The sequence below is a fragment of the Parasteatoda tepidariorum genome, chromosome 3 (assembly GCF_043381705.1).
Source record: "Parasteatoda tepidariorum isolate YZ-2023 chromosome 3, CAS_Ptep_4.0, whole genome shotgun sequence".
In the NCBI taxonomy this organism is placed as follows: domain Eukaryota; kingdom Metazoa; phylum Arthropoda; class Arachnida; order Araneae; family Theridiidae; genus Parasteatoda; species Parasteatoda tepidariorum.
This window is the reverse complement of record NC_092206.1, coordinates 53,357,582-53,501,760: the sequence shown is the minus strand read 5'-3', so window position 1 is coordinate 53,501,760 and position 144,179 is coordinate 53,357,582. Positions and strand designations below refer to the sequence as shown.

At 28.3% G+C, this 144,179-nt stretch overlaps 3 protein-coding genes across 15 annotated transcripts in view; 2 read left to right on the top strand and 1 right to left on the bottom strand.

The window, feature by feature from the left end:
• LOC107447578 (unc80, NALCN channel complex subunit) overlaps window positions 1–15,640 on the bottom strand; it is a 90,566-nt gene extending 74,926 nt beyond the window's left edge. The window contains exons 1-11 of the mRNA XM_043046998.2: window positions 15,398–15,640; window positions 14,843–14,988; window positions 12,300–12,348; window positions 12,039–12,059; window positions 11,876–11,955; window positions 10,473–10,701; window positions 6,392–6,617; window positions 4,630–4,730; window positions 4,039–4,140; window positions 1,706–1,938; window positions 899–1,595 (exon numbers count right to left, since the gene is read on the bottom strand). Of these exons, the coding sequence (XP_042902932.1) occupies window positions 899–1,595; window positions 1,706–1,938; window positions 4,039–4,140; window positions 4,630–4,730; window positions 6,392–6,617; window positions 10,473–10,701; window positions 11,876–11,955; window positions 12,039–12,059; window positions 12,300–12,348; window positions 14,843–14,925 (1,821 nt within the window). The 5' untranslated portion in view covers window positions 14,926–14,988; window positions 15,398–15,640. The remainder of the gene's footprint in view (window positions 1–898; window positions 1,596–1,705; window positions 1,939–4,038; window positions 4,141–4,629; window positions 4,731–6,391; window positions 6,618–10,472; window positions 10,702–11,875; window positions 11,956–12,038; window positions 12,060–12,299; window positions 12,349–14,842; window positions 14,989–15,397) is intronic.
• A 365-nt stretch (window positions 15,641–16,005) lies between these two features.
• LOC107447577 (ATP-dependent RNA helicase DDX3X) lies at window positions 16,006–43,486 on the top strand. Of its 4 annotated transcripts, none has more exons than XM_016062514.3 (16): window positions 16,006–16,350; window positions 17,644–17,692; window positions 19,406–19,585; window positions 21,356–21,493; window positions 21,576–21,678; window positions 23,159–23,296; window positions 25,864–25,963; window positions 32,431–32,566; window positions 32,641–32,720; window positions 33,013–33,281; window positions 33,732–33,876; window positions 34,960–35,125; window positions 36,045–36,226; window positions 36,853–36,970; window positions 38,104–38,269; window positions 38,559–43,486. In XM_016062514.3, exons 1-16 carry the CDS (start codon window positions 16,243–16,245, stop codon window positions 38,770–38,772), a joined length of 2,292 nt encoding a protein of 763 aa, XP_015918000.1. In that variant the 5' UTR covers window positions 16,006–16,242; the 3' UTR covers window positions 38,773–43,486. The 4 variants fall into 4 exon arrangements, with proteins under 4 accessions (XP_015918000.1, XP_015917999.1, XP_015918001.1 ...); XM_016062513.3 differs by having other exon boundaries at window positions 32,998–33,281; XM_016062515.3 differs by having other exon boundaries at window positions 16,020–16,350; window positions 19,457–19,585; window positions 32,998–33,281.
• Window positions 43,487–52,660: 9,174 nt separating this feature from the next.
• Window positions 52,661–142,433, top strand: LOC107452791 (serine/threonine-protein kinase mig-15). Of its 10 annotated transcripts, none has more exons than XM_043046997.2 (29): window positions 52,661–52,986; window positions 56,924–56,989; window positions 77,078–77,134; window positions 97,035–97,079; window positions 97,667–97,747; window positions 97,828–97,876; window positions 102,419–102,480; window positions 102,658–102,748; window positions 104,794–104,866; window positions 104,951–105,008; window positions 106,789–106,843; window positions 106,936–107,187; window positions 107,317–107,392; window positions 109,174–109,364; window positions 110,220–110,395; window positions 111,439–111,692; window positions 115,021–115,056; window positions 116,196–116,257; window positions 116,882–116,973; window positions 119,264–119,566; window positions 121,052–121,273; window positions 125,045–125,276; window positions 126,363–126,574; window positions 127,335–127,398; window positions 129,925–130,175; window positions 137,922–138,000; window positions 139,423–139,503; window positions 140,742–140,881; window positions 142,275–142,433. In XM_043046997.2, the coding sequence occupies exons 1-29, from the start codon at window positions 52,924–52,926 to the stop codon at window positions 142,356–142,358; spliced, it is 3,507 nt and encodes a 1,168-aa protein (XP_042902931.1). In that variant the 5' UTR covers window positions 52,661–52,923; the 3' UTR covers window positions 142,359–142,433. The 10 variants fall into 10 exon arrangements, 8 of the variants coding, with proteins under 8 accessions (XP_042902931.1, XP_071034744.1, XP_042902925.1 ...); XM_071178643.1 differs by having other exon boundaries at window positions 106,936–107,193; window positions 130,036–130,175; XM_043046991.2 differs by having other exon boundaries at window positions 106,936–107,193.
• The last annotated feature ends 1,746 nt before the right edge of the window (window positions 142,434–144,179 follow it).

Sequence of the window (144,179 nt, the reverse complement as noted above, 5' to 3'; positions counted from 1 at the left end):
TGAACTTTTCGCAAGGCAAAAGGCCCAGAACAAACAAAAGTGGCTGCTTCCACCTACTCACTACTGGTATAAAGCAAAAAGACCAGGACTCTCTCTATCTCTTCCTGGTGACAGGCAAACCAACACTTGCTTATCCCGACTGGCCAGTGGACACCTGAGTCTCACATTTTCTGTTAATCAAAAGATCTTTCCTCTTTGCCCTAAATGCCAACAAAACCAGGTATCACCTGAGCACATCTTAAACTGTTTAGGGCTGGACTGGAATGACATTCATTCCTCTCCCAGTCTGGTTTCGGATTTTCTTAATGTCAACGGATTTATTGATCTGCTCTGACCCCGTCAGACCAGATGGGAATTAGCAACAACAACAACAAAGAATATATTATCCCTGAAATATTAATAAATATAATACTTCAACTATAATTTTATAATAATTTATTATTTATAAGATATATATAATTGCTACATTTTATATATATATATATATCCCAACCATTTTATAAGTAGGTAGATATATACATAGCTAAACAACTTGGCTGACAGGAATTTTTCTAAGTTGTAGGAAATTTCCCTTTTTTTTTTTTAATTTACCTAAAACTGCTAACTTTCTTAACCACCATCTAAGTTGGCAGTAAAGATGATTGTAATATCAACAAATGGGACTTAATAGACGGTTAATCAATTTGTTATTAAAAAGTAACTAAATCAGTTAAGAGAGGCTTCAACTTTTATTAGCAAAAGAGCAACCTAAGTTTAACTTTAAAAGAAAGGGGAAAAAATTGCTGAGATCAAATCAACAATAAAATACTTGCAACAAAAGTTTTTCCAAGAATTTAAACACCTAATTCCTAACGTTATGTGACTGAAATTCAAATTATACTGAACAAAGGGATCTCACCTGATTCAGAAAAAACTGTACTGAAGCAACTGGAGAATGTTCTGTAACAGTAATTATTGGATTTGGTACACTGAATGTATGATAAGCTGGCATTTTTTTCACACCCAAAGATAGAGGTTGGTGTATGACACTCGTTGGAATCGAATCAAACTTATGCTCGCCATAATGATGTAAACTTGGCATACTGCGTCCCCTCACCATTTCTACTTTAATCATCTCTGCTGAATCCGTGTCTTCCGAATGCTTGTGGTCGAGCATTGCAAGAGCTGATTTAGGCCTTTGCATCTCCAAATGCTCTGATGAGAGGCAAGACTTAAATCCAGACCCATGGTATGGCTCTGATACTGATACTCCAGGCGCTTCAGGAGGTGAAGATGAATAGTTACCAGAAGCCCTGTCCAGGAGTTTTTCTTCCACAAATGACTTGAAGTCACTCACTTTCATTCTCTTTGACCTTTGCTTTTCTTGGGGGATGTCAAATGTAGTTTGGTGAAGTTCATGCATGCTGGTATGGTGACTAGGAGGTTGGTAGGAGTTGTCAACAGTGAATATATTTTCTAGACCTGATGGAGTGTACTCTTTCTTATTTTGTTCCGGAGACTGGTAAAGTGATATTTCAATTTCAGGAATGGGAAGGGAAAAACTTCGCTTACGAATGCAAGAAACGTCAGAAGATAACTCCTTGATCTCTTTCAATCTAATGAACATTAAAACTTTAGGTCCAATTATTAACATACTTAATAAAGTTGAAAGAATTAGAAACTTCAACAATAAATGCATAAAACAGAGGTTTTAAAGGAGTTTTACCTTTGAAATAGGTATTTAAGAGCCCAAAATATTCCTTCTTCCAACCATTGTGAAATAAATAAACAGCGTAAGACTGCCACATCTAGATATGTTGCCATTGCTATGTCAATTTTTTCTGTTTTTAATGGAGTACACTTGAGTGCAGATTCAAGAGCTGTTTCAGGCAATTTTACATCAGGTGTGTCGTGAATTGAAATATTCCCACAACTGCATTTAATGACATTGGAATCATCCTAAAAAATAGTTATAATAAAAATAAGAGTGATAATTGCTGCTCTAAATACCGTTAAAAAAAAGAAGAAAAAAATCAGTTTGAACACAATCTAATATTTACAGAAGTATAGTATGTTTATTATGTATTTCTGTAAATAAACCCATAATTTTCAGAATGCTTTTAAGATAGTGAGCAGACTTGATTATGGATTAATCTACCTTACAAAAATGGCTTAAAATATTCACCAGAAATAAAATAACATAATTGCATAAATGAATCCGTAAATGACGCCCAGTCAATTGCAGGAGCGCAGGTCCCAGTTCTCCTGATACCTTAGTTTAATTGATTGTTTTCATTTTACATCCTTGCCTTTTGCTTTATTTATGAAATGAAGATGATTATGAGACATTCCTTACAAATGGATTTTTAATTTTAGTAAAAGTTTGAAAAAAAATCACATTTTACTCAATTTTGGATGGGTATATAATAGGAAACTTAAGGGATATTTTTGAAAAATGAAGTAGAAACAACCAACCGTAGTTATAATCAATTCACCATAACTCAAATCTGAGGGGAAGAAAAACTATGATCTAGCAGAAATTCGACTAACCATTAGTATACATTCGTTTGCTTTTTGGAGTATCATAAATTTGAATATTGTAATTAATAAATAGTTTATTGGTTTAATATAGAAATTTTAAGATAAAGAGTCAATATAGAGTAAAAAAAAACAAGATTATAAAATGTACAATTGCACCTTTAATTGAATTTCAAATCTTTGCATAATTTTGATAAGAGAGAAACTGACTGAACCAGTTCAAATGATTTATTCCACGAGTGTTCAGAAGATTGTCATCAAGTGACCAAGTGATTTTAAAACAATGTGATAGACATGATGTTTTGCTTGTGTTTGCTTGCTTTCACATTGCCATCTAAACATATTTATTTTCATTATTTACATTATGTTAATTATTTTCTCATGCACAGAGCTAGGGGAAATTGATTTTTAATAAAAATAAGTATGACTAAGTGAATAAAAAAAGCAAAGAATTTTAATTTATAAATTTTTATTTATATAATTAAAACTCAATAACAATAAGGACTTTTCAAATATAATCGATTTTATTTTCCCCCTTCCTTAGGTGCCGTTTATTCATCCCATCTGAAACCTCGACGATCTTTTGAGGGTCATAATTTACCCTCAAATTTTGAGGAACCTTAAAATTTGGAGGTCTTATTTAAGACTTTTATTATTATATATACATACCTGCCCTGCTGGGCAAGTTAAGATGAAAACTACTTGCTTGATTGAAATGTTCACATGCATGTTGGGCAATGCAGTTTATGCAACCTCATATGCACCCTAATATGCAACCTCATAATGTAAATATTTGTTTATAATCTCTTCTTATCCTGATCATATATATTCGATTTTTATGTAACTTATCTAGTGTATTGGGTAACTTTGTCCTCCATCAACTATTAATAATACAGTCACTTTGGAGATTATTTACAGTTCTTTCCCTTCAATTTACTAACTCCTATTATTTCAGTACCCTAAACAATTTAAACTTAGAATCTTTGCTTCCAATTGAGCAGTTAATGTCATCTTTGATTATACATGATGATCCTTACAAAAATGCAAGGTGTTTTTGAAGTTGTCTTGAGGAGTCAAGGTTGATTTAAGGTTTATTTGAAGTTGACTTCAAAAACAGTTTTAGAGATCAACCTCTCAAGGTGTATAATCAAGGAGTATGAAGTTGTTTTGTTCACACTTCAGGTTGTTGGAAATCTACTTTAGAGCAAGCAGCTTAAAGAGATTAATTTTTGATGTGTACAGGCTATTTTTTCTACACTTCAAGCGAATAAGTATACTTGAGGTGTAGATAATTTCATGAGGAGTAAATGAGATTGAAATAGAGGTTTATAAATTGTTATTTTGGGTGCAAAACATAACCCCATTTTCTACCTTAGGTGTATATTTTTACATCTGTCAACCTCAAAAACATCTTACTTTTTTTTGTAAAAGTAGATCTTTCACTATTCGTAACTTATAAACTGAAATTACTACATTTGAGGAAAAAAATGTAATGTGAAAAAAAATTAGAATATAACGTACCTTTAATTTTACAGCTGGAGTGGAGCATAACTCACAAAAAAAATCATCTTTCTTAGGCTCAAGTTCTTTAGGCGATGATTTGTCACTTTCTGTTTCTCCTTTCTGTATTTTAAAAGAACATATAACTATTCTTGAAAGCATAAAACATTTCACACACAGAAAAAGTGATATGCAAAATGCTTACATGATTCCCAATAAATTTTTTAAAAATTCTTTTCTAAGATATCAATTTTGTAAAAGTTTTAAAAACATAATTTTTAAATTGCAAAAATTTTTAAATTCAATGCAATGAATAGTATATCTTAAAAGTTAATTGTTTTTCTTTCAAAAAGTACTATTCATTTTTTTATTTAATTACTAGTTCTAGTACTTTTTGAAGCTGTATATTTATAAAAAGTTAAAACACATTGCTATTATTTTCTAGCAGTTACGGGGACTGGGTACCAGGTATTTGTAGACACTAGTTTACATGTATAAATAAAACCGGGAATAAATACAATAAAAGTTACTAAATTACGATGAAACTTTAAAAAGAGAACTACAAAAAAAAGAAAGAAAAAAGATTTCAAAAAATCTCAAAGAAAAGTTTACATTTTCAGATCCAGTTGATGCAGGACTTGTTACAGTAGGCCCAGTGTCACTACTATCAACAGATGTGGTGCATTGATCTTTACTCAAGCGTTTTGCAGCACCTGAAAATAAAAATAAGTTCAACTTAAGCCCATAAATTTTGATAGAAATAAATAAAACATCATGAGCATTGTTCAAATTCATAAATTAATATTTCACCATAAGAAATGAAATTCAAAGAGACTATAACATTTAAAAGCATAGAAAGTTTCCAATATCTTAAAAATACAGATGTTGCACAACATATGGCTATGTTTTTCTTAATCCCAAACTAAATATCAAGGTTTAATATTTTTTGCTAAGTGTGATGCTAAATAACAACTTAAAGGTAATAAAAATCAATTTTCACAAAGTTTGTGAACACCATTTATTTTTTTATGATAATATAGGTGGTTACATTTTATGCAAAAGATTTATCTTTGACGTAAAAACAATAAAAGAACAGAAAAATTAGTGACACCCACTTTAAAACTCTGGAACTTAGAGAAGAATGTAAATAAGCAATAAGTGTTTAGCACATTATTTAATAATCAAACTTGCAGCTATTATTAAATCAGATAGTGTACAGCATACAAAAAAGCAAATAACCTGAATAACTTTTCATCCAAATGACCAGATTTCAATTTGTTTATCATGGGCAGTATGCAATAATTTATTTTAAAACCAATCAATTGTTTACTAATATTAATATCAGGGTTCGTTGATTTAAATCATGATTTATATTAACTTATTTTTCAATAAAAAATCTTTGATTTAAAAAATGTATAAAGCATAGTAACATGAGATTATTTACATTTTTTTTATCAGTTTTATATTTTTAAAATTTATTGTAAATATATTGCAGTGCTATAAGCTTCAATTAACAAAATTATATAACTACCTGGTACCTTTTTCAATGAAATTTTAAAAATCTTATTATTCTTCAGAATGGAAATAAAGAAGAGTGAAATTTTACTGCATTTTTTTCTTTTTTTTTACTTCTGTAAAAAGTAAAAAAGATATTTTTGCAAAAATTGTAATAACAATGAAATTTCTACCAATTCTCAATTTTAAAACTGCAAATATATTTCTGAATCTTAAAGTACATACAATTTTAAAAGGAAATTACATTTAAAAAAAAACAGCTGTTTTAAGATAAATTTAAATTTTCCTTTCTCATAGAGTAATTTTTTTTTCAATTGGTGAACTAAGTTGTTCTGCAATGTAATATTTTATCAACCTGCCCTTAAAGTATAAGGCCTCACTATTTAATTGTTTTAAAAGGTTTATTTAAAAAAATTATTTTGTAATATTTGCTTATTTTAGGCTGTTTTTTAGTCATTTATAATGATATACCTTCATTTTCAATAATTTTGATTCTTGAAATTTTCATTTATTATGTATTACTACAAACAATTTTTAATGAATTGATATAGTTTCCAATATATTGTAATGATTTATCATAATAATATTTCAATTATAATTATAAAATGTAACCAATTGTAAAACAAAATTTTTCAAATTATTTTAAAAAAAAGTCACATATCCTGATTATTATAAATATGGCATATCTATGTTTAAATTAAAGCTATGATAGAATTTTAAAGTACAGATTACACCCACTTGGTACAAATTATTTATAAAGTTTAAACTCAATCTCCATTCAAAAAAGATTAAGAAATTGCTCACAATCATATTAAGTAGAAGTCAAAAACAGTACGATAAAACATGCATGTTTACATACCCCCACCAATAAAAACATCTCCAAATTTGGTGGCAGTTTGTTTTTCTCTTCTTCCTTTTAAAAATGTGCGCTTTGGGAGCACATGAGTAGTAAAACAAGCAACATTTGGGTGCCTATATTCCCAAAGAGATTCCCACAATTTTAAGCCATTTTCCAAACGGAAACTTGTCATAAAGTCTGAGTGTCTCAAAAAATCTCCTAATGGTGCAAACAAGTAAACAAAAACCTAGGATGAAAAAAAAGTTTATTAGAAAATCATCAAATACTGTTAATACTTATAAATTTAGAAGAAAAACCGAACAAATTGTTGAAATTTATAAATTTAAGAAAAAAATGCAGAATTGACCAATTAAAAATCAAAATTGATTCAATTAAATATTTGGTGGTATAAAATCTAGAAATGGATATGCAAAACTCTCATGTTATTACATACTCAGGTAATGAAATTAAATAGGGTTACATACAGAGTCTGGTATAAAAATAAAAGAAGTGAAAAATAAAATGAAATAAAAAAATCAGAGTGCCTAGGGTCACGAAATTTATAACTTATTTTCCTGAAGAAGATACATTAAATAAGACATGGGTTTCCAACTAAAAAGAATTCTACAAATAGGAAGAATTTCTCAATTTCAACAGAGAAATGATATCAAACTTCCTCATTAAATAAAAAATGAATGACTACAGCAGTTCAGATAATATTGAAAAATTCATTTAAAATATTATTATTATGGTGATCAAAAGCACTTGAAAAATTAATAGGAATTTTTTTTTTTAATAATTATTTTTACCCCAAGCACAATATATAGAGGGAATATTCTGAAACGTCATATGAAATGCCTTATTCATTTATTGTTGAATGAAGAAATTTTAATAGACAATTTTATAAAAAACAAACATCGTTAGTCTTTAGTAGCAACAAAAAAATTATGAATTAAATGTTTTAATTCGTAACTAAAGATCATAACAATCATATCAATTTAAGCAATTTCAATTATTTTTAACAGCATTTTTTATGCAATTCATAAATTTAAATATCATTTGCATTAACACTCTGAACATTAGTCTTAGCCTTGCACAAACTTTCAGATTCATCAGAAAACCAACTAATTACCTGATTGTTACCCATATTATCCCATGGGAAAAAGGGGCATAGAAAGAAAATTTCAGTATAAATATATCCTAAGGGCACAAGGCTTGGAAGATTTAAAATATAATATTCCATATATGAAGCTTTCTTTTAATTTTACTATTCATTTTTTTAGTATTATAAAACTGTTTTAACTAATACTTTGGGCAGATCTGTGGATTCGCGGCATCAAATGCACCAATCCACAGGTGCTACTTGCTAATGCTTTGTTAACATTGGGGATTATATCAATTTTACCTCTTGTTAGATAGTATGTAGCATGATGAAGTTGTTGGATGCATATTAGGATAAGTAATTAAATAACTTGCATTTCTCCCCAAGTTCAAGATAAACTTTTATAAATTTTTTATATAAATTATAATGGCTTCTACATTACAAATTAGAATAGAATATAAATACTGCCTTCATTTTGGATGAGTACTTTACAATTGTTAGACAATGGTGGCAACACTGTTTGCTGGTTAAAAGAACTTACTGAAAAACTGTTTTAAGTCATTTTGTCTTCAAATAAATCAGGAAACAAAACTGTAAATTTTTTTTCTTTGGATAGGCCCATTTTAAAAGAAATAACCATTATTGGCTAAGTGGGTTTCCTCAAAATTTTATGACAAAACAATTGAGATCATTTGAAAAACTATAAAACGTTACCAATTCACATAAGTTAAATGTAGGCTATATGTTATCAAAGTGCACTAATGTAATTTTGATAAAGATAAAAACACGAAATCTGCTCATCTAAAGAATACAGTAGTGCACAGAGAACCTATTGGGTGTTTTTAAATTTTCATGCTTGGATTAAAATTTGATAAAACTTTACATTTCATCAGAAGTACAAATTGAATACATTTTTCATGGTTTATAATACACTTTTGGATTATAATTATATTATTATTTGATTGCAATATTATGTCACCTGTTTTCATTATGATACCCCAAATATTTTTATTGCAATTTTTACTTTAAAAAAATTAATATTTTTAAGAAGTTTCAAAATTTTTAATAGGAAAAGTTATATTTATCACTAAATTATATTTAATAATATGTGCAATTAATAAATATAATGCTTTGCTTAATGATACCAAACAAAATATCTAGATTACATAGTCAAAGCAATAAATTATTGATAAATAGTTGCAGAAAATTAGCTTATATTTAAGACTAAAACTTTTTTCTCTGATCTCATTGAAAAACATCAATTTAGGTGCATCATTGACTTAATTTTTTTTAAACCGCTCAAAAATTGTAGGTTTTTGTGAAAAAACTCAAGTAGGAAGTTTTGTGGAAAAATTTAAAAATACAGACACAAACTGTGAGTATTAAATAAGTTTTTATTATTTATATACAGATTGCTTTATGTACATAGCCTGGACAGTGAGGCCCTTCTTTGATATTTCTGTAAAATGTATAGATTTCAAACTTTTGAATAGTTTTAAAACTTCTGGTGTCACAGCATTTCTTCAGAATACTGATTACTTACCCAAACATGTTAATTGAGCTTATTTCTAAGAGGTTGTTTTATCTTAATTAGTTGTTAACTATTTAGTAATAGTACATAAACATAAAAAAAAACTATTTTCATTAAAAAACTGTTGTGATTAAATTATTTTTGAAAATTTAATCTGAAAGCAGTTATTCTTATAATTTGAGATATGTAATGAGGGAATTATCTTCTAGAAATGATAATAGTAGTGCATAAGATACATAATCTGACCTAAAAGGATAAATTAATAAGGAAAATTTAAAAAGACCTAATCACAAAGCAAATAAAATTTTTAATTTAAGAATCAAGATTTCAATCAAGACAATCTTTGAAATTTAAGGTAAAGATAAATAATGCTAAAAATGTTACAGGGTGGGTAGCCAGATTTTTGAACAAAATATAAGCACCTTTTAAGCACTCAAAAAATATTTTTCATCACTTTACAAAAAACAGAATTAAGATCTGTGCAGTAATAAAAATTATTTTTTTCTATCATTCAAAGTTCTTAATTTATAAACATAAAACCAATAAAATTCNACCAGAATTGAGATACTTGTCGTGAGTGTTACTCTTGCACCCCGCTGCCGGCGCCCTTGACCTAATCACAAAGCAAATAAAATTTTTCATTTAAGAATCAAGATTTCAATCAAGACAATCTTTGAAATTTAAGGTAAAGATAAATAATGCTAAAAATGTTACAGGGTGGGTAGCCAGATTTTTGAACAAAATATAAGCACCTTTTAAGCACTCAAAAAATATTTTTCATCACTTTACAAAAAACAGAATTAAGATCTGTGCAGTAATAAAAATTATTTTTTTCTATCGTTCAAAGTTCTTAATTTATAAACATAAAACCAATAAAATTCAAAAACGTTTTCAAAAACTTTACATAATCATGATAGAACAACTAGTTTTTGATAAATATTGCAGTAAAAATTGCAAAAATCATGCATTTTTTGTAATTTAGAACTATAATCGACACGGCAAAGAAAAAATCTATTTTTAAAAGATAGAAAATTAAGCACTGTTTACAAATCCTGAATAAAAAAAAGCACCTTTAAGGGCCTTTTAAAAATGTAAATGAAAAATAAGCATCTTTAGGCACTTTTTAAAAAAGTTATGCACCCTGTGTTATACTTTCTTTACAACAATTATTTCATATTCTCCTCAAAAATGAAGAAATACTTCAATTGGGAAAGGAATATGAAAACCAAAATTGTTCAGACACTGTATGTAACACCAGACAGATGACATGAGTGAATAAAAAGTGTATTTAAAGGAAAAAATTAACTTTATAACAATAGTAGTACTCAATATTTTAAGTTATTTCATTCAATAAATTACACAAAGTTTTTTTTCTGCCCTATCAGAAAATACTTGAAACAAAATAAATAAATAACAAAAAAAAAAATAGTTCAATAGAATATACACATGAAATTAAAATTGTAATGTACCTGAATTGAAGAAATAGGGAATAGGTAATGACTAGGTGGATGATAAAAGCCTTGTTCTGCTTCTGCATCAGCACATTCCTCAATAGCATCTAATATTATCCATTGCAGCGTATACAGCAATTTAGTTTCAGCTGTACCAAGTTTATCAAGGCATCTATCTTTACGTCGATAAAGAAGAGCAGCACAGCAATGCATTACATGGGGAAATGCAGCTTGAATTAATCGCCATCTAAAAATAAAATTTACAGTAATGTTATTCTAGTGACATTACACTAAAAGGAAACTATATATACTTATATTTTTCAAAGCTTTGAATTCTTATAAGTAAACGTTTTTTGTTTTTTTAAGACTATTTTAAAGCAACTACAATAACTAAAAATTCTATGGCTCCATAAAATATTTTGTTCCTATTTGTTTTGTTTATATAGCTGTGATATGGAAGTCAATGGCAGTAATTTAGTACTTAATGATGTGATTTAATAACATTACTACTAATGAGCATAATTGGTGGGGGATATTGGGTACATAACCCCTGCAATAATTAGAAATCACAAAAAGTCCCTTTTAATACTTCAGACAAATAAAGAAAATTTTCATGAATTATTTAAATGCATTTCAGTATTAGAAATAGGCATAAGATAAAAATAATTAACCTTTTTACAGATATTTAGTAGATTTAATAATTTTTTTTAAAAAAATGTAAAATTTAGAGAACTATTGATACTGTGCTTTAATTTCGTCCTCCTTAAAAATGGGGCTCTTACACCGACGCTCACAGTATTACTTAATTACCGATAGAGACATTACTACTTTACTAATAAACATTTTTTATTTTCAAAAATTATTTCTATATGGCATTCATATAGAAGTTTCTTTTTTATAAGGTTATAAATTACATTAATTAACAAATGATGGAAAAANTTGGGTACATAACCCCTGCAATAATTAGAAATCACAAAAAGTCCCTTTTAATACTTCAGACAAATAAAGAAAATTTTCATGAATTATTTAAATGCATCTTAGTATTAGAAATAGGCAAAAGATAAAAATAATTAACCTTTTTACAGATATTTAGTAGATTTAATAATTTTTTTTAAAAAAATTTAAAATTTAGAGAACTATTGATACTGTGCTTTAATTTTGTCCTCCTTAAAACTGGGACCCTTACACCGACGCTCACAGTATTACTTAATTACCGATAGAGACATTACTACTTTACAAATAAAAAATTTTTATTTTCAAAAATTATTTTCATATGGCATTCATATAGAAGTTTCTTTTTTTATAAGGTTATAAATTACATTAAGTAACAAATGATGAAAAAATTAAGGAAACAAGCTTCATTTAAAAAAAACATTTTACACAAATTTAAAAAAAAAAAAAAAAAATCAAACTATACTAACCTACTAATACTTTTAATTGCTTGGGTGAGACTAGGTGAAAGACCGAACTGAATATTTTGCACAAGTACTTTTTCAAAGGACTGAAATGGAAATTATTTATTTTAAAATGTACATGTTTATCGATTTTATAATATAAACTTTAAAATATTTATAAAAAGCTTACTTTGCATGCTTCACGTTGCTCCTGAAAAAATTATAGCATAATCACTTATACAAATCATTTATAGAAATACAAACATTTTGAGAAAACATGAGCGACAAAATGATAAAAATTACATTATAAATTTCAGAGGAAAAAAAATCCAAAAAATACTGAAATAATTTTTTTTATGATTTAACATTTTAAGAATAAAATTAATAATGGGAATTAATAAATTATATTAAGCTCATTAATAAAAGTGCACTAAAAGTTCAAAGAACTTACCATACAAGATGCTTCATGAAGTTTTCCATATTTGGGTCGAATAAATGGACTAAATAAGAGGAATAACATATGTTTTAAGATATTAAACAATTTCCAAGTGAACATTAAAAATTGCAACAAAAAATATAAATGAAAGAAAAGATAGTTAGCAAGGTAAGAAACAATTACTTAATCTCACTATCATTTTAAAATTGTTAAAAATATAATAAGAAGTAATAAAAAATATAAAGCTTGCATCATTAAATAGAATGGACTCTTCAAGACTGAATAAAAGACATTTAAAGAATAGTCAAGAAATGTCTAGTACTATCATCTTTAATTTTAAACCTGTTCTCATCCTTCTTGTATTGTCCAATCATGTGCTAATGAACACTATTTCTGAGCACTTAAAACATGTCTACTATTTTTCACTTTAATTATGAATTAAATGAAGTTTTCATCAACAAAAATTTTCTTTTACTTAAATTTTTCATAATATTAAAGAGAAACCCTGTGGCATGGATTTGTGATATTATCGGCATAAATTGAGGGCATTAGAAAGTGATTTAAAAGCGCCATTCAAATTTTACTTGCAGAATTTTAATTACTGAGAAAATTTATTAACGGAGAAAAGTCATTCAATGCACATAAGTATATAATAATTTGATTTTTTTTTAAACCCATAAAGCTTCAGTCTTTTTAAATTATAAAAAAAATTAAAACAAAGCCTATATTTATTTAATTTGTTTTTATTTTTGAGAAAATTAAAAACAATGTTTGCATTAGTTACTTTTAAAAAAAAATTCTTTATTAGTTAAAATGACTAATTTTTTTTAATAAAATAAAAAGTTAAGTAATGTTTTGATGCTTTTTAATAGTTTAACAACAGTGTTTTTTTAAAAAAATTTCCTTTCAATATGTGTTTGTTTAAAAATGTATTATTTTTAAACAAACTATTATCTTTTTAGCTTAATGTATTACTTTTAAATTAATTAATCTTTAGTCGATTGTATAGTAAAAACGAAAATAATAATAATAAATAAATAAAACAAGACATACATTTATTTCTATATTTATTAAGTACAGAATTTGAAAGATCTAATGATGTTTCAAACTTATTTTTATGATTATTAAGTACAGAATTTGACGAATTTGAAAGGTCTAACAATGTTTCAAAAGTATGATTTTTCCAACACATTTAACAAATGTTTTACTTAAATGAACATTTCTTTGATTTGATTTGTTTTTCACTTTCATTTTTTTTTAAATACATGTAAGTGAAATACTTTGTTACAGTTTTATTCCTATATTTAAACTAATAACCCTCAGGCCATTTTTAATTTTTAAAAAAAAATTAAAATAAGGTTTGTGCTTGCTTTTACTTTAAGTTGTCAGTCTTAAGTCAATCCATCTTTATTATTTTAATTTTAAAAATCAAGCAATGCTATTGATGTTATAGAAGCACTTTTTTTAGAATTAACATTTTGCTTGGTTATAGATTTATTATTGATTGATTTAGAGATTTTTGATCATATGATATATCGCCATGTCAAACAGAGGATATAAAATTTTATACATCACCTATATTAATTACAAAATATTAATAAAGAATACAGAAATTAAACATTTTAAAATTTTTTTATTTTATTTCCAATAACAAAGGAAAATGACAAACTCTTACAATATTAACAAAGAACATGAATAAAATCGAACACAATAAAAGAAAAAAGTCAATGTCCCATTAGCAGATGTCAAGTGCTCCAGAACCTCTTCATCTCAGAGCCCCCACACAGAGCTGTGCATCCTTACAAATGGTTCATGTCCATAATTTTGTCTATTCCACAAAGTAGCCAATTAGGACTCGGGAAAATGCCAATTCGGTGAAAGTGGTTCTATAGGCAGTCATGGCCTACCGCGAGACTGAATTCCACAACAGGGCTTATCTGAAATATTTTAGTCTAAGCTATTCCTCCAACTTCTTGAAGAAATACAAGAAGTGAGCAAGGCTTTCCTATTTTGTCTATTAGATTTTTATATTTCCTTTTTTAAAAAAAGAGTGATTTTCAAATGAATTACATGAAAATGAGGTGGGACAAAGGATGAATAAAATATACAGATTAGCTGCAAGACTGAATCAATGCTTGCATAAAGTTTTTTAATTAAGATTTTGTGTTCACAGAAAGTTTTTCCTTTGATTTAACTCCGACAACACGTTTTAACTTTCAAGCTTGTAAATTTACAAATTTTATGGGGTTTTATATAAATTACTTTTTTAGTTTTATGCATTTTACTGGCTAGTTGTTACCAAAACTCAACAATTATTTTGCCAGTTCTATTAAGGAAATGCACTATTCCCTAAAATTTGACACTATGGCTAATGAAATAAGAACATAAAAATATTATTTAAGTGTTATTGAATGCCAAGTAAGTTAGATAGTAAACCTTAAGAAAAGGAAACTCTTAATAATTAAACTCTTTCAATTTTATTAAGAATATGTCAAACATTAATAAGATACCGTGAAATTTTCAGCTTTTCCCAGATATAGAACCTTTTCTATATTTACCTAGTCTGTCTCCATAAGAAATTCTGAATTGGTAGAGGAACAGACAAACCTTCTGGATCTTCATCGTACCTTCTTTTCGGCATCTTACAATCTGAATCGTAGTAGTTAAGAAATCAAATATTTATTACGGTTGACTGTCTCTGTGCCTATATGACATTAAAAAGAACAAAAAGTTATTATACCAAACAGCTGGAAAACAGACAGGGACTATAGTGTATAATCGGGGATCCATGGTTTGGTGATAATTTTCGGTCAGTTATGCTGAAATTCCATTTCTATTTACCTTAATATACTTTGCGGTCTTTGCTTTCAATGACGTCACCTTCGGGTTACCGGAATTTTTGTTTACGATTGGTTTTTAGTTTATTTACATATATATTCGCTTATTTACAAATCGCCAAAAATGAGAGGAGCCCCCGATTGTAAACTATTACCTGTACTGGCAGTATAACTTTTCAACCAAAGAGATAGACTATACTTATACATTGTCTAAAGCATAATCTATCAAAATATGGTAACTAAAGACAGAAAATTTCAAAATGAAAGCAAACGCACCAGCTAAGAATATATTTCCAAATGCGTCGAAAAATATGTGTAGTTAAATTATTTGAAAAAGACATTGTCTAAGAAAATAAGGCAGTTAAGACTGTGCAAGATATATGCTTCAAACATTTAGAACAAAATATTGGGTTGCTAATAAAAGGGTAGGTAAAAATTATCACTATTTTGACAGCTACGATCCTAATTGCAAGGTTTCATTTTGTAAATAAACTAGATGTTGCCAACATTAAAAAACCTAATATATTTATCAGCAGTGCGAAATATATTGCCAAAACATTCTAATGAAATTATACTTTGGCACCAAAACATTATTCACTCCATAAATAAAATTTTGAGAAGTCCTATTTAAAACTTTAAATTTAAGCTTATTATGAGAAAAAATTCTCTTTATTTTTCAAGAATGAGCTTGAATTAAAACTCAACTCAGACAAGGGAACTTTACATTGAAGTGAAAAATAAAGCATTTTTAGAAAAAAAAACGAAAAAAATCAAAGCTCATTTGATTAAACTCTAATCTTATGTTAAATTATGGTTAAAATCAAATCTGAAAAAATTATCTCAATAATTTTTTCATTATTAAAAATGGCAACTCAATCGATCTTCCTTTCTGCTGTTCTATTACTTTTTTTTTTCCTTTTAAGTGCTGCAGTTGAATTAGTTACATGTCACTGTGTCACTTGCTAAATGATTCCAACAAAACATATTCAAGCTATTTTATTTAATTTTAATTATTAATTTATTTTAAAGAAACGTGTTTATAATTGGTCATCAAACAAGAATAATTCATACTTTTCTGATATTTTATCGTTCTGATTTGATAACAGTTTAAAGAAGACAAGATGGCGCATATGAGCCCGACTCCAACTTGGGATAAAAATACCGGTATGCCTATGTTATGGAGCAGACCTGTTCCAGTTGACATGGCATGTTGGGTCTTATACAACAACGTAAGTTTAATTATTTGTTATTATTGTCATGCAGTAATATTTTTCTGTTGCATCAATATTTCTAATTTGGTGATTTATTTTTATATAAAACCTAAACGTTTGTCAAACCTGTCATTGTCATCAATGAAGGCAAACAATGTAATCGAGTGTTATCAGAATTTTATTAAAATCCTGGATAATTTATGAATAATAAAATCTTATTTTTCATGAAAGAAAAGAAATCATTATACTTTTAATAAGTAAAATAATATTTTGAGTACGATGTGAAAAATCGTAATTAATAACTTGACCCAGTTCTAAGCGGATTTGAACTTAATTCTTTTTATTTTTCCTTGTAATTTAATTTGATCAATAACTGTTGATCGCAAGTTATTTTTTCTTTAAACCTATTTAATAATTAGGTATTTTTCTCAAATTTACCGTCATTGTAGGGCTCAAAAATTTTTGACTACGTTGTATTTTAAAGTTGTTTTAAATTTTATTATTGATTTATGTTACTTTTGCCTTAATTATTAAATTAATATTTTATGATCTCTTTATGTTTCGATTTAATTAAATGCAAATATCTCTTTAAACATCTCATTTATTTTAATTGAATGTTTATGTATCATATATTCAATACGTATACGTATTTAGCTGCCAACATTTTTAAATTTTATCACCATTTCACAATTTCTACTGATTTCTAAGTTTTTTATTTAACATTTCTTATCCCTTTTATACGTTATGTTAAGTATGTAGCTCTTGTAGTTCACATTGTTATATGTTGAACTTTCTTAGATAGGATACTTAATTTAAATTTTTATGTTTAGATCAAAGAAATTTTATTATGCTTCATAAAATTATGTGTTTATGAAGAATAATGTCTGTCATCAAGTCAGCATTATTTAAGAGGCATATGATTAAAAAATTTATTGTTCCATGTACCAGTGTTATTGAAAGTTGAATACTTATAGGGTGGTAAAGAAAGATTATATAATAATATTTAACTGTCAGTTATTGGAAAATTATATTCAGGCGTGCTGAAATTATTTTATAAAAGTTTATTAGTTTGATTCTTGTTTAAGATTCCTAAATTAATATTAAGAACACAAATTTAATATTTTTATGATTTTTGCAAAATTATCATAAGTTTTGTTACAGAATATTAAATATGATTCTACTCCTTGGATATTCTTTTTGTGTAAATTGTAAAGGCTATATTCTCATGGCTAAGACATGTTTCAACATTTTAAATCTAGTTTCTATTTGATATTGTGTAATTCTAGAATTTGCATTTTTTTTCCTTCCTAGTTTGCAAACATGGATATTAATGGAGGACAAAATGGAAAGCAACCTAATGGTATGAGTTAAATCCCTTGTTTACCTATAATTTAATGTGTGAAGCAGCACTTAATTTATATAGTATTTGTTGATTATTATTCATGGTCAGATACTCAGATTATGTATTTAACTATTTTAAATTTTTAGGTATAAAGATAGTAGCCATGTTAAACTTTGTAGCTTTAATTTATTTTGCAGATATCTGAATAATAAACAAAATCTGTAAAATAACTTGATCAAAATCAAAAGTTAGATATTTATCTTTTAGGATATCAATTTTGCCCATTTTTACTGTTAATTTTTCACATTTCTATCACTGGTTCCCTTATATGAGTAGATGTAAGATCACAGCTACCTTTTGAGTGCACATAATACCCATAGTCTCATGTGAGTATAATTAAAACAGTGTGGAAATCTCTAATATGGTTAGAATTTGTAACTTAAGGTTCATTCCAATAATTTTGAGAGGCTGGTTATTATAATTTATCATGATTATGACATATATTTTTAAAGAAAAATATATGATCTTTCTTGTATTTGACTTTATTTTTGTTTAAAAATTTTGTTTTCAACAAAAATTAGTGAATTTCAAAAGCTATAAAGTACACTTGTTTTATTAATCTTAATATTTCTTAACACTTGTAATCTGTACTTACCATATTTTAATTTTCAATTACTAATATATTTTTACTAAGAATACATTGAAGAAACTCCTTTTTTTCAAGCGATCAAAATTTTTATGTTCTGGGAAGTCAGAAATAGGACTATTATTCATGCTTCTTGTATCTTTGTCATTAAATTAAATATAATAGATTATTATTAAAAAATTATATGTATACTAATATCAAATAAATAATCCCAAAAGAGTGAGTAAGATATTACTTATTAAGAAACTTTGGGTTTAAAATATGAAAAAGAAAATCTGTCAACCCATTCTCAAATATTGCATTCTCGATATCCATTTTCTATAAAGAAAATTAGAAAGTGTATTTCAAATGTGCTTGTAAACGTGTTTAGAAAAAAGTCTTGGAAACCCTATGGTGAGAAAATATCCGCTGTCAATGAAACTGGTATATTTATGTAGTTTTTTTTAAGCAAGTGTCTGAATTCAAAAAAACTATGAGACCTATTCAATATTATAATTAGTGTTGTCTTCACCAAAAGTTAACAGTCACGATATTATAAAATTTCTAATTTCAGTTTTGCAAGACAAAAAGTCTCATACAATTACCAGCAAAATTATAATCTGATAAAAACTGAAATATTTGAAATAGTTATTAATTTGGCTTCATTAATCCTTTTTTATTGTAGACAATTTTTAAACAAATTTCATGTATGTAATTCACGGACTTTTTTGAAACTTAATGTTTTCAAATAATTTTTTTGCCACATTCAAGACCAACTAAAAAAAATCAAATATTGGTATAACTTTTATTACTTTTTGCTGGATGGCCTTTTAACCTGTTTAACAAAATTAATATTTGTCTTTTTACTACATTTATACATACAATATCAGATAGTAAAACATATCTCATATAGAGTGATTGTCACATGCAACATTACTGGGAATAGGTCATAACTTGTTATTAAAATTATTTCAAAAATTAAAGTTAGTAAAAATAATGGAGTTAAATTTACCTCCCATGTGTTTGATAAATAGGTTAGATTTGATAAAGGCTAGTAGATGAAGCCATTAAACTGTAATATATTTATGTTTAATGACAAAATCTAGGCCACCCAGCACAAAGATATGTTCCTCCTCACATGCGTAATCGCCCAACAGATCCTGGAGTTGTTAACCCCACACACTGGAATATGAATCAATATGGTCAACCTTCAGAACAGAAGAGATCTCCAGAGTGGCACAATCAAGTGCAAGATTGGGACAGAAAAAATCAGTATAAGCCTAGAGGTAAGTTGTCCAATTAATTATTCTTACATTGTTTGTAAAATGTATTAGTTCAATTCTTAGTATTTCAGTATTAGAGTTTGTGATTAAGAAAGTTTGCAATGTTTCAGTTTATTACAATTCAAGATATCAAAATGAGACTCGATTAGATTACAATTTATCCAAACAATGTATTGTAGGGACAGTGAATAGGGTTATATGTTTATTTTTAGTGAAGAAAGTTTGATTCACCGTATTTTGATTTTAATTTACTTTAAAAAAGGTGTTTTAGATCTTCTACTGGAGCATTTGTCTTAATTTATGTATCTGCGGCAATATAAGTTAAAACAAACATACCGTTTTGAGATTCTATATGTGCTATTTATTTTTTAAATATACTAAAGAAATTGAAAAATATATTAGTTTAAGCATATTAAACAAAAAACTATACAAATCAAACTTTTATATCTTGCTTTGAGTACAGTTTTGGCTTAAATTTTCTTAATCCTATTTTTTAATTTGTTTGCATTGAGCAATGTCTTAAAGATCATATTTCTTAATCNTTTTTTTTTTTTTTTTTTTTTTTTTTTTTTTTTTTTTTTTGTCTTTACCATTATTGTCAAATCGGTTTATATAGGCTTACTTGTGAAATCTAATAATCAGTTAGCTCTTTTAAACCATTGAGCCTGGGAAAAATTTTTCAGCATTTCTGTTTACCAGATCAGTAGATCATTTGAACTTATTACAGCCAATAAAATATTATACAAATAACCTAGATCAGGCCTATTTTTTTTTTTATATAATTTTTTTTATTTTTTTATAAGGAAACGAAAACAGTTTGCCTAGATATAATGAAGATGACACACAAAATCTCTTCTCCCTCTCACTATAGAGCAGTTTTGTTCGCATGTTTGCGATTTATTCCTTGCTTAGAGACGTTAAAAATGATTTTGGATAAGAAATTGAGGAAAGGCCATATTTGAAATTTTTTATTTAAATCAGATGAATCAGTTAATAGGAAATAAAAAATATTTTAGGCTATATTTTTTGAAAAGTTGGATCAAGTTATGGTTGCTATTGGAAAACAAATTTGGAAAATTTTATTTTCACTCTGCCTTAACAGGCTATTTATAGCTTGTAGGCTAAAAGTAACCCATTAAATTTAAACAAGTTTCGAAGTCTAAAAATAAAAAACTCATCAGTAACTTAACAGAATTTTTTTATTATTATTATTTAGATTTCACTTTCACTTTACAGATTTGTTAAGTTTTTACTTTTACATATGATAATACATTAAAAATATATTTACATTTATTACAAAATATATTTCAATGCATTTTTCTTCTCTATATTTTTGACTAGTATACTCAGTTTTATGTACAATTCTTAGAAGGTTATGCATATTTTATTAAGTAATTTTTGCGTTACATTCGATTGTTATGTAATGATATTTCCTGTATATTTGAGAATTTGGAATTCAGAAAACAAATTATTTTAGAAGCATGAGTGTTTTTTGTTTCTTACATCTTATTCTTTTCATCTTGTTTTTTTCCCCCTTCCCCAAATATTTTGGAATTTTCCAATATTTCTTAGATATTCTTTTTATATTGGAATTTTTTTTTGAAGAAATTTGGAAAAATTAGGACTCAATGGTCTTTGAGCTTTATAATTTGCACACTATCAAAAAATTATGAAATAGAAAATAATTTTTTTTTCAATAGAGAAAATGAATTAAATGTGAACAATAATAATAGTTCTTTTCTTGAAAATGTGTTGATAAACCATTGTTTACAGGTAATTACAAAGATAATTCTGCCAACCAAACTTATTCTCAAATGGGACAGAATATTCAAGAACAGTATTTGCAGTCTAGCATGCCTACTGACCAAAGTGATGCTCTTAAGCTGGGAGTTCAAGATGATCCAACTTCTGGTTAGAATAGTTTACTTTCTTAATGTATGCATTAAAAAAATATAAATTGTCTAACCTTTTTTTTTTTTTTCTTAATGTTCAGGTGATAAGACTGTGAGAAACTTCAATAATACATATAATCGAAACAAAAAACCAGGGTCTGAACAGTTTCGTACAAATACGTATCAGCCTAGAAAGAATGATGGGTATGTATATATGTTTCTTTATCATTAAAAAGTATTTGATAATTAATATTTATAGTCAATTTTTAGACTTTTTGTTAAATATTTGTTAAAAATCAATTAAAATAATTTGTAATCAGAATCTCCTTGATCGCACCCTGTTGCATTTAATATGAACTTTCTGCTTCAAACATTCAATGTTTCATTACAGCAAACTTTCTCAAAAGAAATTCTCATTAAAAAATATTAACTAAGAATGGAACTGGTATACTTGTTCGAGATTGCTAAAACTCATGAACTTTAATGAAAAGCTTTTTTCTTTTTTACATATCTATAATGGTATCCCACATTAATCTGAGTGTTTCATATTACCTCTTCTATTCTTTACTTACATTTCAATATTTATATGGTTAAAATAAGCAGGGTTCTCGCGGCCTTGAAAAAACCTTGAAAAGTACTTGAATTTTATTTTGATTTTCAAGGGCCCCTAGGAGTACTTGAAAATGATAATAAATCCTTGAAAAATTCAAAATTACCTTGAAAAGTATCGAAAACTCAGGAAAACAGATCTATTTCTGTGTTTAACTTTTGACGTGCGTAAGTGTGAGAGAACGACTTTCCCTCCTATCTGATGACATGTACTGTTTGATTTTAGGATTTTATGTATGTTCGGCTGATTTTAGGAATTTTAAATATTGGGAACTGCCCCAGATTCTGACAAAATCTCTATTCTTATTCAGGCGATTTTAATATCAATCATCGATCTTCATATTAAACTGATTTAAGTGGAACTGAAAGTGGTCAAAATTTCAAAATTATATTTAAGAACAATTTAAATTTCACTGTCTAAATGCTTTTGCCACTTTAAATATTAAATAAAAATCTCCCGGCAGAGTTGTTTTTAAATATCTAATTGATATCACTGTATTATATAGAACATCCCCGTCCTCTGCCCGAATCTTTGCTTATTCAGAGGTTGTATACCTAGCTTAAAATAGGCCTTATGCAAAATTCAAATCCAACGTTTTTATTCATCATGAATTTTATTCTTGACTTGATGCCAATCACCCTTGCTTTTTTTATACTTGGATCACTTTCCGAGAGAGAGAGAGCAATGGAAGTCTTATTTTTCAGTACTGCTGTTATCGTCTGACATCTATTGTCAACTAACTATTATCGTCAAAACATTTTAGTTTAAAATGTTAAATTTTAGTCCATCTTTTACTGAAATTTAAGTCCTTGAGAATTTTATAATAAGTCTTAAAATGTCCTAGAAAAGTACTTGAATTTTATTTTTAAAGTAGAGCATGAACCCTGAATAAGCTTTTTGCATAGCAATGAACCGGCCTGACCTTTCATGCATAAAATGTTTTTTTTTTTATTTTTTAGTTATCTGCTGTTTGTTGCAATTTTTATAATTGTATACGTTCTACTAAATATTTTTTAGGTAGCTCTCATACTATCATTCATGGGCGATTCCCTTATTTACATGATTTATTTTTAGATCACGAGGTTGGAGAGATGGAGAAGCTAAAGTTGATAGTAGAGATTCAAATAGGTGGGATCGTCGCACTGGAATGCGCAATGATGATGAGGAAGAGGACTGGTCTCGTCCATTGCCACGCGACGAAAGAGTTGAAAGGTGAGTTTCACAACCATTTATAAAGAGATTATTACCACAACTCATTTTCTTAAGTTAATTTGTTTTTTTTTTCTTCATACTTTTAGTGGGCATTGACATGACTAAAAAATTTCTGTAGGTTGAGCCAGGGCCACTCTACAGAAATTCTAGTCTTTATATTATAATCAGTAAGTTTAAAATAAAGTGCATGTTATTAAAGTTTTTTTGAAACTGGTGTAATCGAATGTTTCTAGGGTTGATCTCGTCCACCCTGGCACCTTGATCTAGTTATGTCAATGCACTTAAAAAAAAAAATTTAATTTTGTTCTGCTATTCTAATAGTTTCTATAGAATTTTTCAAAATTACTTGTTTTTTTACTTTATTAAAATTATGATTTATTGAAATTGTTTTTAGTACTTTTGCAAATATATATAGTCGAACCTCATTATCACAAACTCAAAAGGAGAAGTCAAAAAATTCAGGGTATAAAAAATCAAGATATTTATATCATGAATCAAATTATTCAAAAATCATAGTATTATTTCAGACAAAATAACTGTTTGCAATTTTAAAGTCATATAATGTCTACTTACTCCAAATAAGTTACGACTAACCGTGTCATCATCTCATATTTTTTCCATCTTAATTTTGTTTTATTGAATTCTAATGTTCAGTCAACTTCCTCTTCTGATATATCTCCGAATTCTGTTAACTCTTTTATTATTTCTGGTTCTACCTCGTAAGTATTAATTTATTTATATTGATTAAATTAAAATCCTTAGAAATAGAATATATAGACTACTTCTAAATGGTCTATTTCAAATATGGCAATCTTTTTTAATTACAACTTTAAAAAAAAAATAGTTCATAAAATTAAGAAAAGTTTTTAATAATTAGAGTTAAAGCAAAATTTTATCTTCTTCGGGAATAAGGAAATAGATTTTGATCTAAAAGTTTTGTAAAATTGAGGATAAAGTATTAAATGTATTCAGCAAATAGTTTTTTTTTCTTTTCTTTTTTTTTCTGTTATCAGAATAGAGCAAAGACATAATTTTGTATGATATCAAAAAATTTGTGATATCGAGGTTGGGCTGTATAATCTAATGTAACTTATTTTTTTATTCCAAAATTCTTTTTTTTATTTTTATTACTTATTAGAAGGAAGAAACTAGATTTACTAATATTTTGCTTCACTGAATCCTGTGGAAATGAGTAATGTTTTTAATTTCCTTTAAAGGTTAAGTGTATTCTAAGTAACTTAGATAATTTGGTGATATAATGCTATAGGCTTTTTTTTTTCAACTCTTGTCAATGTTAACTTTACTAGTGATATCAAAAATTAAATATAGTTTTTATTACAAAATTTTCGGGACATTAAATTTTTTAACTTGCTTATTTCTTTTTATATATGTTTTTTTCATTTCTGAACCTAATTAGAAATTTATTATATTTAATAAATTAACTCTCTTTTACAAATTTAGTTAAACTATAGCACTGACTTAAAAGTACATATATAGGAAACTTTGCTTTCAGTGTCTTTTTCTTCAATTACAAATTTTTATCATTTAAGCATTTCTTTTTCAGTTACAGCGTTTTAAAAAAAGATAGGGGTGTCTAAATTTTCGAGTCAATCTAATTTTCTTTTGGAAGTCAATATTGTGCTCTTTCAGAAAATTTGATACAGAGTTCAGATTTTTTTGCCCTACTCAGAAAATGGCGCCTGGGTTGGGGAGTATACGGTCGCAGATCTGCGCTATCTCTTATATTTGGTAAGTTACTCTGACTATTGCTTTTCCAAGAGTTTGGCATTGTTGTAGATGTTCATGGAGATTTTTTAATTAAAATAATTAACATTTAATGTACTATAATTTCGGGTAGATAAGCCTCCAAAACAGATGTAAATTTCAATTCAATAAAAGTACATTTTTATTGAATAAGTTCTATTTTATACAATAGTACTATTTATGAATCCCATTAAATTAATTTCACAATATTCGAACTTGAAAAGATTTGTATATTTCTTAGTTTTTTTGTTTTTTTTTTTAAATTTATTTTGTGTTTAAAAATATTGTATTTGAAAAATTTTTTTATTTAAATGTTCTGGGACTAATGAAGATAACTACTGTAAAAGTGATTGACGAAGCAACTAAGATTTGAAAAAAATCACTACAATGATAATGCATTGCTGAAACATTACTAAAATGTGTAATTCAATGTTTATATTCTGTTAAAAATATTGAAATTTTAAAAACTAGAAGTTAGTAGCAATGAAAATTAGAAGAAAAAAACTGGATTTGAGACTGACTGCATCAAAAAGGGATTATTTAAATATGCAATTTACCTCATAATGTAATAAGTTCAGGATTTTAAAAGCATTTCGAAGTCTACGACAAGGATTTAAATTAGAGAACCCAAATCTAGTGCATCAAAACTTAATTTTTGTTGCAAAAAATGAAACCACTGCTTATGCCGAATGTTCGCGTAAACTTCATGTTATAATTTGACTTTTGAATCTGTGGCTTATCTACCAGAAATCACTGCCTTAAATTTTTATTTACAATGAATTAAATTAAATTATAAATTTTAGACAACTTTTCGGCCAAGGGCATACTGGCATCAACTTTGAAAAATATGAAGACATTCCTGTTGAAGCAACTGGTGAAGATTGTCCTGATCAAATCAGCAATGTAATATATTTTTGTTTTATACTTGAAAATTTATTTAAATTTCAAAAATGAGGTATTGAGTGATCTTAAGACCTGCCTTTCATTAGTATACTTTTTTTTAAAAAAAAAAGTTGATTATAAGAGCCATTTTACTCTAGTGTTACATTTTTTTCTTTGTGATTTGATTTTCTAATTATCAAGTGCTTAGGTGGTCATCAGATTTCCAAATAGAAATGCAAATTTTATTACACAGACACTCAATGTAGCAAATGATATAACTTTTCAGATATTTGTCATGTTCACTATAATTTGTGGTAAAAATTAATTTAAATAATATTTCTGAATCTCATTTACAGTTTAATGTACTGCACTATTTTATAAGTAGTTTATACACTTAAGTACAAATATATCTAAAAAAAAAGTAATGCACATTTGTGTGGTTTAAAATCACATACTAATGTGGCAATCAAACATTCTTTTAACTATTTTTAATGAAATGCCTTTTTAAAAAATAATTTAATAATTCTAAGTTTATCACCCTGGTAGAGCCTAATTCTGATATTTTCTTGCTAGAATTTTAGTTAACAATAAATGGAGGAACATCCAAAAGTCAATATTAGATCTTTTTTATGTATACTACGAATCATTTTATGTTCTTTCTTGCAATGTTAATATTCTTGCGATTGTCGCAACAATATTGTTTAGTCAATCTCAACCTGCTCGCTCACGCTCGCCAACCCCCGAAAATTGCTACGCGATCTTGTATGGTTTGCTTCGCAAACCAAGCTCACTTTGCTCGCTACTAACTTAGGTATATTGCAAATGCACAAAATTCTAAGAATTCAAAACAATCATTCAAATCCATATAACAACTTTAAAAAAAAAAAAAACAATTACGTCTTTTTAGAAAATACTAAGTCATTAAAATAAATTTGAATTCAAATAAATGACATGTAATTCGTTAAACCTATTAGAAATGTGCTATAGTATAATTCGTAATATATAAATTCGTGAATAAAAACGCTTTCGACAAAATTCTGAAATAGAGATCTATCGACAAAGACTACTCACTTCTGCCTTGCTTAATAGTGTGAGATTGCCACAGCTGATGCTCTCTGGTTACTTCAGTTTTTAAATGCGCTATATGTTGAGCCACCTCAGCTAGATTTGGCATGTGACATTTTTTGCAGCAATCATTGGTCGATTCGCCTCGTAAGAGAAATAGAAATGTAAACAAAACAAAGCAAACGTTGCCACCGGTGGAAAAGAAATACAGCCAAAATTTGGGAGCCACGTAAGAGAATTATATTAGATGTTTACATAATAGAGTACTTTATTTGTTATTGAATGAATCACATGATTAATACTGTAAATTGTCCTAAATTAAAGTATATCTAACAGTATTTTCTTCTAAATTTGCCTCCCCCACCCACCCATAAAAAAGGGGGGAAAGCAAAGGAAGTTATTGAAATACAGCTTCAATTGAGGGAATATATTTGGTGTTGCGGTTTAACTTACTTGAATGACAGAAATCTAGATTTCTGATGCTATTTTATTTTTTGAAAGCAAAAAAATATGGCGTTTCTAATTAAAAAGGTCACAATTTTTAAATATCTATGAAAAGTGTTGTTTGGTTGAATAACACAGAGGCTAATGCCGGCAAATAAGGTATTTATTAAAACATAATATGAGGAAACAATAGTTCGCACACACAGTGCTACACATATGAATCAACCAACAACTAGTCAGCTTCTTCAACAAATATATATCTATTTCCCCTATGGGAAGTCGCTGTATTACATCGCGCAACTTATTTGAGAAGGAGAGGGAAAATGAGATTTTATTTGCATATTATAACAACACTCCCCCTGCGAATAAATACACATTTTTCCACTAAATACAAGACATAAATATACTAAATTTCTCATACAACCTAAACTTATTAACAATCAATCAATTAAATTTATTTGTGACACAGTCCAAGTGAGCTTGTCAAAAGTTACAGCTTTAGTTAGGAAATATGCGATCATTTCGTCCGTTTACACATATTCTACTTTAATAATTTTGCCAATTATATCCTTTGCGTAATGAAGTTTCAAATTGATATGTCTCGTTCTAGAAGATGATTTTGCACTATTCAACCAATCAATTGCAGATTGATTGTCAGACGAAATGGTCACAGGTTTCTTTACAAATATAGAACAATGCAATTCTTCCAATAAATTTAATATCCACAGTAGTTCTTTACAATCACCACCTAAAGAAACAAGTTCCGTTTCACAAGTAGATAGAGCAACTGTTTTTGTTTATTGCTCTTCAATAAAATTAAAGAATCACCTAACATTACAATTTCTCCTGAGAATGATTTCCCATTTTCAGCATTTCCCCAGCTTGCATCGGCATGAGCATTCAAAAGTCCGGATTTGTTACTAGAAAATAATTTTTTATCCTTTGTACCATTGAGATATTTTAACACTCTTTTAGCTAAATTAAAATGTAGTTTCTCAGGTTTATGATTAAATTGAGATAAGTAGCTCATGACAAATGCTAAGTCTGGTCGTGTTCTGTTCGAGAGATATAAAAGTTCCCCTATTAATTCTTGATATTGTGTTTGGTTAACCATTTTGTTTGAACAATTAAAACTCCTATCCTCACCTCTTACGATTGGTGTTTTTACACATTTAGAATCAAACATACCATGTTTCTGCAATAAATAGTTTATATATTCAGTTTGAGACAAAGTTACGCCCTTCTCACTTTTATTTATTTCTATACTTAGAAATTTATTGTCTTTACTTTCTTTCACTTCAAATATCCGAGATTATTTTCCCACTATATCATTATACATTTGCAAATCTGAATAAATAACTATTAAGTCGTCTATGTATATTCCAAAATAAAAAATACTTAGAATTCTCTATTCTAGTGAAAATACAATTATCCGAAGCTAGCTGTTTTAAACCAAGCTTTTCTAATTCCCGTTTAAGATGTAAATGCCAATTTCGACCTGATTGGGGTAATCCGTAAAGACTACGTTTTAACTTGCATACTTTATTTTCACCATACAAATGTTTAAAACCTGGGGGAATAGTCATATATACAGTTTCTTCCAAATTACTATAAAGATATGCAGTTTTAATATCTAAAAATTTTACTTCTAAATTTAATTTGGCAGATAATGCTAACAACAAACGCAAAGATTCGGTACTTAACACGGGTGAATAAGACTCTAAATAATCACGATTTTTTACTTGATTAAAACCTGCTGCTACTAACCTAGCTTTGTATTTATTTTCTTTCATAGTAAAAACCCATTTACTCTTAACTAATTTTACATTTTCAGGTTTATCAACTAGATCCCAAACATCGTGTTCGTGAATAGAATTTAATTCTTCATTCATTGCTTTTTCCCATTTTAACCAATTTTTATCACGTTTAGCTTCATCAAAATTACCCGGAATATTAGTTACTAAGTTTGAACTTGCTTTTTCCTTTATTCTATCTGATCGACGTACACCTAGCTCTAGTAACCTGTTTTCGTCTTCAATTATTCGTTGTTCATTTAATTCCCTAATTTTTTCTTTTGTTGCACCTACTGGAAGACCATGAGTTTTAGTTTCACTTAAATCTCGGCTATCCTTCAAATCCAGTGGAAATTCAAAACTTGTATTTTGGTCTTCTACGTTAGTTTGGATATTAAAAAATTCATCGATGTCATTAGATTTATCCTCACTAAACAAATTACTACTACCTAATAATTTCTCAATAAATTTTCCTGAACGCTCTTCGATTACTTTATTTCTTTCAGGGTCGTAAATACCATAAGCTCGTCTTTCATTCGAATATCCCAACATAATACCTTTTTACCTGGAATAGAACGTTTGTGTCTTAAAGCTTTAGGAACGTGATAGTATACTGTAGATCCAAAAACACATAGATATTTATAGTTCTGCTTTTGATTAAAGAAAAATTCTTTTGGAACTTCAGTTTTACCTTTTCGAGGAGTTAGGTTAGTAACATGCGTTGCATAGGCTATTGCTTCAGCCCAAAAATTTAAAGAAGTTTACTATCATAGATTAATGTTCTAGCTCTATCTAACAAAACTCTATTAGCTTTAGCTCGTTCAGCTTTACCCAAACTTTCTGGGTTGTACGGCACAGATTTTTCATGCGTAACTCCGCATTCAATGAAATAAAACTCAAGATCTTTATTTACAAACTCAAGACCATTATCACTACGAAATTCAAATTTCAGCTTAAAACTTACAATTTTATCAAATACTTCGGTTTTGTTCTTAAGGAAATAAGTAAAATACATGCCAGAAAAATCATCTACTAATATTAAAAAATATCTTGAATTACCTAAAGACTTAACTGGGAATGGCCCACACAAATCACCATGTATTAATTCTAAAGTTGTTGAACTTTGATGAGTTAAAATACTAGAATGAGGTTTTCTGGTAATCTTAGAAATATCACATGATTCACAAGACAATTCATTATCAATTTTTAAATTTAACACTTTGCACATTTTACGCATATAATCCGCATTTAAATGGCACAATCTTTTATGCCAAATTACATTCATTTCAGCGTTATTTTTAACTTTGTTATACTCAGAAAGACATACCTCGTTATTAACATTAGGTTTTAGCTTAACTTCTAATTTTTTATTCACATTTAAAGCTTTCAAAACTATGCGTCCATTAGGAGCAATAATTAATACTGAGTTTGAATGTGATTTTACATTATACCCCTTATCCATTAAACATGTACTGACAGTAAATTATGACGTAATTCTGGTACATACAATACATTACTAATTATAATTCTTGCATTATTACTTAGTGAAATAGCTTTAACAGTTCCGGTTCCTTTAGTATCTAATGTCTTACCTGCCTGGTATATTTTACTGTCGCAAGCATCTAGAGTTTCAAACCAGCGTTCATCCTTGCACATATGAGACGTGGCTCCGCTATCCAGGATCCAACATTCGTCCACTTGTCCTTTCTGTTCAGCTGAAACTAAGGCGAAATTATCTGGAGTAGCACTTTCGGATACCAATGTTTCTGGAAAATTTGGTTTACGACGACCTATTGCTCTACTGGTAGATGGTTTGTAGCCTCTATCTGTTCCCACTTCTTGATGTTTCGAATGACAATCCCTTGCTATATGTCCCGGTCGTCTACAGGCGTAGCAAATTTTCTTTGGTAAACTCTTCTTCTGAGTAGCATATGCGGATTCCAAATTTCTATGTCCACGGGATTTCTGTTGTAAATCTTTTTCTTCTTCCCTTAAGACTTCAAGTATTTCTTCTATTGACTTTTCTCGTTGCGTTTTTAAAACTTGTTTTATGCGCTCATATTTTCCAGCTAGACCTCTGACCGTGTAGAACACCAATTCTCTGTCAGATATTTTCAGTCCCAAGGAAGCACACTTAGTCGATAATCCTTTAGCTCGAGCTATATAATCGTTTACGGCTTCTGAATCCAGCATTTCTTAAGTTCGGCACCTGAATCTATCTCCCTCAAGCCCAGTGTAGGTAGTTTTAATTCTTGTCCACAAAGCTTTTGCATTCTTTTCTTCTGCATATTGCAAAGCCTGTTCGTCTGATAGTGACAATTTCAAGTATGATACGGCATCTTGGTTAGTAGTTTCCCGAACTTGCAATTTACCAGGGTCAGTTGGAGCTTCTTCTATCAATGCCGACGTTAGTTTCTTCAGATATAAAACTGCTTCCATTTTCATGACCCAAAGATGATAATTAGTTCCAGTCAACTTCGGAATTCCAAAAACTGAGTCTTTCTCCATGATGATCGTAAACCACGCTCTGCTACCACTGTTGTTTGGTTGAATAACACAGAGGCTAATGCCGGCAAATAAAGTATTTATTAAAACATAATATGAGGAAACAATAGTTCGCACACACAGTGCTACACATCTGAATCAACCAACAACTAGTCAGCTTCTTCAACAAATATATATCTATTTCCCCTATCGGGAAGTCGTTGTATTACATCACGCAACTCGCGCAACTTATTTGAGAAGGAGAGGAAAAATGAGATTTTATTTGCATATTAACAACAAAAAGCATTCCTAAAATGTGTTGCACTATAGCATAAATGTCAACACTTGTCAACGAATGAAAATAATGTGAATCGTGAAAATAACATAGGACATGAGTTTATGCAACGTGGAGGAAAGTGCAAGAGCCAGAGAGACTAGTGTAGTTTCAATTCAGATAGAAAATGGGAGGGGGGTGCTCATCCTCTTCTGTTACAATAAAGTGAAAGGCAAAGCATATGTATTAATTTTTTTGCAAAAAAATGAATTAAAAAAATCTTTGAAAAAAAAATTTTTTTTAATGTAAGTTTTCAAAAATATTATAGTTTGTTTTTGTTATGTTTTAACATTATATTTTGTCATGTTCTAATATTAATTAACAAGTAACCTTATTTAAATTTTGAAACCGTTTTCTTTTTAATCTAGTTTGTCGAAATGCCTTTGACAGAACTTGTACGATTTAATATTGATATGGCTTGTTATAAGATCCCCACTCCTGTTCAGAAGCATGCTATGCCTATAATATTGAACAAAAGAGATTTGATGGCTTGTGCTCAGACTGGTAAGTTCTCCACTCATTTTTTTTTTTAATTTTACTGGATTGATTTAAATTATAAAATTGTTTTTCTACCATAGGATCAGGAAAAACTGCTGCTTTCTTGATGCCAATTCTGAACCAGATATTTGAAGAAGGCCCACCGAAAAATATACCCGTGGTAAATTATTTTATTATGTCAGCTATAACTATAGATATAATAAATGTTTCTAATATGTGGCATGAAAGTACTTCTTTGAAATTTCGTAAAATTTAAAATGTTTGCATCTTCTAGTTTTAAAGATGTGTAGCATCTTATTACTCCTATGGCTATTACCTTGATTTTTCCAACACCTTCTTAGTAGTACTTATTTTATTTTTCGATTGATTATATGCTCAATATCTTTGTAACTCGATTATGTTATGTGTTTATTGAAATATAATATTTTATATACTAGATAACTATACAACAGGTGCAGCCACAGACTCGTTACCCTGGGCGTATGAAGCAATATCCAATGGCTCTAGTTCTTTCTCCCACCAGAGAATTGGCATGCCAAATATATGAAGAGGCATGTAAGTTCTCATATAGGTCGCGTGTACGTCCATGTGTTGTCTATGGCGGAGCTGACCCAGTGCAGCAAATGAAAGATTTAGATCGTGGATGCCATCTTTTGGTTGCTACACCTGGCAGATTAGTAGATATGATAGAGAGAGGAAAATTAAGTCTTGAAATGGTGAAGTAAGTCTTAAAACCTTTTTTCTTTCATTATTGTGAATTTTTCCTTTAAAATTAAATATTTTTATTTTATTTGAGCATATTTAAGTAATTGGTCTTGTTGCTAGCATAATTATTACTTAAATCCCGCTTCAAATTTCATTTTCTTTAAAAAAAAAAAAATTTTAAAAAATGCATAATAAACTAGTTATTGGAAAATTTTAAGATGTTTCATATGAATGCAATCTAAAAATCTTGCCTTTTTTTTTCTTTTTTTTTTTTTTTGTGAATGTGGATTTTTATTCCTATGTGTGTGAAAGATTTCCCTAGTTATGATAAACATTGTTTATTAGGAATACTGAATTGTTATTTGTAGTTGTTTGCAATGCATGTGAAAATTTACTAAACATAAAATGTAAGATTATTATTATAGTTTTTTTTTTTTTTTTTAATCTCTTTGCTTTTCTGCAATAGATATTTAGTACTTGATGAGGCTGATAGAATGTTAGATATGGGATTTGAACCTCAGATACGTCGCATTGTTCTTGAAGATAACATGCCTCCATTAGGGAAAAGACAAACTTTGATGTTTTCAGCAACATTTCCTAAAAAAGTTCAGGTAGTCTCATTTGTTTTTCAAATAAAAGATTTTAAAGTTCCGTATATTCCGACGTATAACGCGCACTTTTAATACAAAAAATAACATTGGAATTTACGGGAGCGTAAGAAGCTATAGAAAAATACTTTTATTTTAAAGAAATAACATACCTTTACCTATATACTTTATTGATTTTCGTTATTACATAAATAGTTTATTATATTCGTCTTCCGTTATTTCTTCCGGCANACAAATTTAACTATAGAAAAATACTTTTATTTTAAAGAAATAACATACCTTTACCTATATACTTTATTGATTTTTGTTATTACATAAATAGTTTATATTCGTCTTCCGTTATTTCTTCCGGCACGTCATCACAATCTGTTTCGTCTTCGTCATCTGTGTTACTCTCATCCATAAATAAACAGCCATCTTCTGATCCGACCAGATTATTTGAAATACTGCATTTTTTGAATGATTTTCTAACCATCTCAGGCTTAATTTCATCCCATGCTTTTAATATCCATTGGCACACTGTTTCCAAACTTGCATAACGCATATGTCCTCCTTTCGTAAAGGTTTTCTCGCCCTCCAACATCAAAGTGTTCCACTGTTTTTTTAAATTGGCTTTAAATGGTTTGTTTAAGCATACGTAAAATGACTGAACTAATAGTGTCATTCCGCCCGGAATAACTGCCATATTGGTGTTACATTCTTTCAACAAATTTTTTGTATTATCTGTAAGGTGGGACCTAAACATGTCGCACACTAAAAGGCTTTCTGGTTATCTATTGATACTAGACGAGATATTGCACATGTACAATCAAAATTTTCGTGCGCTTTATACGAAGAGTATATCTTAACATTTAAAAAAAGTTATTAGAAATTATGGGTGCGAGTTATACGCCGGAATATACGGTAAATTGTTAATTTGCACAGTAAATATTATTCATTTAAAAATTAAAGTGAACTATTATCAGGCAAAATTTGTACTATTTTTATTGTTAATACTAGAGTTTCATTCATTATGTGTTTTTTCTTTCTTCATAATATTCAATATATTCTTTGAGTAAAATACTCAGCATCTTTTTTTTCCTTCAGGAATTGGCTCGTAACTTTTTAAACAATTACATTTTTCTTGCTGTTGGACGTGTTGGCAGTACTTCTGAAAATATTACACAGAAAGTTGTTTGGGTTGATGAACATGACAAAAGATCGTTTTTGCTTGATTTGTTAAATGCCGCTGGATTGAAAAATACAGTTAACTGTAAGTTAAATATTATCTTGATTACTATTTTAAGCTAATAAAACTTTTATTAGCTTCATGTTGTGTAAGAAATTTATTTAACAATTTTAAGTTTATTTAACTTGTTTATGCCTACCATTCTATATTAATGTAGTATTAAATGCTCTAAGAAAATAATTCTCAAGAGTTGTGTGTTATTCTTGCTAAGTAAAGCTGTTAAGACGAAGCAATTGATTTTACTAGCTGTTTTGCGTGCAATCATGGCCAAAAACATGTTATGAAGCATTTTAGAAAGTATTGTAAAAAAGCAATCAATTATAGGAAATTCTGTATAAAATGTTCATTCTCCGAGCTCTCAAGTTTTATCTTAGTTCAAAGTCTCTTTCAATTTTAAAAATCAAACCAATATCAAATAATTTCAGCTAGATTTAAATGTAAGAATTTGTAAACTATTCCAACTTTTGTATATATTGACAACATTCAAGAACATGGCATGATGATTAAAATGCTGACTTATAAATTGTTTAACACATATATTTGAATTTTTAAATTTTATCAGATTATTATTACTATTATTAACCCAGCTGCTGTTCTGTGTAAAGAAAGTCTCAGTTTTTCATCCTTCTAATTAGAAAATATTTTCTACCCGCAAACTCCTAAACATAGAAAAATCTTTTTTTTTTTTTTTTTTTTTTTATTATTTTTATTTAGTGTTCTGAAACTTTTACCTATTTAGAAATTTGAATAGAAAAATTACCCTGATTGGTTAAAATGTAATTAGTCTGAACCACAATTTTTAAAAAAATGTAAAAAATTTCACATTTATTTCGTAACAGTAGAAATCAGTGTCATAACAGCCAGTGGGTTAAATTAAATTTAAAGGCTTGTTAAAAAAGAATTATTTTTAGATTCTGCAATTGTATTTTATTTTTACCTTTAGCACGAGACTCTCTAACTTTAACGTTTGTTGAGACAAAAAAAGGAGCTGATGCATTGGAACAATTTCTTTCTAAAGAAGGCTATCCAGTGACAAGTATCCATGGTGATCGATCTCAGAAAGAAAGAGAAGAAGCTTTGTGGTCATTTAGAACAGGAAGAACTCCCATTTTAGTGGCAACTGCTGTAAGTGTGTATTTGCAATATCTTATTTTCAAAAATAGCATTAATGTTAATAAAAATTTTTTAAAGAGTTGTAAAGTTGGTAAAGAGTTTTGTTGGCAAGAAGTATGAGCCTGTATCTCTGATGTATTTTTTCTCTTATCTTTTATGTATTGTTGGCTAACATTAAATGTAAAAACTTATTTAGTTTACTTATCCAAACTTTTAATAGTTTGCAATCAAAATAATAAGCATCTGAATTTTATTTTTAAATCAGCTGATTATTAGAACCTGTTTTTAGCAATCCAGAATGTAAATTTATTTTACAAGGTTGTTGCTTTCGTTTGTATTTTTCTAAAAGTGACGGATAACATATATTTTAATGAAAATTGGTTTTACAGGGATATTCTAACATTCTTTTTTGTTTTCCAACAAACTAAAAAGGAATAAATCAATATTTTGGAAATGTTATTGATCTAGGTTTATATTGCAATGGTACCCTGTCGAAATTATTTCAATTTTTTTCTTGAGAAGTGTTCTTATTGTTTATAAATAACTTTATTTATTTATCTTTCTTTACACATATAGTAAACTAGTATATCTTTGAGGATTACTATTAGTGAAATTATATTTGCTCATGATTTATGTAGGTTGCTGCCAGAGGTCTGGATATTCCCAACGTAAAACATGTTATAAATTTTGATTTGCCTAGTGATATTGAGGAATATGTTCATAGAATTGGGAGAACTGGTAGAGTAGGAAATTTGGGTAAGTAGTTAGTGTTAGGTGTAGTTCATTATAAAAATAAATTAATCTTTTTTTATATATACTTGCTTTTTATATCATAAATGTCTATATCCCCTAGAACCATGCTTGCACTATGTTACTTTTCCCCATTTAACATTTATTAATTGAAAGTAGCATCTGAATTTCATATAATATGCAAATTTTAATTGATGTAAATTAAGAAAGGGGTGCTGTTTTTTCTATTTTGACATTTTTAAGGACAATATTTGATTTTTTTTAGAACCTTTTTTTATGTTATCAAATTAGTAATGAACATTTTTCAATCTTCTATTTCCCAGAAATCTTTCATAGCAGTTTTAAGTTGAGATTAGTTTTAAACGTCTTGCAGAGAGCAATATTTAGTACCTAATATTTTAACTGAAATTTAGTAATTGTTTTGCAAACTAAAATTTTCTACCTGCATTATTTATAGCAGAACAAATTTACATTTGATCAAAAATGTTACTTACAAGATAAAAATATTCTTTGTTGTGAAACTAAATATGTATACTGTTCATACACATTTAATTGCTCAGATTATTTATATGTATGTAACATAAAAAGCTTTAATCTTTTTATGTTATTCCTTTTCTGTGAATCATTTTCTTAATTTATTATTCAAAACGAAGCACTTTTTCTCACACTTTAATATTCACATCCTGTCTATTAATCTATTTTTGGTTCAAGTATGCATTAATTAAAAGTAAGACATTTTTTCCTTGCTCATTTTGGGAATCGTGTGCCCTATTTAGTAAACGTAACCAATTACTAAAGGTTTCCCTTATTCCCTAAAACAAGACATTTTACAGATTTTCCCCAACTTTTATTGAGCAGCAGGTTTTTGTGTCACTCTCTCGATTTCCATTATCACATAATGATTAAATAAAATTAATTTGCTCTTTTTAAAATCCTGTGCCAGTTTGTCTTGCTTGCACAACTGCCATCATCATGTATGTATGTATGTTTTTTTTTTTTTTTGTAGTTAGTGGTAGTAAATTTATCTTAGGTGTTCTGTATTGCATGTTTGAATGGTAATTGATATTGTTAGATGAATAAGTGCTACACTTTATTTTTTATTAATTTAATATCATTTTAATGTTCTGATTATTTTATAGGATTGGCCACTTCCTTCTTCAATGAAAAGAACAGAAACATGGCTGTTGACTTGGTAGAGTTAATAACAGAAACCCGTCAAGAATTGCCAGATTGGCTAGCTGGTCTAGCTAAGGAAGTACAAGTTGAACATAGATCGAACAACCAACGTAAATATGGAGCCAGGAGGTATGTTAAGCTTTTAATAAAAATTAATTTAAAAGCTGGCTTAAGAAAAAGTTGAATTCCTTTGATATATTTTATTACTTTATTTTTTCAATTTTGAGTTTATTAAGTATAAAATCTAGAGATTTTTTGTAGAAAAGGGTTTTGCTAAATACAAGATAATTGTTCTGTAATGTTGGTAAAGTTTATTACTTAATAGGTATTTGATAATACTAAACTATGTAACAAGTGTTACCTTAATAATAGTGCAAACTTAATAATAGTACATTTTAACTTGTTTTATGTTTTATAGGTATGGTGCTGGTGGTTTTGGTTCTCGAGATTACCGTCAGCTGGGACGTGAACGAGGTGGTGCCAATGTAAATCGTAGCGTTCCTCCTCCAAATTTCACCAATCCTAACTTTCAAGCTGCTGCAGCATATGGTGGAAACCACTTCATGAATACATATCGTAGCAACTATGGTGGAAGCTATGCCACCCCTGGCACAGATTGGTGGGGGAACTAATGTTATGTATTTACCACTGGCTTCAATTAAATATGTTAAGTTTTCTCTTTACTTGATGAATAGAGGTGTATGTGCTCTGTGGTCAATATGTTTGAATACTATGCTTGTTGGATTCATTTATCATGCACAGTAAATTGTTCTTTTTTTAATTTTATTTTGAGTTTTGAACTTGATATACCCTTACACGTGCATAATCAATTGCAGCATAGAGTGGTATTTCTTAACAAACACTTTTCGTTATGGTGATTGTGCTCTTTGAATGTCATTTTGCTTAATGTACGGAAGTAGTTAATGTTTGCCAGTGGTTTATGTTTACTTTTATTGCACTGAGTATGTTGTAGCTGTAGTACTTTTCAGTCCCCATTGCTGCTATTTAGTTAATTTTTTTTTTATGCTATAGGTATTGTGATCACTCAAAAAGAATGAGTATCATGATAATAGCCTTCATTGTTATTTATTGCATTCTTAATTCAGTTGTGTACATTTTTCTCAGAACTGCACAATTATATCTTGCCATTCCAACTCGAAAGAAGTTGTAAATTGAACTTGCTTAACTTTATATGATTTTTGGTATTATCATCACAGTATTTCACATTTTAATACACCTATTTATCATTTCTCATACAACCTCACACTGAAATATATTCAACATTGTGTTTTTTGTTAACTTATATGAAATGTGATTTGTTTTTTTATATACTACTTAGTTTGTTAAATCGTGCAGTATTCGCATTTCATGGTGCATAAGAGCTTGTGGACTTAATTAAGGTCCAGGGAGAGATTTGTTTTTCCTATTTCTTGTGTGTTATACAGTAAATATAGACTTAAAAATTTTATGTAGTTTATTTTTCATGGGTGAGATTTTTACATTTGTGTTGTAATGATCTTTATTGAATTAGCTTAATGTTGAATAAAGTATTAGTGTGGAAGTTGTGCAACTACGAATGAATGTTAAAAAAAAAATTTGAATAAATGTGCGGATAACGTGGACGTTGAAATCTCTTAATAGTAATTTGTAAATGCATAGGTGTACATAACATTTTAAAATTTAAAGAAAAAGAATATTTGTTAGTGTTTGTAAATTTTATTTTAATTTCTTAAAAATGTCCAGCCTCATCCGTCTTATTGAGATGGTTGCATTTTAACAATTATTGTTCTGGGGAGAAATGACAATTTTTTTAATATTGTCATTCCTATATATTTTCCAAGTTGCAATATTGTGCTTCATAATGGAAAGCAGCAAGGGGACCTATATTAATGTTTATATCTTTATATATGATATTGATATATATTAATGTCTAGGCATTGTGTGTGTGCCTGCATATAGAAATTTGTAACATTTCTGTGTTTTTTGCCGTCCCAAAGCGCGGTTTGAGCTGAAGCTCTTATTTTTTTTCTCTTCTCAAATTGGCATTTATTTGGCAAAGTGACAATTCATTTATTTTCTTTACTAAATGTAAGCTTAAAACAGAGGTGGCTTATCTTATTCTGCTGCATAATATTATCTTAGAAATTTTTTTATCAATATTCTCAGAAAGCATATTCTCTTGTATGTTTATACATATGTAATTTATTTGCTATCTCCGTTATAATTTATTCAATGACAAATTATTAAACAAAATTCGAAAACATGTAGTTTTAAATATATTTATTAACAGCTAAATATTAAATAGCACTGTAACTATGCAGTCTTTAATATATTGATTTAAACTTAAAATAATAAATAACTGCAATGATTCATCATTTCAGTAAATGCTTAAACATATAATGATATAAGAATATTTTTGTGATGCGTGCTAACCTGTGTAAAAGTGTAAATATTTTGAAACTTACGAAGTAGCAGAGTATGAAAAAAAATAATTGTGAGTGAATGCTTATACAAGTAGAATGTTTATAAAAAAAAGTGCAAATTTAAAAAAATTGAAGATTTGTCCCATAAATATTGAAAATAAAAGAAAACTTAATGTGTTAATGCCACCCATTTTTCGGCACCCCTTTTAAGCCACTTCTGGTTTATTTAAGTTATTTAAGGAAAATTATATATTAAGCTGTTTAATGTGTACTGGGAGTGTTTAACCTGTGACACTATTAGAACAAGAATAAACTGTGATTTTATTGTCTTGTGTTCATTGTTTAAGTCTCTGTCGCTTTGCCTGTACTTTTCTTTATTAGATTGCTCTAGTTGTCCCATTTAAGGTTAATTGTAGTGCGTTATGTCTTGTGACCTTAAAAATAATTTAAATTTTAAACAAAGTATGTGGCATTGTAGGTTTTCTTTCCTTAAATGGGATTAATAGTGTTGTCTTCATTCAGGTCAGCCTTGCCATTCATAAGAGGTTGATTAACAAAGCCTATGGTATGATAATATGGCCGCTAAGATTTATAGTTTTATACTGCTGTGTTAATTTTCTACAACACCTCCAAAAAAAGAGGTTACTTCATCTCAGTCTTTGCTCAGTAAGCGAGCAAAAGCGAAATAGGTAAAGTAGTAAAAATTACTACAATTGTCTATGTAACTAATAATTACAATGTGTTAAATAGTACGCCCATAAATTTTCTGCTGTATAGTAATTAAAAGAAATGTTTTGAGCATTTCCTTATGTGCTGTCTTTATATTTCCTAGTCTAGTTTCTTTTATAGTAAAAATCAATTGAAGAAATGCGTGTGAATCGGCTGCTCGAAAACTAGGGTCAGTCGGTTTTGAGAGGATTTCTTCATTTTTAAAGAATTCCATTTAAAAAGTGTCCGGTGATTCTAAACTTATTTAAGGAGGATATAGGAAGCTTTTTTCTTATGTAGTGGATAAATGAAATCTGCGACTTTTAATTGCCCTAAATAAAGTTTTATTAAATATCATAATATTTTGTTAGTATGGTGCTCTAAGAGTCATAAGTTGCGCATGACTGAGTACTGTGTATTATAGAAGCGAGTCGAATCTTGCAATTTAAGGTATATATAAAGAAAATGGAACAATTAGATTTATCTTTTAGTCATTAGTTTCATAGAATTTTGAGTTTTTGATGATGTCATAAATTCAGGTAGAGATTTTCTACAAAAGTATTACATTTCAGCTGAAGTGAATTTATCATAGTATTTACATGATTATTTATTCATTTTGAAAATAAAAAAGTGAAAATGTTGTTCTGAAGCTTAGTTAGCAATGTCGATAGATATTGCTATTTTTGACTTATATCTGAACTGTGATACTTTGCGGTACTTTTGTTATTTTCTTCTGTTAAAAAATTAGTGTAACATTTGATAGACATAGTTTTTTTTATTATTTTCTAAAATTGTACTTCAAATGATCTGTTCAGAGTGGTAATTTTCATATTACGCTGCCATGTTGAGCTATTCAAATATTTTGTGTTGATTAGGGGCCAGTCATTATGTTATAAATTTGTTATTTATTTAAATCCATAAATTTTTTATCGCTAAAATATTTTTTACTATTTCAAGTGTCAATGCACATCTGTAAGTGCCTCTATGAAGAATAAATCCTTGCATTATGCACTTAAATGTGTTAAGGATTTAGTATTTCTAAACTTTAAATTTAAAATAAATAACTTTGCTAGGTAGAGATAAAAATTATCAGTTCCTCTCTAAATTTTGGAGCTACATATTTTTTTTTCAGTCCCAAAATTATTGGCTTAATGTTTAAGCTGTTTGAGTTTTTTTTTTTTAAATTACTTATTTTAATACATATTGCAGTTGAAAATGTTTCATTTATGTAGCACTCGTATGTGAAAGGTGCTTTCAATTTTATTCTTTATTTATATATATTTACATGTTTTTAATCAACAACTACATCTATTTATAGTTGTGATAAGTATGGTTTAGTTATAAAAATACAAAAAAATTTTAATAACACAATGGTTATTGATCTGTACATATTATTTATACATGTAATGTACAGGCCAAAACTTTCATCTATTCACTTAAAACACCCCATCTTGCATTATAAAATTTTCTAGTCTATCAAAAACTTTGCATAATAATTTTTCATGCATGGTCTTTTATTCATGTTCTTTTTTTCCCCTCATTTTATCATCTAAATGTTCTAATTTTTTTTTCTTCAGCTATCATACCTGCCATTGTTATTCCTTTAAAATTAACTTTTGTTTTTAATCTTAAATCTTTCTGTAATGTGATAAAAATTTAAAATTTTTTACTATGTTATGCATAACTAAACATTCAAAATTCAGGATATTAGTCTTTTTTTTTGTCCTTTTTTTTAAAACTTTTATAAGCATTTTCCTGTTTTATAGCTTTTATTTTTTTGGTGTGAACTTTTTAATTGCTGGCATATACTAGTTAATATGGTAGGTATGCAATGTTTTCACCCATATGTTAATTTTCTTAAGACTATTTTACCTTATAGTAGGTTCTTAAATGCATTCCATCAAATTTTAAACATTGCTCAGATTTTTTTTTCTCTCCCCTTTTGGTTTGTGTGTGTGTTAGTGCCTTACCTCGCATTTAAATGCATGATTATTGGAGGTACTGTTCTATATCTGTACCATTTGTTTCTCGTACGATGGGGTGATAAAAGTAATCCATTTTGTACTTAAAATTGAATCGTCTGTGATAGCATAATTGAGATGCCATTCACAGAAATAATAGAGCACAACTGTAAACTATGACCATTACTACATCTTACTGTATTCTTGATCTGAATACTGGACACTACTAGTATCTGTAGTCCCAAAAATAAAAATAGGAAAGTAAATATTACCTGCAATCTCTATCACTGTTGTAAATATATTTTTTAATTTTTTTTCTTCTTTTTTTACAATGTCCCTGTGGTGACGAAAAATTTATTGTTTTTAAGTGGAATTTCTGATTGTACTAATATCAAATCTTAGTCGATTTTTCACGGTTTCAAATTGAAATCTGTTTAGTGTCACATTGAGTCAATAAAAAAAATGTCTTTATGAGCTTCATTCGTCAGGAAAAAGTAAATTAACTGGAAAACAGAAGATATTAAGAAAAAAATAAATTTCTGGTGTTTTTTCAGAATATGTGATTTTTTAGAATAAAGGTAAAGATCTTGCTTGTACATAGGCTTTGTATTAGAATCACGTGGGATGGCAAAAATAAATTTAACTAATAAAAAATAGTTAATGTATTTGTTGTGATGCATGGTTGATTCCTCTTTAAACCCTGGAGGTTTCGCAACCATTTTTTTTTCTATTGTAAAACTGGCTGTCAATTAAAAGATTTCGTTGATTGAATTGTGTTTTCTTATTCTTTGTCTCTAAAGAAATTCATATGTTCCTCCCTGTTTTATTTGTAGACATCCTCCTTTACATAAAGGGCTGTAAAATGAATTTCAGTATGAAGTCAATAAATAAATTACGAATGTGTAAATAATACAAGTTAACTTAGACTTGATAAATCTTAAGCACATATGATCATTCAGCAGGGTTGCAAAAAGGATTGCAAATGTTATGCAAATTTTTATTTATTTATCTTATTATTCACAGCATATGTGTATTGAAATAAAATTTATTGATTATTATTCAATAAAAAAATAAAGCTAGAATTTGTTTTGATATGATGGGTCTGATGTCCAATACTGCAGCTGAGTGCAATAACATATTATCTGATGTGACAAAAACTATTACTACTTACTACAAGTTACGTAATGCAGGGATGAGATTTTTTCACTTTATCTCTTAAATTTCAGTTTTTTTAAGAAAATTCACCGATTTTCAAAGAGAAACAAAAAATTCAAACTACATAGCTAGCAATCCTTTCTCATTTTTACTTATTATAGCTATTTTCTCCCCTTTTACTCACAGCAGATAAGATTTTCCGAATTTTTTACCCGCCCTCCAGATAGATCCGATTTTTGTAGTTCAAACGACGCTGCTTCTGACAAGCCTTTTAGAGGTCCCAAGCCTGGAATCTGCTAATATCTCGATTCTTATTCACACGATTTTAATATCAAACATAGCTTTTCATATTTGCGTGTTGCGATTCTTATTCACGCGATTTGAATATTGTACGTTGCGATTCTTATTTACGAGATTTAAAAATCCGATATTGTGATTCGTATTTACGTCTTTTTAAAAACCTATGTAGCGATTCGTATTCACGTAAGTTTAAAATTCAATGTGTTGATTTGCTCATGCGGTTTATAATATCAAACATTGATTTTCGTATTTATACGTGATTTTAAAATAAGGCATTGGGATTCGCATTCACGCATTCTAAAAATTATGCATCATAATTCTTATTTATGCAATCTAAAAATTACGCATCATGATTCGTATTTACGCGATCTAAAAATTATGAATCGTGATTTGTATTTACGCGTTTTAAAAATTCTATATCCCAGTTTGTATTTTCTCATTTTCAAAATCGTATATCTAGTTTCATATTCATGTGATTTCAAAATCCATAATTGTTATTCATATTCACGCAATTTTAAGATCAACTATCGCGATTCTTGTAAGAAGTAAATTTTTTTTCTAATTAGTTACTATAAAGGTGACTGTTTTTCTAACGACGATTATTAGTATATGTAAGTGTTACAACATCAGAGAAACTGGAAGGGAATATATTCAAAACTTACATTCTGTGCTTGCAAAGAAGAAAAAATAGGATTTGTCACAAGATGTTTGAAGATGGACTAACGACTAAATATAGCAAACATAAAAGATATAGCAAACAAAAGCAATCACTTAAAAAGGGATTTAATTAAAAAAAAATTTGGGGGGAAAAAGAGTTAATTAACTCATCATCAAAATTTTATTTATAATTGCTGTTATTTATGCTATAAAATGCAAAATTCTTATCAAATAAAAAACAATTATCTAAACAGTTGCTGATTGTCATGTAATTTTTCAAACTAAAATAGCAATTTTTGTATGTTAAGGAGTTACTATATATTTCTACTTCACTGTTATTGATATGTTTCAGAGGGCTGTAGTTAGATTAGACTATAATATGAACATAATGATTCGGTCCATTGTTAAAGTTTTTTTTTCCAATATAATTTAAAAAGTAATATTACTGATATATTTGCTATAAATCACATAACAGTATTTATTAAAAGAAATGAAATATTAATGTATATTCTCAGTAGTTTTAATTTGCTAAACCAGGTAGTTTTTCAAGTAATAATTGTCTCTTATGTGAACTGAGGAAAAATATAATTTCCAGCTTTATTTTTTCAATTGGTAATTTTTATTTTCACTAAATGTTAAGTATCAATGTAATCATTTATATAATAATAGATTAGTACACAATTGTATGTCAACACATTATTTATTACCTTAAACTGTCTGGAATTTATTATTAAAGGGTTGCGCTTGCGTAAAATTTACGATCGTGGAAATTCAGCTTTTATGCCTTTTGGCTAATCTCATCCCTGATAATGACTATGAATTAAGATATTTTCATGTCCTTAAAGTTGCAGAAATTAAGTCCTGCCTTTTAGTTTATTAATCATTTCTTTTTATTTGAATACACCATGCTACAAAAAGAAATTATAACGTTATTAATTTAATCAACTGTTCAGTATAGTAATCTTTAAAAAATAAATGAAAGCAACAAAAATAGAAAATTATGTTGAAAGTTTCTTCAGTGTTTAATATACAAGGTAGCTTAAACATAAAAAAAATATAATTTTATTTTAACATTAATTTAAGTGTGAAGAATTAGGATTTTTTTATTATTATTAGTTTTGCTAGTCTACCCTTCAACTTCTGTATTACTCTAGTTTTTATTTTAGTTAGAAGAATATTTAAAACAGATTTAGTAGCAAAATTGGTAGCTATGTAAAATTATTTTTAATAGGCACGGAAGAGTTACATATTTTAATAACTGTTTTATAGCATTAAAAATAAATTAATACGATATTTGTACTAGATTAATTTTTAATGTAGGTGATAATTTTTAAGGATATTGTCTACTAAATTCTTTTTAAAATTGGAATTTTATCTTTATTTTGGTGCATTTATTACATTAATAGCTATCATTTATAGCGATGCAAATCACCCCATTTTCTTTTAAACCAACCGAAAATCACTTAAAGCGTACACTCACATTCTAAAGCATCAGCTGTGCTTCAAATTACTAACGAATAAACAATTTTTCTAAATATTTCTATCAAGAATTTTCAATTAAACTAAGATCGAAATTGAGAAATTAATTAGAATTGTTCATTCAATCATACCGGTGTAACTAACTACATTATATTGCTTTTATTATCACAGAATTTCTGGAAAAAATTGTTTTAATAAAAGTGATTTTTTTTTAGTGGTTCAAACCAAAAAGAAAAACATTTTTTTCCCCTGGCTAATTAAATTTAAAAACCTTTGTCATTCAGTAATTTCTTGATGTTTAAGTCTTGATAAATTAATACTATTGGTCCCCGCACTCTGTTGGCTGACGCTCCCAAACCCAAAAGATTGCAATCTTATGTGGTTTAATCTGTAAACCACATAAAAAGCTTTGAAGGCTGAAAGTAGACATCCGAGGGAAACGGCAATAAAGCTTTGACAGCGAAAAATAGACACAACTGAAATAGCTAAAAAGGCTTTGAAGGCTGAAAGTTTTGTTTCGACTGGAATTGTGATAAACCTTTCAGGCTGAAAGTAGACTGGTGAGTGCTATACAAATTGCATTTGATAAAAACAAATCACTGAAGAATAGTATAACAAATATATTTTTTTTAAAAAACATGAGAATTAAGATTGCACTCACATAACGAATGCTTATCGAATTTAAATTTGCTTCAAATAGAATTAACAAAGTAGTTAATTTTTCAATTGTGAAAGATTTTCGCCAATAACTCGACGCAAATGAAATTTAAGAGACTTAATCCCAGATACCGCCAAAATGGGGGGAAGCAGGTGCTATCATGCCGCTAGATCAAATTTTAATTTAAAAAACTAAGTAATTTATCTTAATGAAAATTCTACCTATTTCACATACAAAATTTGTGGCTTCATCACTTTACAGTGATGATTATTTACACTATTTCACACCTTTTGACCTATTTCACATATATGATTATTTACACTTCTATGTAATTAAAAACTATAAATTGCTGCAATTTATGCATTTGCTGAAAGATCACTTTCAGCATCAATATGAACGGCTTTAGTGGAAAAGCATACAATGAAAGCAAGCAGCTAACTATAAGTGTCTATTTTAGAGTCGTAAGATAAATTAAACCTGCATAGTCCACAATACAAACTAAAATTGCTCTATACAATTTGACACGATTTGTTGGCTGATTTCCTATAATTTGTAAGGAATTCAAAGGTTTTTAGGTACAATAAATTCAGCATTTATGAATAATTCTGAGAAATATTTTTCTACAAGAAATAATCCAAAATTCTTGGTGAATAATGTTGGATATTTCGGTTAGACAGCATGCGAATAAGAAACAAAATTATTTTGTAAATAATGTACTAAATTTATGGTAATGAAGTGAAAAGTCCACATATTTTAAAAGAGAGTTTTGTAAACTTGCGACAGTTTTGGTACCTGTAAAATGCCTTCATTATCAATTAAAGGTAGCAATGAACTTGGGATTTAAATGCTAAGAAAAATAGAATGCATAAGCATTTTATTAACTTAGCATAAAAACAGTTGAGTCAGTTATGCATAATTAATTCAAAATGAGGATAAAATTTCAACTTTTAAAAATACAAGATGTGTTCAAAATGATTCTCATTATTAATTTTTATAGCAAATTCGAAAATGTTGTCTAGACTAGTCCCCCCACTTTTTAGTAATGTATAGTTTCAAAAATTATAGTTAAAAGTAGTTTATTGTTTAAAAGTTTTTAATCTTAAATTGTCTTCGGTGCTTTGAAATTTTATGGAAATTAAAACCATCAATTTTAAAATCCTACCCTAACATTGTTTCCGACTCCCCCACTGGCTGTAAATAAGTGCGGGTAAGATGTACCAGTTCATCAATTTCTTGAATAGAATAGAATTTCTTCATAGAATTCTTGTTATCGCATTTTATGGCAAATAAGGTCACCATAAATATGAAAGTAGTGAATTAGGATTTTACTTGAAAAGAGAATATCGTTATTTTTATTGATTCTTGGTGAAGCGGTACTACTATTGAGAACAATGGGTCTTAAAAGAATTCCAGTATTTATGAACTATAGGTAAAGCATACAACCTAGCATATTGTGAATTAGTGAGTGTAAGATAATATTCCAGATAATTAGGAATAATAACAGCAATTTTTGTGGCAGATTTAATTTTATTATTTTCCTTAACAGTCTGATCTCAAGGTGAATTAATTTTTGAGCTCTAGATAATTAACTTAGTTTAGAACTACAATTTTATCCTTTTCCACTTCAATACAAAATCAACTTTATCATAGTTGAATTTGCCGAACTAGCAGATTTTACCTGAAATTGTTAAGAGCAGTGTTGTTTAGAGAATCTCCAACCCCCGAGCCGTGAACCGGTTCTAGTCCGTGGATCAAATAGTACCGGACCCACCCAATGAACATTAAATTATTTACTGTAGTATATTTCGGGTTTATACCACTTTTCAAAGACGAGATGTTAACCGGGAGCTGAGAAACGTCACCTAAAGTCGCACCAATACAACGAATTATTTTAAAGCGAAAGAAGATAATAATTAAATTAAATAGTGTGAGTATAATTACAGGGGGAAAAATAAAACATTTTCTTTTCTCTTTTTCCTGCCATGCTTTTTTATATCGGATAAGCAGCCATCTTTACCAAGAAAATTAAGGATAATCTGGGTAATAACAAACAGTAACTTTTTAAAGATTTAATTACAATCTTTTATTACGTTGATTTTACCATAGCAACATTGAAATAAAATAATTTGTGTCTGTGGTGCTTTTATTTTTAATAGCGAGCTTCTAATTGCATATAATCATGCATGACCCTACAAATTGTGCAAAGATGAGGCAAGCCATATAGTTTTTATCTTTCAGTAACCTTAAGGTTTTTTCCCCATACAATTTTGTTTTCTTTTTATCCTTATCTTGGCTGATGTTGCTAATGATTTGACTTTAACAGTCAGCTTACTGATTTTGAATTTTCATTCTACCGGGTATTTATATTCTGCATTCAAAGAATGTTCTAATCTGCGCTTAATTATTAGTTGTCCTGCTTTTCCTGATGAAAAATATTTTGTCCTGATGTTTGTCTGTCCTGATATTCCTGATTGTGTCTGCATAGCATCCCATTTTCTAGGAATACGAATGGGATTTAAAAATAGTTTATTTAAATTTTTGACCCAGCGTTTTTTTTTCCCGTTCTTATAAGTAATAATGTTACAATTGTGCCATAATTCATGGCGACAGTTCAGTAATTATCTACAACATGGTTCAGCATAGTAGCCTTATACGTAGGATTTATTATTTCAAATTTTATGAGAATGCAGTTCTTCATTGAAAAAGAAATTTAAATATTTTACATTATCAAATTTTTATCATGAAATACGCTTACGCCATACGCTTATTCATTAAATGCATCGAAATACGTCATACGCTTATTTATTAAATGCAGCAAATGCAGTTACAAATCTTGCAGATTGGAGTTTTGAGATTTCACAATTATTGGTTCTTTTTCATCTGATTTTGAAAATGATTGATTCCAATCAGCAAAACAGTAATCATATATAAGAATTTTAAAAGAGTCGTCCGGTGGAATTATCTACTAAATTACTTTTGTACAAAATGCCCCTCTTTGATTGTTTTAGTACTAGAGCTTCGAGCTATTTAATAGATGCTTTTAAAGCTATTGACAATGCAGCAAAATTTGCCACTTTAATTATTAATGAAAAGGCAGAATATATGTCAGTAACCCAAAATGCAAAATGTCACTAACCAGATGATCCGCGATCACAACGGTTGAATCCTCCATTTACGGAAAAGACCGGTACCACCATGTGATCCCTCCTTTGATCTCCTGCTCTTCTTAGTAGTATGGGAATGTACTATGATATTTTCCCATTCCATAATATTTTTTCAATTTAAATTTTTTTTTTTTAATTGTCAGTGCTCGACTTGTCATGCAGGTCGTTGGGCTACCGAAGCAGGGGTGCCATCCCCTCTGCAGAGGATCAAAATTGTGGTGGCATGTCTTCGGATCATCCTCAGGGAGGCTTCCCAGACCGTCGCCAATAGCCCATTGTGCAGCTCTAGTGCGACGTAAATGAACTACAACTACAACAACAATTTAATTGTCAAAAATATTTTGTAAAATATCAAGATCCCTTTCTTTTAAAACTATGTTTAATGCAGGTTTCAGTTTCAACTCAGTTTAAAGTTATGTAATTTCTAGCTTAGTTAAAACTAGTTTTCCTTCTAGCTTAATTTTTTAACTTACTTCCTAATATATTTGAAAATCAAGATAGAAGTTACTGTACTTCCATGATTATCCACATGGTCAGGGTGAAAACAGGCAAGGTGTTGTCATTGGTAGAAAGTTCCGCTCTGCGCCAGTTGTAGCCCTCTTCGATCTCCAATAGTTGCAAGTTTAAAACTGTGTCATCATTAACTTACCTTGGACTTGAATTTGTAGTGAACAATGAGATAATATCACTTATACATATCAGAAATTAAAAGAACACCTAAATGTGGTAAATAAAACTTTCTATGGTCTAAGAAAACTTTATAAATCTCAAGAAAGACAAAAACTTTTTTATATAGGTCCATACCGCGGAAACACGGATTTCAGAAAAGAAACCAGAAATTACGCCTGGCACAATTATCGCAGGATCTAAAGGGCTGTATTTTAATGAGTGTGAAGGTGTTTCAATTTTCCCAATTATATAAAATGTATTTTCTGTCATTAAAATAATTTAACTTAATACCAAATATTGTCGTATTTTTCAAACCAATTTTACTTAACTAGAGTAATCATGTTATTCGGATGCTTTCTAAAACAGATTTTGTTTCATGACTAAAGAATTATTTTTGTGATCCGGGATGGAGCAAGACATTGACTTCAAAGGGTTGTTAACTTTAAAAAATTGGGGGCAATTGCTTGAAGAAGATATGCCTGGAGAGTTCTCAAGAGGAAGACCCTGGCCCAGAGGGGATCTATTTATGGGAATACTTCGCTTGGTTTCATCGACAACGTGAGGAGAGTCATAAGAGGAGGAAATTGCAGTTTTAGTTTATTTAACGTGTCGCACTAGAGCTGCACAATGGGTTATTGGCAACGCAAACATCCCTGAGAATAATCCGAAGACATGCCATCACAATTTTGATTCTCTGGAGAGGGGATGGCACCCCCGCTTCGGTAGCCCGATGACCTACGGAGAAGGAAGTACGTTAGTTTCTGCCTTGATTTTCAATTAGATTAAAAACTTAAGTTAGGAAATTATATGGAATTGAAAACTACATTAGACATTGGTATAAAAAATCATGGAAATTTTACAAAATATTCGTGACAATTATATACAAAAAATATTAAATAGGAGGAACATTTTGTAGAGCATTGCTTTACAACTGAGAAGAGGAGGAAATGGAGGGAGCAAGCCATGGAACGGGTCTTCTCTTCAGATGGCGTATTCAAGTGCTGTGATCCCGAATTATGTGTGATCATGTGAATATCAGGCAGCAAAAATGGCGCGCCAAATCACTTCCATGATATTGAATGCTCCTGCACTTCCATGATCTAGCAAAATTCGCAATGCACACTCATGTATAGATGATGATTTTGCCAAAAAAGATCTTTCTTGAAATAAGCAGACAAATACAGATTTGAAAATCTGCTTCAAAATTTCTTCTATTTGCAAATAGCGCATATACTTTATCCAACCAGTTGTCCTCAAATATTAAGGACAAAATGAAGTCGAAGGAGGATGACGTCATAGCTCTCAACTTTCCGATTCTCGTCTGCTAACTTTTGCTGTGAAGAAATGAAAAGTGAACAAGCTGCGTGTTATGATAAGTGATTCATGGGATGTGATTGTGATATGATGTAGAGAAGTATTGGGTTGGGTTACGATCGGTCCAAGTTGATATGGATTACTCAAGTATCTGCCGGTTTGTGTAAACTTCTAAACCTTGGATATGTGACTAAGTTAAAAATAAAGTTTATTAATTTAGTTTGGGATAATTAAATATATGGTTTTGTTTAAATTGTGACGCGTTTCCTTACGTGGAACGAGGATAACAGACATCATGGCGCTTACCCAGCCAAGTGTCAACTGTAGTTTGTACGACATCGATTTGAATAGTTTAAAGGTAAATATTAAATGTTTTGTATTTAAATGTGAAGTATAAGAGTAAAGAAACTGGTATTGTTATATATGATTTGATTAAATGCCTCCTTTGTCTTTTTTACATTTTCCAAACAATGCTGTTATCTCTAGCCCATTGTTACATACACAATTTTGCTGCTTAATGTCTTGGCTGCTGACAAGTTGTGTTATGTATTTGCATATTAATTGGCTTATACAATTTTCGTCGTTAATTGTATCTTGTAATTGTATAACTAATTAATATCTATATTTGAATATTTTCTCGTGAATGATAAATGTTATTGACTGTTTGCTTAATATGCGTTTCTTATTTTGACTTTTTTTTAAAAATATCTTTTTACTAATAAAAATAATATATTAATAATATTTTAATTTTATTATGATGTCTTATTATGCACTTATTTTTGTTACTTAGATTGAGTTATAAACTTGTTTACTAGATTTTAATTTCTGCCTAAATATTAATATTTAGTTTTAACTATTAATTAAATATAAATTATTATAGACATTTTCTAAAAGTTCATAACAATGGAAATTAATAAATAATAAAAACCAATTTAATGCTTTATCAATTGAGGCTTTTATTAATGTACAAACTCTTTGTTGTGTATTTGAAAGTGAGTGATTTTCTCATAATAATTTGAGATTTTGCGAATTATATGAGTTATGCTTTATATTTTAATGTATTAATAATGTACAGAGTGCAATATAAGGAGCAGAACAACTTAACTTTTGATCTAATGCTTTGATTTTCAAGTAGTGCTAAAAGGCAATTTTAGTGATAGGAGGGACTAACTTTAATAAGTTACAGTGTTTGCTGACAATTTATTTAGTTATGAAATCAAACCGAAAAAAGTTTTCTTAGAATAAACATGCTTTATTTGGATATTAGGAGTTTTGACACTTGTAATGTGGGAGATAGTATCAATCTGAAAAATACTGTCCAAATAGTATAGGCAAGGGAGCAATTGAAAGTTAAGGTTAATTTCACTTTTACTAATTTTACTATGTATTTCACCATGTTTCTTGAACTTTTCATGATATTCAAATAACTTATAAACTTTTGCACACAAGTATAAAACTTTTTTTATACAAAGATAATTCTGCATTAAAATTGAATTTTGATAGTTATTCTATATATTCATTTTAATTTTTAAAAATCTTGAAACCTTAAGATAAATATAATTTTTCTCTGAAATTTTAAATGATGCCCTGAATTTGTAATTAATTTGAAAATAATTCTTGAGAAACTGAAAGTAAAAAATATGATTTTTTTTTTCCTTTTCACTATTTAGCTAGAAAAATAAAAATTAACATTAAGAGGCTAAACTATTTACCACTGTCTTACCTTAAATATTAATAGATTACAGCATATAATATATCTTATAGATTGCAGATTCTCCCCATATTTTGAGGTTTAAAGAATCCGAATTAGTTAGAGAACAAAAAAAATGTGCATGATTTTGTACAAAAATATGTGCATGATTTTGTACAAAAAAATATGCATGATTTTGTAAAAAAAATATGAATGATTTTGTAATTAAAATATGTTTTACGCAAATTATCATATTCAAACCTAGTCCTATGATCTGTCATAGTTCATGATGATTCATTCACTATAAATGAAAAGTTATTAAAGTATTGTTTTTATCTTACACACAACATTTGTACAGTTGCACTTATAATTGATTTTTTTATGAGTTATCTGGTTTTTATCTTAGTTACATTATTTAATTATTGGAGCAAGATTTTAAGTCTTAGGAAAATGAGAAGAGGTAGTTCAACAATGTTATGGTTATTATTATTTAAAAATACGAGAAAGACGATTTGAATTTTAAAAAAAGATTAAAGGTAGAAAAAATATTTTTTTTTTTTNTTGGAGCAAGATTTTAAGTCTTAGGAAAATGAGAAGAGGTAGTTCAACAATGTTATGGTTATTATTATTTAAAAATACGAGAAAGACGATTTGAATTTTAAAAAAAGATTAAAAGTAGAAAAAAAATTTTTTTTTTTAGACCTCTTTAAGAATTTTTTCAAGCTATTTCTTAAGAACTATTCTGTATGAGTGAAAAATTAAGCTAAAAAGCCAGTATTTTTTCATTTTATTGTAAAATTTTGTAATTTGCTATTAGTAACTTTGANTTTTTTTTTTTTTTTTTTTTTTTTTTTTTTTTTTTTTTTTTTTGAGAAAAATTCTGTATTCTGTAACAACATATTGTAATACAAGAATACAATTACTGTTCAAAATGTCATATACTCCTTGACTATTTGTTGCCTATTACTTTTGAAACCATCTTCCATTCCAAAAATATTTAAAGGTTGTCGCTTAGTACCTTTGTTTTTATTTGAACTGAAGAATTTAAAGATGACATATGTCATAGTGAATTAATATACAATTAAATGAAATTTTCTAATAAATCTAAATTTAAAAAGCATTTTTAATATTGTTAGAGTTGTTTCATTAATTTAAATTCAAATGGGATGTAAACAAGTTTGAGTAGTCTGAAGTTTGAAGTAAGAAAAATGTGCTTTGTTTAAAAACTGACAGTAAATCTTGTAACCACTAAATTGCATTTAACTAAGATACCTATTAAGTCAAAAATAAACTTACCTTAAAAATAATTTCTATGATTATCTACTAGATGAGTATTGTAATAAATTAAAAATATATAGAAATAATTTAAAATGAAAGGTTTAGGGTAATGTAAAATAATAAACATTTTCAGATTATTCAAAAGAGTGTTTTTTGTAAAAGGAAATGAAATATTTCCCTATAGGCAATAAGGTGTTTCTGTGACTGTGACTATAATATATGTCTCTGTGTTTTTTATAAGATGTGATTTATAAATTTCCTATCTGGAAATAGTACTATGGATTAATTAGGTGTAAAAATGTCTCATTTTGATTAAGTTTGAATAATTTCTTAATCTTAAGTCCTTTATGCAACTGAATTTGGATTGATGGAATCACTAAAATTGTGATAACTGCTTACTTAAATTGCCTTAATTTTATATTATTCTTAAAACTTCTATTTTAAATTAATTAAATTATTGAAAAATTGTGATTTAACATGATTAAATTTTAACTGTTATATGAATAAGGAATATCAGTTCACTTTGTCACTTAGGATTATACGAGCCATTAGGTTATCAAAGTTCAGATTAAAAACAGTTCTTCGAATAATTTTTAATTTCCTTTATAATTATCCATATTTCAAGAATTATATCTCAATTATATGCACTTCTATATATCAATGATGTAATTACAACAGTTGGTAATTTAAACATATGTCCACTTCTCATTAACTTGCATGTATTTTTCTGTAAACCATAACTGTTTTGAAATAATAATTTAATTTATTATTATTGTTTTTTAACTTACAACAAAGTATAGAATAAGTTCTTAAAGTTGAAGGGTGTATCTGTGGTTGCACCGCTAGGATGTGGAGAACCAGACGTGATAATGAGGATTAAGTTTAAATTTTGTCCAAATCTGAAGGAGATGGATTAATAGTTGGCTAAAGCTATTTAGAGCTAAAATTTTTACTGGGTATTAATTTATATTATCAAAGGAGCAATTTGTGAAAATATTTTCTATGATTCACCATGTTATAATAAAATTAAGTTTATAAATGAATATGGAAATCATTTTGATAGAATTATGAAGAAAAGTGCTCTATTTATAAGTTAGCTTAAGGTATAGGACACAGTGTGAGATGCTATTTTCTGAAAATACAGTTTCTTTTCCAAACATTACTGTGATACAATGTTCCAATTTAATCTACTGCCAGTAATTTTGTCTTATTTATTTCAATTGATTTGATGCTTATATTTTAATATTTTATCATCAAAGTATAATTTTCTTTTAATTATAAAGATTAGATATTATATGTATCATTTTTGCCTTTTATCTTTTTTTAGGACCCTGCTGGAATATTTGAGCTTATCGAAGTCGTAGGAAATGGGACTTACGGTCAAGTATATAAGGTATGCATTTCAGTTTTGTTTTGCAGTACTTTTCCTATAAAATTTTAAAATTTCTATCTATTGCTTTCTTAGATCAAAGCTTGATTGTGTAAGCTATGATAAGCATATTCATCTTGTATTTTCTGCTCTGTAGAGGAAGACAGTTCTATTAGACAAAGGAATGAATTTCTTTCATTTTACAAAGCTCTACAAGCAAAAATTTTCTATTCCTGTGATTGTTTTCTTAGAAAAACAATGTTGCTCTGTCTTATAGTTGCAGTGTTTCATCATAAAATTTAGTTATAATTTAACTTTTCATCCTAAAAATTTTTTTTTATGGTTTCTTGAAGTTTTTTTCAATTAATAATTTTTCCACGATAGGCTTGTGACTGATCAAATTTTAGATTAGTTTTGCTACAATTTTTTAGGTAAGGCAAAAAGTAAGCAAATAAACTGTAAGTAACTTTTACAGTCAGTCTGTAACATATATTGGCATTTGTAAAAGACTAACGCCAAGGAATAACTTGTACAAACTTTAAAACCAAATATTTTTTTGTCATAACCATATTTTGAAAGTTATGCTTCCTTTATTGCAAGGATAGAAAGTTTATTTCTAAGTAGTAAATAACTATGGAACAAACTACCATGGAAGAAATAAGTTTCTTCCTACCCAACTGCAGGGAATGGAAGAAACTTTTTTTTAATTATGAGCTACAGATGTTAATTTAAAATTTTAGACATTTTATTGCAATTTTTGGAAACCAAAAAATGAGCATTTCTGTCTTAGCACACATAGTTAAAGGTACTTAAGAGTGATGCAGGGTTCATTTTATTGACTTTCTAAGGGACAAGGATTTTTTTATTGCACTAAATCACATATGACTTCTATTTATGAAAATGGTTGCATAAGAAAGTGGTGCTGGTAGAGTAAAATTAAGAAACCTAACTATTGTACACAAAAATAAAATAATTAGTTTTGAAATTCAATTTTTTTCTGTAAATATCACAGTGTTTACAATACAAACAAAATTATTTTTTTTCAAAATGGATTTCAAAAGCATTTTACAATTGGGCTTTGAAAGAGTGAGCTTAAGAATTATGGTTTATGTATGATAGTAGTCTGTTGAGATAGTTATCGTTCCTAATAAAATAGTTAAAAACTTTGCTATAAAAATACTGAAAGCACTGCATTTTATTTTTAATTAAATATTTAAATTAGAAATTGTGGCTGGAGTTATTTTATGACCACACTTGTTCGCCAAACAAAGTGAACTTGCCCCAAAGTAGAAATTCAATATAGTATATCCTTTGCTTTATTTGTTCAGAAAATAGATTAGCACTATCTGTATCTGTAGAATTTAACACATTTGGAGGGTACAAATTGTATATTAGTAAATAAATTCACATTGATAAACAAGTGATAAAGATATAGCGTTGTTGGTAATTAATTTCTGATTATTATAATAGGGATAAAAGAAGGGTACAATTTATATCCTATTTGTAAATAAATTCTTATTGATATGTGAGCGATAAAGAATGCGTACAATTTAAATACCAATATAGTGGTAATTCAAAAGAAATGCTTGTCACTGAGAAAAGACAGATTTCCTCAGCTATTAAGGTTTTATCAGTATGACCTTTATCTGTTTGTGGTTTCTTTTACACCTGCAATACAGCGAGCTATTAATATTCGTTTGGTTGTACATAATAATTTGTTAATAAGGCATCGTTATTAGTAACTCCTTATTTGTTAAATCCCATTTATTTTAACATAATTTTGCCCCAACTTCTAATAAATTCTACGTTTACGCTATTTTGGAACAATGTTAAAAATTCAAACGATTTTATTTGTTACTGTGTTGCTTGCTTCGAAGTAAATAATATCCGGAAAAGAGTACTTAAGCTCGTTATTTAAAACAACGAATAGGAAAAAAAAAGGCAGCAATGATCTGGCTCCCCCTGCTGTGTGATGACTCACTAGACGGCGTTTCCCCTTTTTCTTTTTCTGCATTGTTTGGATATGTTTTCTTTTTGTTTTTTATTTTTATTACCTTCAAAATGTTCTCCAGTGTAGAATTTTATATTTATATTGTACAGAATTACGTTAAGTCCTGCATGTCAAACTGATGGAAAATTATGAAATTATTGTAGTCTGCAGCCGCTATTTTTTTATACTTTTTTTAATGTTTTTAAAATATACTTTTTTAATACATTTTATGAGTTTTAGGCAGTACATTGAGTTAGTTTCAGCATAATTTAAATTGGTTTAGTTTTTTAAATAAATTCAATTTTGTTTAGTGAAAGGGAAAACGTTGATCATTATTTAAGAGGCCCTTCCTCTCTTGACCGAATTCAACTGTCATTAAGGTTGAGACGGAAGCTGGGGGACTTCTAAATATGCTTTTAATCCTCTTTATTTAATTTCATAGTTCTAAAAACTATCAAGCGCTATTTCACCGCATCGTATCTACTTAGGCGATCTCTTAATTTTTTACTTTTTTTTTAAAAAAAGTATTGTGCTGTCTAAGTAAACTATATCATCAGACGTTAAGTAGAACAAAGATTGAGAGAACAAACACACATAAAATTTTTTACCTAAAATCCAAGATGGCGAGGGTATAATTTTAAATTATATATTTGCTACTCTTTTATGAAGAGTTTCTGAAATTTGAAACGCACAAAACTTAAATTTTCAAAAATTTTAATAATTTTTTTTAAAAATTGCAAAAAAGTTAATTCGTCTTTTCGTTTTTTAAATTTATTTCGGTGAAATACATATTGATGTTAACTAAAGTATATTAATGCATAGTAAAAGTAGCTATATTTTGTTTGGAGTTCTGAATTAAAATTTTTGTTACATCAGAAATTATCGACTAAGCCCTAATTCCTTACTACTTTTTTCTAAATGGTATTTTTTATATCGCAACTTCCCCTGAATACTGAAATGATCAACTTAGATATGTCACTTTCTCTCCGACTGTGATGTAAATAATGTTAATAATACTTGCAATAAAGGATTTAAGAAAAAAGGGAGACAGTTAGTTAACAGTACTAAATATTTGGCGATTTACTGTGGATTTTAAAACATTTATAAAAAAAACAGACTATACATTTTGCGATCTCTATCCGCATTTCCTTTTTATTTTGGAACAACTGGAAGTTCAGATGCAGGATTGTGTAGTTAAACTTTTTTGTTGTTGATAAGTTTTAATGCTCATCACCATGATACAAGCAAAAAATTTCCCAATAAATTGAGAAATATTGTTTTCCTATGGGTAAAAAAAATACTAACTTCTGTAACTCTCTTGTTATACTGAAAAGAAATATTCTTCAATAAACCTTATATCCCAACACGAGTTTTAAATTTTTTTCTTTCTGAATCTCTGACAAAGTTAAATTAATTCTAGCGTTGCTTTTTAATTTGTTCTATTTAAGCTTAGAAAGAAAAATATTAAAAAAAATTATATAACAATATTATTAATCTTAATAATTCGATAGATTGGAAAGAATTCATTGCAACAGGTGCAGTTCCAGGAAAATAAACAGCATCGCATCAATTATTTTTAGCCTTGGCAAAACGTGATATATATTTATTTATTGATATTTTTTTCTCTTCATTTTTGTTGTTGTTAGGTTTAATGCTTTCTTCTCTTGTCATATGCGCTTCTACAAACAATTATTTGTAATCCTTTTACAATGCTAACATAATAAGTTATGAATTTCATACCTTGAGGTGTCTTTTGGTTTTTGTTATTTAACATTAGGTGTGCACAACCTGCTGCCTCACAATGGTTAATGTGCTTCTCTTCACTTTGTAGCTAAAAATTAATGGGGAAGAAATCCACATTAGTAGCACATTAGTAATTAAAATTGTTTTTCTAACTCACTGCAATAAAAAATCTGATGTGAATGTGAAGCTGTCAACAATTAAATTTTCTTTTTTCTTTTTAAAAACTTTTTTTTCTTCCCAAAAAAATTTAAAACAAACGTAATTCATATTTTTTTTTGTTAATTAAAAATAGTTAGTAATTTATACACTAAAAAAGACCTAGGTCTGAAATTGTGAATTACGGGAGTTTCATTATCGGTGGCGACATGAAGCCCACCCACAAGTATCTTGCAAACTTGCTTTAGAGTATCTTGCAAACTTGCATGAAAAGTATAAGCCAACGGTGCTCAATGATGAATTTATACACTAAAAAAGACCTAGATCTGAAATTGTGAATTACGGGAGTTTCATTATCGGTGGCGGCATGAAGCCCACCCACAAGTATCTTGCAAACTTGCTTGAAAAGTATAAGCCAACGGTGCGCAATGATGGTCACTTTTTTGCCATGGGTTTCAAAATTGTAGAGGTTTGGTCTCCATGGGCTTTGCACTGATCACTTGAAAGAAAGAAGGGAAGAAAAAATGAAAGCGTGCAAAATTTCAAATGTTTTTTAGTTCGAAAATATTGTACTTAAATCTTGTTAAGATAATGCAAAATAATTTGAAATTAGTTTTTTAATTTCAGATTTAAGCTATTTAATTGATGCTTTTAAAGCTATTGACAATGGGGCAAAATTTATGGGTTTAATTATTAATGAGAACAACATAGGATATATGAGGCGTTTTCGTAAAGATAATTCTTTAATAGCAGCAAGTTTCTGCGAGTCCGATGTCTGCGCGAACTATAATCCTGAATGTTTCGCTTTTCTCTCGAGGTCATTTGTTATTTTTACTGTGAGTCCTGTTTGTGCAGCTTGTCTTTATAATGCCCGCGTCAATTCAGAATCCCCTGTCAGATGTGAATAATAATCCCGTGCGCTCGTCCTCGCTAAACTATTCAAAGCAAAGTCCTACGTAAAAGTTTCAAATGGAAAACTTTAGCTCATCCACCATACAGCTCGGATCTTTCTTTTATTCCTTTTCCTGAAAAAGCATCCTGCAGGGCAAAACTTTCACGGTAGTGCCATTGGTTTTAAAATTGTATAGCTTTGATCTTCATAGCCCCTGCACTGATCACTTAAGAAGAAAAAGTGCAAAATTTAAAATTTTTATTTCGGAAATATACTTAAATCTTGTAATGATGAATTGATAAATGACTAAAGACTTGTAATTATTATTATTATTTTTTTTAATTTTAAAGGCAAACTGATTGTTGTTCTTTATCCCTCTTACGAATAATTAAGTTGTAATCAGTGTAATAAAAACTTAATTATTTGAGACTCGCAAAAGCCAAAAAAATAATAAGTTTTAACATAATTTTTTTTGGCAATTAATCTCCGAACTCGAATTTCTAAAATTCAAAGAAACATCTTCAAATTTATAAGAAGTGAGAATAATAATATGCTCGCTGAAGTGTCATTCCTGTCTTTTGTTTTTTTTTAAGTAGAAATTTTTATCTCCTTGTCGCTTCATATTCTAGCAGTTTTTGACCCCTGTAGTAATCATTCTATTTATCTTTTACCATCTTGTCACGTCATTTTGATGACCTTTTGTAATCTTACTGAAGAACGCTTGCCTTTCCTTGTAGGAGACCCCAGATACAGTTAAAATAGTGGTTTAGCTTGATAAAAATTACCTGCGTGTTTATCTTTCGGTTGACTCTATTTCTCCACCTGCAGTAATTTTTAAAAATCAGTGAAATAGGTTTAATTCTGATTACTATTAGTACAAATATTTACTTTGTTGGGATTATTCTCAGCTGTTCATGTTTTTTTTTCGGGGGGGGATATTAATAAATTTTAAGTGATTTAAATTTTTTTTTTAAAAATACTTTTTTTTATAATGCATTTTTAAATGCTCATTTTTTTTATAATTTTATATTTGCATTATCGAAAAAATATTTCAATTTGTTTATCAATTAATCATTTATCGCTCGTTTAATTTTTTTGGAAAAATATTTGCACAGAGATTGTTTTTTAGCGTGCCTTTAATTATTTTTGTAAACTAAAAATCTTTCTCTTATTTCGGTAATGAGAGAGAATTACCATTTGAAATATACTCATAAATTAGTACGAGCGGATAATTTAAAAATTGTTGAGCATAAAATTCAGTCATTACATAACAGGGGTCTGTTTAGAAGAAATTTGGGTCCGTTATCGGACCCTTNAGATGTTAAGTGAGTGCCCTTTCAAAACTCAAAGTGCCCTTTTTTATTTCTAGGAAGAGCTCTGGTTAAAGCTATTGTCGCAAATTTTTTTGAAAATTTGTCTTATGGCATCGAGAGCAGAAAATCAAGACGTTAAAACGTTTCATTTGATAGTTTAAAACAAAAAATTTAAAATCAATTTGATAAGCCAAATCGGTAAACCAAATGTGCATTATAATTTTTTAAAAAACAGCAGTGCTCAAACTTTCGAATAAGTTTTTTTAGTTTTGTGCGTTTTAAAATGTCTCAATATTTTTTTAAAATTAATCTAAGGGACCCTTATTATCTAAGATGAATAGTCGAAGAATGTTTTTTTTTTATGAAGTATTACTAATTATTTTTGGCCTGTCACTTAGTATTCCTATTTTAAATTATTTTAGGTAGGTTTGTGCGTTTTAAAATGTCTCTCTATATTTTTTTAAAAATTAATCTAACGGACCCGTATTATTTAAGATGAATAATCGAAGAATTACTTCTTATGAAGTATTACTAATTATTTTAGGCCTGTCACTTAGTATTCCTATTTTAAATTAGCTGCTTGATCTAATGAAATCGATTAATCGTAATATCGTTAATTACTTAAGGTTTTATTTCGCGATATATTTGTGGGAAAATGCCAATCAGCAGGTGTGTCATATATAACGCTGCATCTGTGTTATTTCTTCCGCGAGAGGCCCTTGTTAGGAGAACTTAGAGCTTTTGTTGATAGAAGTGTAACACGTGTCTTAATCACTCATCAAATGTATTTATGGTTGTATGAAATCATATTTATTTTTACAAGGTTTTATTTTCATTATTTTTATAACTTGCTATAAAAATAATGAAAAGTATTACCCTATCGTAATAATTTCTAGACACTTGTATTCAAATATTTTTTTTCCCACACGCATTTACCCACTTTCCGTTATTTCAAAATATAATATTTAAATTGGATGATTTTGTATTCCAGCCGGAAGGTTTAGTTCAACATATTTACGATTAGAATTAACTTTTTTTTTAAATATTCGTTTATAGAATTTTCTTTAAATATTAGAAATGTAAAAAGCATTATGTTACTTTCTCTAATATTTTCATCGAATTACTATATTTTTTTTTAGGTTTATTTTTTGGAGATTAACTTGTACAGCTAGTTGTAATTGTAAAGTTTTGCAAGAAAAATAAATAAAAAAAATTTTTTTTTTGAAGAAAGAACTGCATTCTTAAAGCAATTAGTAAATAAAAATATACACGTAAGCTTTTACATCTTACATGTTTTAGGTTATATTTCGATTAAATCAGTTATATTTTAATTGTATGGAGCTTAAAGGTAAGCTATTTCGTAGATCTATGGCATGATGGTGGCGATATTGATTAAAAAGTTTAGTTAAGTTAACACTTTGATGTTAATGTAATTTTTTCAAATATTAATTCATTAATTGATTAATATTAGATTAGATTTAGAATTAAATTTAGAGAGAATTTTTAAATTATTTAATAAAAAGTAACTAAAATAAAATTTATCTTTTTTGACCTAAGTAGTAATTGCTGACTTAAATTTTTTTTATCTTTTTATATTATACTTGTTCTTCATCTAAGTTTTTAAGAAGCTAAAACTAGAAAATATTGCAAGGAACGAGAAGTTAAGAATTTTTTTCTTATTCTATTGCTTATTGCTGATTTGTCTGTATAGGGGTTTATTCCACTTTTTTTAAAAATATGTTATGAAAATCGACGCAAATTTATCTAATATTAAGTCATTATTTATAATTTTTAAGGACCCTTTTTTGTAAATTTCGTTACATGCAGGGTAGATTAAGCTGAAATTTTGCAATAATCTCTAACGGCGTTGAGATCGCGGGTAAATTCTGCTACGTATACGTGGTTTGAATTTTAGTTTAATTTTGAAGAAGAATACGCACTCATACGCGCATAGTGTGTTCGGAATTACATAGCACCAAATAATATATCGTTAAGAACTTAGCGTGATTTACCGATCAAATATCTTATATTCTAGGATTATTAAACTGATTGATACTGTTAAGAAATTAGTTATTTCTTTGTAAACCATCTTATGTCTGAAATAATTATTTCACCGCTTCATAATGGAATACCTATTTGTAATCGATATTTTGCAAGGGATATAAAGGTATTTTTGACATTGATGCTTGCGGTTCGATTTAATCTCTAGATTTCAGTTGCCTGCTTTGTCAATATTTTGATGAAACTGTGGCCAATTCTAGTCTAGACCTCTTTGAGAATCGGTTTCTACGCCGCGATAAGAGAAATTTCCTTCCCTTATATTTCCGCTGCTATATTTTTCGTGGAACAGATTTCGTGCTTCAACTTGTTCTGTATGAAACAGAATTTACTCAGTCGTTGAACGGAACGGATTTATAGTATGTCATTAGCAATCAAGGTTGATTAAAATAGCATTATCACTTGCTTTTTTGTGTAAACAATTTTCTTCATTTTTTTTTTAAATACTTTTTTGGGGTGGGAGAGGTGTAAATTAGAGCCTCTTTTTATCTAGGAATTCTTTGGAGGTATTCTGTTTAGTTCAGTTTTTTACGAAACCGAACCGTTTACCTCCTTAGCAAGGCAAGGTTTAGGGCAGAATGGGTTAATCCATGGTTTAAACCGTCCTGTACAAGACACTTTTATTCAAATTATGTCACAATTTTAAAAAAAATATTGCGAAAAATAAAATGTTAATTTTGGAACAAAAAACAGACAAGTTTTTGTTTTATTAAAAAAGCTTATTATTATTTTTAATATTGCATTTATTTATCCGTACGCAAAAACATAATTTATCAGTATTAAAAAGCATATTTATTCATATTTAAGGGATAAGGTTTTCATTCTTGTTCAATGAATTGTGGAGCTTCAGAAGTTATAAATCTTTTCCTATTATATTATTTTCCTTTCATAAGTTAAAGCAAATTGTATAAAAAGTATCAAATATTTATTAATATATGTAATTGTTATATGTACAATGGTTACACATATAGAATTTTTACCTTATACCAATGTTTAAGATTGTGAACACTTTAAGACAGTTTAGGAAAGTTTTAATCAGTTAAGGACAGTAAAACCCACATGTCATGTGGGTTTTAGACAGTAAGTTTAGAGCAGTAAAAGCCACAGTGCATCGATGTTCTCGTCAGTAGTAACTGGTTGTATTGTTTAATGGAACAAGAGCCGGATGCAGCTATGCGGCGCCAAATAATTACAATTTGTACTTCATGAAGAATCAGTGAATTGGTGTTATAAAACAAGTCTAAATGTTTTAAAAAAGGGAGGGGGGAGAGATTAATGAGATATATTGGATTTGTGGCACCCATGTCTAACTTAAGACTAAATAATTTAGTATGTTATGAACCTTGTCACTGGCGTGTCAGCCGCGGTTTGCCCTGGCATTTCGCAGAATTTTATCCCAAGCCGTCCTGTTCTTGGCCAAGGATTTCCAATTTATTACTTTATAGTTTTTCTATAGTTATTTGTTATAGATTTATAGTTTTAAAGTCATTTTCTAAGCAGTCGGACCTAAGTCATGGTCTTTCTCTTTTTCTAATGGTGATTGGCTTAGTTAAAAAGGTGTTATGAACCTGTCGAACTCAAAAGTTTGAACTTTTTGTTTTGAACTTTTTGAAAAGTTTGAAACCATTTTTATCCTTTTCTTAAAATTATTGTTTTCCAAAAAGTTCTAATGATATGGGTAATTACGACCTGATATAACTTAGTTTAGAAAAAGTAAAAAAAAATAAATAAATAACCATATGTTTTATACTTTTTTGTTCTTTTACTAGTCTGCCTTGTTGCACTTTTTTTAAACTGTTTTTATTTTCAATTTCGAATGCCTACTCTACAGGTATTATTATTATAAAGCTTTTACCGGCAATATTCCAATTTATATCCGATTGATTACTTCATGTTGAGTTTTTACGGGTGTGGTCGGCCTGAGTTATCCTGATGTAAATAGAATCATTAGTTTTATATGCCTTTGATATGACGTGTTTTCTCATGTTATCTGACCAACTCGTCATGTTTCTGTACTTTGACCCCAATCTGTCTAAAGAATGGGTTATGATAATAATCGAAGAAACTTTATCTGGGTGTTCTATGGTAAGGAACTTGTCGGAAAGTATGCTCTCTAAGCTTAAAAATATTCTTGTAACAATTGAAAAAAAGAAGTTCGTGGTTGTTGGATTTATGATGAGAGGAGGGAAAAATGGGGTTACTTTCTCGTCATACCATCTGTTAACGCGAAAGTAACTTTTTGACGTCCTTCAAGGACGAGAATTGTTTTTCCTCATATTTGTTTTTGAAATGTGTGTGTATTTCCTTGTATATTTCGAATCCATTAAATTCTTGCAGTTTTTAAATCGAAGCAATAAGTTACTTAGCTAGGTTTAAATCGCAAGAGGAAGCCTGTTTATTGAACTGACGATTGTGATGAGGATTTTATTTTATAACCGACGTTGAACAGCTGACCCATTTTTGAGTTTACGCTTATCAGTGTTTAACTCCGTATCTTTGTAATTTTGAACCCGACCCAGAAGACAACAGAAATCCTTTGTCGATCATTGGAACAAACTAACTATCGTGAATTGGATTAACTCTCGTTTGCGTTACATGGTAAGGGAAATCTTGAAAACTTCCCACTGTTAGCCTGATGGTAAGGAGATTCTAACCCATGATCCGTGTACCGAAAAGCATATTTTAAGTCGGCTCGGAGGCGTAAGCTGGGGACATAATTCGTAACAACCAGCTATCTCTGAGATTCGAACTTAAGTCAGCTTATAGGGAGGGGCCACCGCGGCTCATTTTGTTTCGATTTCTCTCAACTTTTGAGGGGAAAGAATCCTAATTTATAGTTTCAAATTGTTGCATAAAAATTAGGACCGAGAGGTCTGTTTGGCCCAGAATCACCTCCTGACTTTTCTTAGAGCTCTCCTGAAATATTTTATTTTATTTTATAGTTGGGTACTTGCGCTTCAAGGAGATCACAGATAACCACACTCGTGACCTATGAAGTCAGCTCCAGCTGATAGTTTATAATCAAAATGGTGTCTTAATGGTGGCTTGTTCTTAGTTCTGACAGATAACGTCCTTAATTCATAATTTTTAAACTACAATTCCTTGAAAGAATGTTTCCCCCCCCCCATCCTTTACACTCACAATATTAGGATTTGGGCAGAAAAATCTGACTCTAAGTAAGTTTTAGACATAGAAAAAGTTTAGCAGATTTTTTTTTACATATTCTCAGAGCAGGACCTTTTACAAAAAGTCAGCACATGCGTGATTTTCGCCATTTTAAAAAATTCACAAAAATAGGACCTTCTTTCCCACAAAATTTGTTGCGTTGATTTTCCACAATTATACGAAAAATCTGGAATAACCTTTGATTAGTTACTGTTCTTAAGGAAATATATCTTGATAATTTTTGTTCTTTTAAGCATTTCCAAACATATAATCATAGTAAATGTACAATTTGACTGTTAAAACATGATTTTATATCTCGATCAGTGGTTCACAAATGGTGTTCTACGGAACCCTGAGGTTCTGTAGAAGAATTAAAAATGTTCCGTGGGTTAATACTTTTTAAAACCAGTGATGAGTTTTAAAACCTCCTATATTTAGATCCAATCTCTAATTCATAATTTATTTAATCTTATTTATGATTAAAAGTAAAATGTCAATGAAATAGAAGTGATATTTTTTAAAAACAAGTATATTTCTGATAACGATGTATGGAACAAATTATGAAAAGAATAAGAATTAATAAAATATTGCATTAGTATTTCCATCACCGCAGTTCTGTATTCAAAATAAGATAATTAAATCCTTTAATAAGGAAATATATTTCTCTAATAACCATTTTCAAAATTTATAGCAGCTCTATTAGTTTTGATCTCTAAGTAAATCATAATTAGGTTTATTTTGTTAATTTTCAGCTTATTTATATGTATACTCCAAAAAGCAAATTCATAACTAGATTTGATTTGATATAACACAATGACTTCAAATTTAACCGTCGGGCATAAAACCTAATTTAAGATCGATAAAAAATCATCAATCATTTAATTAAATATTTTAAGAATAGTCTTTTATAGGTTATAACGTTTTATTTATAAAGTCGGTGTACCGCCGGAAAAGGTCGATTATTTAAAGTTTCGAAAAAATTGGGAACCTCTGATCTAGAATATCATGAGATGTTGGTATCAAATTGTGCATTAAAAAATATGTTATTTCTTTCCTTTTATGGAATGTTTTTTTTCTTCTTCTTTTCCTTCAGATAAATCTGCCTTTTAAATGCTATAAGTGATTTTATGACTTTTTAAGTTTTTTTTATGGTTCAAGAAAGCATCTTTTTTATACAAATTAAAATAATCAATTTCATCAAAATATTCTTAGCATATATATACCAAAAGTGCCAAATGTGGTGAATTTTTTTTTTTTTACTGTTTTTTTTATTCACGTTTTTTCATTTATGCAGACAAGTTTGATTTCTAAACGTATAGTCATCGTTACGTAAAAGTACAAAATGATTGTTATAGTCATTTTATACATATACGGTTACAGTCTAGCAGACCGTTATAAATTAAATGTTTGAAAAAAAAAATAGAGCTTCTTGTATTATAATTTTGTCCAATTATTAATTAAAAAGTATGCATTTAGTTATTTTTTTTGTTACGTGCTTTTTTTTTAAATACACGCAGTAATTTTTTGTTTTACTCTTTTGAATTTTGAGTATTGTTTAACAACTTCCCACATCTCATGAGTCAGGAATAAATCCTTGTGACATTGAAGACTCTAATTTAATCTTTAGTAAGTTGACCCATTCCATTACCGGCTATCGAATTTTTTTTTTTTCTTTCTCCGTGTTACATGATGACCATGCTTCGTCCTTTCTTCTATACTAAAGCCTGTAAAGGCCTTGAGCTTTCTTTTTTATGTTGTTTTTTTTTCCTTCTGTTTTTCTTTCGCTGGTTGATCCTCGAATTAGAGAATGGAACAATGGAATGCTTTTTAAATGTGTTAAATAAGAAGTTATTGCTCTTCAAAGTGTTCAAAAGCCATAAATTTCATTGCTGGATTTATGGCAGAGACAATTTTCGTAATTGAACATTATTTGGCTATAAATATTTATTGAGCTGTACTGAGATTTTTGTAAATGACTACTTCGAGATTGAAATAAGCGTTAATTCATTCGTTTTTAAAATTTTTTTAAGTGGAAGGCGCAGCGTGAAACATTTACCTTTTTTACGCAACGTTCAAATATAACATGATATTAAACTTACGAAATTCTCTCTTTTTAGCAGAAGTTTATCCAAACCTCAAGTTTAATGTTATTTCTAACATAACATTCTTAACTTATTTAAACGACTTTTATTATACCAAAGATTAAATATGTTATGAAACTGGTAATAAAAGACGGAAAATTAGTTTAGCCCGTCTAGTTTTTTCACTGTATTTATTTTCGTACACTAATTACGTAATATATACTGGAACACAATTGTTAACCAATAAACAGATTTAAAAAAAAATAATAACTTTACACCTTGAATAGTTTTTGATCTTACGACCCTCAAAACAGGGGTTGAAACAAGTTGTAAATTATGATACATATAATTTGATCGAATTGTTAATAAAAGCTTGAGCCCCCATTAAGGTAATTGTTTTTTTAGTACATTTTCCCAGTCATGTTCTGTGTTGTGTCCACTATTTTAGGGTTTATACTGTATTTATAATTTTATATTTAATATTCTTTTTTAATATTTTAAGCTACAAAATCTATTTTTTTGAAGGAAATAATATTTTAAAAATAATTGATTGTTAAAAAAGATTTGTAAAAGAATTGTTAAGAAAAGACGTACAATTTCCTTCATTAAAATAATGTAAAAATTGTATACATTGAATACAAAATTTTCTCGGCTATTAATAAATAAAATAATAAAAGATGAATATTAATTTAAAGTTGTTTTTAGCATGGAATTATCTCTGGATAAAAAAATTTTGTAATTGTGTGCTAAACTATTTCAATTCGCGAGATATAACGCAAAAAGTAAAATTGGCATTAAAGGATCCAAACTTTGGATCGCTCTCCTGACCAAATTGTGGGAGCCCACCCTATATTTTGGGAGTCAGAAATCCAAATCCATCGTAAAAAAGATATGTTTATTCAAAGAAAGTACGTTTTTTTGTCTGATTTCGTAACTTAAATTTTCGTCTGCACTAATTAATTAATTAGCATCAAGCCATTATGAGTGAATCTTAGAATATGCAGTTCCGATTATTAGATCTAATGTTATACATATCATTTTTTTCGCACTATACAAAAGGATATCAAAACTGAACTTTTGCTTATTGCGCATAATATCATTGTCATAGATATCATACGATGTCTCTAATGCCTAATTCATAGCTTTTTATTCTTTCAGAATTTCCTTTTAAACTAAACCTCTCAAATATCGTTTTTATTTTAATAACTTGTTGCAAACGTTTTTCATTTCTTATTTTTAAATTCTAGAATTGTAGTGGAACTTTTTTTAAACAAGCAATTAAAACTTGTATTATATTTTAGTTTGTATTCTCTTTTATTGTATTTATCAATGGTGAAAAATCTAGATGAGCTATCTTGGTATAGTTTGACTATTATGTCGTTGGTTTCTGCTTTAAATCAATTTAATTATTTTTCATTCTTTATGGTTCTTTCAACCACCAGGTAACGACATCTATTATTCATTCTGTTGCGGGCATATTATAATGGAACATTTGAGTGATGACTCACTGTCGCTTTTTCAAGGCAGTTCAAGATGTGTTGTTGGGGTGGGGAGTTTTCTGTTATCTCCCTTGTTGTATCTCGCAGTTCAGCTTTGCAATCTAATGTTCTCCAAGGTTAGCAGCTTTAATGATAGATAGAATAGAATCTCCTATTTTGTTCTGGAGAATGTATTTTTTTTCTCCTCGTGCACATGGGAAATGTTTTTACAATAAGCTAATTGTGGAATGCTTAGATTTTATATCTTTTTTTTTAGCTTTTATTTTTTATTTATTTATGAAACAAATATAGAACTAACCCTATTTTTCCTAATATGATGCACAATATCATCTTCCCTGACTGGATGATAGATATTTTCTGTTACTTACGCATGTCTTAGCTGTCAAAAATAAAAACTCTTTTTCTTTATTCGAGCCCTGAGGATCTTCGGTGATTTAGGTAAGGCGACCAGATTTGACAACCATGATTTGAGGACAAATTAGCGGTGTGTCCTCAAAAACATTTTATGATTTGAGAGCATCCATATATTTATAGAATATATTAATTTATAGATTATATTAATATAGAATATATTAATTTATATGTGCAACAAGGATATCTTTTTAAATTGTTGACTAATATCATGTGCCATCTTCAACTTGAGATTTTTTTAATGCGCAAATAAATATGTCATGACGCATTTTCGATATTCTTTCCTACATAAGAAAAGTAACTGACAAAAATGCAACATTAATTCTAACTGCATTCCTTAATTTAGTTTTTTCGAGACCTAAAATAGCTTCTATGCACGAAAACTGTATTAATCGATATCACGTGCAATTCTGTAACCTTATTATTTTTTCTTTTGCTTCTAAAAGTAACCGAATGTATTCAATTATTAAGGAATTTTTTTATTTATTTTCAAAATAATCCAAGAAAATAAATTATTATTTTTACTTTAACTTGTAAGGTTATTCCATATCATACTGGTCCAAAGCCCATGACACGGGAAATAAAAAAATGTTTTTACGGAAAAAGGACGATCATGTGTCTGATTACCTTACTTTGTCGTTAGAACTAAGTAACTAACTACCATTAAGAAAAGTATGATACTATAAGTATTTAACTGTATCGCGTCTAAATTTTTTTTTAAAAATTCTTGAGGTGAACGTATTATGCTTGGAATATAGTTTTCCGGAAAAAATAATGCTTTGGTACTGTGTTTCTTAACCCAATTTACTCGAAGGATCGGTAAAATATTTTAGTGTTTTATCGCGGACCGGTAGGCATAATTTTTACTTATATAAAATTGTGACCCTTATATATAATTTTTTGACTAGTTTGTTTCTGATCATTCACATACTCTCTACAGTGAAAAAATTTTTTTTGAGCCCATACCTATTCAAATGCAAATAAAATTTATATGAATTGTAATACAAGTATTAGTTTTGCGTTTCTAAAGATGAAATTTCGAAACCTAATTATGTAACCATGTGTAGGTAGAAAAATAAAGTTAGTAAATTATTTCCCCTAGTGGGCGTTGTAGATTTCTTGGGGATTTTCTAGAAGATGTGTAAAAACTCATATGCATATTTTTTTTAAAATATTGAATACACTTTAGAACTAATATTTTATTTTAAATTTAAAAACCAATACATTTTTAGTTTTGCATAAATTATATGTTATTAAAGCAAATATAAATTCTGTGTAATTTATCGAGAAAAAACACAAATCTTTCTCAATATTTTGGCATTATTACAGGGATGATACGGGTACCTAAAAAACAAAAATGCGGTAGAAACTTAATTCATTATTATATAATGTCACAATTTAACTATTTATCCTTAACTACCACCATATATATCATTAATAGTGTTCTATATTTTCAATATTAAACCCGAAAATCTTCCTTACATTCGCTTATAAGAGAAAGAAATAAGTTAGTTTTGCTGGTTTTAATCTTCGTTTAATAGATTTTAGCTTTTTATTGGGCACCAGTTCTAATATTTTGAGGCTCATGTAACCATTGTTAACTTTTACTCTCTCCCGAACATTTACTTCTACAAAATAATTTGAAAAACAAATTTCATGCTTTCGTCGTAGTTCGAAAACTTCAACCGAAATTGAACCTCTAGCTCAGTGTTTCCCAAACTTATGACTTAAATGTACCTTTTCTAAATTTTTTGTAACTCTGCGTACCACTAATAAAAAAAAATGAATGTATTTTTGACTATAAAAAAAATTGCACAAAAGTTAAAAATCACAACTGGCTGTTGACGCCACTAATTATTAACTGTTAACTCTGCAAAAAAAATAGCCAATAGAAAAATACGTAATCGTAAATTTTCATGGCTAGCTTTGTTTTTAAATAATTTTTTTGAAATTTTCGTTTGTTGCAAGATATTTTGCATTACAACGCGTACCCCTGCTAAACTGTTCCCGTACCCCTGGGGGTACGCGTACCACACTTTGGGAAACACTGCTCTAGCTATTTTAACTTCATGAGCAATTACTTAATATTGTTTTTTTCATGTGAAATGAGAAATCATTTTTGGGATTGGTAAAACAATTTACAAAAACCAATCTCAAGTTCTATCTGAATTAGTCTTAAAGAGACATGACGTCACGTGTGGCTATTAAAGCTTTGAAAGGAATTCGAGTCACGATATTTGTTAACTATTTAAATTGAAATGCAAATTTGTGGTTATCCTCACATTAATTTTTAGAAAATTCTTTTATGAATTTATCATGAGGCTTTTTAAATGTGTCACTCTCCTTTAAAAAAAATTCAGTAATTCATAATTAGTGAGAAAAATAGCGTGGCACTTACGAAAAAGCGGATACTCAAGTTGTCAACTTAAAGGTCACGCCCGTTAGTCATGGGTAATCATTGTAATAATCGTGGTCGACCGATGGTCGGTCGGCTGACCCTTGTAGGTGTTTAGTCATATTTTCCCCAAAACACTACATTTTTATTGTTCCCGTGCTCTGGAATTCCGTGGCTTTCATTTAAAGAATACTTGCCTTTAGCTTTTTTGCTATGCTTAGTTGCACAGAAACGCGCAACGTGCTTGTTTTCATATCCTTTTGATTGCCTAACTGTTTTTGAAGACTGTTACTGTCAGATAATGAATATGGGTTTTGATGGGTTTAAAGATTATACGATGACTGTTGAATTCGCTCTTTTTATATCACCAACTGTACATCATTATTATTTTTCGAATTACATCATTGATGCGTTTAGAATCTGCCATTCATACGTGGAAAAAATAGGTCTTTTGGAAAAGGTGTGATGAATAAAAGTTATCAATTTTGACGTCTTCTTTTGCTTGCTTCAGTGCTTATTCTCTTTAAAGAGTAGTATTTTTTAAAATTGTTTATCTCATATTTTTAAATAAGTGTTAGTATTTTTTTGTCGTTCGTATTAAGGACGTAGCAAATTTGCTTTTGTTATATAGTCTATACATATTAATTAGTCTTTTTTGATACTATACTTTAACCATTTTTTTTTTTTTTTTTTTNTTTTTTTTTTTTTTTTTTTTTTTTTTTTTTTTTTTTTTTTGTAAATTCAAGTATTTTTACAGTTGATATTTGCAGACGTCCTGAAATTGAACTTGGCATTTCGTGCGTGCACTCTCTGTCAAAAACTATGCCGAAAAAATTTCATGGAAATGTAAAAACGTCATGATGGAATGATTTTATTTTATAGCTGGCGTTGAACAGCCGATTCAATTCTTAGCTTACGGCTACAAGCATTTAGCTCCGTAGCCCTGTAATTTTGAACCCAACCCCGAAGACATGAAAACTCCTCCTGGATTAAGCATTGGGAAAAACTAACCTTTGTGGAGGACTTATGAGTGGAACTAATCCGGATTTGCGTGACATGGTGATGAAAACCGCGAAAACCTCTCCCGTTTCACCCGACAGTAAGGGGATTATAACTTCTGACCCATGATCTGTCTACCACTGGATATGTTTTTATTACCTTTATTAATTTTATTCTAAATATATTTTATATTTTAAAAACTTACTCCAATGCTGTATGTATTACATGGCCGCATAAAAATTAGCGAATAAGGCAGTGATTTTGATAATTTTCATCTATGGGTGGAAAAATGTCGCCAAATTGGCGTTTTTTAAAATAGTTTTATAACTTTTAAAATATTTAAGCTATTTGTCTGTTCTAAAAACAAGATAATTCTTCACTGCAAGATGCTATATATAGTTTAAAATCATCGCACTGATTCGAGTGTGAGGCTGATTGTGTCTTTTTTAATTTTCTTTGACGACAGCTTCGAAAGACAACGTCAATGCAATGCAATGCATTTTCAGTTTAATTTTCAATGTGGGAAGATGTGCACGAATCCTCAAATGTCAATGACTAGGATGTAAACCGATTTTAATATTAGACATTATGTGATTTTAATGTTTAGCATAATGAGTTAGTTAACCCTTTGCGGAACGGAAACTTATTTATCGAAAAAGTCAAGAGAATTGTGGTTATCAGACACATATCCACAATAAAACGATCAGCTTTATCTTTACATTTTTCAGAATAAAAAATGGTTGATTTCGGTCAAACATGCTAAACGCATTATTTCAATCAATATTTTTTACTAACACACTGACATTTATTTTTCTGTAATTTTAATTTTCTGAAAAATATTCCTATAAAATATTAATAATTCAATTTGAGTAAACGCTCTCTGTTGAGAAATTTTTAAAACTACTCTAGTTACTTAAGTTTACACGGTCATTGACAAATTCGACATTTTGAAAGCGTATAATTATTCGATTTCTGATTAATCATATGTTTTCATGATGTATTAAAGTTGCAAATTCTGTAAATGAAATAAAGATAAAATAAATTTCATAAAAAACTAGTGTTCAACTAAATGATTTGTCCATTGATTTGGCCGTGATGCATACACGTACCATTTTATTTCTTAAAAAATTTTTATATGGTAAATTACATATTGAATTTTTTTTTTTCTAAATTAAATTTTGTTGTATCAGTTTTTTGAAATTTTATTTTATCGTTCAATAGAAAGAAAATCGGTTTCAAACCTCTTTTCTCGGAATCCATTATGAAACACTAACGTTTTTTAATTGCTCGATATTATTGTTCTATGAGTATGATATTTTAATAAAATGCATTTTTCTTTGAAATTATGTACGTTTTGCGATTTAGAAACTACAGTTAATGTGTTAATGATTTTTCTTTCTTTATTTTTAGGGTCGTCATACGAAAACTGGTCAGCTTGCAGCAATCAAAATTATGGATGTGACAGAGGTATGTAGTTTTATATCTAACCAGTGGCAGTTACTGTAGTTTTCTATTAAAAAATTAAAAATAAGTGATAAAGAAACGAAAGTTTATTTATCATAAACTTGACTATTATATTATCATAACTGTGACGTTTTAAAGTAAGTTGAAACTTGTAAAAATAATAAAGAATTATAATAAAGTAATAAAAACGTGAAAATGAGAAGAAACGAATGTGATATGGAAAATTAAACGCAAAGTTGCTAACGAAAAATGGAAAAACAAAACCAGAAAAACACAGAGAAAAAAGATGAAAATAGAACAAAGACATCAGGGTAAAATGCATTTCCACGTGCTATGAAGAGGTATGGAAAAATTAATGTCGTTAACAAAGAAATCATTATTCACATGAATAATACAAAATCCCAAAGCATCAAAAGTAGCTGATATGACTGGAAATGCATTTTAACGTTATTTGCCCCTCTCGGCCACTGTGGTTTTTCTTGTTCTGATTTTCATATTTTTTTTTATCTCTCGGTTGCTGTGTTTTTTCTAAATTTTGTTTCTCATCTTAATTTTTAAATTTTTCATTGGCAACTTTGTGTTTTTTTATTCTTATTTTTATTATAAAAAGGGCGCTTATTTTTGAAGTGCTTGAAACATGTCGACTTATTTTCTATTGGTATATTTTTGAAGTTCTTAATCAGGTAGTATTCGAATCGTAGTTTCATGTATCAAAGTTCAATTATGTATTTTTCTCATTTGGAATTAANAAGAGGTATTGAAAAATTAATGTCGTTAACGAAGAAATCATTATTCACATGAATAATACAAAATCCCAAAGCATTAAAAGTAGCTGATATGACTGGAAATGCATTTTACTGTTATTTGCCCCTCTCGGCCACTGTGGTTTTTCTTGTTCTGTTTTTCACATTTTTTTTAATCTCTCGGTTGCTGTGTTTTTTCTAAATTTTGTTTCTCATCTTAATTTTTTTATTTTTCATTGGCAACTTTGCGTTTTTTTATTCCATTAGTTTCTTCTCATTCCCGCCTGGCAAATCTGTAAAAAGGGCGCTTATTTTTGAAATGCTTGAAACATGTCGACTTATTTTCTATTGGTATATTTTTGAAGTTCTTAATCAGGTAGTATTCGAATCGTAGTTTCATGTATCAAAGTTCAATTATGTATTTTTCTCATTTGGAATTAAAATGAAGCATTTTCACTTTTAAAAACTGATAACCTCTAAATGTTTTCCCGATTGTGATATAACGAGATAAAGCTGCAAATTATATAGAGTAAACATTTCGTTATTTGTTTACACGTGTTGATGCAACGCGTTGTTTGTTTACCCACGCTGTGAGAAAGAACATTTTATCTCTTCTATTATATTTTTAGTGTTATTTTCCCTTACAGCCGGTGTTGTATTTTTAGAGACGAAGAAGTAACCTCGGCGAGTTAGCAGATTTTTGTTCGTGAAAAACCGTCAAGATGTCATTGCTTGGTTGAATTCCACAACTCGCCTTCTTTGAGACTTTCCTTTATCGTTTATAGGGTTTCCAAGTTGCAAAAGAAAAAAACAAACAAACTTAGGAATGAAAAATTGCTGACTTCTCAGTTATTTGATAACTTTTTTCTTGAAAAGCTTACTGAAACTTAAGATCAGATTTGTATAATATAATTCACGAGGAAGGAAAACAGAAGAACGCACTTACGTATGATAAAAAGCAGCATTGGCAAAAGAAAAAAAAGATTTACTTAATTTAAATCTTATTATTTTTTTTAACAATTCAAATTAGTTTTTTTATACATAAAAGCCAAATCATCCTATAAAATATATTATCAGTTCTTACTATTATTTAAAAAGAAAAACGTACCTAAAATAGTTAATATTTCTAACTAAAATGTTTTAACAATTATTTTTTAACTACTTACTAATCACCGAAGAAATAAAATCGCAGTTATTTTTGCTCAAGCTAAACATCTTAAAATTTTAATGACAGGGTGGCATTTTGCCACTTAGATATCCAATGAGAATAAATTAGTTTAGATCAGAAAAAATTAAAGGGGGAAAAAGTATTGTAAGGATCTCTGGCAGAGCAAGTTTTCTTTTATCCTTGGTTAACACTAACTACGTATTTTTGTATTTTAAAAGCACTTAAAAGTATTCAAATCATGATTCTTAAAGCGGTACTCTAGACTCCATGATTCAAATAAACATAAAACTAAATGGGTATGATTGAAATAGGTTTATTATTTTACGTTACAACTAAGGAAATTATAATTTAGCAGTTCAACGCTACTTTTGTTAACGTTTAGTCTCGTAATTTTAGTAATTTATTAGTCTATTTATGTAATATAATAATTTACCTTTTAATTATTAATAATTATTTCTTTTAATTTACCTTTTAATTATTTCTTTGGATAAAACCTGCATTATCAATGAAATCAGCCTTGAACAAAAATACAAAAAAGAATATATTTATGAAATATTTTCGACTGAATGATTATTAAATTAATTATAAATAAATAATTTTCTTGAAAAAATAACTGATTTAAATCGATTTAAATTGCGATTTCAATCATGATTTAAATCTTTCCATAAAAAGTAAAATACTTAATTAGAATCCTCATAAAATGTAAAATACCTAATTAGATTCATTATATTTTGTTTATATTTTTAAGCTTTAAATTATATTCAGGTTTATATTTCTTTAGCTCTCAATCTTTCTTGCATTTTTATCACTGTTATTATTTTTAAATTATTCATCGTTAATTCTTCCAAAAATTTTAGAGAACTTTGCCATTAGTGCAATGTAAATAGTAATAAATCTAGAATTCAAAAAAGTCATGATACTTGCTTATTATGACTTTCGAAAGTAAATGGTGCGATTTTTTTAAAAAAAGAAATGATTGTACTTCGTATCATACTTTTTTATTATTTGCTTATCATCCTAATGCAATAATGAATTTTAATTTCGATTTTACAATTATATTTCGATTACTCATTTTAGTTACCTTGGCGACTAAAAGAGTGAGATTAACTCTATCCCTATCTTATGTTGCCAAAACAAGTCTTTTACTGGGAATGTTTGCGGTTTATTTAATCATTTCCTTGAAACGCATATTCGAGGTAAACGTTTCTTGGTTTATCACTTAGGCGATATGTGGCTATTAAGTGCTTCATTTTGTTTTAAAAAATCTATTTTTTTTTTCAAGAATTATTCTACTTGCTCTTGAAGACGTAAATAATTCTTTGTGATTTTTCTTTTAGCTTATTTAATTTAAATGCAATAGTTGAAGGAATTCATATGCCTGTGAAATATTAATAATACCTTAAAGTATGAGAGATTATTATATATTTTTAATTGTGGAAATATTACATTTCTCTACGGTTTTCGGAAAGCTTTTTTAACATTAAATGTATACAGTCAAGCCCCGTTATAGTAAACCTTCGAGGGACCGAAATTTTGGTTCACTATAACCGGGAGTTCACTATATCCGTTACTCAAGCAATTTAACTAATGGCTTCCAAACTCATCCCTTTTATTGCACATTATTCAAATAAATGACTGAAAAATATTATGTAATAGCAAAAAATGTGTTATTTTTCATTAATCTTCGTCTTGCGTGCAACAAAAAATTTGTGATTTTTCGCTGATGAGCAATCCTCAACATCAGATATGGAAACACTTCTTGACTATCAGATAATTTTTCCTGTATTTCTATTATTCCGCTTTTTAAACCTGTCTAACCTGCCATTCGAGCATATAAAAGTAGTCTCATAAAATCGGTTACCAAATTCATCGATATTTGTCCAGATACTTCGATTGGTGAACCACTTCAGTAATGCTTCTTCAACATCCTTGTGATCTGCTTTTTTCAGCCATCTAAATTTTTTTCATGAGCAGAAATTATTAATTGCCTATTTTTCCATGTGTTACATATGTATTTGGATAGTTTATATTTCCTGCAAATATCAACTTGATTGCATCCATTTTCAATTTTTTGTGATTATGCCCATCATTTTATCATCAATGGAGAACGTTTTACGTTTACTGTTCGCCATAATTAAATTTGAGACACTTGTTTGCAGGATTTTTTTAACTGAACTGAGAGCAAAAAGGAGTTGAAATGAGGGCCTTATCAACAAATATTAGTGTCCCACCCTTTGACCAATAATGAATAATTACTCATTCCCTCTGACAGAAAATGCATATTGATCCCACTGACACCTTACACGATCATCTGCCTGAGTTGGAGACATCTATCTGCTTGGTTTGCTTAGGGATAGGAAAGTGAGATAAAAGAAGAAAACAAGAAAAAAATGCTTATCGCTACATTCCCCTCTATAAATCGTTTTAAAAATCGGTATATGTATTTATTTTGAAGTAGAAATTTCAAAATTATTACAAAAAAAATTAAGAAAAAAATCAGCTGACGACAGAAAAAAGTTCATTATATCCAACTTCCTCACTTTTTTGGTTCACTTTTTCAAAAAAAAAAAAAAAAAAAAAAANGTAAGGCACGAAGCCGAACATTTCGTTCACTATATCCGGGAGTTCACTATAAACCGTGTTCACTATAGCGGGGTTTGACTGTAATTTTTTATTTAAAACTTACTTCTAAAATTTTCTTTTTAGCGAATTTAATTGGTAAATTTTGTTGAAAATACAGATTGCCGTGAACTGCTAAAATACCATAAGCGTTCTTTAAATTTTTAACCAGCCAACTACTAGTTAAAGCCAACTATTAGTAGTTATCTTGAAAATTTTTTTCCCTAGAAATTTAAGCTCTCGAAATCTAAGGGCTGCCATTAGGATTAAAAAGGAAGGCAATGCTGTAGTAGAAATTGACAATAGTAAAATAATCTACTATAATTAACTTTTATGGAAAGATGTGCTGCACGAAAAAGAGAAAAATGGATAACTTTTGATCTAATAATTGAATCTTCATGTACTAGGACTCTATCTCAATGGTTCAAAGGTGTGAACTCGAATATTCTAATAAATGCAGGCGATATTTTAAGTTACGAAATAAGACACAAAAACATACTTTCTCTAAATAAACATCTTTTTTTTTCTCGATGTAATCGCATTTCTGTTCCCCAAAATTCTGGAGGAATCTGCAATCTGGGGAGTAAGATTTTTTAAAATACTATTTCTCAGGAAGTATTCGAATGATTTTGCGTAATTTTTTCATTTTGTTATATAAATTTACATTCTTTAAAATTATATAAAAAAAATTTATATCTTACAATTCCAGAATTTTTCGACTATTATTAAACAAAGTAATAAATATCAGTACTAAAAGTTATATAAAGTACTAATAGTTATTTTTTTGCTTAGAATTATCTTTGGATAAGCGAATTTTATAGTAGTGTTCGAAATTTTTTCAATTCGCTTAAAAAGTTTTCTAGATATAGCGAAATATAAAAAAAATAAAATTAGCATTAAGGGGTCCAAACATTGGACCGCTCTCCTGACCAAACTATGGGGACCCTATTTCCTAGATTGTGGCTACCCCCCGTATATTTTGGGGGTGGGGGCGCAATCCGAATCCTTGAAAAAAAGTTATGTTTATCCAGAGAAAGAACGTTTTTGCGTCTGATTTTGTAATTTAAAATATCGTCTGCGCTAATTAATTGGCATATTTGAGGTATCCATTAAGATTGAGTCCTAGAACGTGTGTGATCTTTAGGATCAAATGTTATTTAGGGGGGTCTGTTCATTTTTTTTACGCACTGTACAATAAACTAGGCAATTACAAATTTAATTACTATCAATTTCATTTATATCAATTTTTTCTCCTTTAATAATAATGAAGACATAATTGTTCTGCGTATTTGTCTTATTTGGTCATCATTCGATTAATAATTATTCAGGGTGGTCCGTTTTTTTTCTTTTTGAGCACTGTACATTTCAACTATCATTTCTATCCTAAGTTTCTTCACCGATTTTCGTTGTAATTGACTGATTGATATTTTTTTAAATAAAATATGATCTTTTCTACTTTATGATGTTTTGAAATAAGCTGCAATTACATACTTACTAAAATATTATAAGTAATAATAATAAAAAACAAGAGTTTTTTAATTTAATTAAATCTTTTTCCCTTTTATAATATATTTTTATAAAAATAAATTTTTTTTAAATAAACGTCTATTATAGTACGCTTTATTATGCGATTGTATTAAGTTTAGTAATATGCCGCTTGAATTTTTTTTTCTTCGTGTTGATTGTTTCTAAAAATAGCATTATCATTATGCTTAAATTTGTAAACGATTTTACTTCCTTTCTTACTCACTTTTCTTCTGTATTATCTGATTGCAATTGATGGAAAAAGAGGAACCTCGACTTCCTGTTTAAGTGAAAATTGTTATGCCAGCATTTTTCTTACATTAGATAATTCGCAATTCAGTTCCATTTATTAAAAATTCGTATCATATTTCAGATTTGAAAAGTAGTAGCTTTGTTCTTTTATCTTTTAAGTTTTTTGTTGAATGTAAGTTCTGCCAACAGCTTCGTTTAAATATTTGTTCTTTAATTATTTTCTCTTATTTTGGAAAAATGTTTTCGGAAGAATATCCGCTGAGTAAGACTATTTTTCGAAGGCTATCGTTATAGGAAATGATGTTAAAATGGCGCAAAACGTCAGTATGGAGAAAAGCCACAATTTTATGAAAATAAAAAGCGTTTGTGGTCTAGTTTTTTTAATGTTTAAAAGCTTGCTCCAATGCTGCATTATTTGGGCTCATAAAAATTTGAAAAAACTTTGAAAAAGGTAGTCAAGTGAAGTGAATTTTGATTATTTTCATTGAGGTAGCAATAAGTCGCCAAATTGGCGATTTCAAAAGAAGTTTAATAACTTTAAAATATGTATGTTCCGTGTCTAAATAGATATAAATAGTTCTTTATGGTAAGATGGTATATATAGTTTAAAATTATGTATAGCTTTGCTTGATGTAAGACGCTAAACCGTGGCTTTTTCATTTCCCTTGGCGAAAAAACTTTGAAAAACCATATAAAGGATCTTTTGGATTTTGTGACATTAAATCCCACATTCAACTCTACTCTGCATATTTTATAACCGGTGTTGAACAGCTGACCCAATTCTGAGTTTGCGACTACCACAGTTCAGCTCCGTAGCCTTATAATTTTGGACTCTAACTAGAAGACAAGTAACCTGCTGGAATAAGCATTGAGACTAACTGCTCTTTGTGGAGGACTTTTTGATGGAGCAAATCCGCATTTGCGTTACAGGGAGAGGAAAACCATGAAAGCCTCCCACGGGTAACTCGATGGCTTGGGGATTCCAACCCATAATCCGTCTACCGTTGAGGTTATTTAACGTCAGCGCTGTGGTCGGTGCCAACCTGGTGCAGAATTCGTATTAACCATCCATCACTTGGATTAGAACCTGGGTCACCTCATTCGGAGGCGAAAGCTCTATCTCCTGAGTCATTGCGGCTCCAACTCGGCATATGAAATATATTTGGCAGGAGTTATACTATTAAGAATTTTATTCGATTTTCGAGATTGTGATCTGCCGTTTTAATTTTGAGCGCCTGAATCATGCCCCCAGTTGTAGACGGATTATAGATTAGTGTCTCATTCATTACCTTCAGGCTAAACATCAGAGTTTTTCATGATTTTCTCCTCCATGCAACACAAATGCCGGTTAGTCCTCTCTTAGAATCCTTAGCGAGTTTCCTTCGACACTTGACAAAGTAGTTGGTGTCAAAGATGTCTTAGTGTCCTGGTTGGTAAATTGTCTTCCGAGTAGGATACAAATTACAAGGTTATGAAACTGTTATTCAATGTCAGCGAGACATTTGAAAAATAAATATATAAATAAATAAATAAATACTGCTTTCTTTAAATAAGAAAAGCTTTGATGTATTTAATATAATTAACCTCCTGGTATAAAGTAATGCGAAATAAACAGTGTAAATTTATTTTGTGTTTATCCTTCATTTTACGATTGGTGCAAAATCAATTGGTTTGAACAGTGGGAGACAACTTGCAGAATAATTTGTAACAGTTTTCTAACTCACCTTGCATTTTTAAATTTAAAAAGGCCACCCGAAGAAAAGAAAGTTGAATATCATCTGAGGAGATTGAAATACTGGCTACCGTAGCGTGGCTGATTAATGTGGTGTCCTTGAGAATCGTGTTCTAAAATCTTTGACCTCTGTTTTTGATGTCATCGGCTTTCTCTAGCATCCTGCAGCCGTTGTCTACTCGGCCTACCCGCATATTTTTGGAGTTGAACTGAGAATTCGCGGAAAAAGCCTTTCAAAATTTCGCCACTCCTGTTTTGACAGCTAGAAGTCGGGTTTTTTTTTCTTTTTCTTATGTCTGCAATGAGTTTTTGATCCACCTTGATTTCTTTCAAATGAAGACGGAATTGAAAATTTCTCGAAATTCACACGGATTGTGTGTGGGCCGTGTTTGGATTCTCAATAATCTGAACTTCGTTACATTTTGCTCTAGGCGTTCTCTCATATTCGCATCACGTTCGTTTGTCAACAGGTTCAATCTCGTGTACTCTCTCTCTCTTTCCAATTATTTTATTTTGTAAATAAGGTATAGTTTAGGTTGTGTCATGTTATACGTGCTAGTAGGTAGATGTAAGCGAGCGCCGTTCGTGGCAAATTCGTCACCGTCGCAGAAACGTTTTTAGTATCACTCATTATAAACGAAAAACTTCAAATCAAAATTCCATATTTCACGCCGCAGTCAATATTTTTCAACAACGCGGAAAAAGTGTTATCAAAACTCTTTTTTTTTTAAAAAAAAAAAGTCAGTCAAAATTTGAAAATCTTAACCACCAGGTCAATCTTGCAAAGATTGATATAGGAATTTCTTTTTCTGCTTGTCATTGCATTTGACTTTCAGGCATATGTATAATAATCAATATGAAGTTTTATAAAAATTACTGAAATATTTTTTTAAACATCTGTGATTTTCAAACCAATTTTGCCATAATCGATGGCGACGAAGAGGTTGAAATTAAATTCAAGAGTTAATTATTTTTAATTAACTTCAATATTTAACTATATTTAAGAATTAATAAGTGCTTGGAGAAAATTTTTTAATTGAGATTTTGTGTGTGCAGAAAGTTTTTCATTTTTATCTATGTTTGCTAATTGGTGCATTTATATCCTTCTAATCAATCAATTATAAAAGAACTTTTTTTTTGGTTATCAGTATTAATAAAGTGAATCCGGATTTTCATGCCCTAAAAACATAAGTACTTTTAAAAACAACAAAAATGCAACAAGAATTTCAATCTGAATTTTTTTTTTAAAAATTTACAGTTGTTAGCATGTTAGAATACTCATATTAATCAAAATCTATATGTAATTTTAATTTAAGTTTAAAGTAAATGTTAATGTAAATCTCTGCAAGATTGACCTGCCGGTTAAGATTTGCAAATTCGGACTGACTTTTTTTATTAGGAAAAAGTAATACGGAGTATATATAGAGGGTGCTGGAGGTAATTTAGAGTTACGATATAAAATGCAAAGGTATTAGAAAAATATAATACCCAATATCAAAACATTCTAAAGTCTCGAAGGAGAAAACATTCAAAATGTTCATAAAATTTATATAAATGTCATTGAAATATTATTGTCTCAAAAATAATCATGAGGCTTGCGTAAGTTTTTTAATACATTTTTTACATTTCTTTTGCTATTTTTTTCTTGGTTACGGTTAAAATTAAATTTTAAAACAACACTAGCATTCCTAAGTTAAAAACGAGCGTATTTAAAAATGAAATAAAAACCAACAATCGATATTTTTGAAAACTAGTGTCCCGAATTTGAAATAAGAATAGTTTAATTTGCTTTAATTAAGAGAAAGCTTTTATTATATACATTAACATTGCCTACATTTTAAAAAGGGATATGACTCGATAAGAGATGTTCTCGAACTTTTTGCATATGCATAATGCAAACTGAATACCTGTGTTCTTAGTGCAGGGTGAATAAAAAATGAATCCAATCAGAATCCGTACTGAACAACACTTCGAAATTGTAAACAAAACTGAAGGTGTTTTTTGTAGTAATCGAGCAATAAATTTCTGAAAATTCTATTAAGCAACGCTGGACCGTGTTACTTAGTCAAAAAGTAAGTCAAGTCTTGAAATTGTTTTAGAGTGGCACCCATGTTATTTGTATTGAGTATCATTCGGCGTATTGTTGCTCGAGGCCTACATTGCCTCATGATATTTTAAGGCCTAGTGATATTTTAAATTTAAAACAATGAAATTATTTTCTCCTGCTCTTCAATTTGAATAGACAGTAAATTACCTCAAATACTTAAAACCTATTTTAGTAGGCCGGGATAGCCTGGTTGGTAGGTTACTGGGCCCATCTCCAAAAGTTCGTAGGTTCGTTCCCCTCCAGCCGAAGACTCCCCTTGTAATAAAATGGTGACTGATGCTCGTTAAATCTGTCTAGTCGCAATGTCCTCCATGTTCCCGTAATAAATCAATACCGTTGGGGTACTGATTCAGGAGTTTCATTGTCTTCTGGATGGAGTTCAACATTAGCAGTCGTAAACCCAAAATTAGGTCGGCTGTTCAGCAACTGATAATAATGACAAATAAAAAAAACAACCTATTTAGTTTAGTTGGCACTTATTGCACCAATTACCATAATATCAGCAGTGCATACTGCCAAAAGTAATTACCCATATTGTGACAGTTTTTAAAGTTTCTCCTGAACGAATTCGATTAGTATTATTTCTCTAACTTGCTTTTCAATGGTTATTTTTTTCTCTTCAATTTATCGAAACACGTTTTAACAGCATAACTAACAGAATCGCCCACTGTTTAAATTTTATCGACGGCGATTTCTAAGCCAATAAAAACTCCATTTTTCAAAAGTTTCTGCCCAACGATCTATTAAAACTTTTCGAGCAAGTTTCAGGATGGGGGGCTAAAATTACTTGCTCCTTTCACCCACTGTCCACATTTCTGGACACTAGTATAAACAATTCTAGCGTTTTAATAGTGACACACACAGACATACTAACTTTTCAGTTTATTATTACAGATTAACATTTTCATTAGTAATGGTCAAAGTCTTTAATAAGATTTAGGGTGTGTATTAAAAGCTCTTTGTGAGTAATTGGATCGATTGAGTGTTGGCGCTAAAAACGTAGGAGCTGGGCGGGAATTTTATTATATGTAATAGGATCAATAATATTAATTTTTAAAAAAGAAATTGGTGCTTATTTTATCGCTGTTTATATGATTATTATTGTGACTTTAGTCATTCAACATTATTGAGTAGGATTAAAAAGATACGAAATTATATAAACAGGGAAAAGAAATTTAAAAAAGTGAATTTCCAAAGGAACAATATAATTCCATTTCATTTCTTTTTTTGAATTTTACAATGCGACTAATATGCTTTTCGATTAATTATTCTTAAATTCTTTTATTGGTTTCGTTATATTTTTGTGTATGCATTTTCATTAAGTTTTTTTTAATTGTATTATTCTGTTCCAGAGATAATTACTCAAAGTATTTTACGTTCTTAAAAACTGGTTCTTTAACCCTGAGGCCTAGTGATCTTTCCTTCCACAACTTTAGAACTCACTTTGTGGCGTTATTTCTTTGAATATGTCATGTGATCTATGTTTAGTGCAAGTTAGCCGATCCCGGTTTCTGTGCTTTTAAACTCATAATTTCAACTTAATCCAATTCTGTTTTATATAATGTTATTTAAGTTTAAAAAGGTAGGCAATGTTGGTGGAAATTTCAATATTTAGTGCTGATATTTGTTTGAAATTTAGTAGTAAATTAAAAAAAAATTTAATTAAAAAACGTTAACCTTACAAAATCATGAAATTTGCGACAGTCAAAAGAATTTGTTATCAAGATAAATTTTTCTAGCAGTTTAATACGTAGCGCGTGTTAGAGCATTGAACTTGTTCGCCAGCTGTTCTGTAAACAAAGTTTACTATAAAATTCACACTGATTCTGATTCAACAATATCTTGCTTTAGCAGCTGGAGTTATATATATGTTTTTTTATTATTATAAACTTGAACATCTAAGAAAGAGCTCGACTCGTTCTTAAATTAGAATAATTTTGCTTAAGCCTAATATATTTATTTGTCTTAAGATTTTCAGTAACGAACGTTTCTTGGTAGCTCAACCGGGCATTGGTACTTTTATTTTTTTATTTGGCATTCTTATTTAATCTTTGTCGTCCAGACTGATGTTACGACTGTCAACAGTTTTATAAAACCTAGCTGTAACTGATTGTCAATATTGCTTAGTGAAATTATTTTACCTTTTCTTTTGATTAGTTATTGCTTGGTATACCACACTGAGATTACATACGAGTGTGTGAATCATTTAAAATATTTTGTTTTAAATGATACCAAGTTTTTTGACCAAATATTGATAAGCATAAAAAAATAATTTCTGCATTCTGCATTTGAATTGCTTAAATAGTTAGATGTTTGTAAAAGCTTATGTTTTTCCCCCACTTCAGTTTGAAATTTTAAGCTCAAATATTAATTAACTTATTTTGTGTATTTTCTTTTCTGCTATAGATAATGTAGATAGTAATGATGTAATTTAGAATATTTTCAGTGCCCTTGTTTTTAATTTTTAATTGATTTAATGAAGGACCAGTTTTTTCATATTTATACCTCCACTGGTAATTGCCAGTTATTCCACTATAAGCATACCGCCTAGCTCAGCGAAGTGCTTGTTCGCCTTCTATGCCTTGTGTCTGATCGAGTTCACTTTCTCTGACAAAAGGTAAAATTCGTTTCAGTGCTTTTTCTAAGAATTATTATTTTTATAATGATTTTTTTAAAATTTTCCCCTATTGATCTGGTTTTACTAGTGTTACTAGTTTTTGTATACCACTTTCATTAAAATTTCACTCAGTGGTGTCAATAAAATATTGAAAATCTTTTTTGATCTGTTCTAGATTGGAGAACTTTTTATTACGGAGAAAGTTGTCCAAATGATTAAAAAAGTGATTATCAGTTTTATCTGTCCGATGAATGTGGTAGAACTCTGTATTTTAATTCGGCCAACTTGTTTGCGGCGATCAATGAAACACGTGGTCGTCCGTTATCATGAATCAAAATGGGTTCTTTTCGGTTGAACAGTGCCGGCTGCTCCTGGCGTAATTTTTGATGCATAACTTCGATTTCTGCTCGGTACCTTGCCAGCATTTAAACACTAACAATGAATTGTTGTACCAAACAGAGAGGTGACTTGATACTGTTGCTGTACTAACTCCTAATTCTTGCGCAATTTTTTGAACATTAATGCGAGGGTTAGATTCTATAAGCGCTCATAATGGAGTGTCATCAAGCTTTGACTCTGGTCTTCCACGTGGTTCATTTATAAGACTTTCATCACCATCTTCAAATTTTTTTAAATCAACATTGCAATTGTCCGTTCATTAACAGCGACTTTACCAAATGCAGCACTAATGTTTCGAGCAGCTACTAAACTGTTACGACCACTTTTGAATTCTTAAAGAACAATAACTCGTAAATCGCGAGAATTCATGTTTAGAAATCAATGTTTGAAGAAGTACAAAAAAAAAAGTGCTTAAAACTTATAGTGCAATAAGAAAGATCACGGAGCACGTAATAAGCGTTAGAAAAATGTATTATTTTTATACAATTCATAAACATTCATAAAAAAAAAAGATTAACAAAGTTGCTTTAAAAAAAATCCAACATTTCATGTGTAACAACCTGATATTATTTTTGCGTAATGCGAGCATTAAAAAAATATATATTAAAAAGTTAACATTTGTTATATCACAGCATAGTAGGCGACTCAAGGTTAACTAGAATATAACACTTGTGTGTAATTTTGATGCTCATAATCAAGCTATAATCACATTGTGGTGAAAAATCACCGGATTGACTGGTTTTTGTTTAGTCCTTAGTTCAATTCTTCAAGCACCACATTTGTTAACAAATATGAAGTCCAGTTTGCTACTCCATAGATTCAATGTTATTTAAAATTCTTATGAAAACAAAATACTTTCTTTGACAACAATTTCAAAAGTTTCAAAGACATAATTTGAACTCAAATTGTTTTTGATGTTACGGCACATTAAATGCTATATATTTCGAGTTTCCTTTAAATTGAGGGATACCCATAATCTTTTATTGGGTAGTTGTTTGCTTGACCATTAGTCTAAAAGTTGGAGAAATACGCAGATTATTTATTATCGAAAGAGGTATATCGCGACCTCACATTAGAAAGTTCATTTTTGTTTTAGCGACAGGACGTTATATCAAGTGTCTACTGTATATTACTACCGGTGTAGGTGATTGTTAGTACCTATATCATCATGTAGTTGTTTGCTATGGATTGGTCTGGTGATTAAAAATGTCACCGAAGATCGATTTGTGCTATTATCTGTTCTAACAAAATACGCATTTTCGTCGTGACGACAAAGATATTAAATGAAATAGCCAATAGCCCATTTTCTATCATTTATATAAGATTGAAAACCGATGAGGTTTTTAGTGAAAATTATATTTCAGATGAAACAAATATTGCCAAAAACTCTGTTTAGTTTTTTATTTTATTTATTTATATATTTATTATTTTTTTTATAAATCTGCTTAAGAGGCCTCTGCCCTCACCGTCTTTGATTTTCCTTAAAATTATTAATCTGTGTTTTCTCGTATTTTTTCTATTTAACGAACTTTTAATGCTATTATTTTATTTGACAGCACAGTATTTTTCAAAAGAAGTAGAAAATTAAAGTATCGCTTTAGTAGAGTAGGAGCAATGTCGCCTGATAATTTTTAGAACTTCTATGACAGTTTCCTCAAAGTTTTAAAGCAATTAAATTATGTGACTCCTGTTTTTAGGAACTAATTCAAAACTACACATTTCTCAGTTTTTAGAATTTTTAAAATCGAATTTTACTACAGTTTAATCGGATAAAAACCGATTTGAAAGATGCTAAAAAATTCCTTTAATGGCCTAAAAATATTGATACTTATCAAAAATCTAATTGCATGCAACTATACTATTTAACTACCTATTAAAAACTGTTTATTGCGAAACTGTTTTGTCCGAATTTTGTTAGAAAAAATTAATAGAGAATTTAAAATACTGCACGCTTTATATCTCAAATTGTGCTTGGGTGGCAGCCTTGTATTTTCCATGCATCGAAAAATGCTACCAAATAAAGCAAATATCCATCATCAATTTATTCGGAGAAAATTAAAGAGGATTAAAAAGTATATTTGGAATTTTAAAATGTTTGCACAATATGTGTATGTTGTCGATTATTGCAAATATTTTCTGGTAGTTACACCCTGTTTTAAAATCTCCAAACTCTTGACAGTTAGTATTTTTAGAACATAAATAAGGTTCCACCATGATTAGAAATTTATTGATTTAGTTCGTAGTAATAGTTTTTATGTTGTCTCTAATTGCTGTATCTTGTTTTAAATTGTTAACACAAGCGAGTTTGAAAAATATCCGATTCTGTGTTTCCTCCCCAAGCGAATCATAAAAATACTTCTCATAATGGTTAATCAAGTTTTCGATTTCGTCCTGACTTTCTTAACAAGTTCGAGTTTTCACTTGTCTTTTTCGCCTGTTTACGTTTTGGGTTAAAGACCTTGTTCGTTTTCTGTGCGCCTTCTTTATTACCGTATGATCAAGGTCTACCGTCAAGAACTTGTCTGCTGCCTGATCTACTCTCTCTCATCCGAGGTTATGACCATATGAAGAGTCTTCACTGTGCAATTATCTTATTGGGCTTTTAGTCGAGTTAACAAGCTTTGGTGGCATTGATCATGTTGTACGATGTCTTCTTGGATCTGTTAAGTGGTGGAACTATGTAAAATTCATTTTGATGTCTCAACTGCATAAGTGCATAATTAAGACAAAATTAACTATTTCAACCCCAGCATCTTTTGAAATTTTCAGCATAAATAACTCAGGCCAGAAAAACACAAATTAACTAACAAATTAGCTAAATAATAAAATTGGGTGCACAACCTTTTTGAGTGAAGGGCCACTTGCACACACCACAGGTAGGTTAACGAAGGGCCGCACACATATTTAGTTATGATATCGGCAAATATAATTTTTATAGAAACATTAATGTACTAAGCATTAAATATTTTTATCAGTAAATTTAATAACATATTTGCAGAAATGTAAGCATTCTTAATCATTTGAATTTCTTTAAAACTAGAAATACTGACAATAATTTATTTATCAAATAAATATGTATACTTATACACATAATTATTGGGATTGGGATATAAATTCTAACCAAAAAGAAACTTACAGAATGAAAGTGCAAAAAATATATGCTTTTTATAGAGTAATATAAATTTTAATGAAAGAAAATTTATAATGTTTAAAAAAAAAACAAATTAAAAGAAATTGTTTTATTGCGTCCAGAAGCTCTCGCGGGTCGCATTTGGCGTGCAGACCACAGGTTGTGCACCCCTAAGCTACACTTTAGCTACAGTGAAATTTCAGTGCAATAGCTCACAATTTTCCTATCACTAAATGCTTCGTTCGTCCTAGAATATTTGTTATTATAACCCAAGCTTAAGCAAGCGACTCTTTATAATATTTTAGTGTAGCTTTAGTCTTTTATTTTTCTTCTTACACACCTTTAATTTCCGATTTATGTATTATATTTTTTTACACTCTATTATCGTTAATTAGTTAAAATCATTGTATGACTGACGGCGATACGGCTTCCTGACTGATCCGGATATGATTGCACGTGTAGCCCCAACAGTGGACTGAAAATTTCAGATTTTTTGTAAACAAAAAATATCTTTCTATGCCTACATGTCAACCATAGTAATGTGGAAGTTTTAACAATATTTAAGTTTATTAATTCTTAAAATATATTATCGAAAAAATTGCCAAAATTGCAGAATTGTTTATGGCACAAAACTTAATTTTAATGAACTATAACTAAGAATTTTTAATTTTGTTTTTTTTGCCTTTAAATGATTTTTTTACTCGAAATACGAGGGCGAATTAACTAGAAATAGTACACTATATACACTACACCTGCAGCCCGCTAGTTCTTGACGTGCGGCCCGCGGTCGCACCTGGGCATAAAAATAATAATCTATTATAATTTATTTTGAAAAAAAAAAAAAAAAANAAAAAAAAAAAAAAAAAAAAAAAAAAAAAAAAAAAAAAAAAAAAAATCAGAAATTTTGAATTGCGCATTTAAGGTTTGGACGCTCTAAACCTTTTCGTTCGCTCTTTTCGGTGGTTCACTACGAATTTTCATAGTTTTAAAAATCCCAATATTTTAAATAGGACAAAATTGTGATGCTTGAATTTCGAACTTTAGTAATCACTTTTGAAGTTCTTTATTTGAGTCCATTTCATACTTAAATCCAAGTGACTCGATTGTCTTTAGAAGGCTATTTGTCGAACACGTGTTTCTTAAAATCTTGATCTTTTTAACACGATATTACAACGACTCGAGAATTTTGAATTGGAAAATACTAATAACTTTTGACGTGCTTTATTTGTTCCAATTTTAACGTAAATCCAAGCTTTTTTTTCTAATGTTTAGTTTTGGCTCTACGCATTTCCACATGGTTTTAAAAATCCCGATATTTTTAATATCTATTAATACGACACTCCAATCAAGCATTTCCAATGAACGCTTTATTTATGCTGATGCCATCGAAAATCTAAGATATTAAAAAAGTGTTTTTTTTTTAAATTATTATTATTTTTTTATCGTTCTTTCAACAGTTGTTGCAACACTTTTCCACGAAATTTCAAATATCCTGATATTTTTAATCCTCTGATATAACGACATGCGATTTACGAATCAGTCTTTTTAATTATCACCTATGACGTGCTTTGTTTCTACGGATTATTATCGTCAATCAATGTTATTTTTCAATTGTGCTTTGAATCTTAATATTTTTATTACAATATATTACAAAACGTGAAATTTGAATTTGACTTTTTAAACTGCTTACTGTTTTTGAATTTTGTTAAAAATTTTTTGTTGCTTTAAAAAACGGTTTTAAGATTTTTTAACATTAATAAAATCTCTTATAATTCACTAAATATAAATGTCCTTAAGTTAAAAATGTAAACTGAATCCCAACTGAATCTTAAATCCTATTTTGAGCTATAATGCGTTTGTTTTATTTTAAGTCATTTTGAACAATGTACAATATCTTAAATTAAAAGATTTAATTTGCATTTGAAATTGCCATCAACATGTCTTAATACTTAGACATTCAGCCCTTCATTGAAAAAGGCTCTGCATCTCTACTATATGAATTACAATAAAAATATATTTTTCTTTTATAAGACATTTTTTAATTCACTTTACAGATAAAAATAACTCTTAACTAAACTTTGAATATAATTATTGTAAGATAGTGAGTTACTTTCTTATATTTTTAAGATTAATTTTATTTGAATCTGGTAAGTCGGTAAGAGCATACAATGTTCCATTTTAGTTCTTTTTTAATTTTCGACTTTGCATCGCAATTTTTTATTCCCTATTAATTGACATTTAAACAATTAAAATTATATAAATTGAAATTAAATGAATGATTATAAATACCTGAATGTCTTAATTGTGTTTGTTTCATATTACAAGTTTAAAACATTTGTGTTAAGTTTCAGATAGGGCGCTTTTTTAAATCTTGCAAAGGGGCGCACATATGTCTATGTACGTCACTGCTTTATATCCTGACAGTAGATTTTCAAATAAGCAAACTTTGAATTCACAATAACGACTTTCCTGATATAAATTGTTTGTTTCTAAAAAGATAAACATATAGTCCAATAAATTATAAATGCATGGAAGTGATATATTAAAAAACTGCATCCATTCTTAGTTTTTTGAAGAATGTCCCAAGTTATTACTACAAAATTGTAGCAGTGTTTTATTTTCAATTTTTGATTCATGAAGGATTAAGTGCTAAATTAGTAAGAATTTTACATTTATATATATAATTCCAACTATTATACTTTTTGAGAACAATATTTTTTCATTCAATGAATCACAAAAAATTCTTAAACAAAACTGTTTTTTTTTTTAATTTTTTTTTTTTTTTAAAATTTGACAAAAATATAGTAAAAAAGCTCATGTCATTACAAAAATGTAAGCTTTTCAAACCTTACAAATGTGGTGTTGGAAGTGCTACTAATAATGTATGTTTTCCATATTTATAATTTTTAAAATTTTTTTTAAAAATTTTTATCTTTGGTATTGAGTATTGTCATTTTGCTTCCGAAGTTATTTTTTTTTTATCGATATGTATATCTTTCGTTAATGAAAAAAATCCAGCTTTTTGTCATGCCTTTAGGCTATCTAAAAGTCTTCCAATATTTTCTAATTTGTCTGATATTTTTTCAGGATTCAAGCCTACATGCTATTAGGCTAATTAAGAAACGAATTACTCAGCCTGAGTAGCAAATTTGCTTAGGCTTATTGCAATAAACCTTTAGCAATGCATTTAAAATAATCTTTTATTTCTCTGGGCTTATTGTAAACTGCCTGAAATATATCTGCCTAATTGAACAATGAATGGTTTATTTTCTAATTGGCCTAAAAGTACGATGTGGCATTGCAGTGAATGTTAGGATGATTTGAAAATACTAAAGACTTTTCCAATTAGCCTGTAACATAGTAAAATCATGACGGATTTTGGCAATGAACTGAATTATTCAATTAGCCTACAATTTAAATATAACCATTTTATGTGTGGATACTTTGTATTTACAAAACATTTATCATTTGGTGTTTAAGTTATTTAGAATTTATCATGAAAGTTTTTGTAAATGAGACATTGAGACTTTAAGATGAGTTATTGTCTTATCTCTGTGTATGTTTTCTCTCATTGATGTTGTACCTAAAAATAATTAAAATTTTTTTTTCTAGGATGAGGAGGACGAAATAAAGCTTGAAATAAATGTTCTGAAAAAGGTAAGAAAACTGGCTATTTTATCATGCAGGAGTTTATTTTATAGATCCCATGTTTGCGAGGAATAAAAATTATTTTTTGAAAATTTCTTAGTTAATGATTAACATTCAGGTTTAGCAAATAATTTTATATTTAATGTAAAATTTTTTTTTCTAAGTAAGTGTATGCTGTAATTTAATAAAATACTTAAAATATTTTTTTAAAAATATTTTTTACGATGCATTGTTAAAAATTAATGGTGCTTACATTTTATTCCTTGCCTGATCATTGTCAAAGATTTGGAGATAGTAGTCTATTGGATAACACATACTTACATCAAAAAATTTAAAAAAAAACGTTAAGTAGTAGTTTAATTTTGAATTATGTGAATTTCTTGTTTTTGTTATTACAAATTAGAATTATGTGAAAGATTCATTTTTGAAAATTTGACTTTTGTGAAGGGTCTGTTTTTTAGAATAAGAATTTTGTGAAGAGTGGCCTCAATTTCCACTTGGGTCAACACCTGTTATGGCGAACAATATTTCACTTAAAAATTGTTTAGTAGTTTTTTTTAATTCTGTGATTGTAATTCGTTTATTTTTACCTTTAGTATTCCCATCATCGAAATATAGCTACTTACTATGGTGCATTTATCCAGAAAAGTCCTCCCGGAAAAGATGACAAGCTATGGGTAAGTTCGAATCACTAGATTTTTATTATGAATATTAAGTACTTTCAACACATTTTCTAATTAATTATTTATTTTTTTAGCTTGTCATGGAATATTGTGGAGCTGGCTCTGTCACTGATCTAGTAAAATGTAAGCAAAATACCTATATATTTGTAAGTTTTTAAAAATGTTCACCAATTTACCATACACATGTCCGTTTTTTATGGATTTATAAATTAGAATTAGAATTTTAATTTTAGCAGATTGTGCGTTCAATCTTCTGACAAATGATGAAATTTTTTCTGCAACAACAATGCTTTTTTGCAAGCTTTTTTTTTAATAAGTAAAAAAATATTTAAACCAACAACCTTTTTGTTTATCTCACAGAAACAAGACAATAAGCTTCAGCTTTATTAAATTTAATTTTAAAAATATAAACAAGGAACTTTAATTTTCATTGTATTGCATGCAGAGTGTTCTGTAAGTATTGTCTTTACCTGTTTTTAGAATCCTCATAAGCAATGAAACTAAAAAAACATACACATAAGGAATTAAAAATCGTAAAATTTTTAAGTGAGGAAAAACTAAAAAGCTTTCAAAATTAAACAAATCACTATTGAGATAGACTAGACTCTAAACATCAAAATCAGTTTGATTATCTTATGAAAATCTACTCTGTTGGCAATCAAATGATTTTATTGTTTATACAGTGCAGAACCAGTTATCCGGAAATCAGAAAACCGGAAAGCCAAAAAACCGGAACGAAATTCGATAAATTTTCTGCCATTTTTAAAAAAATTAATTTTTTTCCTCATAAGATTTTAGGATCTTTCTTTCTTTTTTGGAAAAAGGTGTTTACCATACCATCATTTTAGAAATAATCATTACTGTATTACTTCATCGTTTTTTCTTCTTTTTAAGATTATTTCCAAATATTTTTTTTTTTTAGTTGGGTTTAACAATAAAAAAACGGCTTTTTGTAGCGATTCAGAAAACCGGAAAAATCAGTTATGCGGAATAGCGATGGTCCCGATCGTTCCGGATAATCGGTTCCCTACTGTAGTATTACGTATAAAAGATTTATCAGATTTTAATGTTTTTTCTTAGTTTAAATATTTATTTGTTGTATTTTTATTTAATATTCGAGGAGGATTCTAAAAATTTAGATCAGATGCGTTGATTAAGAAACACCTTGCATAGCCTTAGCTACATAAAAATATATATTTTTTAAAATTTGTTGATGTAGTATCAAAGGATCTTTAATTATACTGGTACATTCATTTAATATTAGATTTTACACGGCGTTTACATTTTTTATTCATACAAAGGTTTAATCAGACCTCATTCTAGGCAGAAAAAAGGGCAGGGTGCATAAGTTTAAAAAAAGGGCATTATTATTCTAAAGAGGCAATAATTTCTTTCTATGGTCTTTACACGTTCTAAATAATTATGATTTAATGATAGTGGAAGTAACTGCAAACTTTCAAAGACAAGTGCAACAAGGGGGTGTGATGGCTATTTTTCCTTTCCAATATAAATCTATGTATTGACAGCAATGACAAACTAAATAAAAAGAGTTGAAAATAACAAAAATTTAAGAAATCCATTGTAGAGTTTGGGGAAAAAACAAAGAAGGGTTGAGGAAAAAAAAGCGCAAAAAGGGTATGGAGTCTTATTATATCAGGGCACTAATTTACTTCAGGGGCAACAGGGTGGATTATTTTGACTAAAAGGGCAGCAGGGTGTTGCGCCCTGTTAACCCTGCCTAGAATGAGCTCTGGTTTAATATTTTATAATGTTAAGTATTATTATTATTTATTTGATTATGCCATATTAATGAGAATTTTTTAAAAAAAGGAAATTTAGTTACATGCAGTTTTAATAAAATTCATTGATGCCTCCTTAACTTAGTAAGTTTAATAGGCATGTAATACTTTTTCTTATATTTACGCTAAAGAAGGATCTTTTTGTTATTACATTTTTTCTTAGTAAAACTGTTTATTGATTTTGTAAAAAGTGCAATAGGCGATCTGGGAAGAAGAGAATTTTTTTCCCATTTCCGGAAAAAGATTGTATTACACATATGGATTGATATTAGTTTATATATAGATAGTATAGTATTATTTAAAATGTGGTTAATAATCAATGAAATAGGATAAATGAGATTAATATGTATGATAATCATCAATCTGCAAAGTGAAAACAAGGCAACATACACAGAAGACCAAACACTTAATTACTGCTGCATTTTAATATAGTCTGGCATTAGTTTGCTTTTACTTGCTTTTACTAGCTTTATTTAATTCTTAAGAACTTGTATGAGAATAGTTAAGCTTGCTATGTGCAATTTTTTTTTCTTTTGAAGATGTAAAGAAAAAAAATCTTTATATCTTCAAAATTCATCTTTATAATATTTTTTTTATTGAAATTGAATTCTTATTTATATTAATAATAATTAATGGACAATAACTATGATCGAACATACTAATTTCTTAAATGACAGCAATAAAATTTTGCCAATCTAAAGCTTAAATATTGATAAAGGCTCTAGGGATATGTTTTTCGGCTTTAAGACTCAACGAGGCTTTAAACTATGATGTCTTATCGTCTTCAACTAATAAATCTTATTCTCTTTATTATCTTTTAAGTTAATTTACCTTTCACCATATTTATGCAGTTGTGTTAAATATTGGGTGATTATTAAAGCTACCTTTAAAACAAGTTCTTTTCTTATAAAGATACATATACAAGAAGTTCTTTTTCTTTTAAGTGAGTTTGTATGAAATTTGGAATGTGAAATAAAGAAATTAGTAGTGAAAAAAATCTGTTCAAACTTCAACAAGCAGGTGAATGAGGGTACATGTAAAGAATCAACAATATAATTTGGAGGTGCAAAACATTATTTAATCAAAGCATATGTTCAGTGTGGATTCCATTTTGTTCAAGCACATGTTCTGTGTTATGAGTTTCTAAAGATGTTCTATAACATGAAGAGTTTCTTATGAATTGTTATGCTCGTATTCAGTAACATTTCATTTAAGTTCTTTCTTTCTTGTAACGTCATTGTGAAGAAAGATTTTTTTTTTAAACAAAAATTAAAAGAGCAAAAGGCTTAGTGGTTAAATATTTTCTTGGGAATTTCTTTTCCCCATCGTCCATTACATCTATCCATTAAAACTGTCACTATGTTGGTCATAACAGAGCTGTTATAATAATAACTACCCTGTATATTTATGCACATATATGAGATTCTTCTGACCATTTGTGAGATTTTTGGCGTTCTGAACCATAGAAGAAATTAAATTTGTAAACTTTATTATTATTTTATTATCTTTAATCAACATTTATATATAAAGCTTTAAAGTTTGCTGGACTGACAATGTGCAGGCAGTACGCAAAATTAAAAATGGACCATTGGGAATTATTTTTTGATCTAAAAATTGAATCTTCACATTCTAGGACTCAATTTTAATGGTTCATGGGATATGCTCCAATATGCTACATTCTCCAATATGTTAATTAATTAGGACAAGCTGTATTCTAAGCTACAAAATCAGACACAAAAATTTTTTTCTCTGAATAAACATACCCTTTTTTCGACGGATTTGGATTTCTGATGCCCAAAACATGGTCGCAATAGTTTGATCAGTAGAGTGGTCCAAAGTTCAGACCCCTTAATGTTAATTTTACTCTTTGCATATTTCACCATAACTCAAGAATTTTCTAAGGGAATTGAAAAATATTTGCACACAATTATAAAATTCGTTTATCCAAAGATAATTTCATGCAAAAAATAACATTTAGTGTACATTTATTATTTTTTATTATTTAATTATAGTAGAAATTTTTTGAATTGTAAGCCATAACATTTGTTACATTATTTTAAAGAATGTAATTTTCGCAAAATGCAAAGTTTCAGCGGAATAAGTCAAATAGTTCAAGAGAAATTGAATTTTAAAGAAGTCATACTATTTTTTAAAATATCTTTCCTCAGGAACTATTTGACCGATTCTGCTCAAATTTTGCTATGTAAAATTGCATTCTTTGAAGTGAGGTAAAAAATTGTATACCTTACAATTCAAAATTTTTCGACTATAATTAACTAAAATAATAGAAAATAATAAATATTTACTAAAAGTTATTTTCTGCATTAAACTATCTTTCACTAAACGAATTTTATAATTGTATGTGAAAATTTTTCTGTTCTCTTAAAAAGTTCCCAAGATATGGCAAAATATGCACAAATTAGAACTAACCTAAAGGGGTCCGAACTTTGGACCACTCTCATCCAAACTTTGGAAATCATATTTCCCATGTTGCAGTATTTTTGGGGTCTGAAATCCGAATCTGTTGAAGAAAAGGTATGTTTATTCAGGGAAAACGAGTTTTGTGTCTGATTTCCTAACATAAAATATAGTTTGCACAAATTAATTAGCATTTGTGAAACCATCCCCTTGAACAAGTAGGAACGAGTCCTAAAACGTGAAGATCTAATCATTAGATCAAAAGTTATTCAGGTAGGTCTGTGGTCTGTATGCAACAAAATTTAAATGTTCTCTTTTTGTGCAAAATAGTTTCACAGGTTTTTCATTTACTGTTTTTTTTCTTCATGTTTTGAGTTGTTAGGTATTTTCTGTAATACATTTCCTGTTTTAATTTATCATAGTTACTAATTAATCTTTTACATTCTAGCTACCAAAGGACATTCTCTGAAAGAAGAATGGATAGCTTACATTTGTCGAGAAATCTTGAGGGTAAGTGAGACAAAATGATGATTGCCTTTAAATATATTAGCACTCACAATTATTTATTACTGTTTCAATGAAAAGTTTTAAATTTTTCGGATTTATAAATTTGTGAAATTTTAATGTATTTTTGTTTCATCTCTCCAATTGATGTAACAATAATAATTCTATTTGCAATATTTTTAGGGTCTTAGTCATCTACATGCCAATAAAATAATCCACAGAGACATTAAAGGCCAAAATGTTCTTCTAACTGATAATGCAGAAGTTAAGCTAGGTATGTATGAAATTTTAGATTGATATTGTTTTGAGAACTTGTTCAATTTAGAATTTAAATGTTGTCATGGATACTTTGACAAATATACTTTGTAGTCATATTGTTATTTTCGAATTATTCTCCCATTTAAAAAATAATCTAGTCATCTTTCACCTGTGTTTTATATTTTGTACTAGGAAACTTACTATTACTAGGAAACAAAACTGTATTACTAGGAAACAAAACTGAGGGAATATTTCTAATTGAATGCTTTAACATTTTACTTTGTCGTTTTCTTACTAGGAAACTTACTATTACTAGGAAACAAAACTGAGGGAATATTTCTAATTGAATGCTTTAACATTTTACTTTGTCGTTTTCTTACTAGGAAACTTACTATTACTAGGAAACAAAACTGAGGGAATATTTCTAATTGAATGCTTTAACATTTTACTTTGTCATTTTCTTACTAGGAAACTTACTATTACTAGGAAACAAAACTGAGGGAATATTTCTAATTGAATGCTTTAACATTTTACTTTGTCATTTTCTTACTAGGAAACTTACTATTACTNAAAGATCCAAAAAAAATCGAGTTAAAGGGAGTAAAATTCGAGTAATCGAGAATAATTAACATGAAATTGAAGATAAAAGGGTCGGGACCTCATAAAAAAATCGAGTTATAGTAATATTCGAGTTATAGCGAATTGACTGTATTTTTATTTCATTGCTCTAATTGATGTAACAATAATGAAAATTGTATTTGCAATATTTTTAGGGTCTTAGTCATCTACATGCCAATAAAATAATCCACAGAGACATTAAAGGCCAAAATGTTCTTCTAACTGATAATGCAGAAGTTAAACTAGGTATGTATGACAGTTTAGATTGATATTGTTTTGAGAACTTGTTCAATTTAGAATTTTAATGTTGTCATGGATACTTTGACAAATATACTTTGTAGTCATATTGTTGCTTTCGACTTATTCTCCCATTAAAAAATAATCTAGTCATCTTTTAACTGTGTTTTATATTTTGTATCCTACCAATTTCTTTGTCTGATTTACTACGTAAAATCTTCAATTTTATGGTAATCCAAGCATTATTTGAATTAGATGTCAACAGAGTGTCAATTCTTTGTAAAGGAATCAATTTTGGTACAAAGAATAAATTATTCAAATTGTATTACTAGGAAACAAAACTGAGGGAATATTTCTAATTGAATGCTTTAACATTTTACTTTGTCATTTTCTTACTAGGAAACTTACTATTACTAAGAAACAAAACTGTATTACTAGGAAACAAAACTGAGGGAATATTTCTAATTGAATGCTTTAACATTTTACTTTGTCATTTTCTAGTAATTTGCACAAAAACTACTGTTAATAAGTAGTAGTTTTTTGAAATCTGCATTTAGTAAATAACGAACCAGTTAAGGTTACCAGTTAGGGTCCAACGTACCTTAATAAGTAATTAGCCATTGGTAACAATTGATATAACTGAAGGAAATAGCTCATAAACAATAACAGCAGCTTTTATTGAAAACAAAAATAACAATATCAAAAACACTTAATCTAATCAATGATTCCAAATGAATCCTGAAATTCCAAAACATGGTTATTATGAACCATAGGACAATATTTAATAATACGATCAATAATGGAAATTTTATAAAGGAATAACGATGAACAAGAGAGCAAAGTGAAAAGTGAGCATGAAATTGGGTTGCTGATGCCAGCTGAACTCAAAATCGCCAACAGCGCTAACAATTACATTGCCATTTGTTTTGAAATTATGCACAATTCTTGATGATATAAGAAGACTGCATTGACAAACTTGCAGATGAGATGTACATCTATTCTAATGAGGGGCTTATTTATGCTACACACTTATCTTTGCAGAATCATAGATGTATTTCAATTTGTTCTAAGTTTATTTATTTTTCTTAGCTTGGATAATTTTATATTTTGATTTCTTATTTTTATTAGATGTCTATTGCTATATAGTTGTATTTAGTCCTGTATTGCATTATGGTTTTAGGTAATAAAACTTTATTTCTCTTGTAGTTGACTTTGGTGTTAGTGCACAGCTAGATAGGACGATAGGACGGAGAAATACGTTTATTGGCACTCCATATTGGTCAGCACCTTAGATAAGTTCTATTAGTTTGTAATATTTAAGTGCTGTTGTATTATATTTACTATTGACGTTAATATTTTGTAGGATGGCGCCAGAAGTCATAGCCTGTGATGAGAACCCTGAAGCTACCTATGACAATAGGGTAAGAGTTGCAATTGTCTTCTGTTTTTAAGTAAACATTTCCTTTAGGTTGAGTAACTTATTTTAAATTTTTTGGTGATACGTTATAGCATTTAACCATTCGCTAGAAATAAATACAATTTTTCTTTATAGTATATACATATTTTTTTGTGTTAACCTATAACTTTTCATAGTCTATTGAAGATTGAATATTGCCAAAATTTGATTTTATTATATTTTTTGAATAAAAACTCTGTTGTAGTAAAGAAAAAAATGGACTTATTTATAGAATTATTCTGATCTTGAAATCTTATTTATGATTGATTTAGTATTAAATTATTAAAGTTTTAAGGTAGAAGTTACTTTTTAAACCTTTAAAAAAATAAAAATATGAAATTTTGTAAATACTATGATGATTTTTAATAATTCCTAATTTTTAATAATTTCATTAAACCTTTATAAAATACTCAAACTTAGTCCCTTAAGATATTTTAAATTTGATATAATTGCAAATGTAGCTTAAAGTTTTTCCCCTTGCAGTTTTTTTTCTTTAAAAAGCAATTTTAAAATCTTTTTTTCCTATTGCTTTTTTAGTGTTGTCGATATCATCCAAGTATTATTGGTATCAATTATAAATTTTCAATATCAGCATTTTGTCATGTTTTAAATAAATTGTACCTATATGTAGTTCTAAAAATTTTTTTTTTAAACAGTAATTAAGTAAATTTTGTTTACTTTTTTTTCTTAAGATTCAAATGAACGTGTTGAAGCACACTTTTATTTTGCACACTTTTGTTTATGACAGCCATCTGAAATTTAGTATCAGTTGTACATTTAGAAGTAATAAGTATCACATTTTGTCCCAGTTTTTTCATGAAAACTCTACGTTTATACCCTTCATTTTCCCATCACAACATTCTATGTTCTCTTCCAATTGCAGTAGACTGATGATTAAAACACGGTTCCCAGCAGATCACCGAAGTCAAGCATCACTGGCTGCTGTCAGTGTGATTTATTTTAAGTTCTAAAATNGAGTGTGTAGTATTGGTCCTCGTTAAACTGTTCTACCGTAAAGTGCTTGACTTTGCGTGCAGGTTGTCGGGCTACCAAAGAGGGGGTGCCATCCCCTCTGCAGAGGATCAAGATTGTGATGGCTTGTCTTCGGATCATCCTCGGGGATGTTTCCCAGACGTCACCAATACCCCATTGTGCAGCTCTAGTGCGACGTTAATTAACTGCAACAGCAATTGATATGTGAAGGACTAAAGTGTTTGCTGGTCTTGATTTTGTGACCCTTATTCGGAATTTGATGATTTTCATAGATTTTTGAACTAACTAGTTGAGAAACAATTTTTTCAATGAATCTGATATTTAGGAATAGGAGTTGGTTTTTAAAAAGAAGTAATTAATAGATCCACTGAAAAAGATTTTTGTTTGAAATGATACACACTCTGATGACAACTATAGCCATCATTTGCACCAACTGCTAATATGAATCAATCGTGCTTCTTTTTTAAACAAAAAGCATCCTATGAACTTCTAAATCCAGTACGTTCAAAAACAGATACTCTATTCACCTGTTTTTGAGACTCGTGAATTCAATTTTAATTTAAGTTTTTATGGAGATGTACCTTACATAACCTTTTTCTAATAAAAATAAAATTTTCTTATAAAATGTCTCTGCCCTAATTATAAAATTGAACTGTAATGGAAGCTAGATATTGGGATAATATTTCCAGCTGTATTTTCTTTTTAATTGTTGTGTATCTGACATGTATTCTTAATCATATTTTTTTTTTTAGAGTGACTTATGGTCATTAGGAATTACTGCTTTAGAAATGTGTGAATCTCAACCACGTATGTTTTTATTTTACTGTCCGATCTAGTTACTAATCTAGTCCTTATACTATGAATATTTTCTTTTAATGTTTTACTTTTTTTTTATATAGCTTTATGTGATATGCATCCCATGCGGGCATTGTTCCTCATTCCAAGAAATCCTCCACCCAGATTAAAATCTAAAAAATGGAATAAAAAATTTCATAGTTTTATAGAAACTGTATTAGTTAAAGATTATCAACAAAGGCCATACACCGATCAACTGCTGAAGCATCCTTTCATTCGTGACCAGCCCACAGAAAGGCAAGTCCGTATACAACTTAAAGATCACATTGATCGATGTCGAAAGCACAAGAGGGGAGGTAAAGGTGCTAAAAAAATCTGCTGCTTAGTTTCATTTAGTTTGCTTTGATTTTTTTTGCTTTTATTTTTATACCTTTTTTGGTACCTTGATTTATATAATGTTAAGTAATGCTAATCTTTATATTTAGGAGATATTCAGGAAGAATATAGATACAGTGGCAGTGAAGGTGAGGAAGAAGAAGTAGGCTTAGCTGGAGAGCCAAGGTGTGTAAAAATGTTTAACATACTTATAAAATGTAGTAGAATCTTAACAATCTGAATTAATCTTCATCAAGTAAGTTTTCTACAAAGAAATTAATAAGCTTAAAGAAAATCTATTTTTCAAGGAGATAATAGAGGTAATGTAAGGTCCTACAACGTTTTTTATATCATACCACATGCCACCGATCAAATCGGGTAACAGCATGATGTAACAATTATATCATTATCAGATGGTTTGGAGGATATTTTTATCATTTGTCTGATATTATTTACGTATTCTGAGAAAAACTGAAGTTGCTGCTAACTGCAGTGAATTGCGATTTTTTTTATATCAAAATTATTCAAACCTTGTATGAAGAATTTGAGGAAGTGGACGAAAATAAAAATTTTTTTGTAACAGTTTTTCAAAGCAAACTATTTAATCTACATTATTTAAATTTTGTTAAAAACACATGCTAGTAGCAATATTATCCATGTTTATAAAACGAGAATAATTGTTAAAATGGTAAATAAAAAAGTTTTATTCGTGGTATAATAAAATAATTATATTGTTTGTAATTATGTTATTTATTTTTTAAAAACTGGATTATAAGTTCAAAAAAAAAGATGCATATCAATTTTAACTGGTATTGATTTTTTAGTAAAATACAAGACAAAGAATAGAAGCAAATGCAAAGAGGAAAAAAATATCAGTACAATTTGATGGAATACAGGGTTGCTCCTCCGACATGTTTCCATAAACAATATTGTTACGTCAAAGCCGAAATAAATGCATTGTATCGATGAGTGGGAAAGCATTTATGCTTCTGCAATGTATTTTACTAGACCCTGTAAGGTTAGACCACAATGGGTCCATCGATATCCTGTCATTCAATGAAGCAGCTGCTTTACTGAATTATAAGTATAACATTACAAATGAAACACACTTATCATTTTTTGCTGTATCAGCAGGTTTCTCTTTATTCAAGCAAAGCCACTCTTTAATACAACTGTTAATTTCCTCTATAAAATTAAATTTATCCTTGACCTAAATATTCATTTCATCCGTTACTATCCAAATTACTTTAAAGCTTTATTTTTTTAATTTTTTATTTATTCATTTCCTCTTTTATAATATCTAAAATTAAGTTTATTAAATGTAATAAAAAAAAAATTCTAGCTCTTCTGCTTCTGTTTTAGATTAAAGCTTTGTGTGATCCCTGGATTGCTTTTTATATATTAAGCTTCCTTTGAAAAAAATTGTAAATTATTTTTAATGGTTTCCAGTCACATGGCTTTAATTACAATATTCTTTGCCAAGATGTTGATTTCTTTAAATCTTTCTAATATTGAATAATACAATAAATTAATGTTGTTAAAGCTTGTCAACCAATCTTAATAGTTTCAATAATTTCCTTCTGGTGTTCCTACAGTGTTAGACTTCAAACCAATAACTTGGAAATCTTTTACAGACCAATAATAATAAAAGACCAGTAACTTTTTGCACTAAGTATTTTTTATTTAAGCACACCACAACTTTTTTTTCAATCACCATTGCTTTGAAATAATGAACTAATCGCTAATAAAGCTCCATAGCAGAAAATAATAAATACTGACTTACCTATTTTATTATGTATAATAAATGTTAATTTTTTAGTGTATAACTTATTTTGATGAATTTACCTACGGAACATTATTTTTTTTTTATTAACTTGAAAACTTTCATGTATATTTGAATAACTTTTCCTGTAAAGATTGAATTCTATAATTATCATTTTACATTAATTTAACTGGGTATTTTACAGTTCAATTGAGCCAGTGCAGCAAGATTCCACATTGAGGAGGAACTTTCAACAGCTTCAGGAGGGTCGAACTTTGACTACCAATGAGTCTAGGACTCCAGGAAGCAGTTTTCAACCTCCTTCTGCACCACCTCTTCAAATTGAAATGCCTGCCCCTCCTCCTAGGCATTCTGTACCACCACAAAGGCTTATTGGTAATTTATAAAGGCTTTCTTTAATTGTTTTTAGAACTATACATTATTGTTCTTTAAAATTAGAATTATTTTGCCACTTTTTTGAATGATGGATTGTTTTTTTAAATTTACTGTACGACATCTATAATTTTGCAAGCAAAATAACTATAAATTATTTCTATTGAAGAAATTCCAAACAACTGATTAAATTACATTAAAACAAATTGAATTATAACAAATTATTGTAATTAAAAAAGAATCCAAAAAAATTTGTCTTTAATTCTGATGTAATTTAGTTAAATTGATTTAATTTAATTTGTTCATTCAACTTGTTTTGAGAGTATACTATACTAATGTGCTTTTAATAAAGACAGAAATGTGAAGCAACTTTTCTAATGAGAAACACTAGAGCTTGTAAAACCTGCCAAAGAGTTTTTAATTAAGTACAGTTATATTTTTATTAATCAAATTTTTATTGCAAGAGCTTGAGTTTTTATTTGAAGTCAATCTTGCATTTTTAGGACACCTAGGTAGATTATGATTAAAATTATAATCAAAATTACCTAACTTATAATTATTTAAATAAAAAACAGATTTTACAAAAAACTTTTTATCCTGTTAATGCAAACATCACAAAGTGGTATTTTATTTATGCTTACCCTGTACTTTTAAGCTTCGTAACATGATCTTTATTGTTCCAATGAAATTTAATTCACTGTTATTAACATTAAAAAAGACAGTTTAGAGCAAAAAAAAGTAACATTCCTTTTTTATGCACAAAAGAAGCAATTTAACTCAAAGCTTTAATAGAACTCATACAACATTTTGTTATTAGTTTTCATTCTTTGATAACTAATAAATGTTATGTCTTTATAGTTGTTCCTGATCCTCCACCTCCTAGTAAACCTTTGCCACCTATTCCTGTTGATCAAAATAGAAAAGCCAAAGCAGCCACTCCTCCTAGGAACAATCAAAATCAAGGAACTCCTTTTCAATCATCTCAGCAAAGTAGAAGTTCTGGTGTTTTTAAACCTCCTGCAAGAAGACCAGAAGTATAAATGTTTTTAATTTTAGAATTTTTTTTTTAGATTGTTAATATTTATTGTGATGTATTTAAAAATGTTTAGAAGGTGTTTCTGTTTTTTTAAACTACTATAAACAGGGCTCCCAAGGGTCAGGGAGAACAGAGAAAACCTGGAATTGTCCAGGAATTTTGTTTTGACTATGAAAGGCAGGGAGTAGAAAAATAGTTGCCTTTTTTTTTTTTNTTTTTTTTTTTTTTTTTACAAAAACTTAAAAAACTCCTATATCATACCTGGAAAATAACCAGTCTTAGAATTGTCAGTAAGAGTAATCATTTATTGAGATAAGAGTTAAATAATTCTAACATCTATTATATATATATATTTGTTGTAAAAATTTTACATTTTTGTCAAATTGACATGTTTCCATCCTCATTCAGTGATATTTTTTTTGCTTACAAGATATAATATTTGGCTTTACAAATTTAAAGAAACCAGAGTTTTCTTTTGAAAAAATATTTATGGATAAAAATCCTATTCTGAGGTACCGTGCAACAGCAGTTGAATGTTAATTTAATGTTTCTATTGATCTTTTTTTTTTTTCATTTTTAAAATCAAATTCACTTGTGTTGCTCCCTGCCTTGGAAGTTTTGTAACCACCTATTATTCATTTTCTCTCTTGTACTACAATCGAAGTAATTGTTGATAATCCTGGTAATTTGTTATCTTAATAATTTTAGTTCTACTCTGTTTAAATTATTTCAAACCTTTATCAGAAGCTGAGCATTTTTCCATTTTTATTACTCTATTTGTTGAAATAGCTAAAGTTATTGGTTTAAAATCAATATAAATTTCAGCTATTTATTAAATTTTTCTATTTGTTATTGTCCTGACTGTCTTCTCATTTATTTGTTGTTCTTCCAAAAACTGTAGATTTGTTTCATTAAGAAAATTATCAACCACAATTTGCTTAAAATTAACTCTGCTGTTTTTCTCTTAAGTGTTTGCCATGTTTGCATATACTGTGTTCGGATTCTTTGGATATTAATTTATTTACTGATTTGTCATTGCAGGAATTGGAAATTTTAGCTGCCCAGTTAAATGAACTTGCAATAGGTGGTGCCGGTAGTGTATCAAATCAAAATAATAACAATAGTAGACTTTCTTCAAATTCAGTAGAAACACCCCCTGGAATTAATGGAATACTTTCTGATAAATCTGGGGGTGTAAGAAATGGATCCGATTCAGAAGAAGAGGAGGAGGAGGAAGATGAAGGTCAAATTCAAAATGATGGCACTCTGCTGGCATCTGATCCACCCAGACCTCTGTAAGACATTAAATTGAACTTTTTAGTTTTCCTTCAATTGTTTTGTAAGCTGAAAAAATTAGTTTGATTATTTTAATAGTCATCTTTTATTTAATAGTAAATTAAATAGTAAGTTGAATAGTTTCAGTTTTATATAGTAGTGTTGTAGTAATGTTAACTTGTTAACTAGAATCAATAGAAACATTAACTAACTTGTTAAAGGTGTTAAATTACTAAATCTAAAAATATACTTGAAATTTGAATTAAATAATAGAGTACATTTTGCAGATTGGATAGTAGTGGTTAGTATATATGTGTTAAAATAGTCTTATTATTATAAAAAATGTACAGTGGAAAGTTTCATATTCGGAATCGGCAAGACGTAGGCAAGTCGAGAAAATAGATTTTTCTGGATATAAGGGCTTTAAGGGAAACAAATATGAAAACCTCCTAAATCAATAAAAATAACAAATACATGATAATGAATGTTAATTGGAATCGGCAAGACTTAGGCAAGTCGAGAAAAAAGATTTTTCTGGATATAAGGGCTTTAAGGGAAACAAATATGAAAACCTCCTAATTCAACAAAAATAACAAATACAATGAATGTTAATTTTAATAAATAACGAATGAATCCATGTGGTTTGCGTGTTTGTGCTATTTCAAAAGATTTTGTTACCTATTTCCGTGTGGTTTTTAAAATCTTGATACAAATTCTGAATCATGCATTTTGGTTAGTAATCATTTCTCAATCTACTCGATTAGGGACGATTCCATTGTGAATTCATGTTTTGCCGTTCGTTTTTCGGTAGCTATTAAAATGGATTTTTAGTTTGTTTTTAAAATCTCAATGTTTTAATGCAACATCATTTAATCAGCAAACATCGAACTGCGCATTTCGCACTCAATTATTGATGATTCACCAGCAATCTCACGTTGATTTACTATCGTATTTTTGTCAGTTATTGTTACCAATTTTCATGATTTTTTAATGCTACATTATCATACACGGTAAACTTTCAATCGCTCATTTGTAGAATTACTTTTTGATGACTTGATTTGCGAATTTTTTTTCTCCCTGTAGTTTTGTCGACCATTATTTCAATGGTTTGGGATTTCCACAATGTTAATTTCAATTTTAATAGAACATTATTACGATCCGCAAATTTCGAATCTGTCTTTTGAATGATCAATTAATGACCTACTATAGTCGTGATAATTTTGTCTTAAATCTGCTATTTTTTAAAATTGTGAAATTTTTGCGCACTCTGAAATTAAGTGCATGATTCTTGGCGAAAAATAATCCATTTATACAAAATGTGAAAAAAATACATGACTTTTTTTATGTTGTAGTGAAATGAATTTCTTTTCCGTGATATAAATTATTTTTTTTTAATATTGAAGTAAAAATCGGATTAAAATAGAACAAAAATCGGAAGTTTGGTAAAAATAAAATATAAGCAGAAATTAGCAGAAAAACAGAGGATTCTCTTTCTTGCATATTTTTATTCAAGTCTCAAATGTAGAAGAGAAAAAAAATTTTTTTTTTTATAAGGAACAAAGACTTCTGTTTATTTTGATTTTAAAAAGTGTAAAAGTTGAGAAAGACCCTTCCGGTAAACGGATATCCGGGTATGGGACTTAGCACTGTAATTTTTATGCTTTATATAGTATTAATGTTTAGAAAAATACATACTTTCTTTTCAAATATAATTATCTTTTAAAACAGTATCTTTTTAAATTATGGAAAAGAGAACAATTTTAAGTCTTTGTAAAAGTAAAAGTATCAAATTTTTAAGTAATAGAGGATTTTATTTTCATTGGTTAGGATTAAAATGTTCTACTTACTTTTGATAGTATTTTGGATAGCCATTGAAGCTCGTTATATATATATACACATAGTGTTCTCCCTAAGCGTTTTTTAACACCCCTTTGATCCCAATAAATGCGTCTTTTTTGCCCTTATTGTAAAAATAAGGGCAAACCGCCCTTCCTTAAAAACACTGCCTTTTTATTCATATTCTATTTTGAAAAGAATTCTCTGTTTAAAAATTTGTAGGTTTAATTATGATTACTACTATTACAAGTATTTACTTTGTTAAGATAATTTTCAACTGGTTAAAGTTTTATAATGATTTTTTCAGGGGGGATAACAATATATCTTTTGAAAGATTTTAGATTTTAAAGCTAATTTTTAAACAAATACTTTTTTTTTCTTCTGAAAAATGTACCTTTAAAATGTTCATTTTCTCATTATTTTCAGTTTGAAATATAGAAACAAGTTATTTTTTAAATTAAATTTTTTTTTTAGTTTACTTGTTTTGAAAAAAAAAATTCAGAGATTGCCTTTTAGCATGCCTTTAATTATTTTTATAAACTACAAGTTTTTCTCTTATTGTAATGATGAGGGAGATTTACTTTTTAAAATTTACTCATGAAATGGTAGAAGAGAGTAGTTTCAAAATTTTTGAGGATAAAATTCAGTTATTGCAAAATATTATACATTTTCATAAATTTTTAGTGTCCAACCAATTTTATATTTATTTTTTGATATTTGTTTAAGTCTTCATTTAAAATTGTTTATGCGTAAAAAGTGTGTATTTATATATTAATATTATATATTATTTGAAAACTCACTCATTAAAATAATTTCCATGATTTCAAATCTAAAAATATTTTGACCCTTAATTTGAATGTATTATTTTTCTTAGGTTTTAATAATTCTTTCAAATTTACCAAGTTTACTAAACCTTTTATTGTAGTATACAATACAATTAACCTAAATAGATTTTCCATATAGTTTCCTTGCTATCATTTACTTACAAAAAGCTAAAATGTTTCAAACATTTTAGTTTATTTTAAGTGAAACATATAGGTATATTTTTTCATCCTAGTGTTCTATTTGATGTAAAATTATAAAATTTTAGAACAATTCAATGAAAGCAAACTTTAGAAAAGGTGTTAAAACTTTCACAGTAATAATTTTGGTTAAAGTTATGCAAAAAATTGAGGAAAATTTTTCTATTTAACTTTAGTTTTGCATGCATCATCATATTTTTGGATTCTGCTTTAACTTTCAAACACATTCTTGCATTTGGGTAATGCTATAATTAAAGGGACAACAGTTTGGGGTTCTAATATTTTGCATGTTTTCTATTTTAACCCTTCCTGACATTCCTAAAGTTTGCCTTTTATTTAGTTTATTTTTGAAACTTTTATTTGATGGGATATGTGCTTTAGTACTAAGTTGCTGATTTATGTCATTTTATTTCTTTCTTTTTATGTATTTCTAAATTTTTTAAATGCTCTTAGTTATTTTCTCCCTTTTTGTTTTGTGCTTTGTTTCAAGGGCCTCTGACAACCTCATTGAGAATAGAATAGCAAGGTAAGCTATGATACTGTAGTTAAATTTAGTTAAAGAAAAATTTTCTTTGTTTTCTATAACCATAATTGCAATTAATTGATAAGATATTGTGTTTAAACGTGTAATCTTAAAGATTTTATATTTTAACAAATTGATGAAAAGGAGTATAAGCAAAAATTAGTAGAATTAGTAACTTAGTAATTTATAGATAGGGTATTTAATAATTGTTAAGTTTCCATACCTATCAATATCTCCAAAAAATTAAATATTTTTTCTCTAAAATTGTAAAAGGGGAAAAAAAAGTTTTTATTCCTGCACATTTCAAATGCTTAATTAGTATTTAAGTAACAGCTGAAATTAATAAAATTATTAAAAAATAATCAATTTCCTTTTGAAAATAATTATTAAATAAATTTTTTTTAAATGCCAAATCCATTCATTTATGTATATATTGCAAAAATTTTCTCTTTAGATATTGTGTTATTTTGTAGCTATATATTGATGTTTTCTTTTTAAAATTTTAAATGTTAAACTTTTTCGCGAACTAAGTATTTAATTTAATTTATCATAAATGCATGCAAATGTGTAAATTTAGTATTTATGAATTTGTATTTTGAAAATTAATATTGTTTAATTGAAATTTTTATATTTTTGTTGTAAAAGAGATGTTTAAAAAGTAATTATGTCCTGTTTCACTTTATTATTTTTATGAACTAATATTTAAATTAGTATATCTAAACACAAACTTTCAGTCATATTTCAGAATTAATAACATCAATTAAAAAATATTTCTGCTTAAAAATTCATTATTCCAATTACATTGATGGCCAAAAGATATTGGTTTACAGAAATTTAATAAAAGGTACGAAACTTACTTAATAAAACAGGTCTAATACTTAAAAACTTTTTTTACTCATAAGTGCTAAAATTTAAATAAAAATTTAAAATTACATTGCTGCTTGCTGACACAGTTTGTGTGCTATTAGTCGTGGGCTGATTATTAAAATGAAAGATTTGCTCAGTTATTTTTTTGTTTCTGATGACAAACAAGCACAAAAGAAAATTTATAAGATTTAGTTGAATGGCATTTTTTATAATTTCTCATTCAGGACCATAGATTTCTTAAAACTGCCATAATATTCTTTTTATTCCCATTTTAGGCCTCCTGAAGTCTACAATGATGCCTTAAGAAATTTAGTTGATCATGACAAAATAAATGATGGTAAGTTTCAAGAGTTGATATGGTTTCGATAATAAATAGGAAATATTTTTATAAAAGTAGTATTTTAACTATTTGATCTTTATTAATATTAATATCTGCATTTTTTAAAATTTGTTTATTAGGGTGATTTTTTTTAAAAATTTCTTTTTGCTAGTTAAAATTATTTGATTGATGTAGTGCGAATTTTTAGAAATCTAGTTTTATCAAAGGAACAAATGTGAGTTACTTCATTTTAGTTTTTTAATACAATTATTTAGAATTTGGAATAATTATAAAAGTTGAAATTTTTTTTACAAAACATGTTTTTCACTCATACAACTAATGTTAGGAAATATTGAAATAAAGCTATGGAATTGTTTCTATATGGATTTCAATGCTTGTTTGGACGTTCTCTATTTTAATTAATATAAATTGCTAAAAACTAATAAATAACTTTCCTACTAATAACTGTTCCAATAATGAACTAATAAAGCAGTGTTTTCCTAATATATCTGTTTTCCTTACATATCTGTTTTCTAAAACAAATGAAATTATTATGCATTTGGTATGAAACCTTAATTTTGTTTTTGTCTTAATAACTGATTCATAACAAACTAAAATATGCTTTCCTATTTTGTGAACTAGGTTCGACACCTGTAAATCATGCACCACACAGACCTTTACCTCCTACTCCAGATGAAGAAGAAAACAATGACAGAACTTTAGTGTTGAGAAGGGTAAATTCTTTTGTTTGATTGCTCAAGTTTTAATTTGATAAAAGTCAACAATATTTTTTATTGTATTGAATTAAAACGAATAGTTTTGTATACTTGATTGTTAAACTTGATATTCTTTTGGTATACTTTATAATCAAAATAATTTCCACTGTTGTCTTAATTGCAAAGCTGTTAATAAGCATTTCCATAGATAGAATTCGTGCTCTCTTAGATTTAGGATTAATAGCTTTTTTTCTTGTAAGAGTTCTTTTTTAATCTGGTCAAATCATTAATTTAATTAATCATTAATTCATCCAGTTTATTTCTCAGAAGTAGGAAATTTTTTTTAAAACCTTTGATATAGAAGTGGATCAAGAGTAAACACTGTTATTCTTCATTGTTATTCATTGTTATTCACTTTCATTGTTATTCACTGTAGTAAATTATCAGCCTACCTATCAAGCATTTATTTTTTGTATTTAAACATTTATTTTTTATTACATTTATTTATTATTATTTGTTTATTTTTATGGGACTTTTTAAAGAATATTATTTTCCAATGACATCAGGAAGAGCTGATACTTGGCACTTAAAATTTAGTTGTTTTTTATATATAAATATTTTAGTTCTAGTGCTACAATTATTTAAAAGTAATACTTTACTTGAGATATTACTAATAGTTTACTGTATTATAGCAAGAAAAAGAATCTGATATATTAAAAAAAAATAAAAGCCTTGTAACCTTTTACCCTTGATTTGAAAGCAAAATTTCTGTATTTTTTTTTCTTTATAGCCTTTTTATATAATTCATAATTTGTCAAACAAAATCTGTATGATGTAATAAAGAATCCAGTAAATGCTTTTACTTTATGAATATATAATAAAGGGATAATATTTTGTGTTATCCAAAATTTGATACTGCAGTTTATCACAGGGATAAAAGACTTCTGCGAAAAATGGAAAAATCCAATTTTTTCTCCTGAGTTGTAGAATTTCTGCCAGTGTTCTAAAAATGTAATATTTTGGTCAAATTATTACAGAACCCCCCCTCCATAACTGCGGAAACCTAAGCTGACCGAACAATAGTCGTACTCGGAACAAACTTTTTTCCATGCAGTAGCCTCCTGAGAAAGAATGATCCTCAGGAGAAAATGGGTTGATCTTCTGCAGGTGTGCCATTGCCTTGACAACCATGACTTCTGCTGTAGAGTTAAAAGGATGAGGTTCTTGGTTGTTGAGTTCTAAACAGTTTTGTTTCGACCGCTGATGTTTGATGCGGGGTTTTCTGCCTTGGTGCGACACATATTGAATTTACGCATCAGAATATTATTGTTTTCTCAACTTGGCTAGTGCTTATTTTTGGCTGTTGCTGCATTTGCCCGCGCACATATTTGCTTTTTGTGTACTTTTCTTTATCACACGGTGTATCGTAAGATGAATGTATTTTATTTCTGGAAATCAATTTGTAAAACAAACACAAAGTGCGTACGATCGATGCTGCTGAAAAAAAATTAATTCAAGTTTTATTGGTTAAATGAAACAGTTAGTGACTAAAACTGTTAGTAACTATCTACCAGAAATATCAGATGAGGTGAAAGTTAGCGACTGTTTTAATTTAAAATGACGATTATTTAGCCTTATATATTGCTTAATTTTCTTTAATATAGTAGTGGTCAAAGACGTTTAAAATTATATTAAAAAAAAATTTAAGTTTTATTCTCTAAATGCTTCTGCCATTTTTTAATCTAAAATAAAACTCTCACCGCAGAGTTAGAAGTAATGTTTTTATATATCTTATTGATATCACATTATTACATGGAACAATGTCTTCCATCTCGCACTGTCTGAGTTGTGAAAGTTCAGCTTTTTATTTTTATTTATTGTCCACTTTCATGCTTGTTATCAGATCTATTAAATGTTAATATATAATTCTGTTTCTGCAATGATGACAAACTTTATTAGTTTTGCATAAAAATCTTATGGGAATGGATATATTAAATAAGTGAAGCAATTAAAATTTTTAATCTTGAGAATTGCTATTTTAATAGAGTCTCTTGCTCAACAGATAAAGTTTACATATTGTTACATTACAGGCATATTAAACACACATATATTATTTTACTTATTACAGGTATAATAACTATTTACACTCCAATTTTTTTTTTAAAATTATTTGTTTGTATTTTTTTCTGATTTAAAAAAAATTATTTGATCAGTTTATTTTTGTTTATAATTTAGCTTTGTTTTGGCATGGTTTTTTAACTTTAAGTTTAAAACTTGTTTATTTTTTAAACCACTGCTATTATTACAGAATCATTCAAATCGGCAAGAAAATAACAGACGAACGAAGAATGAGAATGAAAGTAAGGGGCAGGATAGGGCAAAAGATAGATCAAGTATTAACCTGGAAAAAAATCAAAGGAGGCGTGATTCTGGTCCTGTTGAGCGCTCAGATATTAATAAATCTAAAAGTAGTGATAAACATCGCTCTTCATCCTCACCTTTACATAAAGCTACATCATCACCTTTTCCTTTAGCTACCTCAACTCCTAATCAAAATGGAGAATCAAATCATAAAAAAGAACGAATTAGTAATTCCAGGCATGAATCGAAGGTCAGCATTTATTTTGTTTTGTTTCGTTTCTTCTGTTATTTTGCATTTAATTTGCTTATTTTTTATCATTTTTGTTATATTTTCATGATTGTTTTGCTTCAAAAAGGTTTAATTATAATTTGTATTGTCTGTCAGCTGATGGTTTAATCAACATTTTTCTAAATGAGAAAAAAAGTTGTTTATTTTTTATTTATTTTTTAAATTTTTTTTTTCATTAAACATTTGCTGAGACATAATTTAATTTGTCTGTAGGAAATTTTCTAATGTGCTTATCGATGGTGAGTTAATTATACAAAGGATGTAGTGTAACTGAGCTTTGAGAAACTTTTTAATTTCTTGTAATAATTTATTTGATTATGTAGTGACCTAGCAATTAAAAAGGTGGCATGGTAGTTTTAGAAACTTCTGTTTTTTTTTAAAAAAAAAAAAAAAAAATTAAATTCACGAGGTTGGACCTTTAGCCTTGTGAGCTCTTAACTTGAAGGACTATCTTGTTCTTCTTTGTCTGGTGTCTCCCCTCTAACCTGTCCAATTAGATTGACACTGCTGATTGCTAAACTCTAAGCAACCTCATTGTTCATCCAATTTAGACTAAATTAAACATTCTGTAATGTATGATAACGTTATTGTGCATCAGCATTAATGTTTGCAGAGGTATGTTGTTTTTAAGCTGAACATAAAAATAATAATATTTTTAAAAGTTTTTCCTCAGCTTAATTTTTTAAAAAAAAAATTAATTGTAATTATATCAAACGCAGATTTAATCGTAACTTTCATGAATTTAAAAGTTTCCTTTGTAGAAAATATGAAAAATTAATCAACGTTTAAATCTATTTGAACACATTAATATATTATTTAGTTTTTAACTTAAATCAAAACTGAGCTGCGACCTTGTTTCTGTCCTGCACACTTAAATAGAGTAGCAGATAGCTCTTGGGGGAATAGTTTTAGTAGTCATTTTTGTTACTGTCAGTTGTTTGAAGGATGTCAAATTTTTGTGGCATGGTTTGTTACTCTTAATTCATGTATTGATAATTTAAAAATTGCATATTACTTATATTCCTAGCTGAAAAAATGCTATTTGTTTGTAATAAAGAGTGTCCTAAAAGTCACCCAATGTTTTGAGTTTTATGTCATTTGGGTAATAAAATGCTGATATTTGAAAATAAAATGCCAGTACAGTGGAAAGTTCAGGGTTTAGACTATTAAAATGTCACACACGCTATTACACACACAATTCTAGTTTTTTTTTTTTTAAATTACAATTTTTGGTTTAAAACTTGTGTTTTCAATCAAAATTATTTCCTGCTTGAATTATGGAACACAGTGTAGTAAAACAGTATTACTCATGTAATAGCAATAAAATCTACTTAAACTTGTAGATGATTAAAAGGATACCTGCTATACTTTAAATCGCAGAGATTTAAAATTTCTCTCCTTTTTAATTGCTTTTAGTTCTGACATGTAAGCTCTTTTGTTATTTAGAGTGATAGGGAGCGAACGGATCGGAGTTCATCAAGCGGTGGCTGTGATCGTGGTCCTGGACAGCGCATGGAATCTTCTCAAAGCTCTCCTGGTAATATAGGGATGGCCGCTACACGTTCCATGGGTGTTCTACCTGACCTCTTGCAGCAGCATGCTTCGAACACATCTGGTCATCAGTCTTCACCACAGCATAGGCTTCAAGACTCAACGATATCAGATGAGGTATTACTTGTGATTTTTATAACTGTTGTGTTACTAAAATTACAGTAAGGCTTAATTATTATTAGTGAGTTTGCTTTTTAAAATTTTTTTTTTACTCTTTTAGCTTTTTTAAGATAACTATATGTGAAACCATCACAGTGAAAGCTATCAAAAACCTTAAGAATATTTTTTATGTATTGGTATAACATTAATATTGATATTTTAAATAGCTATACTTATAAGAAAAAGTGTATTAAGAAATAATACCTCTTTTGTTACAGTTAATAGTTCGAATTATTTAAAGCAAAATTTTCACTATTATAATGTGACACTATTATCTGAAATAACCAATGTGTAGAAATAAACTTTTAGTATTGACCCTAGTATAATAAGCAAAAGATCTTCTGTAAACTCTTTTATTAAATTACTGACTAAAATTTATATTTTAGCATAGATTTTTTAAATTAAAGTAAGAGTTTCTTTTGAACTATAATCTCTATTTAAACATTATTGTTAACTATATTATTATATTTTAATGTACATATTTTTAAACATTAAAATGCATGCATGAGTTAATATTTAATATATATATGGTAACTAATAAAGTTCTTGCTGTCTTTGCTTTGCCATTGAGTGAAGTGAGAATTAGTGTATCAAGTGGTCAAAAATCCTGTCGGTTCAAAGTAGGAATATTAGTTGTTATAAAAGCAGGTACACAATGCACTGCTTATCACTAGCTGCATGAAAACTCCGAATGTGTCAAGTGTCAGGGGATAGTGCTGTGAATAAACATACTGTATGCCATTGGATTCAAAAATTGGGGTCTGGAGATGTTTTCCTCTGTGATGTGAGCAACCACAGGCCTTGGAAGCTGCCTCTCAAGAAGGACAGTAGTCTAACACCAGTTATAACAATAATAATATAATAAAAATGAAACAGTTGCGAGCTACAGTGGTTCAGGGGATAGAACATTCACCCTTCTATGAGGTAATCCAGGTTTGAATCGCAGCGTTGACTCCGGCTTGCACCTACTACAGTGCTGATATGAAATATCATTAGTGGTAGACACAGATCATAAGTTGGAATCTTTGGTGTCTTAATGATTTTTCATGTCCATGTAACACAGATGCAGATAAATTCCATCAAAAAGTCTTCACTGAAGGCTAGGTTGTCTAAATGCTTGATCCTGGAGTCCCCTTGTCTTCTGGATTGGGTTCAAAATTACAAGGCCACAAAGGTGAATATGTGTCAGAATTATAAACATGTCTGCTTGTAAACTTCGGATTTAAATTGACTGTTCTGGTTACAAAATAAAATGAAGCAGACTTCATTTGCACCACTTAAGTAAGATGCACAGGCTGAGCAAGTGGGTTCTGGAGGCATTATTAGTATTACAAACACTTTTCTAATTGTGCCAATAACAGGATTATATGTTGACATTGATGCCCTTATTTTCTGGGTCATTCTCATAACTGGAGAGCATAGGGTTAAACAAATCAGAATTTATGCTCCTACTAAGTGAGGATCCTGTGTCTGTTTATTCCTTTACTACATCATGCTCAGAATCAGATTTGAAAGTTTTACATTGTCATCGTTTATGACATTGTGTAACATAATGTTTTTTTTTTATCCCTATCTAGTGCTGTTTACATAATAAGGATTCCCTTCATAACTGCAGAAGACAGTACAGTGGTGTCATTTTCTTTTTGCTACTGCCCCATTATTTTGTTTATCAAATAACAGAAATGAGTGATTCTTTTTCTGAGCAGGCTCTTTTATTAAGAGATAGGATGAACTAACTTCTTAGGATTTACAAAATAAATCTGTCAAGTCTTAAGTATATCCATTAAAAGCAGCAAGAACTTTATTGGTTACCTTGTGATTTATATAATTGTACAGTCCAAGGTTTTTGACAGTTTTAGCTAGTTTTTGATAATTATCATGACAAAAACAAGTTTTGGACCTTTAAAATTTAACTGTGACGCTTAGAAATTTAATCTGTGAAATGAGACTAGTGTAGTTATTTAGTGTGATTGAAATTACATGATTAAATGGTTATTTTACTAGCTGATTTGTAATATAGTCATGTATTAGCTAGTCTGCAAGACAAGTCTTTTACTCTTTACTGACTTTGGGGAAGTTGATATGTCTTTTAATATTTAACACAAATGAATGTAGATTATAGTTTTATTTGAAAACAAATTGTAGTTAATTTATGTTGTAATTAATTTAAAAATCTGCGATAAAAATTAATTTAAAAATCTGCGATAACTTTACAAGGCTTCTTAGACTTTTGGAAATGATATCTTGAATTTTATTGCCATCTAAATTGTTTAAGTCTGATATAACATTCTTTTGATAAGTCTAGTTTTTTATTTTTATCATTTTTCTCTTTCTATTTTTTCTTATTAATTTTCCATTTTTTAAGCATATTATTAACTATCCAGATTATCAAACATTTTCCATCATGCATTTTTAAAAATGAATCCTAGTCGAGTAATTTTTGGTTCTGCTGGTTGATAAAGATTGAGTTAAAAATATATAAAAACGAGAAAAACAGAACTTAAAGTGAATTGGAATCAAATAAAACTTAAATCTATTGGTCGATAAAGATTGAGTTAAAAATATATAAAAATGACAAAGACTGAACTTAAAATGAATTGGAAATGACTGGCACTTATTGATTGATAACAATAGACTGACAATTGGAATTTTTAAAAAAGTTTATTACACATAATTTATTAATATATGTAGAAATTATAGTAATAACTTACACGTATAGTCTATACCAGTATGAGTAATCTCATTTCACTTGCTGAAAGTTTATATAATTATATTAAATTTCATACTTTTCATATTATGAAACATCTAGTTGATATGTTACTTGATACATTTATTGCACTTAAAATATTCTTATTTGTTTTTAAAGCAATATTTTTTTCTGTTTCCCCATTTCTTCAACTCTGTAAAAGATTAGTTAGAATTAAGTATATGTTAAAATTTTTTTTTTCTATTATGACATGTGTAACTAATTTATTCAATATATATTTTAATTAAGATATTCTTATGACTGAAACATTAATAATTTGTAAAGTTAATTATCAGTAAATATACCCACATGAACTATTAATATGTGATTTTCTTTGAAATAAAATATTGGCTTAAATTTTATGTGTTTCTGTTAGAGAGAGTTATGCATTTTAAATAGGAATTGTAATAATTTTTTTTGTTTGTTTTTGGAATTTATGAATAACATATTTTAAATGGAACAATATAGTATGATATTCTAGTTTAAAGTCTCAGTAAAATTTTTGTGTATGGTTATCTTTTTTAATAGTAATTAGTTATGTTATTGAAAAGGGAATTAACCAAGTTTTAGGCATTAATTATAACATACATAACTATGTATATATTGATTACATAACTTTTGTTAAAAAAAGTTTTTATTTTAACTGAAATGATAAGTCATATTTCTTATGTATAAATTTGACATTTGCTTTAAATATTCTAAAGAAATCAGCATAATAAAAGTATCTTAATTTTCATTGCAGATATATCAGGAAGTAAGTGTTAAATTTTTTTATATGTTATTGCAATTGCACTAAATGTTAAACTAAAATCACCACTTTTTCTAAAATAAATATTGGCTTTGTTTGTTGTGCTAATTTTAAATAATACAGCATGAATTAATATTTATAGTTTCTTGATGTTTGCTTTTTATATTGCTTTATTGTCTGTTTATCTCTTAGTTTCATTTTCCTAATTAAATAATTTTATTCTTTTACGTAATAGTATAGGCAAGCTGTTGGAAAGGCCCCTCCTCAACTACAACACAAACAGCGCTCTTTTCTTACATTTGGGTTTGGTGCTGGTGGTGGTACTGGTCCCTCTCCATCTCCAAGGAGAGAGAGCCATGTTAATGTCAATGTTACGCCAACATCGCATGAGTCGTCTGCTGACACTCCAGAAATAAGAAAGTACAAAAAACGATTCAACTCAGAAATCCTATGTGCTGCCTTATGGGGTGAGAATCGAGCCTTTTTTTGGAAATATTTTCTCCCTCTCTTTTTTGATACACACAGCATTAATTTAACAAAGTAAATTACAAAAATATTCCTAAAACATAAATTCTGTTACAAGGTTCCTATAAAACTTAGAATGTGCTTATTAGTTCTTATTTCATTCTTCAGAATGTGTTCATTTTCTTTTTAAAACAAAATCCTTTTTTTCAAGCATCAAAATTTCTATCCGAATCCCTTGCCCTTGAGTCCTTGATATTGACATTGCATGTGTATGTATGCCCATATTTTAACTGCTGGCTTTTTTTTTTTTTTTTTTTTTTTTNTTTTTTTTTTTTTTTTTTTTTTTTTTTTTTTTTTTTTTTTTAAATAGAGAAAAGAACTAGACTTATTTTAAAACTTTTAAGGGGAGTTATTTTGTTGTTGTATAATTTAAAAACTAGGCTTAACTATTGATATTTTTGATATAGATTTTATGAGTTTAACTTTGTTAATAATTTCGTTAATATTTTCATTAATAGTTATAAAATTAAATTGTTTTATTTTAAAATATGATTTTGTTATTTCAACTTTCTTAAATAAATGTGTACACTTTCAACTAAATAATTTCACTTCAAATCCTGTAAAATTTACCAGGCAATGATTGTTTCTGCTGGTTGCAAAAGCAAGCAAAAAAAAAAGAAAAAAAAAATTAAACATGTCATTTGTTTGAAAGTCAAGCATTCAATTGTGAAATATATTTTTTGTTATATTTTAAAGTCTTTAGTGGTGCTTATTTTTAGTTTGAAAAGTAGACAGTTAACCTTGCATTATTAACTTAATAAATTTTCAATCGTGTTATTGTAGCATGATGTTAAAGTGTTTTATTGTGTATCCTTCTAAGTTTCCACTTGGGTAACAAACAAAGACAATAAATTTTTAATATGACATAATAATATAAAATTATAAATTATTTTGTGGAACATAGAAGAGAAAAAAAATTAATTAGTAATTTGCAGATATTAATTGGATTGAGAGCAGGTTAACATTTAGTAAAACAGATAAAATAAAATTTATTTTATTGTTTTTTAATTTAAACTGTTGTTACTTAGGAGTAAATCTACTGATTGGTACAGAGAATGGACTCATGCTTCTTGACCGTAGTGGTCAAGGTAAGGTGTATCAATTAATATCTAGGAGAAAATTTCAGCAAATGGAAGTCCTAGAAGGCCAAAATATTCTTGTCACAGTGTCTGGCAAAAAATGTAGAGTACGCGTATATTACCTCTCATGGCTGAAGAGCAAAATATTAAGAACTGATGGAGTAAGTATTAGTACGTCTATTATTAGTTTAACACATATTTAGCTTCTAAGTTCAGGATTGTTTTTTATATATATATTATCGTTATATTTTAGTTATTGAAGAATTATTTTTTATTAGCTATAGGGAAAAGAAATAGCTGTCAAAGAAATAGCTGTCAAAGAAATAGCTGTCTTCAAGATCTATTATTAGTTTAACACATATTTAGCTTCTAAGTTCAGGATTGTTTTTTATCTATACATTATCGTTATATTTTAGTTATTGAAGAATTATTTTTTATTAGCTATAGGGAAAAGAAATAGCTTTTAATGCATATTTTATGACTTAGCTTTTAATTTTAAACAATGTAATAAATTTTTATTTGATTTAATTTACTTTTCATTATTAAAGGTAACCGATAAATCAACCAATTTTACTGATAAGTAATCGATAAATTAACCATGAATTTTACACCTGCACCTAAATTTGTATTTTAGATTATTTAGATTTATTAAGGTCTAAAAAAATGTATTTTAGACCATTTTTCCTTGTGTTTGCAATATTAGTGGTAAATTATATAAAAGTTATTGTTATGCTCAATGAAAAGCTTGTTCCCTAAGTTCATTATTTACAAAAGCACTAAAGCCAAAAGGAAACAAATTGCTAAGTTAAGTTTTTTTTATATTTAAGTTGATATTTTAAAAAGTTAATTTTCTGTCCATTCTTTTTTTTTTTTTATAGTTAATGAAAGCAATTTACTTAACAAACTGTGATCATATTTTAGATTGAAAAAAGAAGTGGTTGGATAAATGTAGGAGATCTTCAAGGTGCTGTCCATTTTAAAATAGGTAAATAAGAATTTAATGCATAAGTGTTATGTTATCTAAATTTTGTATTTATGTCCATAAATTTACGTGTAATGTTTATGTTTAAAAAGAAATATTAGATATGTATTTTGTTTTGCACAAGTTAATGTTAACACTGTATCAAAATTTTATTCAGCTATGCATTGCTTCTTAGTTTAAATTAACTTATCTTAAATTTAAGAAGAAAAAGAAAGAAAGAAGAAAACTGTTATTTACTGAGCTTCATAGCATACTTGTAGTTCTATTTTCTGCTATTCACAAATTTTATGTATATACAGTCAAACCTCGTTAATTTCAACTCGAAGGGAGAAATTTGTTCATGCTGAAAGTAGTTCACGTTATCAGTTCAGAAATTATTTTGAGGAAAATCATACAATACACGTTTTCTATCATCTAGGTCTGTTATTGATCAGCATTTTCTATTCTTAAATCTCTTTTTATGAATTAGAAATGTATCAAATAGTGATAAGCCCAAATAGCCGAATATTCAGGCAAAGAAAATTGACCAAATAGCAATATTTTTTTTGAAAGAAGTAATAAACATTAATAAATATTTTTTATATTGGAATAAGTTTAGTCATTATTAAAAAATAATCAAAACTTAGCTGTATTATTGGTATGGGGTAAAGGGAAAAAGCTTTAATAGAAATGTTTAAGCAAATAAAGATAATTAGATACTAAGATAATTAAAAATATTTAAACTAAAAAAGAGAAGCTAAAGTTGAAAAAAAAATATCCTCTTAGTTCTTAAAACAAAACTTTAATGCTAAAAATAGTATTTTCTGCAAAAAAATTATGCATAAAACATTAAAAGTGATAATATCTATCAGAAACCTTTTTAAGAATGCAGCGCTATTATAAAAACACCTATAAAAAACAAAGATTATACACAAAAGCAAAAAAAAAATTTAATTTTTGAAGGAAAATTTTAAAGCTTAACATTTCAGTTTTCCAATTACTCTATTTTCAAGAAGAAGTGAAGATTAAAGTCTAATAGAAGCCCTCTTAATTGCTGTGTCATAATAAAAACGTCTATAAAACTAGTTTTTTGAAAAAGTAAAAGCTTTTCGTTATGTCCCTATCGTGAATATGTAAATTAATATTGATTTGATTTCATATTTATTTATGTATGAAACATATAAGTATAAATGTACTATAATATATATTTTATATATTTTTAGTTTTTATTTCCGCTTAATATCAAATAATTTCTTTAAATCTCATAATAAATGCAACCAATTACTTCAAAAAATGAAATGAAGTTAAAAGGAAGGTAAAAAAATATTTTAGTTCAGATAAATTTAAATAAAAAATGTACTTACTTTCGTTGCTCTATCTTTTTTTTAAAAAAATTCTCTTGAAACAAATAAAAAAATACTTAAAAGTAACTAATTGAAAAAAATTGTTTCATTGCACAAATTAAAGAGGATTACCAACAAAGTAATCGGTAATATCTTGTTTTAACTTCTTATGGCTCATGTTTTCCAAAAGTCTTCTAACTTATCAACTGTATCTAAAAAATGACTTGAATTTTCATTTTTTAAAAGCAAAAGAACAATTTTGTTTCATTAGTATCCGTCAGAGGAAAGTAAATGAAAGTATTCGTTAGTGAAATTCAAGAAAAATCTTAGCTCCACACGTACTTACCTGTAGAAATGAAATTCAGCAATATCAATTTCTTAGAACAATCTATGAGAGTGTTAGGGAAATAACTATCCATATTGGAAAAAGGATCAATATTGGTGGTCATTTCTCAGGAAAGCATGCTTCTTTGCATTCACGCTCATGAGGTTAAAAAGAACTCTTTTCATATTATAGTACAAAAGGCTTATGTTGTTTCCTGTAATGCTCAATAGCAATGCTCTCTCAACAGATTTAATTCATACAACTCATTCATTTAATTGCTGTAATGTTGCAATTACCAACTCTATAACAAAGAATTAAAAAAACCTGCCCTTATAGATATAGAACTGTGAATGATTAGTTTTCTTACCTGTCAGAGAGGATATTTAATGTACATATTTTTCCAAGGGCAATGAAATTCAAGTTCACATTAAAAGATATTTCACATTAAGCATGTCCCATGTTAAAAGTACTTTATAGTATTATATCCGAATACAATTTTACTGGGAATCGAAAATTAATTGTTAAAAATGTTAAGCATGTTTGCATTAACGAGGTTTGACTGTGTATTTATATATTTAAAATTGCCTTTGTTTAGGGATGCTAATATTTAAAACTTTATTTTAAATTTTATATTTACATCAATTCTACTATGTTATAATCTTAAACAATAATTCATTTCAAAGTATAACAAATATTATTTATAAACCTGTTCATAGGTTTTTCATCAGACTACTTATCACATCATTGTAATGATGTTTGATTCTAATTATCAGTCCAGTTTTTACCAAAATTTAATTACTTTATTTTATGATTTTAAGAACTTACAGTACTATATCACTAATATGCTACCAAAGAGTGACTGTTTTTATAATTTTTTCCTAGTCAAATATGAAAGAATAAAGTTCCTTGTGATCGCCTTGAAAGAAAGCATAGAAATTTATGCATGGGCACCAAAACCGTATCACAAATTTATGGCCTTCAAGTCTTTTACAGACTTAGCTCACCGGCCTGCTCTAATAGATATGACGATTGAAGAGGGTGTTCGGCTCAAAGTAGTATACGGTTCTACTGAAGGTTTTCATGCTGTAGATTTGGATTCTGGTGCTGTCTACGATATTTATATACCTGCTCATGTGAGTAAATTATTTTGATATCCTTCTTAGTTTTTATGAATTTTTTTGCAACTCATATTTGAGTTTTTTTTGTTGTTGATACTCTGGGTATCTAAACTATGATCTGGTGATGAATCCGCCATGCTGCATATGGCTCGCCACTGTTTAATCTGATTATGTGGCATTTATTTGAATTGAAGCTGCATTCCAAAATTTGAACACTTATTTGTGAAAAATAAAAAGTAGCATGAAAAGGTTTATTGATATCAGATATTTATGAAATTAAAGAAAATTAATAATAGGAAGTAATAAGAAATGAATGATTAATTTAATTATTCAGTTCTTAATTATTCATCATTGAAAACTTTTTAATGGATTAAATACACATATGAACCCATAATTTCTCTAACTGTATCATGCTCCGACAATGATTGGTCACTCCCACTGTCACAACTGACTTTGGAATTGCTATTGGTGTCGCTGTTTTCCTACAAGGAGTTGTCTACCGTGAAATCTAATGCATTTGCTATACAGACAATCATGTTCAGAATGGATTGAACACTGAAGATACACCTACGCTACGGAGACTAGTGCTCGGTGCAGGTGACCAGAATGGACGGTTACATTTTTCCATTTGTAAGGGGGTAAAAACTAAATTTTCCTCATTCAACGAATTTTTACCCCTTCGATACTAAGCTGCATTTGATTTTCAGTAACATTGAAAAGAAAAGTGTAGCTTAGATTGGAATAAATATGGTAATTTAAAAATTGCAACTTCAGTAAACTTAAGAAAATAATAATCCAAGGAGAAACACAATAACTAATATGTTGGATAAATAAAAAGAAAGTTAATTACACATAATAGATTTAAAAGTAACAAAAGTTTTCTCTTTGCTATATTTAAGACCTGTTTTATTGATGTTAAATTTAATTCTCAAGCATGTAGTTTGCAAGACAACACCATGAATTGTGTGTTTTTTGTCTGTGTTTTCATTTGTTTTCTTAGTAGTTTACTTTATTCTTTTTCTAATGTAACTAGAGTAAAAGAGTAGTTAAATGAGTAAAGTTAGTACTCTTTTTGTCAGAGTACTAGACTATATTCTATTTTTTGTAGACTAATAGTTTTAATACAATATTTAACCTCAAAAATCTGTTTCTGTGTTCTTGAAGATTACTTTAGTTCATATCTTGACGTGTTGTGGCTGATTGTCATGATGTGCATAATAACATAGAAGATATTTATTATACATTATATGAAATCAGTCTTAAAACTTACAACAAGTGACATACTGCAACACCAATATCCCTCGCTCTGTGGTTCGTTTGAAAATTTGTGCATAGTTTAAAATTACAGGGTTACAAGAAATAAATTAACACACATGCTCTACAACTTTAATGCTTAGTAAAATATCAGTACCAGACTTTCAAATTAGCTTGAAAACTTTATTGCCTGTAATATAATAAGTTTTCAAAGTGAAGACCTTTTGCTTTTAATGCAGAGTTGTATGCAGGTGACTAAATTTTAAATGTATGCATGTTGCAGCTCACCTACTAATATTTTGTCCCATTCCTTATACCGGGATTTTTTTAGACGTGCCAAAATTTTGAGGTTTCACACAAATCCTTAATGCCAAGATAAATCATAGGAAAAATTCACTGGATTAAATTTCGTTGGATTTGATGAAAATTTTTAATCTGTAAAAGAGTAAAGGAAATTTTAAATATAAAGTTTCGTACTTTATTTTTGCTGATAGTTTGCATTTCAATATGTAAATTTTTATTTAACATAAAATAAACTTTTCTTTTTTAAATCTTTGATTTGGTTTACTTCATAGCTCTTTACTTTAAATTAACTGATAGTTTTACATTTTAAAAGCAAGTAAAAAAATGTGCCTTATAGTCACTGCAAAACATTTTCTGCATCTATTTGCACTTCATTAAGCACCTTGATGATTTCTTAATTGAATAATAATATTTCCGTTGATCTTTTTCTTGTGCTCCTTTTGGATAGTTTCGTGGTCGGGTATGTTTTAAATATGAATACATTATTTTAGCTTTTAGTAGGCTTCATGCGCTCTAATCCTAATTTTTGATGCAGATAAAAATATCATTGCTGCTTGCTTTTAATATATTTCTTAAAAATCATTATTTAATATAGAGTATTTTGAACCTGGTTTTATGTTATTATCCTAAGATCAAGAATATGTTCACATAATATCATTAACTATTGCTTAAACCTAATACAAATAATATTAATATGAGGTGGTTCAAATGTAAAGGCTTGGAAAGGTGACTGATATGAGCAGACTTCAAAAAGAAATGTGTGTTCTTGGAAATGCAGTGTTTAGCTGATAGAAAGCAGTCTTCAACTGGTTCCGAGTATGAGTCGATGATTGTATGCTTCCAGGCGTAATACTGACATGGAATTCCTGCTGTGGAATACAAGGCTAATCCTTTGAAATGTGCTTGATTGTGAACCATGAAACTGTTTTGAAGACAGAATAGATCTGTACTATTCACAAAGCATTGGCGATTATTCTCTGTGTGTCAACTAATGCCAGGCTGCCCCAAATATTTTATTCATTGATGAATAATCCAGGATAGCCTTTGGATAAATCATAACGCTTGATATGCAATAGAACATATGCCTAACAATTAAAGTTTTTCATTAAACTTTGCGCTGGCTTTAAACACAATAACTTATCAGGGCTACACACTCTACCAAGTAGTTTAACTGTACCCACAGCATCTTTCTATTAAATGTCTTTCATGAACTTTTGGCTAATGTTTCTCTGGCTGTTTGCTCACTATTGTGGTTCCAGCAAGATAGAGCCCCAGCTCTTGTTTCTGAACTAGCCACCGCATTCTCCACATTTGACGTTCTTGGTTTTTTTCATTTGGATTCATTGGAAAAGCATGTAACCTATACAATAGTCCTGAAGCATTTGAAGATCTGGTTGCCAATTGTCAGTTGCCACAGAAAATATGATGACATGCCTGAATGTTTTTGCTAGTGTAAACCAATTCATGCATCACTTTTTTGAATCCTGTATTCCTGTTGATACTTGCTTTTACGAATAATTCTGTAATTTGATTGTAAACTGGTTGCAAGCTATTATGAACTGTTAATAATTTGTTTTCTTATGACTAACTTATTTTTCAATTACTTGAGATTAATACTGCATTACATGCTAGTACTTTAACACTGCATTTGAGCATTAATTGTACATTCCCATACGAAATCAGTTTATTTAGGCTACCTGCCTTAACATTTTTGACGTATAGTTTTGAACCACTCTTTAATCTTATGCCTTTCCCAAAATAAACTAATAATTCTGATCAAATACTAGTTTTTTTGCTAAAAAGTATTCGTGATAGGGTATTTTACAAATTAATTAAAAGTAAACTTTAATTTTTACATTTAAAGAGCTGTCTCAGTTATTCAATAATTTAAGCAACTTTGGGTGTAATTATGCTTCCTTTGACTGAAAAGTAACGAAATGTGGATTTTGAAGTAAAATAAGAATGGAAACTGAATTAAGTGTTACTGCAGTGTTCCCCAACCTTTTTATCACAGCGGACCTGTCAACGGTTGATAATTTTACTGTGGCTCGCTGGGGACGACGACGTTGATTATTTAAATTTTAGATTAATTTGATTTATTAATTTTAATTTAATTGTATTTAAAACATGCCTTCAAAATAAAATACAGTTACACCAAAAAAATAAATATAAAGTGATTTAACATTTTAACCTACTAGAACGTTAAATCAATGAGAACACTGAGCTTGTTTCTTTGCAATCAGACTGTTCCATCTGGGGTAATCGGAGACAATGACACCCGAAGTGTGTTGCTTATGTCCAGTTTATCCCGTTGCTTTGGTTTGGTTGCCGTTACTGCAGAAAACCCCGCTCCACACAGATAGGTTGTCGGAAATGGCAATAGGGATTTAAGTGCTGTGGTGGCAATCTCAGGCTATTCTGCCGTGACTTTAATCCAAAACACCGGCAGAGTTGTCTCAAACGTAGTTTTAAGGCCGCCGTCATTTGCAATCTCCAACAGTTGATCTTCTTGCACAGACATGCTAGATTCGCCCAATTTGTTGACAAATGGGTGGGAGATTCATTCCTTACCAGATATTTTTAATTTTGGGTATAAACCTAGGAATTCAAATTCATTTTCAATTAAATGGGTGGCCCGGGACCATTTGATCCGCGGACCGGTACCGGTCCGCGGACACTGGAACACTGGTTGGGAAACACTGTGTTACTGAATTAGGAAACTGAAATAACTTATTTTGCTACATTTTTCTCCTACAACCCTACTCTATACAATTTTGAAGCTATTTGCTGTAACACTCTTTAAGTTTAGAACCTCTAATATAGATAGTTCTGCTTTAACCTTTTTCTGGGGGAGGAGTGGTAGTAGGATGTGTTTTAGTAACTATGGGAAGTCTCTCTTTCTCATAAGAGTAAAAAATGTTTTTCACATTTCCCACCTGCTTTCAAACATCAATTAGAAGTTCAGGTATTCATCTGTTTTCTTTCCTGCTTTTTTTAATCAATTTAAATTATGCAAATTTTTTTTTGTTTACAAAAATATGTTAAAGTTATTTTTCAAAGATAATTTCTTTATTGCTGTTTTAATTTAACGAATAGCAATTTTGATTTGTACATAAAAATATCAAGTAATCACAACCGTCAAAGTAAATTATCTCAAATTGAAATTAATTTCAAAGTAAAATATTTTAAATAAACACAGATAAATATTTTTTGGGTTTCTTTTCTATTTTTGGTATAAATATGGAGGTTATTGGTTTTTTAAAATTTTGATTATAATTGGTGCAGACATGAATAAAATTTTTTTCTATGATTTGTATTTTGTAGGAAAAATTTGTGCATATATTTACATTTGTTACCTGTAACTTCATTCATAATTTTGGCTGAATAAAGATTTTAAGGATTGCGGTTTTTAAAATTGTAATTTATAATACTAATGTCTTTTTCTATGCTTTTTTTTTTTAAATGAAATCATAAACGTCATTTTTTTCCTCTTTCTTCATAATCTTTTTTCTTTTGTGACATTTTTCGTGTTCCTCCTTTCTCATTATGCTTGACACAATTTAATCTTAAGTTAGTTTTTATGAAGGCTAATAATATCTCGTTAGTTTATCTTCATAAGATCGAACTAAATTTTTGTGAACATTAAATTTTCTTAAATCTATTACCTGAATAAGAATGTAAAAAAGAAAAATAATAATTTCTATTATCGAAGATGCAGTAAGATGCATTCTTTCATGAAATTTGGTACAAAAGGAAAATAACATGATCTTTTGAATATGACTGTTTTATATGAATCATGAATAATTTGCAACTGAAACACAATAATTGAAATGTTTACGTATTACTTGTCGGGGAACTTTTTTAAAAGAAAATTCTTTGGAAATGAAAGCACATATTTGATTCTAACTATGAGATTAGAGGAATAAGGTTCTGAGTGATATGTTATAAGTAAATTTAGAAACTGGCTAAAGCATTTTTTTTTACAGTAGTGATTTGAATTACTATATGCTATTTAGAAAATAAAATGAAATTAAAACTGTTGTATTAATTTTTTTCTAAGATTAACCAAGTTATTGTAGTTACTAGTATTTTAATGTATCACACAATTTATTTAATATATAATATTATAAAATAGAAAATAAGATTAAAGGAATTTATTTGATAAAATAATTTTCAAAAGTAAAGACCATTCTTGCTGAGAAGAACAGATCAATCAAATTAGCCGTGAATTATAGTAGAATTATCTTACCCCCCTCTTGTTTTTATTGTTACTATCATTAATAATAAAAGCATAAAACTGGTAAATAAAGTTATGAAAACTATTTATTATTGATGACGTATTTTCGTAAATTGAAAAGATTTAACAATTCTAAAGATAAAAAATACATTCAAATAGTTAATATTTGTAGTTAAATTTCATGTCTTCTTGTGCATCAGAAATGATTTAAATTTCTTCTATTTTTACACAGACTTATTGTAAAACAATGACAAATTGTTTAAAATTTGTTTTAATCTAAATATGTTGTTAAAAAAACAGCTTGTAAATTTTTTTTGATAGAAATTAAATGTCAAATGTTTAATAAACGTACAAAAATTATAAATATCAATTGTACTGTATTAAATAGTTATTATTATAGGTACTGATAATTATAGTTAACAAAACTTTAGTATGTTATTGTAAACTAAGACTTTATTGTTTAAATTTTGTTTTGCTGAAATTGATGTATATGAAGGATTGTTATAACAGCAGAAAAAAAAGCTGTTTCTATTATTTTTTCCATTCATAATTTTTTTTAGCATAAATATCCCAATGGACATTGAAATACTATTTATTATTGAGATTCTGTATTGATAAACTTGGAAAATAACAAAACAGTGTCACATGGTGCTAATGAATGAATGGATGGAGGTGCATAAATTATAATAACATAGGACAGGCTGATAATTTATTATAGAAAGTCGGTATGTGGGATGTTATTTCTTCACTTTTTTATGCTGAATCTGATGAAAGCACTGTAAAGGGTTTTCTGCACTTTTCAAGTTATACAAAAGCACAAGAGTCCCTCTCTGGTGGCCCTTGTACTATCCCAAAATACGATGGTCAAAGAAGTAGTTGATAGTCAAGGAAGTTAACAAAAAAAAAAAAAAACAGTGGGGGGGGGATAAAATTGCTTCATTCTCGTCACTATTTTTTTGCAAAGAGAGGCTACCTTTTACAATTTGCACCCCAGTTGCAAAAAGAGTCCCTCAACAGATCTAGATGTCTTGTTGATCCCTCTTGAAAAGGTTAACTACTTATCATTTCATACTTATTTATTAATGTTGTAGTAAGTGATACTCAAAAATCATAAGGAAATTTGGAGTTTAAATAGCTCCCTGATGAAATACTTTCATGATGTGTATTTCATTGCAATTATGTTAAATAATCTGAAATTTTTGATTGTGTGCATAAATGCATAGAGAATAATAAATGTCAGTTAATATATACTTTTTAAAATTCTGGTTTTAATATATGAGGTTCATATGTTTCATCCCTGTATTTTTGGATTATTTAAAGTTTTATAAAACTTGTAAAATATAATTGAAATCTGTTTTATAATTAAAAATTGCATTCATAATTTTTTTTCTTCAAAAATTGTCTTTAGAAGACTGAAAACACTAACATTAAACACTGTAATTTTAAAGCATTCTGTGGCAGTAGTAGGAAACAACTTTTTTAAACAGGAAATTGAAACTAATTTGGAATTCATGTAATTTTTCATATCAACTCATTAAATATTAAAATAAACTAATTTTGGTTTTTTAAATATGTGTGACAATTAAAAAGAATTGTCAGTATCATTGAAACATTTATTTGTTCCTAATTTAGAAAGGCATACAAGTATCTTTTTTTTATTATTTCATTTTTTTATACTTGCTGCATCTTACACATTTTTTATTGTATTATTTTATTTTATATTATTTATTTATTTTTTGCCTATGGGCTTTTTTTTACACAATATTTTTTCTGCTAGATTGTGCAGATTCTTTTTTTTTTATATGTATGATTTTTTTTAGATATAATTAATTGTATTGTAATTTTATGTCAGTATTTCTTTTTTTTTAAGTACCTTTATATATGGTCTGCTCCTTTGTCTAGTTTATTTTAACCATTGTCCAAAACATTTCAAAAGTTTTTAATATTCATATTTATATTTCTTTTAGTCTCAGGGCCCCATTACACCTCACACTATAGTCACTCTTCCCAATTCCAAAGGCTTGCAACTCCTTCTTTGTTATGATAGTGAGTATAATTTCAATGCTTAAAATTTATAACTGAACATAAATTGTTTTACATTTGATTCCAGCTATTTACTGCTCATTTTAAGAATTTATCAAATATAAAAGAGAAAAAAAGTATTTTCTAACTGTTTAAACTGTAATTTATTGTCAGAGATCTTGTAATATATTGTCTAAGATAATATAATATGATGTTGTTAAAGATTTAAAATTACTTATTATAGTTTTATTGTAATTATTGCTAATCATATGTTGCATTATCAGTTTAAAAGTGTACCCAAACAACTAGTTCTCTATTATTAAGAAGACTCTCTTTTCTAAAATTTTTGTATAGATTAATTTTGTTAAAAATGATACTTTTCTTTATTTTAATAATTTTTAACACAATGCGACAAAATATGTTTTGTTGAGCAGAAACTAAAAAGTTACTGAATTATTAATATGTGTTTGAGTTTAATTTGTGAATTTTACAGCACACATATAAAAGTTTGGTATTTGTTTCAAATATTTCATTGTAGATTACGTTTTTCTGTGGAGTCTTCATTATTTTAAAATCAGAAATTTTTAAGGTTTGCAGTTTCATATTTTTTAAAAATGTTTTGAACAATGTCAACACAGTTTCAGCAGAAGCAGGAGGGATGCAAGATGCTGCATTCCTTTAGGAAAACTTTAGAAAGATCCGACCGTTAAATTCTGTACGCATGCCACACTTGTATTTTGGACAACCTGTTTAGAATAAGTTGTTTGTGATGATATATGATTTTTTTTTATAACAATGCTATGCATATTTATTTATATGTAAGTTGCAAATGTAACTTTTTAAGCAATCTCATTGAGTTAACGAATAAAAACAAATCAATTCTTTGAAAACCTTTCAACTTCTCAAAGCTTGAAGTCTGATGTTCGGAAAATCACTGAAATAAATAAATTATGCAAAATACAAAGCAATACATAAATTAGTTTGATTCTTAAATGTTTTAAGATGTTTAAAAAATTATTTGCAGTATAACAGTTGGAATGGAAGATTTACTCAGAATACTCAAGAAGGATTTGATAATTTATAATAGTTTACAAAAATTTTAAAATAATTATGTATTGAAGTGCTATTAATTATATTTAGTAATTGTAACGAGATCAGTGCTTGTTCTTGCTTTAACTTTTTAGTTATATTTAAAGAACTCAACATACTTATTTTTTAAAAATTAAGGCATCTCCTATAATTTTTTCAAAGATTTGCTATGTGCAATGTATTTTCCTTACTCTTCTCTTTTACAGCATTATGAAATAATTTTTTTTATTAATGATTTTTATTATGATTTTTTCCATCCAATATTTTGAGTATAAACTGTGTTGCATCCTATATATTGAGTTCTGTTGAAATTATTTTTGTTATGGATTAAAATAAATTGTTTATTTTTATTTCTAGATGAAGGAGTTTATGTAAATACTTATGGGAAAGTTAGTAAAAATATTGTTCTTCAGTGGGGAGAGATGCCAACATCTGTAGGTAAGAAATATTTTTTTTGTTGACCTTACCATTATTTATCTATTTTGTTTGAAATAATTATAAAGTTTGAAATGTGTAACAGAATTTTTATTTATTTATTCTTTTATTTTGCAATAGTAATATTTATTGTAAACAATGGATTTAAATGGAACATTTTATTCAGTTATGATAGGAACAGTTACATATTATGTAGTATAAAATTATATTTCCAAATTTCAATCTTAGTATGAAAGCTATTTTAAAAGTATTCTTTAAATTGTTTTGCACTAAAAATAATAATCTGCATAGCAGTGTTGACAGTAGGAAGTTAATGGCTATTTTATGAAGATGAAAACATTGTAATAAAACTTGAACTGTTCTTGAATTTTTATATTATTAATATTTTAGGCAATTGTAGAAAAATGATCTATTTAAACAATTTGATCTCTGCACAAATGCCAAAGTTATTAAGAAAAAGATAGTAATGATTTATAAAGAGGAGGATTAAATGAATTATTAATCAATTGTGGGAAATATTTTTGCATGATTATGCAAAAGAAAAGGGAATGAAATTATTAATTAAAGATATGCTTGCTTTTTATTTAGATTATGCTTTTACGATGTTATTAACTACCAAACAAGAGTAGTAGCTACAGTTTCTGAATGTGAAGTTTAAAAAATTGCTTTTTGTTAGACAATGCTTAAAATATGCATCTCTTCTGAGCTTTTACTAAATTCTGTTTAAAAGTTTACAGATCAAGTCAATTGAGCATCAGTAGTTTTTATTTTATTTAACATTAATGAGATTAATACTGGATGAATTTAAAAAAAAAAAAATACTATTCATTNTTTTTTTTTTTTTTTTTTTTTTTTTTTTTTTTTTTTTTTTTTTTTTTTTTTTTACATAAAAGTTAGTTAAATGAACACAACTTGACATTTCTTTAACTATTAGTTTTTGCTTTTTGTATTATACAATGATGAATATNGCTATGAAGATTTTGAAGTGACTTTTTAAAAAATTGGCAACTTTAACTGAATTAAAGCTAAATATTTAATGTAATTTATTTACAATAAATAAAATTTCAAAATAATAATTAATTGCAGATTTTTTGTTCTTAAAAATTATGTTGTTGATCTTTCATTTACTATCATCTAAAAAGTACAACTTCAGGTTGTAGCTTAAAATTAGTAGTTTTAAGTTTGTGTGTGATTTATTTTCAATCTTTCATTTGTTTAAATAATTTTTTTCTTCCTTGTAGCGTATATTGGGACAGGCCAAATCATGGGATGGGGCAATAAAGCGATAGAAATACGTAATGTGGAAACTGGTCATTTAGATGGTGTGTTTATGCATAAGAAAGCTCAAAAGCTGAAATTTTTGTGTGAAAGAAATGATAAAGTAAGTTTCTACAAATGAAAGTTTAGTAGCCTTTGATACTAAAATGTTTGTTGATTTTTTAAGTATTTATAGAAATGTGCTAATTTTAACTTCACTGTAAAAGTTTTATATATATATATATATATATATTGGTAACTAACAAATCAAATGCACTTCAGTACTGAAGTAAGAATGCACTTTAATACAAAACCCCTCTATTTACGCTTTACTTCAATTTGCGCTTTTAGTTTCATATTTTGCAATTTGGCAATCTTGTTAGGAAAATATTTTAAATCATTCTTGAAAAATTTACCTCTCATGTAAGTTCATTTGAATTCGCTACTTGCTTTATAGATTTCGTTTCATGTTTTATTCTGTTTTTAAATTTTTTTTTTTTAAAAAAATATTTTATTTTCTATTTTTACGTGATATTTTTACTTAATGTTGTTCCATTTTATTTGTTGTAAAATTATTTTTTTTGAGTGAGATATAAAACTAGCTGAATACGGGGTGTATGAAAAAAAGGAAATCCATAAATCAGTCCCGAGCAACTCTGCAAAATCATGCGTAAAACTGAAAATGCTGATACCCACACAATTAAAGCTAAAATAGTTTCCTTTTTTTAAATTATTTATTATCGCTTGTTGTCATTCCACTGGCTTTAAGTTAAGCAAAAGGCATTTTTTATTGTTCATCCCATTAAAATAAAAATTTACTGTACTCAGCATTACTTGGTGTGATGCTATTGCTTAGGATCAGTTCATGATATTTGAAATTTATCACTATAAATTAATTTTCTCTGGTATCCATCTCTTTCGAGGGGTCGTACGACACTTATTTCCACAAAATCCTTACTATGCTCAATATTCATGCAATAATTACCAAATATATCAATATAATACTACTATCAGTGGTAGTAAATTGAAGCCAAAATTTTAAAAACAAATAGATTTTGGATAAGACATTAATAAGGATTTTAAATTATGACCAGTGGTGGAAAAAAGTTCTTTTAATTCAAATTCATTAAAATATAAATACTTTTTTTGCTACCATTAGAAAAAATATTTTTGGAAAATACAGAAAATCCTTTGTAGAATTCTTATTAAAACTGTAGCAATTGCCATAATACTGGTAGTACGTTTATTTGTTTGGCACAGTGAATAGAGTGATGTTCTTTTTATATTGTGGTAGGTTTATTTATTTATTTTTTGTAGGTGTTTTTGGGTGCATTGCATTTTTGTCGAGTAAAGAAAGCATTGGTTTCAATGTTGAATATAGTCACATTTCATCTTTAGTGTTATGAAATATTTTTTGAAATAAGCATGCATAGATACTTTTTGCATGTCATGAATGAATAAAATAGCCTTGATGCTTTTCAACTCTTCAAATGTGATAATCTCAAATTTCTTTGCAGGTATTCTTTTCCTCAGCCAAGGGAGGTTCTTCGTGCCAGATCTACTTTATGACTCTTAATAAACCTGGAATGGCCAATTGGTAGCCAGTGGACTAATAATTGAAAGTGCTCCTGCCATTCACAGAAAGGGTGCTCTTATACATTATGGGGAAAATGATTCCCTATTTTGCCTTGCAGTCAGTCATAACATTATTTGTTTAGTTTTCTAAAAGAGAATTTCCTCATAATATGTGCTTTTGGGTTTTTTTAATTTTATTTTCTTACTCTCAAATTTTATTTTATTGCTCAATAATATTCAAATGTTAGATATTCTTTAGTCCCAGTTGTTAAATAGAGGTTTTGATATATATATATATGACTTTCAAATTAACTTATTTATAGATGGTAAAAAAGTTATTAAAATTATTAACTATAAGAGTTTCATAGGTAATTTTGTTTCCTTTTAGTAAAAGAGAAAATATTTCTTTTTGGGAAAAAATTTCTACAACCCTTGTGTGAACTATTCTTAATTCAAACACTAACCTTTTTGGCTTTTGCTTTCAATTTTTTTTAAAAATTATTTTGCTATTTTTTATTTAAAACATATTTTAATTTATAAATTTCAAGCAATATAATGACATTTCATTTCTGAAACTTTTACATGTTGTGTTTATTGAGATCTTAATTCCCTAGTAAATTGTGAACAGTTCACAAATTTTAATTGATGGGAGTAAAGCATGCCTTAAAGTTTTTTTTTTGCATCAAGTTTTCTTGATGTATTAATTTATTTACCATGTGGCCATAAAATCTAACATGAAAATGAAAATATGGTTTTAATTAATTTTTAAAAGATAACGTAAAACTTTCATATTTGCTATACATTTACAAGAACTCAGTGATAATACAGATATTTAGTCGTTAATTCTTTTTCCTTTAGATGAATGTACAATTTTAATTGTGTCAATATTTATCCAAAGAAATAGTGTGATTTTACGAGAGAGTAAATAGCATTTATAAATTTCACTACAATAGAAATGTTTCTTTACTTTTATCGTAATTGTACTTTTTAAGCAAAACAGCTTTATTGAGAGGAATAATTTGAATTGCTCTTGGTTAAACAACTGGAACTGAAGAATTATATTTCATTATTAGCATTTCAAATACATTGTATATAGCTCATCTCATTTTATTGCAATATTTAAATTTTCTTTTTCTTTTTTAAATTGGCCATCATTAGTTTTGATTGTTAATTAGGCCTAAAATTGTTCCTTTATGCAATATATAATATAGATATATTTAAAATTATAAAATATCCAAAACATTTTTAATTAGTTATGAACTGCTTTAAGTAGTAATTGTTTTAATAAATACTTAATGAAATAAGCAATTATTTATCCACATAATTTATAAATTAAAATTTTGGTAATGATCTTTAAATCTGTATTTCAATTAATTTTTATAATACTAGTTATTTTATCACATTTTAATCAAAGTATTATTTCCAATTCTTTCCTTCAATATTACTTGATGTTTTCAAAGTTAATCTTATTACTTAATAAAAATAACTATATATTTGTGAAATTGCTGCTATTTGTATGTTTATTAATTATTTTAATACATCTATTTAAGAATTTATTTTGCATAATTTGTTATTGTTTTAATGACTGATAATTTGTCCATGTATACAGTTCATTTCTTGTAATCTAGACTATTTTTGCAGACTTGGAAATATTTGTCACTTCGAATATAATTCATTAAAACTTGTTATGATTAATGTTTTTCATTGTAATACTTAATTAGAATGCTGAAATGTTTACAGTATAAAATTTATACCGTTTATATTTTGTGATATGGTAGTGTAATGAAAAGCTTTTAATGTACTATCATTTATGGTAATAGAAACTAAAAAGCAAATATATTTCTAGC

Coding starts and splice junctions, on each gene's coding strand:
- LOC107452791 (XM_043046991.2), top strand. CDS start 52,924: ATGGCGCTTACCCAGCCAAGTGTCAACTGTAGTTTGTACGACATCGAT. Junction 97,080..97,666: donor AAATAAATGTTCTGAAAAAG/GTAAGAAAACTG, acceptor TTTTACCTTTAG/TATTCCCATCATCGAAATAT. Junction 102,481..102,657: donor TTTGTCGAGAAATCTTGAGG/GTAAGTGAGACA, acceptor CAATATTTTTAG/GGTCTTAGTCATCTACATGC.
- LOC107447577 (XM_016062513.3), top strand. CDS start 16,243: ATGGCGCATATGAGCCCGACTCCAACTTGGGATAAAAATACCGGTATG. Junction 23,297..25,863: donor CGCGACGAAAGAGTTGAAAG/GTGAGTTTCACA, acceptor TATAAATTTTAG/ACAACTTTTCGGCCAAGGGC. Junction 33,877..34,959: donor CATTTCCTAAAAAAGTTCAG/GTAGTCTCATTT, acceptor TTTTTCCTTCAG/GAATTGGCTCGTAACTTTTT.